Source organism: Lygodium microphyllum, chromosome 30, assembly GCF_053477565.2.
Source record: "Lygodium microphyllum isolate KBCC chromosome 30, Lygodium_microphyllum_v1.1.10, whole genome shotgun sequence".
Lineage (NCBI taxonomy): Eukaryota > Viridiplantae > Streptophyta > Polypodiopsida > Schizaeales > Lygodiaceae > Lygodium > Lygodium microphyllum.
This window is the reverse complement of record NC_141164.1, coordinates 92,582,105-92,726,283: the sequence shown is the minus strand read 5'-3', so window position 1 is coordinate 92,726,283 and position 144,179 is coordinate 92,582,105. Positions and strand designations below refer to the sequence as shown.

The window sequence follows — 144,179 nt, the reverse complement described above, 5'->3', positions numbered from 1 at the left end:
GGCTTGGTAGGATTTGGGTGGACTAGAATTGGGGCAGTGGTGGTAAAAGCAGTCTCCAAGGTCTGGAAGGCCATCTCAACTTCTAGGGTCCATGAGAACTTTGAGTTTCTTGTGAGTCTAGTGAGGGTGTGACTATCTTTGAGTAATCCTTGATAAATATCCTATAGAAGTTGGCAAAGCTAAGAAAACATTAGACATCACAGACACGTGGGTGTTTGCCAATCAAGAATAGTCTCATTCTTCTTGGGTTCCATGAAGATTCCTCTCTGGGAGACATTGTACCCTAAGAATTCCACTTCTATTTGATGGAAAAAACACTTCTCAAGTTTTGCATATAGTCCTTTTTCTGTGAGCTTTCCAAAACTAATTTTACATGGTTCTTATGCTCCTTTTGATCTTTCAAGAATATCAACATATCATTCAAGTATATAACTACAAAATCATCTAGATGCTCTTAGAAGATATCATTCATCGTATGTTGAAATACTGTAGCAACATTGGTGAGACTAAATGGCATAACAACATACTCGAAGTGACCATACCATGTGTGGAAGGCTGTCTTCCATTCATCCCCTTCTCTGATCCGTACAATATTGTAAGCTCCTCATAGATCAATCTTTTTGAAGATATTGGCTTTTCAAAGGCATTCCAAGAGCTCTAGTATCAATAGAAAAGGGTATTGATTCTTGACTGTTATTTTGTTGAGTCCTTGATAATCCACACACATTTGAAGTGACCCCTATTTCTTCTTCACGAATAGAATTGGGGCTCCAATTGGGGCTAAGTTCTCATCAATGTTCTTGCATGGTTTAGCTAGTTCATCAGGGGATAGCCTATAGATGGGTCTGAAATGTGGTTGAGCCCCCTCATGGATTTCTATAACACAATCATATGGTCTGTGGTGCTCGGGCAATAGATCTACTTTCTTTTTTTCAAATACATCTTGGAATTCTTAATACTGGCTTAGTAGCTTGACTAACTCATCCTACTAGATTCTTAAGCCTGTATATGATATATCATGTAGGTTGGTTCTTGTCCTATTGTGTGCATAAAGACTTTGGCTCCTAGATATATCGACTTTCCTTGATTTTCACGATGTGTAATCTTTTGCTTAACCCAATAAATTTTTGGATTGTGTTTCTTTAGCCAAGGCATCCCAAGAATGATTGGATTTGTGGGACTGGATATGGCATTAAAGCCTACACAAGATTTGTGATCGTTAAGAGTCACCATGAGTGGTTGGGTTTCCTTTTGGTAATATCTCTAGATGCTAGAGGTCTTTCATTCACAACTTTGACTAGTGTAGGATTGTTCTTTTGGAGTACTAAAACCTAGTATCTATAAAAGTCATCATCAATGAAACATGCGAAGGCCCTAGAGTTGACCAAGGGTTTGAGGGAAAGGGTCTTTCTCAACAAGATCATCTGGACTGTGACAAGGAAAGTTTCCATGGGTGTGGCTGCAATCAAGAGACCCTTTCTTATATCAAGGTCTGGTTGTATGGTCTTATTCATAACTGGACATCTTCATTTTCCTACTCAAGTGGTTATTGCAACAACCCTTATTAGGAAAATTTAGGGCGATATGTCTAGGGTTTCTACAATATAGGCATAGATGATTATCTCTTTTATCTTTGCTTTTCTTGTGGGGTCAAGGGCTGGAATTTGGTATTATCTATTTGCATCAATTTAGACTTGGTTTCTTCTCTGATTGGGGCTGGGTTCCATTAGAGAGGCCTTAATTCTTCTCGCTTTTCTTGCTTCCTCTCGAGCAATCTACTATCATACTAGATGGGTTGCATGATATAATCATTGAGTATTTTTGCCTCAAGCAAAGTGAGCATCAGGTCCTTGATGACATCTCGAAGACCCCATCTAAATTGGCTAATAAAATACTCCTCATGCCAGGTGAGGTCACATATTAATTGCCTAAATTCAAGCGTATATGCAAAGGTAGGACGGTTACCCTGTTTAATTTATACTACTTGACCAATGTTTGCATCTCCAAATGTGGAAGTGAGCTCACAAAGAAATGTCTCATAGTTATGAAGTATTGGCATATTCTTTTCCAAGATTCGGACGAAGCTTGACTGCAAAGCCAAGTCCCAATGAATCCCACCTTGGAAGTGCCATCTAGATACCTATCTGGTTGTATGCAGATAATGAGCTTTAGTTGTTGCAAGAATCCCCTGAACTTCAAACGATCACCATTGAACTTATTTGGTATGTTGATCTTGGGTTCTCTTTTTGGGGGTTGATAAAAGTGAGAAATCATCTAATCACTTCCTCTCTTGTTCTACAAGTCTCCAATCTAGTCTTGCATCTCTTGAAGTGCAAGGACTAAATGCATAGGGTGTCCTATTTGAAGTTGCGTTTGTCATTCATTCAAGTCTTGAATTTGTTGTTGGAGGTTTTGAAGGGAGGCCAAGATTCTTTCAAGGGTTGCCTCCATGGTGCTCAGTTGTAATGGACCGCCACTGCCATAATAACATTGCCCCCTCCTTTCAATCCCATCATCGTCGCCATCATTTCCCCCCCCCCCTCCATTTATTTACTAAATAAAAACAAATATTTTTTACTAACTTTTCTTCCCCTGTCACCATCGTCAGTGGGTGGCGGGAGGGGGAGTTAAACTACAATATGAAGGGGGGAGTAGATCTGAGGTTGACGAGGCAGGAGGCCATATTGATGATAACGGAAGGGAGGGGACAAACTCGTAAATAACAAAGGTGAGAGTAGAGATGACTGGCATTCGACGGGGGTAGAGGAGGAGATCACAATAAGTGATGTGGTAGCAGAGGAGGCCAACGATCACCAGACGATGTTAACAAGAACCCCCCCCCCCCATCTTTACCCACCTCACCCTTATAAAACCCCCCTCCCTGAGAGGCAAACAATTTTCCTCTCTTCCTTTCCTCCCTACCTATTACCCTTCTTCCCTTGTAAATCTCCCCCTTCCCTACCACGAGTATGTTGCTCTTCCCCTTCCCATGTTGCCATCTTGTGAGAAAGAGAAAAGAGGGAGAGGTAGTGAAGGAGAGTAAGAGAGAGAGAGGGAGAGAGTAAGGGAGAGAGGGAGAAGAGGCTCAAGAACAAAACCCTTCCTTGGACAAAGGCTCGAGTACCGTCTTTCCCCCATCGCCAGCCTCGTAACCTCTCCATCGATTGCCTCAAATTGACAAGGAGACCACGAAAGGCAAGACAAGGCATAGGTAACTCTGACACCAAGGAGTCTTTCGAAGGAAGTGAAGGCCGCCTCCAACTCCACAATGGCCCTTAAGCGTAAGCTCTCCCAGGAGACTGCAAAAGTCGCGACTACGGAGGAAGGGTCAGGAAAAGACACCACTATCAACACAAATGGTTTATCAAGCGGAAATGCTAACTCAACTCTCCAAAATGAGGTACTACTACCATGTTAGAAACTTGAAATCGAATATTTAAGCATAGGCATTATTAGAAATAAAGTCATGCCTCGCATCGGGTAGTTTGCATATTTTGAAAGGTAGTCGAAAAGGGGTTTAATAATCATGGGATGTCGAAAATAGATTGAGTATCTAAGGGTATAGCAAAAACAAGTCAAGAAATAAGATCTAAATTCCGCAGATGCATCATAAATTGTCGGGGTACATAAATATTCCATCTAGGTCAATTGTACTCCATAGACTATCATAGAGAATTAACTTCCATTTTCAAACTCGGGATACCCTAAGCGACAAACCCCGAAACATTCCATGGGAGTGCCAGCCGACGATGCTTATATTTGTTTCTCAAATGGACCGCTAAAGCGTGCTCAGGTAGCCGAAGACGGGCACGTTACAATTGGTATCAGAGCGAACCAATGAATAGAACAATCCAGATAGGATTAAACCAAGGAGAGTGAAGCAATGTTTTCACTAGGAAATAATTCTTTTCTTTTATCTTTTCACTCGCTTATGGACTGTTGCCGCTTCCAAACTTACGAGGCATGGAGCAGGTTCCTCGTATTTTACATCATGTTCAAGATGGCTATGAACTCTTCAAGTTATTGCTGACGACCCGACATGATGAGGATCCTGGATCGACTTTACAACCCTTCACCATTGTATGTGGAAAGGCATTGGACTTGTAGCACAGGATATTGCTATATAGATGCCAACTGACTCCCCTATCTTCAAAACAACCTGAAGAGGCTAAAATGGTTGGAGGACTTGAAGGTCATCAAGTTATTTATCTTCCATGAGGCTCGTGTAAATTCAATCCTACACATCGAATCTCGACAAGTAGAACAGAATCACTATATCTATGATGAGGTGGTCAAAGTCTTGCCAGCTAACAGAATTAAAGTAATGGGGCAAAACGAACGTCATGGCTATCAAAAACAGGGACTTCCCGAACTTCCCATGACTTATCGCTTCCTAAGAATCCATTCTCACAATCCATATTACTATCCTGTCCCTGTAGCTGAATCCAATAGGGAATTATTAACTTGGCGATGATGTATCTATTGGAAAAAATCATCCCAACCAATGTGTATGTATTCCCGAATAATTGTACACGAGGCTTATGCTTCTTTATGGATAAATAAGAATTTTATGTTCATTTGAAATTGTTGTATAGTATCAATGAAAAATAGTTTTGCACATTGATTAAGAATGTGTAGAGAAGTATAAATGTCATCTTAACACGAAGGTTTTAATGCAAAACCAGATACAACCCCAAGCGCAGAACCAGAGTCTTGTATCCATGCTAAGCCTAGCAGAGGCACAAGAGAAGAAGTTTCTCCTCAAATAGATTAAACCACTAGAATTTGATAGAAAGGGGAAGACAGTTGAAGCTGATGCCAAAGTATGGATTGAATCCATGGAAGATTACTTCAATGCAACAGGAACAACACCTATGAACCAGGCCATGATTGCCAAGCTCAAACTTATCGAAGAAGCTAGGCTCTAGTGGAAGCAATGATGTAAGGACCAAGTAGTCTTCGAAAGCACAATAAATTGGGACAAGCTAAAGGAAGCCGTCTCCGAAAGCACAATAAATTGGGACAAGCTAAAAAGGAAGCCGTGCAGGGAAGATGCATGCCACCTACATACAAAACTCAGAAGATGAATGAGTTCTTCAAATTGAAACAATTGGGCCTGTCATTGGAGGTGTACTACTTGAAATTTGTCTCCTTGCTGAAATACACTCCAACCATGAGCATTCCCCAACAAGTTTTAAAGTTCTATGATGGGTGAATCCACCATTGAACACTCGATTGGAATCAATGCATCCTTCAGATTTGCAAGAGGCATTGATAAGAGTGGGACCTATTGCCCAAGAAGTCCAACCAAAGCCCAGGAATAATAGGCCATGGTCTTACAAGGACCAGAATCCAGAAATGTTGAAAGCTCAATTCAAGAGGACTCAAGGACAAAGTCAAGACCAACGGAAGAAGCCAAGGGCAAATGCAATCAGTGGCTTTTTCCCCACTCAAAGAAGCGATCAAAGCATGCAATGTTTCCACTGTAATGAACATGGACACTTCAAAAGGGAATGCCCCAAAGGTAGCGGAGAGCGTCGCCAAGGAAGATTCAGTGGCCAAGCCAGAGCTACCCGTGGCCGCGGTCGTGCAGCAATGGGAAGGGCAAGAACTTCCAATATCTCCACCAAGGGAATCAACGAAGAAGAAGACCCATCCATGGAAGCTGAGATTGAGAGGGCATCCGTTCATGCCGCTCTCCACAAAAAGGGGCCAAACCACTAGTTTTCAGTCATCTAAACACCATCAAATTACCAAGGTAAGAAATTCAAAACCTTGATTGACTGTGGCAGCACTCATTCCTTCATTTCACCAGCTTCTGCAAGAAGCTTAGGAATAGCCACTGTAGTTGCACCTACCCTGCTTGTTGAACTAGCAAATGGGTGAGAAATCACTTGCACTAGACAAACTACTAAGGTGGAAATCCTACTCGGAAACGACCCCACATATGTTAAATTTAGGGTAATGAGTCTAGGAGTCCATGAGTGCCTACTCGGAATGGATTGGCTAATCCCCAACGATGCTCACATTCATTGTAGAAAAGGACAAGTCTCCTTTCGCAATCCTAAAGGTGGACATGTGACAACAACACAGGGAGAATCAAGTAAACCAAAGATCCAGCTAGCTAAGGCAACATGAATAGTTCAGGGGATAAGGAAAGGATTACCCATCTACCTGATCAAGCTAAACAAACCAGAACAGGTAAAGGACACCAATGAAGAACCATCTTGGCTAAAAGAGTATGTGGATGTGTTTCCAGAAGAATTGACTGAACTACCACCACTAAGGGAAGTGGATCATGAAATTAAGCTAATACCAATAGCTGCACCAGTTGCAAAAAGGCCCTACAAGATGTCCATTCCTGAAGCTATTGAATTAAAGGAACAACTCAAACAGCTATTGGACCAAGGGTACATACGGCCCAGCAGTTCTCCTTGGGGAGCTCCAGTCCTATTCCAAAAGAAGAAGGATGGTACACTTCGCCTTTGCATCAATTATAGAGGCCTGAACCAAGTAACCATCAAAAATAAATATCCTATCCCAAAGATAGACGAGTTACTTGATCGATTTTTGCAGGGAGCAAAAATCTTCTCCAAGATCGATTTAAGGCCAGGGTACTACCAGATCCACGTCAAAGAAGAAGATATTCCTAAGATGGCATTCAACACAAGATATGGTCATTTTGAATCTTTTGGGTTGACTAATGCCCCTGCCACCTTTAACAGGCTAATGCAGGATATTTTTAGACCATATCTTGATGATTTTGTGCTTGTCTTCTTTGATGATACCTTGGTTTATTCCAAGGAAGAGGGGGACCACGAATCCCAAGTTCGCATTGTCCTTGAAACCATGAGAACCCATAAGCTTTATGCTAAGAAGAAAAAGTGTGCCTTTCTCAAGAGGCAGATTGAATACCTTGGATTTATTGTGTCAAATGAGGGAATCTATGTAGATCCTACAAAGGTCAAGGATGTCTAAGAGTGGCCTCCACCAACTACTATTAAAGAAGTGCGTAGCTTTCTTAGATTAACAGGTTGGTACAGGATCTTCATTAAGGACTATGCCTTAATTGCAGCTCCCCTTACAAATTTGCTAAAGAAGCAGATTGCCATAGCATGGACGCCCATTGAACAATCAAGTTTTGATCAACTCAAGCATAGCTTAGTGATAGTGTAGATTCTAAAGCTCCCTGACTTGAGCAAGGAATTTGAAGTTGTCATGGATGCCAACTCACTTGCACTAGGCTGTGTACTAATGCAAGGAGGTCACCCTATAGCATATTCTTCGAGGAAGCTAAAAACCCATGAAAGGAATTATGCTACCCATGACCTGGAGCTATTAGCAGTTATTCATGCTCTCAAGCTTTGGCGACACTATTTTCTTAGCAACAAGTTCTCTTTGGTCACAGACCATAAGAGCCTTAAATGGATATTCACCCAAACTGACCTCAATATGAGGCAACGATGTTGGATTGAAGTTCTGCAGGAATATGATTTTGAGATCAGATATCGACCTGGCAAGGAGAATGTAGTTGCTAATGCCTTAAGTCGCAAAGCGTTCCTCAACTCTCTTATTATGGAGGAACCCTCGATGGCAGAATCATTGGCAACTATGGTATCAATGCCTAGCAACCCTATCCTTGAACTAGCAAAGGAGAAAGCTAGCCATAACCCAGAATGTCTAAAGATGGTGAAGGAGATCTTGGGGAAGGACCAAAACCCCAAACTTAAGGCCAAATATCAAGAATTTTTTGTCAATGAGGGACTTATCTACTTTAGGACAAGATTATGCATACCCTCAAACAAAAAACTCAAACAGAGAACACTTTGGGAAGCACATGATTCCCCCTTTTTAGGCCATCTCGGATATATTAAGACCCTTAACACGGTCACGAAGAGCTACCATTGGGAAAGGCTTAAGGGAGATGTGCTCAAATATGTCACGGAATGTTTGTCTTGTCAACGCATTAAAGCATAGCATGTCAAGATGCCTGGGAAGTTGCAACCTCTTAACATTCCCTAGATGAAGTGGGAATTTATCAGCATGGACTTTGTAGTTGGATTACCTTTAGTCCAAGGAGGATACAACTCAATTGTGGTTATAGTAGACATGCTCATTAAGGTTGCACACCTCATGCTAGTCAAGACAAACCATAAAGCTTCAGACATTGCTAGGTTATTCATCAAGGAAATATTCAGACTCCATGGATTACCTAGAAGGATCGTTAGTGACCGTGATTCCCTCTTTATATCTCACTTTTGGAGAGGGATATTCGAGGCTATTGGGACCCAACTCTATTTCAATATAGCCTATCACCCTCAAACTGATGGCCAAACACAGAGGGTCACCCAAGTCATTGAAGATATCCTTAGGGCATATTGCTGTCGCGAACCCAAGAAATGGATCCAATATCTACCATTGGTAGAGTTTGCCTATAATGCTTTTTACCAACAAAGCATTCAAATGACACCTTTTCAAGCATTGTATGGGCACGATTTCCATACTCCATTGAACTTTTCAGATCCTACCTTGAGGGTAGAAGCTTCCAAAAAAATGCTTGAGGAGATGGAGGAGCAGGTCAAGGCCATTAGACAAGACATCAGAGCTGCCAAGGATAAGCAGAAAGCCTATGCAGATCTAAATAGACAGGAGCGACTCTTCAAAGAAGGTGATATGGTATTTATTTAGGTACGCCCCAAAAGAGCTCCTTATCACTGGGAGAATTTGAGAAACTGTGTCCAAGGTATTGCGAACCCTCTAGGATCCTCAAGCGTCTAGGGCCCAATGCCTACAAACTCCAACTCCCTGAGAACATAAAGGTTCACAATGTATTCCATGTTAGCCTACTAAAGAAATATGTATCCAATCCTAGCCATGTACTCAATGATCAACAAGTTATAATGCCAAGCCAAGGAGTCCTTGAGCTCTGGCCAGATAGAATCCTAGACACTCAGGAAAAGAAATTGAGGAGTAGAACCCTCAAAGAGTACCTCATCCAATGGAAGGATTATCTATAAGAAGATGCCACATGGATTGATGAGAGTACTCTCAAACAACAATACCCCCAATTCCTTTCGAGATGAGGACATCTCGATTCCTTAAGGGGGGAAGGATGTAACGGACCGCTGCCGCCATAATGACATTGCCCCCCCTTTTGATCCCACTGTCGTCGCCGTCATTTTTCTCCCCCATTTATTTACTAAATAAAAACGAATATTTTTTACTGACTTTTCTCCCCCCTATCACCGCCGTTAGTGGGTGGCGGGAGGGGGAGTTAAACTACAAGATGAAGGGCGGAGTCAATCTAAGGTTGATGAGGCAAGAATCCGTATTGATGATAATGGAAGGGAGGGGACGAACTCAGAAATAACGAAGGTGAGAGTAGAGATGACTGGCATTTGACGGGGGTAGAGGAGGAGATCACAATAAGTGATGTAGCAGAGGAGGCCGACAATCACCACACAGGACGATGTTAAAAAGAACCCGCCCATCTTTACCCACCTCACCCTTATAAAACCCCCCTCCCTGAGAGGGCGGACAATTTTCCTCTCTTCCTTTCCTCCCTACCTATTACCCTTCTTCCCTTGTAAATCTCCCCCTTCCCTACCACGGATACGCTGCTCTTCCCCTTCCCTTGCTACCATCTTGTGAGAAAGAGAAAAGAGGGAGAGGTAGTGAAGGAGAGTAAGAGAGAGAGAGGGAGAGAGTAAGGGAGAGAGGGAGAAGAGACTCAAGAACAAAACCCTTCCTTGGGCAAAGGCTCGAGTACCATCTTTTCCCCATCGCAAGCCTCGTTACCTCTCCATCAATTGCCTCAAATTGTCAAGGAGACCACGAAAGGCAAGACAAGGTGTAGGTAACTCTGGCACCGAGGAGTCCTTCAAAGGAAGTGAAGGCCACCTCCAACTCCACAATGGCCCCAAAGCATAAGATCTCCCATGAGACTGGAAAAGCCGCGACTACAGAGGAAGGGTCGAAAAAAGATGCCACTATCAACACGAACGGTTTATCAAGTGAAAATGCTAACTCGACTCTCCAAAACTAGGTACTGCTACCACGTTAGAAAGTTGAAATCGAATATTTAAGCATAGGCATTATTAGAAATAAAGTCATGTCTCGCATCGGGTAGTTTGCATATTTTGAAAGGTAGCCAAAAAGGGGTTTAATAATCATGGGATGTCAAAAATAGATTGAGTATCTACGGGTATAGCAAAAACAAGTCAAGAAACAAGATCTAACTTCCGCAGATGCATCATACATTGTCGGGGTACATAAATATTCCGTCTAGGTCAATTGTACTCCATAGACCATCGTCGAGAATTAACTTGCATTTTCAATGGATGCATGTACACTCAAATTTGAGTAATTAAGTCATGCCTTTTGAGTTGCATAAATGTACTGGAAGGGATTTCTATGAATAGGGACCTTGCATCGCATTGACAACTTAGGGGAGACTTGTATTGGGACTTGCATGGCATCATGAATAGCTTCAATTGCACCACATAATGGGGTATGCATCTAAAAAGGTAGAATAGGATGCGCACGTGAATTGTTGAGCTTGTTTGAAAGGAATAGTTTGGTAAATAAGGTCCTAGCCGATAAGCAAAGCCAAGGTTTAGCTTGACCCACCTAGGACCTTAGTTGCAAAATAAATCAGCTTGTCCTTACGACCATATTTTGACTTGAAGTCAACACGCTCATTGGTTTCTAGCCCAATAGCCAACTGCGATGAGCCCAAAACACACTTAGGTATATCATTTCCAGAATATGAAACATCTCAAAACTAACATAAGGAAGCTCGGATGTAGTACCCACAAGGAGAATGACTACTCACCAAGCTACATTCAATGCTCGTAGCTATCTCTGAATGGTAAGTAGACTTGGTTTACGTTGTCTTGCAAAAAGAATAAATATAAGTATTCATTATCTTGAAGATGAGGAGACCTAGGGTGAGCCTAGAACCTAATAGAGTTCTAAGATAGGAAAAGATGATTACCAATTGACCCAACAAAACCCTAGACCAGGATCTTAAGATAGGGGGATCAAAGGATAGTAACCCAGGGAAGCCATCATTTAAAACTATAGTGAAATTGCTCTACCCTAATACATAGTAGTGAGGTCGAGCAGAGGGTATTCCCCATCCCCTAAAAAATAATGAAAAATAACGCCAAGGCAAGAATGATCAAGAACGGCAACGTTAGGGTCAAAGATGAGGACTTCACCTTAGCGGATGTCTTGAGAGCACTCACCTTCATTGTTTGTTTGTGCTCATAAATCTAGGTTCAATGTCTGTGAAAGGAATGAATGACCCAAGCTCACAACGGGAAATTGAATAATGAATCAGGTTGAATTCAAGGAGGGCGGGCCAAGCTACCCCCAATTAGCCACCAACCCTAGCCAAGGGGGTTCCAAATAACAGTGATGGAAACGTGGACCGAACCTGCCACGAGAGGTCTCTCCGTAGGTTAGTTTGAATGTAAAAGGACTCTTGGATGCCAGGGGGGGCTCTAGCTGTAAATTCCCTACCTCTGAATCCTACTCAAACAATCTACATGACTCAGGACAGAATCTCGAGGCCCTATTACTAGTGCAAGGGCAGATACTAGGAGGAAATAAGACGCATCCTCACGAATTGCGGAATCCGTCCCTTTTGGACAAGACTTGTATTTCAGCTAAGATGATAATATAAAGTTTACTTCCAAAGAACTTGTCTGAACTATTTTTTGTGTCAGTGCCATAAGTTACACAAACGAACCCTGTTTCTCAAAAGGCTTAATTAAGGAAGCTGTTTTTAAATGTCCCACATAAATGTGATAAGACCTAATTAGGTAACTAAAGAATGCCCATTGAGGGAAGTGGGTGGGCGAAACCCCTGATCGGTCCGTCCTATGGAAGGGTGGTCCCAAAGAGCTGGGAAGCTTCTCACAAGGTTCTATAGACAAACCACCTTTAAGTAATATTAGATTAGAACCTGATTCATGCTGTTCTAGGGGACCGGAATGGAACTATGCCTTATGGGCAAAGAGGTTGAGCAGTGCATCCCTCTCGTTTCCCATTCTCTTTGAACCAAGTGTGGTATGGATCTGCTTCGTCTTGGGTATCCCTACGTAAAGTAGGATGTCTAGGACCCGATGCTAGAATGCAGTCAGGAGACCTTAACCCCTAGGAACCCAGATTTCAGGTCGATCCTAATGGGTTGCCGTGAATGTTCCGTTGCGAGGTGGACTCGAGAGACCCTAAGCGACAAACCCCGGAACATTCCATGGGACTGTTGGCCAACAATGCTTATATTCGTTTCTTGACAGACCGCTAAAGCATGCTTAGGTAGCCGAAGACGGGCACATTACATCAATAGGCCTAGAAAGTAGTCTTGCCTAACTGTTATGGGAGCACTAGACACTGTGCTCAAGAGACTAGAATAAATGTAAGACTTGTTACATGAATTTTGATTATGAGATAAAATCCCAAGTAGGGGCATGAGGTACAATGATAACTCAAGAAGATACAGAAAATCCCACAACTTGGGACTGTAGGTATAGACAACAAGACTCAATAGGATATGAAAGGTCCCTCAACCTAGGACCATAGGTATAGACAATAGGACTCAATAGGATATGAAGGATCCCACAACTCGGGACCGTAGGTATGGATACAACATATCAGAATTACAATATCTCCCTCAATGGGAATGAACAAGATACAAGACAGTATTAGACAAGATCTCGTACTACAAGATTACAAGGTGACAAGACAACAAGAGTATAATGGAAGACAAGACAAGACTAGATATCTTGATCTCTAGACAAGAAGTAGAACTAGAACTCGAAGTTACTTACTTGGAGGTCTCAACTCCTTAAGCTCCCAATACTGGCATTGGAAAGATTGAGAAGCTCTATGGTGAGCCCCTCCTTTTATAGGTGTTAGAGGGTGGTTAAAGATCTTCTATAATACTTCATGATGATATCATCAATGATGCAGGTGATGATATGGCATATTTCCTAAAAGATTTTGTGATGACATCATCAATAATGCAGGCGATGATATGGCATATCTTCTAGAAGGTTCTATGATAACATGGCAAGGGTGCATCCACATGGTTGGCTCAAGGATGTCCTTTGAAGGGTGCATTCGCATGGGGTGTGGATTCATATGGCATGAGCAAGAATTAGTCCGTACACTTGATCATGGCATGTCCACGACAATTGCTGCAAATAGCCATTAGTTTCTACATAACATCAACTACATTAATAACACTGGTAATAGTCACACCATCAATCATAGAATGCATAGAAATAAATGGAACATTAACCCCATCAGCATCCACATGCTCATCAATAAATTGATCATTAGCATGAAGTGAGAAACATCGTAATGCTTATCTTCCAACATATGCATACTCCATAGCCAAATCTTCTCAATTTTTTACTTCTTTTTAGAATGCATCTGACCTTCGACTTTAGGTATGTCCACATTGCCTTATCCCTTTTGACAAATTCAGAAGCAACTTGTTTAGCATAGTTCTCCTCATAGCCAACCTGCACCAAATCCCTATAAATAGCTTGTTTGTCCTTATCACCATCAAATAGAATAGTTGCATCATCAACATGCCGAGTCTACTCACTGCCACAAACTTTTAACATTTGTATGAACTACATCATTTGGCAAACCATTTGGATTCAATTCCAGCAAGTATTTTTGGAGTCAATTCTAGATATATAGTCCTGGCATGCTCATACAAGGCAATAAGAAAACATCCCATCCTGGACTTATGAAACGCCTTCTTTGACTTAGAAACCTTGATTTCAACCTAGCCCAATTCGACATCCCAACATGTTCAACATAGTAGATAATCACATGTGTCTTCCATGCAATATTATCAATCTTAATAAACACCATAAATTGCTCCATGAACCAATGAAATTGCAATTTGCAAACTGAAACAAGCCTTTTCATCACATGCACATTCCTCAGACCTATGGGCTCACCAAAAGCATGATTCATCTCCTCTTCAGAACATCGCCACAATGTTGGATTGAGATTTAATGGGAGAGCAAAGACATGACTAACCACTTCAATAGTCAATTCCATTCTCCCTACAATTCAACCATTTGTTTGTCATAATATGTCCAATGCCAGTGATGCATGAATATTTGAAGACCATCTATCCCATGGCAATTGATAAGCATAAGCAGATAGCGTAATTTTTTCCAACCACATTTGGTGTACATCCTCATAGACATAAAGAAAAAGGATAGAATTGATAATTGGAGTACCCACAATACTCAAACTAGTGAGAATAGTAGCAGGCTTAAAAGTTACCTCCTCCTCTCTGGTCTACCCAAGCGTGTCTGATATCATCACCATTTTTAACATCATCATCCTCGTCAACATCCACCCGAGCATGTTTGGATAGCAACAATTTGCATGTTGATGACTAGTGAGTGTGTGTCATGATGACTATAGTAGGTCAATCCTAGAGTGGAGATGGTGAGAAAGAAAAACGACCAATTTTAGGTTCCATTTTAATGGATAAGTCCAAGTCTAGCTTAAGTTTTTCCCATTTTATGCCAAATGTCAAGTCATGCTCATGAGTGTGTGACTCTTCACATAAATAATTTTCCTTAACCGACTGCTCTTTCCAAGTGTATAATCAGGTAGAACCAACCCTTTGCCTAAAATCATTCGTTGTAGGTTTTAATATATTGCCTTTTAGATCCTTCAACAAAAATGTACTTTGTCCAAGGTCCTTCCAAATGATAAATGGTCCAGTATACTGAAGTTTCAATTTGCCTAGAAATTTCTAAGTCTTGAATTGTAGAGACCACAATCCAATCCCCCTCTTCAAAAATAGTCCTTTTGATGTGTCTATTCACCTATCCTTGTCTCCTTAGCTGTGTAATTCCTGATACGTAGGCAACTAACACCTTGTCCTCCTCTAACTTCAAGAGATGTTCCATCCTATGCTGCACACTAACCTTTTAGGATCCAAGCTTGTGTTCTATAGCAATTCTCAAGCTTGGAACTGAAAACTCCATAAGCACCACAGCCTCTAATCCATATACTAACCTAAAAGGTGTAGGTTTTGTTGTAACCTTGTATGTAGACTTGAAAGCCCATAAAGCAGAATCCAACTTTGTATCCCAATCCTTCCTATTATCCTCAACTACTTTCTTCAAAATACAGAGCAAAATCTTGTTGGAACTCTTTGCCTACCCATTAGCCTACGGATGATAGGGAGTGGACTTTTTATGTTATATCATGTGTCTAGCTATCAATTCATGGATGACTTGATTCAAAAAATTCTTACCCCTATCATTGACCAACTCTATAGTGCATTTGAGCCTAGTCATAATGTTAGAATATAAAAACTTGGCCACACTGGCTACTTTATTGTCTTTTAGGGCCTAAGCCTCCACCAACTTTATGTAGTAGTCAAAGTAGAGATCAAAATATATTGATTACCTATCCTCTTTGCATCCATCTTACTAAGTCCAATAAAATCAATTCGCCATTCTAAAATGGCTCAAGCGATAGTATAGGATGATCGCACATCCTATCTCTGTCAAGAGCCCTAACCCTTCTTCAAACATTGTAGGCACTCTTTAGCATATTGATGGGCATCCCTCAAGATAGCGGGCCACCACAAACTAGCATACAAAATTTTCATGCTTGTAATCTCCCCAAAAAAATGACCACCTTATAGTCCAACATGGGCTTCATGAAGAACTACTAGTTGCTCATATTCAAGCACACACCTTCTCAATACAATATCAACTCATGTCCTATATAAGGTATTCATAATAACCTAAAATGATCTCCTCTTCAATGCTAACTTCCTTCTTTGTGAGATGTGTTGGCATGACTCCTTCTTACAAGAAATGTAATAGCTGGTCATAATATGAATATGGATCTACAACTTGAACTTTAAAAAGGCTAGCATCAAATAGTTGATTAGGAACTCTTGGTTCTACATCATCATTCTCCAATTGGCTAAGATAATCAGCCACTACATGTTCTTTCCCTAGAGTGTGAATGACCTTGAAGTCAAACTCTTGTAACAGTAACATCCATCTAGCCAATTTGCCCATTTAGCTGAGGTTTATTGATCAAGAATAAGAGTGCCTATGGTCCACATGAAAAATCGCTTCATTACCTAGCAAGTAATGCATAGATTTTTGCACAGAATAAACCATTCCAAGTGCTTCTCTCTCTATGATTAAATAGTTCTTTTTAGTAGCACTTAATCCTCTACTTGCATAATATATCGATCTAAACCATCTAGGTACCTTATCTTACATAAGCACTGCTCCCACAACAAGATCAAAGGCATCCATAAGTACATGGAAAGGTAGGTCCCATACACAAGGTTGTAATATTGGAGCCACCACTAGCATTTTCTCGAGGATGCTAAAAGCTTTTTCCCGATCTTCCCTCTAGATATATTACATGCTCTTCTTGGTTAAAGTGGTATGGGGAAAACAAATATGTGACAAGTACCTTAAGTACCTACTAGGCCATGTGTGCTTCAGAGTACTATCCTCTTTGCTGCAAAAACAGACTTGAAAGGATTTAGGGACATTCCAAATCTCATGTATCTTTCAATACATAACCTGAGATGCTTCAAGTGCTCCCTCCTGCTACCAAAGACACATAAATAATAAATAAATAACCCAACAAAGGTTGTTAGATATGGCACAAAATTCTTGTGGGTAGATCCTTGAAACTCAAGAGGTCCATTTTTCAATCCAAACTTCATCATGGTACTGATATAAGCTCCCCACTCTACAATGAAGGTAGTCTTATCCATATCTTCTAAATGCATACTAATTTGATTGTAGCCTAAAAATCCATCCAGAAAACTATACATTTCATGTCTTGCTACATCATCAAGCAAAGAATCAGTAAAGGGTATTGGCAAGGATCACTAATGGTAGATACATTCAATTTCTTGTAATCCATAAACACCCTAATCATCTAGGTACCACCACAATGGGAGATAGCCATGTCACTTCATTAACATGCTTGATAAAGCTGACCCTCGACAACTTGTCAATTTCTTCCTTCATCTACTTAGCATAATTTGAATCCATCCTATAACTCTTTTGAATAATTGGCTTAGCATCCTTCTTTAGGTTGATCCTATGCTATCACACTATTGGATCCCCTGTGCTAGCATCCTTCTTCACGTTGATCCTATGCTAGCACACTATTGGATCAAACCCCTTCATATCTCTGTAATCCTAGGCAAAGATGTCATGAAACTCTTGGCATAATTTTATAAGATCCTTCTTGAAAGTCTCCTCAACATAGGTGCTCATTTTGATGGGTTACTCTCTCCTTCCTCATTCAAGTTGACCTCATATACTTCATCCTCTACCACTCTTGCAGATCTTCTCATAGTGTGCTCATACCTCTACTCAGCTTCAATAATGGCTTTATATCCTTCCTCTTCTAGCACATCAAAGCTATCCATACCCTAAGATTCCTTAGTTTGCTAATTTTCAAATTCCTCTTTCAATCCAAGTTGACTAGTTCTTGAGTCCTGAATCACTTTATACCCCTCATTCCTTGACCTCTCCTGAAATTCAAACTGCTCCTAATCTTCAGGAAGGATACTTGAATGCTATCTTGACTTGTCTTGGTCTATAGGTTGAATACTTTGCTATTGTAGAACTACATTTCCATCACTTGTGGGATAATCCCAATACTATTGAACAATACTATCAACACCTATCTCAAACACTAGAACCACAAAAGGATTTGCTTGCAAGAATAGTTCCTCCTCCTCATCTTCCACTTCATCTACAAGGTTGATAGTTTGAGGTACCAGAGGTCTAGAAGTACTCTTCAAGTTTACCTTATCGAGTGTTGGTAATCTTATCTCCTTGAGTCCTCTGGGGATACATACATAATCATTCCCCTAGTTGTACCTTAATTTGGCCAATTTAAACCATGGCTTGCCTAAGAGCATGCTATATGACTCTTCGATTTCTGACATCCTTAGTACAACAAAACTTAGCCTAAACTTCAAGCTAGCAACTTTTATTTGTTTATTCTTAAGGATACATAATGGTTGTAACCTCCTCCGATCTGCCATCCTAACTTGAAATGGGGTAGGTATAGCAATTCCTCTTGCTTGCTTGCTAAATATGACTATTCAAAAAGTATGTTGACTCCTAAGCCTCCATCCAATAAGACATCATCATGCTTCTTTCCTGCATACTCAACTTGAATAGTGGGAACATGATAATCCATTGCTTCCTTTTGGGCTATGGTACTAGCTATAACTGGAAGGCAAGTAGGTTTGAAACTTGATTAGCAAGAATAAGATAAAGCCAAGAAAAAGACAACAAAGCAAGTTAGGAAGCTACAAAAAGTGGTAGAAAAACCAATATTTGAGGAGTTTGAGGGCCAACGTACCTTGAATCGTGATTAGGAGGATCAACATCCTAAAGATAGGACATCAAGAAAGTTTCAAGAAGGAGGGATTTATTTCAGGCTCTGGCAAGGTGCTCTTTGCACTTGACCTTGGAGCAGATCTTGGACTTGATACTAGGGTTCAATGAAAAGTTACACCTAAAGATTTGACAAAAGCAACAAGAAGTTCTTGAAGTCAAATCATTTCAGAATCATGCAATTCTTGAGGTAGTAACTTCAAGTCAATCTAATATTGTAATGCAATTAGAACAATCACATTGAGCATGCATACTTATAGCATTCAAGTTACCTAACACCTTCTCAACCTTGCCTTGAACTTTCTCTTAATGAGCTTTCCCATAACTAGCATCTACACCTTCAAGAAGTTGCCTTTTCTCATCTTGGTTAGGTAGCTCTATGAGGACTACTACAACTAGGGCAAGTGGATGTTGTCAATGAGATGATCTTGCACATCTTCCATCATTATGGGCCCTTGCTATTGGCATTTCTCTCCCAGTCCTATGCCTTGCCCATAGTTCATAGTTTGGCCCTACAAAGTATCCTTGACCTCTACAATAATGGCATGCTCTCATTTGAGGAGTTTCCTATTATGTTTGGAAATTTCCCCATGACTATCTTGTCAGCATTCTTTTAGGTCCTCTGAAGGGCCTCAGAGGCATTGTGTAAGTTAGTAAATAACCTGATTGACCGCAGCTAACTGCATAGCTCTTGGCCTAGACTACATAAATGGCATCTATTGTACCATCCTTACATTGCTACACAGCTCTTGGTCTAGACTACATAAATGGCATCTGTTGTACCATCCTCACATTGGGATTGTACTAAGAAGTTATGGTTTCATGGCCATTTCTTTGGCATATTTGATAGTATCTTTCCTTCCTCTTAGTTTTAGAAATACCTAAGTCTTTTAGCTTTTGTTTAATCTTCTTATCTAGTTTACTTTCATGACTTTTTCTTAGTTTTATCCTTTGCCTTCTTCTTCTTGCTCTTTGTTGAACCTAATCTTTTCTTTTTCTTCTTGTGCTTCTTCTTGATAGACTCTTCATCACTTGAGTCATTAAAGTCATCTTCTGATTTTGAATTTAACTCACTATCCTCACTATCACTTTCTAATCATGAATCTGAATTGGAATTGGAATCCAAATCTGAGGAATCATCATCCTTATGAGTCTTTGATGAGGAGATACCCAGTCTCCTCTCCACCCTCATAGCAGCTCTTATCATGGTATCTAACGTATCATTCTGACCAAGCTTCACATTGGCTATTGGGTTCCTAATTTGATCCTCAAACCCTTAATAAAATAAATAATTGCATCTCTACTAATGGTGCATCTACAACATCTAGCCTATTAAGTAGATTCTTAAACTTCTAAGCATAATCTTCAACCAACATATTCTTCTACTTGATCTTCTTAATCTTTCTCAAGATGTCTCCAGGAGTTTTATCCTTCATGAACCTACCTAAGAATGCAATCCTTAACGCATCATATGTTTTAAATATAGCCATGCCATAATTGCTAAACAAATCCATGGCTCTCCCCTGCAAGGTGGCTGCAAACTAGTACTTCTTAACTTGATCTCCATATATTTGGTTGAATCCACTTGATGTCCATCTTGTCTCGAACTGAGCCACATGACAATCAAGATCTTCCTTTTTTCCCCTAAAATTTTAGAAACTCTCGCCTTCAAGTTGACAAGTTGATTTTGATTAATTGTACTTTGCTTTTGAGACTTCCTCAATGGTGGTAAGGGGATTAAACTTCAAAGACTTCCTTGATTGAAGTCTTGTAGTCTGCAACAACATTGTCCTCCTAAGCACTATATATTGCAATCGCTCATATGCTTATTTAGGAGGAGTATCTTGATCTTTAGGTGACAATATTGATTCATCATCATCTAACACACTTGGTAGGCTTGAAGGAGTTGGAGGGGTTAGAGAAGACTTTGTAAAGATAGCAAGGGAATGGTATACTATTGTGGTACCTGTAGAGGTATCCACATCCTGATAGTCCTATCTATCATTTGTGAACTATTCTTCATCCAATCTACCTAGTCCTCTTACTCTTTCTCTATTATTTAGCAATGCACCCTACTACTATTTTCTTGCCCCCTGTTATTCTTAGGATCTGCTCTTGGTTAAAATAGGATTTGACAAATATGGATAAATTTTTGACATACATGTTGCCCATAAAAGGCACCTGGCACATCTTCAAAGTCATTAGCATCTTGCACTCCTCCAGCCTAAACTTGTAGTAATTGCTTCCATGCCTAATGCCTAAATCATGAGAGATATGCCCATGAAACTAGCAAGATCGCCAAAGTGTTATGGCCTCTCCAAACTACAATAGAAACACATGAAACACCAATCTATCTGAAATATCTCTATTGCTACAACAACTTCTTGAATCAATTTATAGCCATATTAAACATTTAATATTCATGATCAAGGTGTAGATATAAAATACATATTATAATCATCCAAAAAACACCACTCTCCTAAAAAATATCAATAAAATTACTATAATCACAACCATTCTCGAATGAATAACTTGACACAAACAACATTAGTTTTCAAGAGACAAAGACATATTGATAGAATCGTAAGCAACCATATCTAAGCATTGTCTTGAAGGTCTTCTCATTTCCATGACCAACAGATTTGAAAAGATACAACTAATAATCCCCAGGGACATGTGCCATCCTTTTAGGTGAAATCATATGACATCCAAGGTCACTTTACATATGCTAATTCTATGTGCATGCATGCATACAAGTACTAAGGTAGAAAAGTACTAAGTGGATGATGCAATTCAAGCCCTAACAGGATGGGAGAAGGAACCATAATAAGAAGATGAATAAAGTAACTACTTGGAACTACTTGACAAAGGATTATTTTATCATGTTTGAGTGTTGTGATATAATCCTCTCTCTCAATAAAATAATAAACTAAAACTTCTCAATCCCTTATTCTCTCCCTCTTAATAGAAAAGAAGAAGAGAAGAAGAATGGTTGCAAGAGTGGCTTCTATTAACCCTCAAAACCCTCAAACGAACAAGGTGGAAAAGCCAAAAAATCTAAAGTAGGAGACAAGGCCAAGACAAAAGTGAAACAGAAGATGAAGGCACGCCAAGAAGAATTTGGAAACATAAGAAGTGTAGAAAAGTCCTAAATCGAGGAGAAAGGTGCATGAGAAAAAGCTCAAGTCAATACTTTTGTAAAAAAGGCATAGGGCACACCATCATTTATTTTAAGAGTATCGGGCTCTCACCCGTGCAATTTGTAAAGGTAGATGGGTAGTAGGAAGGAAGCTAGGAAGATAGAAGGACAATGGGGAAAAGGGCCCAGGCCACGGCCGACCATGTAAAAAAGGGGATAAGGGGATGACCACCCAAAAGGGATTTAGGGTTTTGTATATAAAGTTGAAAAGTGAATTAGAAGCTCATTCTTGTGTGTGGCCAAAAGTGGCTCTCCTCTTCTTCTTCTTCTTCTTCTTCTTGCTTGCTTGAGCTTGTGCTTGAGAGAGGGAGTGTGAGAGTGTGAGGGAGTGAGCGTGTGAGGATGAGGAACCGAGGAGGAGAAGCTCTCCATCTTCTCCTCTCTTCTTCTCTTCTCTTCTCTTCTCTCATCTTGCTCGTGGAAATGGAGCTTGAGGATAGAGCTTGCTTGAAGCTTGTACTTGGATCGTGGAGCTACCAGAGTGCTCGTTAGAGGAGGTAACTCAATCGGGCATGGAGGTAAGCTCACTACACCCATAGATATGGATGGCACATCGGCTATGTGAGAGGTAGTCATTAGTGCTCAGCTTGGAACGCTTGAAGCAATAAGCGGTTTGTGGGTCTCAACTTTAGGCTTGAACTAGCTACTATCATGGATTGTTGCTCATCTATGTGAGAATGAATGATAACAAGATTTTTTTGCCACTATTTTCTTTCGTGTTGATTTATGTCTGAGCTTAGCTTCTTGGCTCTTAGGTTTGAAAGTAGTCTTTGTTAAGGTCATGCTCTGTGTAGAGGGAGTGGGTTTACATGGTCTAGGTAACCAAATCTATCAATTTCTACCATAGTAACCTTGAATGCACAACAAGGCTTCAAGAAATTGTCACAGTATCAAGTTGACTCTCTATTTATACCTACGATTGAAGATTTTGGCATCTTGGGATATTTGTTGCTTTTTTTCATAGGCTTGGGGACTGTCATATCCTGTGGGAGCTTTCGCTCAACCGCCAAGACCCACGGACCGCTTATTGTTTCAAGCGTTCCAAGCGAGCTCTAATGGCTACCTCTCACATAGCCGACATGCCCTCGATCCTACGAGTGTAGTGAGCTTACCTTGATGCCGATATGAGTTGCCTCCTCTCTTTCGCACTCTGGTAGCTCCACGATCCTAGATGCTAGCTCAAGCATGCTCAAGCCTCCTCCATCTCCAAGCTCCAACCGCCATAGCCGAGTACGCAAGAGAAGGAAAGAGAAGAGGAGAGAAGAGAAAATGGTGAAGAGATTCACCCCCTTGATCCCTCACTCCCACTCACTCACTCCCTCACACTCACAATCACTCCCTCTCTCAAGAGCACACACAAGCAAGGAGAGGAGAAGAAGAGAAGAAGAGAAGAGCTCTTGTTGGGCACACACCAAAGAATGAGCTTCCATTCACTTTTTGAACTTTATATATACAAACCCTAAAACCCCATGGGCACCCATCCTTTTTTACATGACCGGCCATTGTAGCAAGGTCCCTTTTTCTAATTCCCTCTTTTTGCTTCATGCCCTAGGTCTATATTCAACTATTCTTTTACAAGTGGCACAAGAGGGAGCCTGGCGCTCTTTTACAAGAGTTTTTGGAGTTTTTGAGGCGCCTTTTATTTAAAGCTATGCTTTTGGCCCCGGCTTAGCTTTGGAGATCGCCTGCGTGTCCTTGCTTCTTTTCCATCTTCTTTCTGCTTTTTCATTCGTCCTTCCGCCTTCTCGGCTTGGGGTTAACATATCATTGTTGGTGAATTTAGGCACGCTTAGTGCTCATTTGTGCCTTGCCATGGAGAAGTTGGCAAATTTATTTCTTCTTCTCTCTCTAGGTTGTGAGTAGTTCCTTGACAACTTTCTTACTTCCTAGCTAGAGGTTGTGTTTGACCCTAATGCAATCTACTTGTCTTTCATTTGGAAATAAGCAAGGTATTATTTATTGAAAGTTGTTATGATCTTAGCATTGGGAAGGCTATGTGTTGTGTTTCAAAGTTGATATTTACATCTAGCAGCCTACTTGCAAGTCCTTTCAAGCAAAATTTATTCCCCAATCTCGTCATGGTAGAACATGAGAGAAATGACTTTAAGTCTCTATTGACATTAGGATCTTACACTTTCCTAAAGAGAATATGAAGCTCCCGCTTATGGGCTAATTGTTGCAATCGTAGGCACAATTTGAAGCTTTTTAATTTTAGCTTATGCATCACAAGTTGGAGCATTAAAATTGGAGCCTTCATTAATTGAGAGCATCCATGTCATGCTCTCTCTTTACAATCACCTCGAATCTAAGATACACAGATGTTACTAGCTCTTCATCCTCAACCTCAAGAGTTCTCACTACTCTAATAGTACTGTTAGGCAAAAATATTGGTGGATCGTGCTTTGGGATGTTTATATAGGTAATATTTCTCTGTATAGCTTCCACAAAAGTATTCAAACCATGCACCTTTTAGGATCCATGTAATAGGGAGAACAATACATCCATGCCTCTATCTCACTGTCAAAACGTGCATACACATTAATGCACCTCTATGCATTACCTTTAAAAATAGTAATCCGGGCATAAAAAATATTTTGCATAAACCACCTAGGACGATCCAACTCATACATTAGCACACCATACATAGCACATGGCACTTGTACCCATGCATCTAATGCACCATAGATTCAACACTCATGCATAGCCTAGGGCACACATACACATGCACTGGTGTACCTTTCTAGTATACCCACCAACCGTATGATCCACAACACTAGGGTATCTAAGGTGGCACATCATCACACAACACGTGCATATGCACACCCCATATACACAACCAATGAACATGAACCAAAGACATAAAAACCATTTGAGACTCCACCAATCTAATCATTTAAAATAAAACATAAAACAACATTAACTTGTGGGCTAATTGTCTAAAAGATGTTACTTATTATGTTGTGAACACACACATAGGTTGGAAAAGGAGAAAGCTTGTTTTTACACAGTGCACTTGAACAAACTTGAACATAACCTAAAATTAATAACATGGAACCATTACTTGCAAAAGACAACTAGTAGTTGTTGGCCAAAACCTTATAAAATAGAATAGTGTGACAAACAACAAAGTAAAAAAAACAATAGACTCAAAAAATCTAATACCTAGACCACTTAAGAGGAGTCACATGCAAAGATGTGCCAGAATTGGGTCATCAAGCTTGGTGAACCAAGTTCGCTCCTTTTCTCCTAAGTACAATCTGATCACTTATGCTTGCTTAGAGTCACCCATAAGGTTGTTTGATTTGTAGACTTGCTCGAGTTGCTGAACAAAGCTATAAGGGTCATCCTTGGTCCAATATTTATGCAACTGCTTAGCCACTAGCATGATTTTCTCTTGATCCTTATTTCCTAATGTGCTTTCCATTCTCCTTAAGAGAGCAATGTTAGTTCCTACTTGCAACATGTCCATGTGATCAAATAGGCATTGCTACAGAATATTTGATAATGAATATTGTGAGGATCGTGCAACTCTACTATTCAACAAAATCTTTGAATGTTATCCATTTCTGCTTGTATGGTTGCAAGCTATAATATTGTCTCATTGTTGATGTCCAATAATCGGTTAAGAGCATGTATCCCTTGACCCTACAACTCTATGAGTTTCTGCTCCATGGCCTTAAGGGCCATGCTCGAGACATCAAAGTTAGAGCATGTTAGAAAGTGTCAATGGTGGCCTAGAAGTCATCCAAGGCTCCTTCCAAATTTTTGATTATTTCTATCATGCTAGGTATGAAACTTGTGGTCTCTAGATTGACTAGTTGAATAACCTAACTTGTATAGGGGTTTTCTTGATATCGATTGGCCTATTAGGACTAGAGACTCTACTTTTTGTGGGAATCTAGAGCTCACATCCACTTCAAAAGTATATGCACTAAGTTGTGATTTTGAGTCTTAGGAGTGGTTTTGTTCATATGATAGCAACATGTGTAGATCAACCCAACTTGGTAATGATCACATATGTGATATAGTTGGCATAGTTGATGTGTAGTTTGCTTTTCAAAATGGATATACCTTTATTCTTTGGAACGTACACCATGTGCCCAAGCTTACTAAGACTCAAGAGCTTAATATCTACTAGTCATTTAGATGACTTGGGATACTCTACTGGCTTCACGAGTTACTCATGGAAAGTTTACAAGGGATATTTTGTTGTTGCTAAATGAGACAAATGTGGCACTTTGTATCCCCTTTATCATCTACAAAAAATCATGTAATTACAAGCAACCAAATGTATCTTTATGGCATTGCTAATTGGTACATATGTCCAAGAAAGGAATGGAAATGCTATCTTATTTGGGTTACATACCTTCTCTTGACTTTTTGGATATTTCGATTTGTGAGCATTGTATATGTAGAAAGCATGCACATTCGTCCCATGAGAGAAAAACACAAAAAGGACCAGTTCACTTAACTTAGTGTATAACAATTTATGTGGGCTTATGCCTATAAAGTCTAAGGGAGGATTATCATGTTCATTGATGATGCAACTAGGGAAGTGTGGGCTTTCACTATTTTGGGTTGAAAAGATGAGGCTTTGTCTTGTTTTCAAAAAATATTGGCACTCATTGTAGAAAATCTGTCTGGAAACAAACTTAAGTGCCTCAAAACTAATAATGGTCGAGAACATGTCTCTTATGAATTTAGGAATTTTTGTTAAGCAAGTGGGATATAAAGAAAACAAGTTCTCTCTTTTTAGATACTTGGTGCACTCCAATAAATCTCTTATAATGGTGGGATATTGGCACTTGTTGTAGAAAAGCAGTCCGATAACAAACTTAAGTGTCTCAAAATTAATAATGGTGGAGAATATGTCTCTTATGAATTTAGGAATTTTTGTAAACCATGTGGGATATAAAGGAAACCAGTGCTCTCTTTTTAGATACTTGGTGCACCCCAATAAATCTCTCACTCCAATTTATTGAGCAATATATTGAGAGCCCTATGATACCTTAGGAAGAAAGAGTGGAGCTAAAATTCCCACTCCAAGGTAGCATGTTGTGATATGCAAATCTACTTAATATCTATTGTTTCCGTGAGAGATTTTAGCCTAAGGTTGAATATGTGATGTTGATAGATTATGGGGAGCCATCTTATTATAAAGAGGCCATGAATCATGATGATAAGCATAAGTGGGAGCTAGCTATGCATTCGAAAATAGATTTCATTATGAAGAATCAAACTTGGAGTTGGTTTCTTTCCAAAGGGAAAAAATGCTTTACCATCCAAGTGGATCTATAAATTTATGGTTAAAGGTAATGCTAAACCAAAGTACAAGGCAAGGTTAATGCCAAAGGTTTTAAATTTAAAAAAGGGTGTGGAGTTTGATGAGATCTTTCACCTATATGGTAAAATCAACTACTTTTCACACTTATGCTTGCCTTGGTGGCTAAGGATGACATGGATCATGTATAATTGGATGTCATGGTGATCTTAATGATGAGATCTAAATGCAACAACCATAGGGATTTGTGGAACATAGAAAAAAAATGATTTGTTTGCAAGCTAAAAAAGTCTTTATGGATTAAATCAAACCCCATGGGAATGGTACAATAAGTTTAATGCCTTTATGCAATCTTATGGCTTCAAAAGAAGTGAGATAGACCACTACTTATACATTAGAAAGGCTAAAGATGGCAACTTGATATTGTTGATCCTTTACGTGGATGATACATTGATAGAGTTGGGGAAAACGAGTATGAGATTGATGAATTGAAGAAAAGGTTAATGGAAACCTTTGAAATGAAGGATTTGGGGCATGCAAACAACATTCTTGGCATGCACATAGTTAGGAATAGAACAAAGAGATTGCTCTATCTATCTCAAAAGGATTTTGTTAGTAAGATGTTGCAACATTTCAATATGGAGAGAAGAAGGAAATTAGTACTCCATTACCTCCATATGTGAAACTTGGTGCTAATTATTGTCCAAAATCTAATGAGGAGAGGGTTGAAATGGCCAAGGTTTCATATTCATCATGTGTGGAAAGTCTCATGTATGCTATGGTCACCACTCGCTTGGACATTGCTTTTGCAATGGGAGTAGTAAGTAGCTATATGTCAAATCCTAGCAAGAAGCATTGGGAAGTAGTTAAATGTATCTTGAGGTACTTGAGTGATACCATAGATATGTGCATATGCTTTGGGAGGAGTGGTAGTGGTGTAATTGGGTACATAGATATAGATTATGCAAGGAATATTGGCCATAAAAAGTTAACCACATGATATGTTATTACCTTGCATGGTGATGCAATCTCATGGATGCCTCATTTGCAAAAATACATTGCATTATCTACCACTAAAGCTTAGTATATTATAGACACAAAGGCATGCAAATAAGCCATATAATTTACTCATCTAGTGGAAGGCTTGGGCCTTGGTGAAGACATACCATTGTTCTATAGTGATAATCAGAGTGCCATCATGTTGGCAAAGAATCCTATGTTTCATGCAAAAAACAAGTACATAGAAGTGATTTATCATTTCATTCGTCAAGTGCCTGAGACACAAGCAAGTTGGGTTTGGTAGAAGCCTAATGCTACTATAAGATGCTATGTACTTTCAAATGTAGTGCAAATTCTAAATTGTTTAGGACATATATTATCAATATGAACTTGGTCTACTACTAAAAGCCTATGAACCTTAGTGAAAAAGATACTTTGTATTTTTCCTTCAATACAAAGAATAAAAGAAAAAGGCTTAAAAAGTCATGTGAGGGAGGTAGTACAAGGTGGTTGCAATTGGACACCTACAACTATTCTTCCTTGCATGATTTCAAACGTAGTGCAAATTCTAAATTGCTTAGGACATGTATTATCAATATGAACTTGGTCTACCACTAAAAGGCTATGAACCTTAACTAAAAAGAGACATTGTATTTTTCCTTCAATATGAAGAAAAAGAAAAAGGCTTGAAAAGTCATGTGAGGGAGGTAGTTGCAAAGCAATTGCAATTGGATACCTATAACTATTCTTCCTTGCATGATTCTTTCTCTCTCTCACTTCTACACAACTTTTTCTCTCTTCTCCTATGCTTGAAGATTGATCTTACGAGAGAGAGAGAGAGACACACACACAGAGAGAGAGAGAGAGAGAGAGAGAGAGAGAGAGAGAGAGAGAGAGAGGATGGAATGCATGCTTAAATCTTATGTGTGTAGTTGGTTCAAAGGCAAGGTTTTGTGTGTAAGAGGAGGGTTTAAGGGTGCTTCTTTATTAGTTTTCTTGATTAGCAAGAGTACTTGCAGCCTCCCTTACCTAAGTTTTTGTGGTGCTTGGAAGGCTCTTTCAAGTTAGTTTGAGTGTATGTAGATGGGACACATGGTGATGCATGTAACAAAACCCCATGTAAATTGTTTCACACATAAATAAGGAGAAGAATGAGTCATTTGCATTAGACAAAATTCATGAATATCAATGGGTAAAGCATTGTAAAGCATACCTTGGACTATCTCTTGGATTGACCCACAAAAGCTTTGATTTTATTTATGCTACGACATGAATTCTCCTTCTTAGAATTGCTTTGTTGAGAAATACAATTACCATGCAGCACTATATGCAATCTACAATGCATAAACATGTATGGATGGAAGCTAGTCACCTCTAAAGCTTAGTCAAAGTTGCAAGAATCGACACTAGCTTTGTCATGCCTTTTTAATATAGAAATGTTTTGATATTTTGTCCTCACTCTCATCCCGTTTTGTAGAATGATGGTGCATGGTTATCCTTACGCTAGTTACACACCATGTGAATACCCTTGCTCACCCTCAAAACATTCCGTGATTTTGTTTACATACAGAACATGGTTAGAGTCTTCAAAAGAGTGAGCTTGGCCCAGTGGTTAGAGCTTGTGACTCTCATGTAGATTGGTTGGTAGTTCAAACCTTATTAGGGGCATTCCACTTTTATTATTGAAGGTGATTGTATTTTTCCCACTTGGGCATGGCTTCTTCCCTTGGGTGAGGGACTCCCCCATCCATATGTGTCCACCACATGCATTTTGCAGATCTAACAAAATGTTGACACATCAAATCAATGCTTCTGCATTTTGTATTCTCATTTGGTTGTCCAAGCCTATGTGTAACCAACCTTATGATGACCTCTCCATAGTCAAATTTTGAATTGTATCTCTCTCCTTCTCTTTAATTGTAGTTACATGGTTTCAATTTCTTGTCTACATTAGCAACAATGACCCAACATTTTTGAGTATAGTGGTAATTTCTATTGTTACTAATCAAAATTTTTGAATTTGACCAAGAATGGCTAGTTTTTGAGTAGTATCCATTTTGTATGTTTGTATACTTACATACTTTTTTATAAGATTTGATTTTCCATTATGTGGTTTGAAATGCACCTAGGAATGCTCTCCTGCTTTAGAGCCTAAATTTGACAGTTCTGTGCAAACTCTACTAAAATAGATATAGATCATGGAATAAGCTAAGCTATTCCAAGGAAATATAAAGCAACAAAAAAAAACTTTCCAATTTAAATAGTGAAAAAGTTCAAAAGCTTGGATTTCTAAGATGCCACCTAATATCAAAATTGCTAAGTTTCATAAAAAAGACTAAAGCTTCAATGGAGACATGAGATTTTGAATATGAGTATATTTCTAGAATACATGCACAAATATATAAGTGCAAGTAGATGTGAAACAAGCTTAGCCCCTTAAATAGGAACTAGCGTTTCATACGCACTTCTCAACTTCGCTTAATAATCCATTTCTCCTCTTTCTCCCTCCTATTTTCCCTCTCCATTTCCAAGATATTTAATCTCTCTCTCTCTCTCTCTCTCTCTCTCTCTCTCTCTCTCTCTCTCTCTCTCTCTCTCTCTCTCTCTCTCCCCAATTCTCTCTAAGCACACACACACACACACTCTCTCTCTCTCTCTCTCTCTCTCTCTCTCTCTCTCTCTCTCTCTCTCTCTCCAAACTTAAAACTAAAAGTAGTTTATAAAATTTGTAACACAGAATGGCAAACATAGAAACAATCCCTTCCATGCACCATACTTACAAACTTTCCTTACGTTATACTAAAACGGGTTATGATTGAGACAGAGACCAAGCACCACCAAAAGAATTTCTGTAACAGACCTAATCAAAATGAAGCCACGAAGACCAAGTATAAGAGACCTTCCATTAGCATGCCACGAAGGCTAAGTATAAGGCACCTGAGTATTTCCAAGCACCACAGGCAAATGGCCGATGCCAACAAAAAAAGACAATGTCTCCAAGATGCCTAATAGAAAGAAAGCTTCCTCTTCTTTGAGGAATCATTAACAAAATCTTCCTCCTTGAGCACAACATGCGAAGATGAAGCAGGGAATGATCCCACAGTTTCCATTGGTAATCGCATGGGCGATATAATAGTCCTACCTCTTTCTTTACCACATGCATTGGAACAAAAATCATAATATAAGTATGTGGAACAACCAACAAAGACCATTTCATCCCAACAATAATAATACTTGGTCGAACATTTGTGAACCATTCAGTAGGTACTAACAAATGTTGATGCAGGGTCACAAAACAACCCAAATCCTTGAACCCATACTTAAACCAATGCCTTGGCATCTTATGAGTATGAGAGGGTTGAAATCTCTTCTTATGGTCAACCTCGTACATATGCACTCGAAAACATTGTGTGTTGTTATATATATATATATATATCTCTTACCAAACTTAAAACTAAAAGTCATTTATAAAATTTGTAACACAAAATGCCAAACACAAAAACAATCTCTTCCATGCACCATACTTACAAACTTTCCTCTGGACATTAATGTAAGGGATCACATGCTTGCTTTGCGGATACTTAGAAACAACAACGTTATACTAAAACCGGTCATAATCGAAACAAAGACCAAGCACCACAAAAAGAATTTCTTTAAGAGACCTAGTCAAAATGAAGCCACGAATGCCAAGTATAAGAGACCTTCCATTAGCAAGCCACGAAGGACAAGTATAAGGCATGCGAGTGTTTTCAAGCACCACAGACAAATGGCTAATGCCAACAAAAAAAGACAATGTCTCCAAGATGCCTAATAGAAAGAAAGCTTCCTCTTCTTTGAGGATTCATTAACAAAATCTTCCTCCTTGAGCAAAACATGCAAAGGTGAAGCAGGGAATGATCCCACAGTTTCCATTGGTAATCGCATGGATGATACAATAGTCCTAGCTCTCTCTTTACCACCTACATTGGAACAAAAATCATAATATAAATACGTGGAACAACTAACAAAAACCATTTCATCCCAATAATAATAATATCTTGTCAAACATTTGTGAATCTGGTGCGCAGATCGGATGTTGTACGTTCGCGTAGTGAATGCCAGAAGGTCCCCAAGAACAATAGAACTCTACTTTTTGCACAAATTTCAATGTAAAAAGCATGAACGACATGAACAAGAGACCAATTGGGTGCAATCTCCCCCCATGCCTTGTGTGAGCGCTCCACAAAGCATGTATTTTATGTATTATTCATCTTCAAGCTCAAATAATAGCCCAAATTACAAAATAGCAAGCTTTTAGCTTTTGAGTTTGCTTTAACACAAAATAGGAATAAAGCTAGTGGGCGGTGCCCAAAGAGTCTGGCATGCCCAATACAATGTCCAAGTAGAAATAACATAATCGTGCGTCCATGTGCATACAAAATAATAATAAATATCCAACGCCTCAATAAATAGGCGCGACAAAATATAGGCGTCATGCCTAAGGTATGCGCCCATCAAAATATAAATGATAAATCGAATACTCGCTATCCTCCAATGCTTTCCTCCGCCCACTACTGCTATCTCTACACATCAACTGAAGCATTCACAATCATTAGTAAAATAATACAATTAAACCGACAAAAGTGAATACCTAGCAGTCTTCAGCTACATAAATAAATCAACTGGTTAGAAATCAATCCTAACCTTAATTTATTACGAGTGCGCACTCTAAACTCATAAACGTTTATTAATTTAATATGCATTTTTTGAAATCACCCGCTATGGAATCACCCATGTACACACTAAATTAATGAAACGCCTGAAAAGGACAGGCGTCCCCATCAACTTCTCGCATAAAGAATCCACTTTGTGTATGAGCCCCGGTCATCAAAGTTTACGAAATCCACTGTAAAACCTCACGGAATCCACCGTGAAATATGCCTCCTGGCATCAGAACCATTCAGTAGGTATTGACAAACGTTGATGCAGTGTCACAAAACAACCCAAATCCTTGAACCCATACTTAAACCAATGCCTCGACATCTTATTAGTATGAGAGCGTTGGAATCTCTTCTTATGGTCAACCTCGTACATATGCACCCGAAAACATTGTGTGTATCCACAATGTACCCCTTCAATAAAAACTGGGAGCTTAATGTCAATATTAACATCATCATATAAACGCTTGATGACCCTTGAAAGTGTCCTTCTTATGATATCATCATCACTCGTTACTGCGCGCAACGTGCACTGTAGCTCCTTTTGATAGTCAGAAGATGGGTAATAATGCCACTCTAGGGTAGGCATCTACAAAAGTTAAATAAATAGTGAAATATGAAAAACTGTTTACTTTCAAGAGAGTATATGCCAACCAAACAGGGCACAAAGGGCAATTCACATATATGCAAAACCAGTGTCCCTACATGGTCATCAATAACTACATCTCCGCAAAGAAAGAAATGCACACTACTGCACCTTTTGAAGAATATCCTTGTATACAAAGTTCGTGGTCATATCCCCATCATTTTCACCCAACAGGACTTTCATACCATGCGAAGATTTTGCCCTTGAAAATGCAACATACAACTGACCATGTGTAAATACTAGTGCCTTTAGATAAAGCCCAACAATGGACTAGAGTCTGTCCGTGTGACTTGTTGATTGTCATAGCGAATGCCAACCAGATGGAAAACTACCTCCATTTCATAGTAAATGGCAATTGTGCAGCATTGGAAATAAAAGTAATACGGGGAATAAAAACTCGTTCGCCCACATTTTCCCCTGTTATTATCTTAGCATCTATTACTTTCCTATTGAAAGCTTACATATCAACCCGTACCATTACACATACCCCTTCTTGGGTTTAGGTTTCTAAGAAGAATGACAGGTGCATTTATCTTCAGCAACAATAAATGAGGAGGAAATCCACCTCTCCAAGGTCCAATGTATTTAAATACTCAACAGAGTACAAAAATGAGTCGTCAGTCTATGTAATCAAATCTGCACTATAATACTGCCTGGCCTCCCCTGGCATCAGTTGCAATGCATGATCATTCAAAGTAGCCACCTCTGTATTCTGCGAGGCAAGTATAGCTCGCTCACTAAAATATAATGTGTAGTCACCCACATTGGACACATCACTGTAGACACTACCAATCAAGGTTTTGATAGACTGCCCTTTCAACACCATGCTAGGTGGAACACACAACTTTTGATAATACCCACTCCATCCCCTATTCCTTGAATCCAACAGATGAACCCATTGTCCACTACACTACTAGTTGTTGACACTCGCATATTCCCAAATAGCCTTAGCACCCTTATGTAATGCCACAGATCAAAGTAACACAATGCAGCATTAACAATATCCTCACGTGTTCCCTTTTCCACAACCGGCAAGACCTGCCTAAAATCCCCTCCAAACAAAATAAATTTTCCATCAAATGGCTTATCACAACTCATAACATCTCTTAAAGTTCTATCAACCGCTTCAAAGGCATATCAATGGGTCATAGGAGCCTCATCCCACAAAATAAGGCTCAAATGTCTCAATAACTAAGCAAGGTCGCTTTGAATAGGAATGTTGCAAGTGGATCGATTATTTGATTCTATTGGGATTATAAATTGTGAGTGAATTGTACGACCACCTGGTAAAAGCAAGGCAGCAATGCCACATGATGCTATTGCCAGTGCTATATGGCCACCACTGCGCACCTTTACACGCAAACATTTATACAGGAAAGTCTTCCCAGACCCACCAGGACCATCCAAAAAGAATATATCCCCAGTATCTATGTCAATAGCATCCATAATTGCACAAAAGGCAATTATTTGTCCCTCATTCAACATTCCCTCCATGGATTCAGAAACCCTACTTTGTTCCGATGTGTTGTATGCATATTCATCTTGCAAAAGAGGGTTAGCATGTAGTTATGAGTTTGGTTGATGAGGTTTAGGCAACCCATCAAAATCAGAGAGTCTCCACCCTACATGGTGCAAAAGGTCTTGCAAATGTAACAAAGCCATGTTAGATGTCTCATGCTATAGAACACTAAGAGAGGCATACACATGTTGTAGTTGCAATCTATACGTGATATCCTCTACCATTGGCACCAAAAATCTTTCCCAAAGATGGCCAAGCCGACCTGGCTCACAAAAGACCAAAATTACAACAAACAAAGTATGGAGTTGAGCACCAGTTTGCACAAAGGCAGCTTCTTCTAAGCACACAACATATTCATCATCACTCTCCAACATGCCCCTTGCAATGCAAGCATCCCTAAAAGTATCATAGATCACATTATCAATAGTACGTAGATCTTCAAAAGAAGTACATCCTTGACACTCTGTTAAAAGCATATGCAAATATTAGAGCTCACCACAGGTAGGCGCCACAAAATACATCTAACCACATGTATTCCAATGCTTCCTCCTAGTCCACATCTTATGTCGTGCATTCCACACCCAATACACTGGAAAGTCCTGATAGCGAATAGTCCTAGCCTCTGGATGAACGCGGTTACACACAAACCATTCAGTAAGAGTAGTTTTTTGAAGGTCTTCATTTTGCATAACATCTAGTATACTATCTATATCTCGAAACACCACATAGTTCTCACCAGGTAGGTGAACTTCCAAACATTGTATATCAGGCTTTTCATCATGTAATGCATAATCATAGATCCGCCAATATGCCTCAGAGGTAGAAACATATCGTGCATCCAAATAACTTTGAATCTCATCCACCTCGTGAACATCACTAGCATTTTGTGTTGAATCAACCCCAATAGAAAATTTGATGGTTGCACGGTCTTGCCCCTTGTACACATACTTATACAAATACTTAACAGCTTCAACTGTCGAGCACACCTCCACATTTATGTGTGCATTGTATTTCTTCTCAAGAAAGGATTATATGGAATAATCCATTGATTGTCAATAATATTACCATTCATGATCACAGAGTTTCCATAATCTCGTCTTCGATAAATGGGATAGTCAGAACTATCAACCGTTGTCATGTCCACTAATTTTCGCGGGTAGTCCTTAGTACATGTATCCTTATCCATACAGGGACTCTTGGGGTTCAATCCTCCACAAGGGCCATGAATGTTGCACTTTGAAATTGTCTCAAATAAGGTTGGAAACTTAACTCTATCTGGCAATTTAGCACAAACCATTCTATCGTAGTGACATGCTTCAGAAGGTTTGAAAGACGGCTCTAAAATTAGCAAAGTATGAGAATGTGGTAGCCCCCTCTTTTGGAATTCAATCACAGTAACATAGCCTGCAACCTTTCCAAAGAGATCCTTTTGCAACAACATGTACATTCAATCACAGTAACATAGCCTACAACCTTTCCAAAGAGATCCTTCTGCAACAACATGTACATTCAATCACAGTAACATAGCCTGCAACCTTTCTAGAGAGATCCTTCTACAACAACATGTACATTCAATCAGCATGTTTTTTATGAAATACGCGAGCAGTCAAATCTGGACGATCATAAGCACTTTGCCCAAGCAACAAAGCATTAGTTATCTCCAACCACTTTGGATTGCATGTCATTGTTATAAAAAGGTCAGGTTTTCCCATGCATCGCACTATAGCCATGGCATCCTGATATAATTGATACATGTGCCTTGGCCCACCTGTGAATGACAATGGAAAAACTATCTTCTTGCCAATAGAGGCACCAACAACTTGCATTGGCCCATTATCGTTTGCCCCCACCATGTTTGCCAGGCCTTTGTAGACCTCTGATCGCAACACTGATTGATTTTGACGACACCAAGTTAACCTACACTGCTCTATACTACAATAAGCATCAACAATAAATTGTTGCAATAGCCTACCACCGCATAATATGCACACCTCAGTATCTTCGCGCACCTGAAGACAGAATGCATAAAAGTGCATTTGGGTAACACAATTTTTATTGGACAATTCATATATGTTAATAGGAACACAGACATTACCATAGGGAACCTTTACATGCCAACCATCATCTCCCATAGGAAAAAGGAGGAGGACATATAGCATTGGCATATATGCTCTATGCAAGTTTGAAATAACAACACATGGACCACCCCGAGTGAAAACATGAATATCTCAACGATCAAGAGTATCCTCGTCACCCTGCCTCGGCATTATAGCTGCAACCTCAGTTGTTGTAGGAGTAGAGTATTGTTTACTGGTTCTCTGAACACCAAAAATACTCATTCTTAGTTCTTGCATGGGATTATTTTGCAGTTGCAAACCCACAAACCTAAAAGCATGTGCATATACATTGTGTTGATGCATCATACATTTAAGCTCCCCTAGCAAATTTGGTAATAAATCATGCATAACCCCCAGCCTATTAAGCAACTCATGCTCGGTATCATAAACATAGAGTTGTGCAAATCTTGGCCTTTCTTGACGTTGCACATTAGGAAGCAAAGTACCTATACAGTGATAAACAGAGCCATGCACTCTAAATGTGTAACCATTCCCGATAACAGATAGCTCGTCAACATTAGCTCCAAGTGATACAAATGCAAGAGCACTGTTATATGCTCGTATGCTATTTTTAAATATCCTACTCTGAGGGTGCATACCATGCAACAAATCATGCAATGATTGTGGTGGACGTTGCAATGGTGGCAACATTACTTTTCCATTTCGACAGCAATGCCTTCCAAACAAAATTGACCCTTGCATCCAAGTCTCGCATCTCCACAACTTAGTTAAACACCTCTCGCAGATTTCAGAAAGACTTCCCATGGGATGCACATCTGGCTCTTGAAATAGCAGTACCGTTGTTGCCGGGTGAACATCCGTTGTAGGCAAAGCATGTAAAATGGAGCACAATCCACCATTTTTTGGGACAAAAAACAACAATATTATGAACACATGACTCATTAACCACAGAATTTTCCACATGCTCTTCAACTGGATCATTATCCCCATTTACAATTTCAACATGGCGAGACACACTCTCACAAACCACTCCATTATGATTTTTCCCATTCTGTTATTACCATTGTTTTTATATCAATGTGATCATAATGATATTGAACTACCCATTTCATGGCAATATTTAAACTCCATATGATTTGTTATTTGGATCCAATCCCTGGATGGTTCTATCCGTTGATGGCAAAACATTAGCCAAGTCTATACTAAACTGTGGTTGGCCTAGTTCATGATGACCACTTAGAATCTCTTGATGAAGAGGCAGGTTTTCAATATCCCTATGAATGGGTCTATCATGATCTAAAATCCCTTTTTGAGCCCTGAGCCTAGCAACTTGTCATCGCTCATACCTTGTGGATGTAAGCACATCCCTACGAACACGCAACACATAGTCTCTGCCAGTTGCTCGATGCAAACACCCCATATTGATTAGACGGCCACGAAATTTGTTATCAACTAATTCTATCAAAGGCATGGCTCATCATATATGTACAAACACATTTAAAATTTAAAATTTAAAGATTAAATATCAAGACACACAATACCAGGTCAATGTATTTGAGTTAATGCTTGCAGCCATGCCAATGTATTTGCCTACAAAGACGTTGGGCCTGCCCATATGAGAGAGAGAGAGAGAGAGAGAGAGAGAGAGAGAGAGAGAGAGAGAGAGAGAGAGAGAGAGAGAGAGAAAGAGAGCCTTTTTGCTGAGATATTAACTAAACTAACCAACCTACTAACTAACTAACCAACTAAGAAAGAGAAATGTAACAACAAACCAACCAACCAACCCACATACCAAACCAATAAAAACAACTAATAAACCAACTGCAAATAAAATTAAACAAAAATTAAAACAACAAAAAAACTTACTACTCTAATAAAAAAATTAGATTAGTTAACTAACTAACTAAATTAAACTAATCTAACTATATATACATTGAAGCAACATATTTTATAATTGGCGAGGTTAGATGAGGAAAGACGATTACCTTTATAGAGCTTAACGAGAGGGCGATTCGTAGAGTAGGCAACTCTTGCTCAATTGGAAAAATAGCATTAGTTCAATAAACTAAATTGAAGGCTGTATTTTGCACTTTCACCTTATAAGTGGTTCTATAGGCCCATAATGCCTCATATAAACGTTCATCCCAATCTCATCGATGAGAAGCAACTGTTTTAGTTAAAATCTCACAAATAATGTGATTGGTTACTTCAACTTGACTGCTAGCTCTGGGATAATAAGGCATTGATTTACGATGATATATATATATATATATATATATATATATATATATATATATATATATAGCAGTTAGTTAATATATAGTAGTTAATATCCTAACTAACTAACTAACTTAGTTATATAGCTAGTTAGTTAGGGCGGCAGAGGTTTGTCATGGGTGGTGTGGGGCGGCAAAGGCTCCCCATGGCTCAACACTGAGCAGCTTTAACACCGGTCATCCCCGACACTGGGTAGCTTCGACACTGGTGGCCATCTCCGACACTGGGCAGCTCCGTCACCGATACGCTGTTGTCCCCCCCCCCCCCCCCGCCCCCCGCCCCCCCCCCCCCCCCCCCCCCGAGTCGCCCCATCCTCCTCGCTATCTCCGGCCACTGGTTGTCACCCCCCTGTGATGCACCTGCACTCATTATGCACTCAACACGACACAGAAAGGTAACACGATATGTAAGCTCAAGGTATACTCTTGTATTATTCAATCCAAAAAGCGGGACAACATAGACACATCCCAGGACTACACCCTCATGATGCCGCACATAAGAGGGTTCACTACTAGGTATATGGAATCACACGTAGTGTGGAAAACAAGGCAGGGCTTTGAGTCACTACTACTCCCTATATAGGTGCATTCGGCGATAACTGCATGGTATAGCTACAAAGCCCTTACACTCACCCCCACTTACTGGATTGTTGTCCTCAGCAATCTAAGGGTAGCGCTTTTTATTTGACTCATCTGAGGTCTTAACATAGCTTTTCCTATCAAGCTGGTCAGTGTCTGCCAGTCTATATGACTGCGGGGTCTTAACACAGTCTCTTTTATCAAACTGGCTAGTGTCTGCCGCACTAGGACTTGGGGGTCTTAACATAGCCTTTTCCTAGCAAGCTGGTCAGTGTCTACCCATCTAGACTAGATTTTGGGGCTTTGTTGGATTTATTGATGTTGGAATCACCATGCGGGTCCACCCTCGACTCAATTACATTTGAGGAGTGGAGGCATATTGGGGTGTATGATCGAGAGCTACCTTGTTGGGTGTGGAGAGGCTCAAGGGTCGTTTGAAGGAGCAGGGGGTTCTCCTCGAGCCAAAGGGCAAAGGCGTCTTTGTCGCGTTCACAAGCCTCTGCTTTCTGAGATCCAAGTGGCCTCCTTGAGTGGACGCCCACGCCACTTGGTGAGGTATTCGGGGAATCCTCTTTGTTCCCGCCGTCGGAGGAATGCTTCTACTTCGAAGGGACCATTGGAATGGAGCATTGGTACGCGTTGTCCCCATTAGTTGTCGGGATAGAACCTGCGCAGAAGACGAGCATGAAAAGCATTATGAACACACACACTGTCTGGCAGGTCAAGTTTGTAGGTGACTTCGTTCAACACTTGAGTGATTCGGTAGGATCCATAGTAGCGGTGATTGAACTTGGGAGTCATATTCTTGGGAAGTGACATATTCTTAGAGCTGACTAGGACCATGTCTCCTTTAGTGAATAGTATGGCCTTCCTCTTTTGTTGGCTTGCTCAGTCATAGTGATTTTACTTTGTTCTAGACTTTGCTTAGCCGCTGCATTTCGATCTCTCCATTTCTTTAGGAACTCCTATGCATCTTGATCTTCAGCTTTGGCCGCTCTGGATGCTAAGGCCAGTGGTATAATGACTTCTTTGCCTGTGGCCAATTCAAAGGGGGTGTACCTCGTTGCTAAGTGGATGGAGATGTTGTAGTGGAATTCCAAGACATCAAGATACAAGGCCCAGTCTTTTTGGTCCACTCGGGCATAGCTTTGGAGATAGTCTTCAATGCCTTGGTTGATTCGTTCTGTCTGTCCATCTGTCTCCGGGTGGAAGGATGAGGAGAATCTCAATTGTGTTTCCAGGGTCTTGAAGAGTTCCTTCCACATATTGCTCATGAATCTTCCATCTCTATTTGATACTATTGCTAGTGGTAAACCATGGAGTTTGAATACATGTGTGAAGAAAAAACGTGCGACCTCCTTGGCATTTAGTGGTGGCTTGGCCGAGATGAAATGGGACTGTTTGGAGAAATAGTCCACCACTACAAAGATGATTGTGTACCCATGGGACTCGGATAGTTCCACAATGAAATCCATGTTGATGACATCCCATGGGTGGTTGGGTATGGGTAATGGCTGTAGTAATCCTGCTGGTTTGGAACGGGGTGCTTTGACCGCTTGGCAAGTGGGGCAGGTTTTGATGTAGTCGATGACTTCGTCCTTCATATTGGGCCAAAAGAACTGCTTCCTAAGGGCCTCCAAGGTTTTGGTTTGCCCTTTGTGTCCTCCAAGTTTGCCATCATGTATCTCATGCTGGATGAGTTTCTTCAACTCCAAATTGTTGGGGATATACAATCTCTTGCCTAAAAAGAGGATACCCTCCTCCAAGGTGTACATTCCATGTGGGGTCTTCTCTGCTTCCACATCTCGGATTATTTTGTGCATCTATTGATCTTGCTCTAAGGCCTCTTTGACTAATTCTATGAAGTTGCTGTTGACCACACTGACAGCTTTCAGGTCAGCTTTCCGACTCAAGGCATCTGCTATTTTGTTAGTGGAGACGGGCTTGTGTTTAATCTCTAGGTTGAATTCTGCTAGGAAGTCTAGCCATCGAGCTTGCTTTGCCGATAACTTGGGTTGTGATTGGAAGTATTTGAGGGAGATATTGTCGGTGAAGACTATTGTGTGCTTGTCTTGAACATAGTGCTTCCATTTTCTGAGGCAGTGGATGACTGCCAACATTTCTTTCTCATGTGTACTCCACCTTATTTCAGCATCGGTAAATTTCTTCGACTCATGAGCTATGGGGTGACCTTCTTGCACCAGTACACCTCCTATGCCATAATCGGATGCATCTGTAGATATTTCAAAGGGCTTGGTGAAATTCGGCACCTTTAAGACGAGGGTTTGACTCATGCATTTCTTCATCTGCTCAAAAGCTTCCTGTTGCGCAATCCCCCATGTAAAAGAGTGATCTTCTTTGGTGAGGTGGGAGAGGGGGGCTGTGATGAGGCTGTAATCTTTGATGAACCTTCGGCAAAATACTATGAAGCCAAGGAACTTTCGCACTTCTCTTACAGTTTTCAATATAGGCCATCTTTGGACAGCTTCCACTTTCTCAAGATCCACTTTGATTCCAGCTGCTCCTACAATAAAGCCTAAGAACTCCAACTCCTTCACTGCAAGTTCACATTTTTCAGGCTTTGCATATAATTGATGCTGCCACAGTTTCTCAAAAACTTGGCGTAAATGTTGCTTGTGCTCCTCTAAAGTTTTGCTATAGACTAGGAGGTCATCGATGTAGATAATGACAAAGACATCTATCTCAGGCCTGAAGACTCCATCCATGAGGCCACAAAATGTGCCTGGCCCATTGCTTAGGCCAAATCCTAACACTAACCACTCAAAACTACCATACCGGGTGTGAAAGGCTGTTTAGGGATATCCTCCTCTGCTATGCGGATCTGATGGTACCCTGATCTAAGGTCTATGTGGCTAAAGTACTTGGCCTCGAGCAATTTATCTAAGAGGTCTTCCACTAGGGGCATTGGGTATTTGTTCTTAATGGTGATTTTGTTGAGGGCCCTATAATCTACACAAAGCTTAAGTCCCCCATCCTTCTTCTTGACACATAACATTGGGGTGCCAAAGGGGGATTTACTAGGGCGGATGAATCCTTGTTCTTCTAGTTCATGTAGCTGCTTCTTCAATTCCATGAGTTCGGTGTGGTTCATGCGGTAGGGAGCTCGGGCCGGTGGGGTGGACCCTGGCATCAATTCAATCTTATGATCCACATCCCATCTAGGTGGTAGACCCTTGGGTAGCTCTGCTGGCATTACATCTTTGAATTCTTCAAGTATTTCTGTCACTTCTGTGCTATTGCTTCGGTGTTTGGGCTTTTTGCCATCTTCTTCTTCAATTGGTCGGATCATGCATAAGTAGACCATATCTCCTTGTTTGACTGATTTTTCTACCTGCTTGGTACTATACGTCATGATGCATGGCCTGATAATGGTCCCTTGGATCGGTGCTATCTGGGTTTGGCCTCTTGGTTGGGTGGCCTTTGGTTTCATTGTTTGAAAAGATACTCCTGGCTTATTCTCCTTCATTTGTACTTTGATTGGGGTCCAGCCAGGCAACTGCATTCTTTCACAGGGTACCCTGACGCCTTCTCCTTGCATGTCTAGCATCATTTCATTCACACCCTTCCCGAACATTGCAATGACATACTTGTCATACAATTCCAAGCCTAGGATCACTTCAAAATCATCCATGGGGATTACTAAGAAGTTGAGTTTTTCTTTTCACTTTCCAGCTTCCACTTGGACTGCAAAGACTTGTTTCACTTCCTTGGCTTCTCCTTGTGCAAATGTTACTGTTAATCCTTCTGGGGCCTTAGATAGTTTCAATCCATGTTTAGCTGTGCACTTTGGGGTAATGAAGTTGTGCGTGGCCCTTGTGTCCACCATGATGGGTTGGTTTTCTTCACTCACTTTGCCTTTGATGTATAGGTGGTGGACTGCTGCTACTCTGGCCACCATGCATTGGGGTCTGGCAGCACTGACTATCCCTACCCTTGGGTGGTCCATACTTTCATCACTTCTGCTTGGGATTTCTTGGATAAGCGGGGGTTGCGGTTCTTCTCCTCCATATGCGCTAGTCGCATTCACCCTTGACCCGCTTGATGAGGTTGTATCTTCTACAGGGCATCTGTTTTGGTAGTGTGGGCCCTCACATCTGAAGCATCTGATCCCGGAAGGGCCTGGGGGTCTCCACCATGATGTATTTGATCTTGTGGGTCCGTATGATGTACTAGGGTTTGGTCTGTAATGGTTGTTTCCCCATCTTCCTGCTCCTCCTCTTGGTACCAATGTGGTTTGCGACACGGCCGTTGTAGTGGTGGGTTTTTGGCTCCTTGCATATGTGAATGACCCTCTAGGGGCACTGGGCCTTTGGTTCCATGAGTTGTTGTTGTTGTAGTTGGTGTTGAACTTGCTTTGATTCCCCTGGGCCGTTCTTTTGCCTTCTAGGTCCACTAATCTTTCAGCCATTCTTATGGCTTTTGCTAAGCTTGTTGGCTCCTGCCTCTCCACATCTCTTCTCGCCCATTCTTGCATCCCAAACAAAAATCCATGTAGTTTGGTGTCGGTATCCATGTTTGGTAGTTGCAGCATAATCTACCTATATTTGCTGACATATTCTTTCATCTTCCCTTGTGTTTGTTTGAGGTTTCTCCATTCGTCTCTCACTTTGAAATTCTCCATCTTTGGAATGAAGTAGTCATTCAGTTCTTCTTGGATTTCTTTCCACAAAAAGATGGTGTGGCCCTGTTCTTGCTCCAACAGGTACCAACTAGCAGCGTCTTCCTCCCAGTAAATGGTTGCCACTTTCGCCTTCCTGTCTTCGATTATTCGGGAGTACTTCAAGTACATGTCCACCTCTGCGATCCATTTCTTCAGGACCAGCCCATCTCTCTCTCCTTTGTACTTGGCTGGTTGGGGCATCTTGAATTTTCCATAGTCATCTTTTGAACTGTCACTATCTTCCTCTTGTCTTCGATTGTGCTTTTTCTCCTTCTTCTTGTCTTTCTTCTTGCTTCCTATTTCTACTACCTTCTCCTTTTCTTTCCTTGTATCTTGTGCCTTCCTAGACATCTCCTCTCTACCCATCCTATCCATCTCCTCTTGCATCTTGTGTCTTTTATCCTCTTCTTGTTGTTGTAATGCCCATTCTCTATAGCCCTGCTCCACTTCTAGTTTTCTCTTCCTTTCCTCTTCCTCTTCCTTCATAGATGCATGTTCCTCCATATTGACTCCAACATGCCTGACATGCCCTCCAACTGCCTTTCTAGTCCGACTACCTTCTCTTCTTGGGCTACTCTCCATTCTTTCCCTCTACTCTTCTTCCTCTCCTCCATTGTTGGGAGGTTGGCAATCTCCCTTTCGTCCTCCATGTGGTTGGTGGTGTTGTCGGTGCGGGGAAGCCGTGATGTGGTCGGCGCGGGGAAGCCGTGTCTCGCATGTGGTGGAAGTGGTCGTGCCGCGGGGGAGCCACGTCACGTCTTTAGACGGTGGGTAGTATCGGGGTCAGGACGTCACGCTAGGGGCCGATGCGATGGGGGTCGACGTGACATGGGTCGTTACGACTTCGTTCTCCTCAAGGCACCGGATCTTCTCTCCTGCTTCCGTGAGCACTCCTTCACTCCGAGCAAGAGTTGCTCTGATACAAAGCGTTATGCACCTGCACTTGTTACGCACCCAACACGGCACAGAAAGGTAACACGATATGTGAGCTCAAGGTATACTCTTGTATTATTCAATCCAAAAAGTGGGACAACATAGACACATCCCAGGACTACACCCTCGTGACACCGCACATAAGAGGGTTCACTACTAGGTATAGGGAATCACACATAGTGTAGAAACAAGGGAGGGCTTTGAGTCACTACTACTCCCTATATAGATGCATTCGGTGATAACTGTATGGTATAGCTACAAAGCCCTTACATCCCCTCCGCCCCCCAATTCTTCTGGCCCAGTCCAATGATGGAGAGAGAGAGAGAGAGAGAGAGAGAGAGAGAGAGAGAGAGAGAGAGAGAGAGAGAGAGAGAGAGAGAGAGAGAGAGAGAGAGAGAGAGAGAGAGAGAGTCGTTGTGTATTGCCCCCCACAGACTGAGATTGCCGACTGTTGAGAGAGAGAGAGAGAGACTGCGTGGTTGCCGGACTGGACTACGTGCTAGACTGGAGATTGTGGGAGTCGGATTACTGGATTGGAGGGAGTCATGTGAGAGAGAGAGAGAGAGAGAGAGAGAGAGAGAGAGAGAGAGAGAGAGAGAGAGAGAGAGAGAGGACTGACCTGCTTGCTCGTGCCTGCTGCCTGCACGCTGCTGATGTCTTGCTCCTATGTGCTGCCCGTGAGAGTGCGAGTGAGAATGAGAGTGAGAGGAGGTGGTGGTGGAAAGACACCGTGTTTCTCTCTGCCCCCAATCATGAGCAATTAATGACCACTTACGTTTCTCTCTCCCCCCAATCATGAGCAATTAATGGCACATGTAAACTTTGGTTTGGTTTGGGAGTTAGGTTCGAGAGCTCCCTAGTGCTTCGACACCTCCCGAACTTGTAGCTCAAATAATAATGTATTATAGACATAGATGAAATGAAGAGTTGTTTTTATGCATAAAAAATTCTACATTATTTTAAAAAGAAAAATACAATGCTATCATGACAAGTTATTAGATACCTTCACAAGACCCTATATAAGTAGAGCTTGAACTCTACCAATCCATCCCTAGCAATTGATTGAACCTGGCTTCTTATGCTACGCCCACCGCTCAAGCATTGCTGGATATCTTCCATCTTGTTGGAACGTAAACCCCATTATATTGTATGAGCTCTTGAACTCTACCAATCCATCCCTAGCAATTGATTGAACCTGGCTTCTTATGCTACGCCCACCGCTGTAAGCATTGCTGGATATCTTCCATCTTGTTGGAACGTAAACCCCATTATATTGTATGAGCTCTTGTTTTGCTTTGGTTTAACGGGTTGGTTGACATGATTGTCTTCGACACGCTGAAGAATTGGAATGGTTGTGTCATGCCAGTTCTTTGGCTCTCGATTAAGGTGGTGGTTTGGCTCTCGATTAAGGTGGTGGTTGATCTGCATTCTTGCCGGGATTGACTCTCTGAGGAACAACATTGATTCACGCATTGCATCTTCGTGACTTCGGTTTTGATTGATTTTGAGAGAGAGAGAGAGAGAGAGAGAGAGAGAGAGAGAGAGAGAGAGAGAGAATATGACAACGCAGACGCTTTGGTTCCCAGCAAGCAGCAGAGGAGTGCCTCGGCCCCCTGCAACGCCATCGCGTGCCTTTGCGCAATACCAAGGCGGCCTGTCGTTCACTGTCTTCAGCGCCCAGGTACTACTACTAGTCATACCCCCCACCACCGTGGGCACCCCTTCATTTGCACCATTATCGGGCATGGCGTCATTGTGTACAGACATCATTCCCTGCGTTCTCATTGGGCATCTCCATCAATCTCATTCCTGTGGCTAAATGTTGCAGGCATAATCCCATGCGTTTCTATTGACATCTTCACCATTACAAACTCACTCTTTTTCCCCCTTTCTTCGTGGGGTTTGGGCCAAAATTTATGGGTCTGAATATATCAGACATTGATCTACATGGCTCAGCTGCATCAATGAAGCAGAAAGTGGCTAGAGGATACATGCATACAGCATGCAAAAGAGCAGAAAGTGGCTCGAGGATACATGCATACATGCATCGCATGCTGCTACATACACAAGAAGTTTTATTTACAAATTCCCACATTGTGAATTACATCATCATCATTAGCTTCTGTGAGGGAGGGACCACATACCTAGCGAGGTGGGGTTGGGAGTGGGGGGGCTGCCATCCCGGGGCTGGGACTGGCAACCTCCCACCCGCCACCACATCTAGCAATGCGGTGCCTCCTATTCAGAAGCTGACGATGTTGAAGACTATCGGAAAAACAAGGGAAAAGAGCCCCTTCTCCCACATGGGAAAATGCCGAAAACTTCTTGTGATAGTCTCCATAAGCCCAATGTATTTACACAAACATGTTTGGCATGTGCATTAAAGCCCACTTTATGTGGTGCCAATGTATTCTGTACAGGGAAATTGCTAACATTCTAGGTTAGGTGATTCATCGCATCATTATGCATATCTTTGGCTTGTTTAGGTGGTTTTAGCTGTCATAGAATTCATATACAGAGACATTGGCAGCCACCCTATTTCAAAAAATTTTGCCTCCAAAGCATACTTGGAAACACATTCCACCAGCCATTTGACTATTTCACTTGATGGTTGAGTAAGAGGATACAGGCTAGCCCACTTGACATGACATATAGGGGAGCAGGGAGTGGTTGCCTGAGATGCACCACATACACTTTTTTCCAAGAGAAAATTTGTTCTAATACTTAATAATCACAATTGTTAGGCCTCATGCTCACAATTGTCATGCAGGGCAGCAATCCTGTAGTCAACTGTAAAATCTCAGGCAAATACATTCAGAAGGTAAAGTCCGAACTTGTTTATTGTTGTATATTTCTGGCCTTCACCTGATCAATAAAGTTACCACCTCGCTTTATTTAAGAAAAGTCTTTTGCTATTAACAGATTTATGACAAATCTGTGAAAGGTTACGTGTATACTTGTTCTGGTGGAATGTCTTCAAAAATACAGTTTCCTAAAGATGAAAAATTAGGTGCAACACTTGTTATTTAATTTTTCAAAATGTAACTTTGCTACTAATTGTTGAGTTGTGCATTGTTTTTTGAGTTGAAAAAACTTAATGATCACATGGAATTCATCCTGTACATTGGTCAATGGTGAAAGCTTACTGACGGGTTGACAGGCCCACAGGACTTCAGTTGGTACAACCTTACTTAGTGCTGCAGATTTTTGTACCAAAGGGACAGCATTTCTCACTGGAGCTCAGGTATGTGTTCAAAGTTGACAATCACGTATTTCTAAGGAAGAAGACTTATATCCCCTACTAAAACTTGATGGTGGAAATTGTGTAGGGCTACTGACACACAAAATACGCGACGGAAAATGTATTTCTCTACTTCATTCAGTGAAATAAAAGCCACTCCACTTCATTGTCAGATTCCATTGTCAATGGTTGGTTATTGCTTCAGTTCTGTGCAACTGTTTTCGGGTTTATGTGGTAAATGTTGATATTCTGTTTGTCAATGAGAAATCTTTTCTGAATGCTCCTTTTCTTGGCTTGACACAATTGTTGTGAGATAACCATGTAGCTGTAGTTGTCTCCTTTTTGGTCATGAATAGATTAGTCTATGATGAGAGTACACCTACATGGGCTGCATATAAGCAGCCTATTTATGTCTGCACATACATCCTTCTTTAGGCGATTCCATTTTCTAGTATTGTCAGAGTAATAACCTCTCAATATGAGAGTACACTTACAAAGCAGTGATACTTCACCTGTGCCAACGTTTTTAGATCTAATCATTAACGTTGCACATTAATAAGTTTCAGTCAATTGAACTATGTTCATACATCTGGCATGTGGCAGTTATTTCATTTGTGAGGAACCAGAAAATCTTGGAAACAATGAGAATAGCCATCATGCTTTTGCCATATCATGGTGCGGTTTTGGACGGAAGTTACAATGGATAACACTGAATTTCTATATGCTTAAGCTGAAGGCCATCATACATATTAATCACTGCCTCAAGGAAACCTGCAAATGATAAACCAAACTAATTGTTTGACAATAGGAGATTGTTTTTGTTCCAAGTGTTTTTCAAGACCCCAAATGTAGGATGTTCACATGTTAGGTGAAGGAATTATGCATCTACCAAGGACCATAATACATGATGTGAGGTTTTGTCCTTAAGGCCTGACTAGACTAAGGGTGGGATGATGCCACATGGATATGTTATGGCAAGCAATGAAAGGAATGGTTTAGTGCCTTTTGGCAGGACAAATTGGTGGCGGGGTTTCTTGTGCTTTGGTAGGAGAGTTCTAGGGTTTTCTCCCATGACACAGCAAGGTTTTTCGCCTCTTTGACCATCTTAGTGGTGAAGAAGGACTGCTGTGTTGGCCTGTGGGCCTGTGGGGGCTGCATGGGTGTCTGTCTTGCTACATCATGCAATTGTCTCCCATAATGGAGCAAGTATCAAGTGATGCAATCTATATGGGGGGTTGTCTCTCATAAAATATTCTCCCTGCTCTTTTGCTATCCTGTCCTAGAAATAGCTGGTATGTACCTATTTCAATTTTTGCCAAGTAGTCTTGCTTCTTCTACGCAAGGTGTCTTAAGAGGTCCTTGTTTGGCAATGTGTTTGTGTGCCCAAAGCGATCTCTCTCTTTAGGCACGTACATGTATCCCTGCACTCATCATCATGCCAGCCATGTTGGGAAGCCGTAGAGTGTGGGGGTTTGCATGGGAGCAAGGTGAGTGGGAATGCATACATAGTTGAAGTGTGTAAGGCCTCAGCCAAATCTCTCGTGCATTATTCTAGGGATTTGCTCAAATCTAGCATCTGTAATAGGTCATGCACAGAACGACTATATATGCGAAGTCTCCTTTGCAAAGTGATATTTGAGGTGCTTGGGGGGATATAGTATTATGTCACTCATGTGTCTACAAGAGACAGTAAAGGTCAAGATGGCATGATCTAGTGCTGCCCCAATCAGTCTTCTCAAGATCTCAAATTCTTGATGTTTGGTATTATCGATGGTTACTCTATTAGATAGTCCATTGTACTTACTGTTAGAATATAGGCATGGGAATTCACCCTAAGCAAGGGTCTATGAGGGCAGATGGATGCGAATGACCTTAAGGGGCAGGGGAAACCCTAACCCTAGCTTGGCATAGGCTATATAAACAGCCTATGGGTCACTATCAAGTGTGAGAGAGTGTACCCAAGTTGTACTCTAAGCAACTTAGTAAGCAAGATTTTGTTCTTGTACTTTGAGCTCTCATCTCCCTCTTGTGCACATTTTTCTTGCTGCAAACTCTGATTTTTCACATGGTATTAGAGCCTCCTCTGATCCTTTCAGCTTCCTCTATCCTCAGCTTCACAAAGTGCATATGATTTTCCATCATCTTCATCTTTTCCTTCTTACTTCCATAGCCAAACCTTGACCCCTTGACCTTGGAGGACCTAGGGAAGCCAAAGGAGAGCATTTCAGCTCCTGACTTCTACTGAAGTCTTCTTTACCAACACAAGGCGACCTAGCGTGGCACATCAGAGGCCAACATTGGGCGTCATGGAAGGCGGCATTGTGAAAAACGCAGAGACAGGTGCAGATCTGGTTCAACATCAGTGTGTACTGTTGTGCGCACTGTAGAAGGCGCAATCATGACGGGCTTCTTGGGGCAATGATAGCTCCTCAAGTGGGCTTCCTAACCCTAAAAGGGTTTGACAAAATTCCATCTCTGTTGGCCACATAGAGGCAAACCCTAATTGCTTGTCTTCTGGCAGCCATAGCCAGAAAGCTTCAAGCTTTTCCATTCTTTAAATTTTTCAATTTCTAAGCACTAACAGTGATTCTAATCACTGATTGATTTTCTCCAAAGTTGGTTGAAGATTTGAAAGCTCTATTTCAAAGTCTCTTACCCTCGGTGGACCTCCTTAGTTCATTAAACAATCCACATTTCACATCTCAAGTGGCATAAAACTTTAAGATGAGTGCTTGTAAGCACTAATGTGGCATTTTACAATCATGTTGCTAGCTGGATATCGACTCAATTTGGTGTTTTTATGAGAAAATTAAATCCATCAAGTGCTTTATGTCATTAACCTCTTTTTACTTGGTTGTAAGACTATGTGTACAACTATAAACACATAGACCATATCCTAATATCAGTTTGCTGCTGGTACATCAGAGATATGAGTATTATTGTACTCTCCTCTGATTCATCCCAGAGCATAGAGTTGATTGATAAGCCGTGCTCCACCAAGAACTCCTCTAATAGGCCACATTATGAGGAAGAGCTTAAAGTCCAGTCAAAGCTCACCTTGTTGAAACCTAGGAAAACAATAAAGCTTAAATCAAGAGTTGTTTGCAGGACATGACCTCCTAAATCCTATCTTGAGATATTGCATATGTATGATTTCCAACCGTTTTCAACTCTACAACTTTAAAAGTTGGCTATCAGTTCTGCTATTCGGTTGTACTTGGCCACCTGTAAAGGACTAGACACTGCCATTGCTTAAAGCAATAGGTAAGACCTTCCTATAATGGCCATGGCCTATGCAGATGTAAGGCCTCAAATTTGCAAGTTCAATGGAAAAAATTTCCATCCTTGGCAAGTCCTGGTAAAATACAAAATGATGGAAAGAGGCTACTGGCCCTTCATAAAAGGGACCAAAGTTATTGACCCATCCAATCTCCTTGATGTAGAAGATGATGAAAGGGCTCAGGCCATTATCATGGTTCATTTAGATGAATTTTTAATTCATCATATTGAGCAACTCTTCACTGCCAAGGAGAAGTGAGATCAGCTTGAAAGGCTCTATGGTGCTACAGGAAAGAACTCTAAGATGTTTCTCAAGATTGAGTTTTTGGAGCCTGGAGTACAAACATGGAGAAGATCTAAGAAAGTTTATTTCACATATGAAGGGGCTTATGGCACAGCTTGCCTCCATTTAAGCACCCATTCATGATGAAGATGCCATTGCCATCCTTTTGAAGTCTGTGAAGAAGGTTTTTCCAACCCTTGTAACTACCCTAACTAATATCTCGAACCCAACCTTGGCAAGTACCATCCAGTCCTGCCTGGATGAAGAGAAGAGAAACCGTATTGAAGGGACTTTAGCATTTACTTCCCCTGAGCAAGTGTTAGTCCATACTGCTTCTACTAAGTGCTCCTTCTGTCACAAAAAAGGGCATATTGTAAGCAATTGCTGGAAGAAATATCCTGACAAAATGAAGTGCAATAAATGCAAAAAGACCAGGCATATCACCAGTAAGTGTCCCAGTGTTCCACAAGTACCTAAGGAGTTGAAGGCCAACTTTGCCTCTCAATCCACAGATGCCCGACTCTTTTGAGTCTTGTAACATCCTCTACCTATGAATATCCTTGTAGCCTGATTTATAAAGGCATCCCATTTGATTGAGGGGGGGAACTTTAACATGTCTTGTGATGCAATGCCACCCTGGCATTGAGGGGGGGTGTTAGAATATAGGTATGGGAATTTTTCCTAAGCAAGGGTCTATGAGGGCAGATGGATGTGAATGACCTTAAGGGGCAAGGGAAACCCTAGCCCTAGCTTGGCATAGGCTATATAAATAGCCTATTGGTCACTATCAAGTGTGAGAGAGTGTATCCAAGTTGTACTCTAAGCAACTTAGCAAGCAAGATTTTGTTCTTGTACTTTGAGCTCTCATCTCCCTCTTGTGTTGCTGCAAACTCTGATTTCTCACACTTGCTCCTCGCTTGTGGTTCCAACATGTTAGGACATCTGATCCTAGCCAGCATGAGAGACCATTGAAAATGGCCAACCTATGTGCAGCTCCTAGAGCTATCTTGGACCATGTAGACCCACCTCATTTGTATTGATTCCTTTGAATATGGCGTCTTTTTATATATAAAAGTCATTGTGTCAGTCTGGGCATTAAAATCCCCTACCAAAAGTACATGTTCCAAGTTGGCATATCTCATGATATTCTCAGAAAATCCCCTACCAAAAGTGCATATTCCAAGCCGGCATAACTCACTATATCCTCATATAATGCATCAAATGGTGACCCATCTCGTGAAGCATAGCTTAAGTTTGGAGGTGGAAAGTAGCATATGGCAATGAAGATATCACATGGTCTCCCTGTGTGTATTATGACTCACATGTATTGTGCATCTTTATCTTTGTGTGTCACTTGCATAACATCTTTGAGATCCTCTCGGAAAAGTTTGGGCTCCACCTCCAAATCATCTAGTGCCACCAAACTTTCTAGCTCGTGGACAAAATGCACTTTTCCATCTGTATTCCCAAACATTTGGCAGTTGGCTCCCTTTGCATCTGTGTGTGTCTATGTATGTGGCTATGTCTATATTTCAAAACCTATCCTCAAAATATCTAGCATCAAACATAGTGCTCCATTACAATTTCAATCTAGCATCCTTAGTGTCTCATGGGCCGTGCATTGTCATTGTGAAGCATCCTTAGTGTCTCATGGGCCGTGCATTGTCATTGTGATTTACGTTCTGCAGTAATCACTCTACCATCAATGCTTTGTTAGAGTATACTCAATGCTAGTTGATAGATTTAGGGGCTTCCTTTCATGTGATCCCTTATAGAGAGTGGTTCCACTCCTATCGTAGTTTGATTGGATCTGTCCGTTTGGATAATGATCTAGCACTAGAGATAGTTGGTTTTGCAGTTTGGTTCAAGTTGCATATTTACTCTTCATGATGTACGTCATGTTTCAACTCTCACGAAGAGTCTTATCTCTGCTGGCACTTTCGATGATGCAAGTTATGTAGTTTCGTTTGGTGATTCCTCATGGAAGATTACCTGTGGGAATCTTGTCATTGCATGTGGTGCTAAGTCCAATACTCTCTACCTCTTGTTTGTATCTCGGTTAGCTAACCTTGTTTTGGTAGTGGATGCAATTCCACATGTATCTCTTTGGCAATATCACCTTGGGCATATGTCCTTAAAAGGAATGAAAATGCTTACCCATTTGCAATACATTGCATGCTTTCCTCCTTACATGCCTCCAATGTCTTGGGTATGTTGGCTTTTCTATGTTCTACCTAAGCAGGTATTGAATCCTCATCAAGTTATATTTTTTCTCCTTCAACTTTCAAGGGTTCCTCATTTGTGAGAAAGGCTTTTTTCTTGTCTATGTTTTGAAAATTTGGCATGAGGCTGTTGAGCTAAAAATCATTACATGTTGATTAGCTCTTTAAAACAACCTCAAGATAGTAAATTACCAAAAGTTTCATTAAATGTGGAGCGGTTCTAGAGAGTTTTTGTGTCCCACATGCAAAATCCAAATGTGGGAGGACCCTTTCACGTCTATAAATAGATAGGCTGTAATATATTAAATATATAATTTTTTTTAAAAAAACGCCTTCGTGGCGGCGCATCGTGTTGGAGCATCGAGGGCGGGTAGAGGGGGCCAGCAAGCTCCTCGCTGGAGCTTGCTCAGGCCCCTCGCCATGCAAGCGGACAACTCAAGGGGGGGAGCATTCCCTCCCCTCCCCTATAAAAGCAGGGTGGGCGGCTGAGATATGGAGGCCGGGAGGGAGTTGAAGCAAGCTCTGGCGCTGCTGGTGCTGCCACAAAGGGAGGACGAAGATAAGGAGAGCCGCCTGATGCCGCCAAGCTGCCGCCGCTGCCGCCTATCACCTCCAGCTTCTCTCCCCACAGCGCCATCGTCGGCCACCGTCAGAATTCTCATCCCCCGCCAGATTGTTCCCCCCCCCCCCGCCACGTGGGATAAAGGAAACTTCCTTGTGAAGCTTCCTAAGGGGGGGCTAATCAAGCCCCCATTCACCCCCTCATATCCCTTCCACTCCATAAATTCTTCCCCCCCTCCCCCGGGTTTTTAAAACCCTCAAGTTCCCCTTCCTATACCCTTCCTTACCCTTTCATTCCCTCCCGGTTCTAACCTTTAGAAACCCTTTTCACCCCGCAACGGTCTTAAAGGCCTTAAACCTTTCCCGAGGGCCGTTAAACCCCCACAACCCTTGGCCTCATAAACCCTTTTCCCTTTCCCATGCCTAAATCCATAAGTCCCATCTTGTGTTTGAAACCCCGTGTTTTAACCCTCATATTTCTTTTTTTATACACCCCTAAGCCTTTCTAAAACCCGTGTTCCCTTTTACTTACACGCCTTTTCCCCCATACTATAAACCCTTGTGTTATCTTTCAAAATTTCCCCCTAGGTTTGAAAAACCCCTAAGTCCTTTCACTCCAGTGTCCAAAAGATCTCCCAAGGGCTTTCATAGATGTTTGTAAAGCCACACTCACACATAACCTTTTTCACCGTGATTATATCCTATAGACCCTTTTTCTCTTAAGCTTATAAACCTTTCCCTCTCCGAAGAAGCTAGGATTTTAGAGGTCTTATTATCCCTTCTTGTGGTCAACTTTTTGAACGACTTCTTGCCTCGAAAGAGAGACGGTGGAAATCCGGAAGAAAGAGTAAAAGCTGTCTTCACGTTCGAACTGCGATGCCGCCTAAGAAAGTCCAAGGAGTAGCTGCGGGAGGGTCATCTCCCGGTATCCATGTGGATATCTCACCCCAAAACCAGGTTTTTCCTTCTTGGTTTTATATCGGTTTTAAGTCAATCATGCAAAGATGAATTGTTAGGGATAGGATATAATTTTCCGAGTTATTTACAATGAAGGAGTTTAGTTTAATCGAACAAATGATAATGTATAGAACATAGTTTCCTTCAAATAGCATCATGCATTATAACGAATTACGAACAAGATTATCTACTTACTATAGTAGTATATTTCAGTTAAATCCTGAAGGTATAAAAACTGCATCTTGCACCATTAACCCTATTTTTTTTTGTAACGAATCATCATGAAATTCATGAAAGGTTTTTTTTTTACGTTGCTCGAATTACTAGGAAGTTATCATTGCTAATTGCATATCTTAGCAAGGAAAAGATTGTTATTTGGCATGAGTTTCGTTTGCAAGGAAAAATGAAGATTAAATTGAATTTACCTATCTCAAAGCAATAAAGTTTAGGACTGAAAAATCAATTATCACAAGGATAACAAATCGTGCCGAGGTGATCTCAATATTACCTTTCAAAAGATAACCAAATCAATCTAAACTTAGAAATACCATGTTGCAAAATATGCCTTGGGAATGATTTAAAGACCAAAGAAATGTTTATACCTTAAGCACTTGACTACCTTCCCTGATTGTAGGGTCAATAAATTCGTAAAGGTAAAAAAACTAGGGTTGTCCCTGAGGTTCTTAAAAAGAGACCCTAGGTCCGACATACGTCAGCTTAAAGAAACTAAAACGGATTATTTCATCGCAGGACTTGCGCAGCAAGTACGAAGTCATATAGTCTTGTGATTGATGCACAAGAAGAAAGGGTAAAAACCCTCAACAAGGATGGCAGATCCTTACGCAAGTTATCTTGCAAAAGAATGTATTCTTGGATATCCTTCTAAATAAGGAAAGTTATAAACCGGAAACTAAAGTATCCAATGAACTTTAGGGTTGACCAAGTTGGGTTAATAAGGTACGCCCTAACCTAGAATATAAAGGATCTTGCCAAGTTGCAAGACACCTTGGAACGAGTGCTGATACATTCGAAAGGAAAGAATAATTCCTTAGCAGTTGCCAAACAACAAGGTCGATTAATGGAAATGTTTGTGCTTGCTAGAGATTCTAGAGCACTGTTTGATTTATGAATTACAAATTAAATGAATACCTATACCTCAGGTTGAAGGCCTGAAGGGAGAGGCAGTTTCAGTTACCCCTGACTGCCTGCCTGACCCTAACCAAGGGGGTTGTTGACCGCGCCGGGAACGTGGACCGAGCCGCGAGAGGTCTCTTCGTTGAGCTCTACTTGGAGCAGGAGGACGCTTGGGTGCCAGGGGGGGCTCTGGCCGTAAATCCCTCGCCTTCCGGGTCCTGCACAAGAGGCTAACATGACTCGGGATTGGATCTCGAGGCCCGTATACTAGTCTACGGGCAGAAGCTTGGAATAGTGATTCCTGTGGATTACTGGATAGCCTTCGGGTGGATTATGGACAAGCCTACGGGCGGAACTCCTTATATTTCAAAGATAAATATGATGACATGTTAATAAAGAACTTGTTTGATATTGTTTTTCTATGTCACGTGATAAGATTACGTGAAGGAACCAGTGCGTAAAGGTTTAATTAAGGAAGCTGATTGTTACCTGTCAAATTAATGTGTTAGATAATTACATAATTAAAATAAACCGAGGAAAGTGCGGAGGATGGGCCATGGGTCCGTCCTACGGTTGGGTGGTCCTGGTGAGCCGGGAACTTTTCTCAGAATCTCGAAGAACAGCGGGATGATCGTCAAAGAAAACGAATAACGAAGGCGATGACCTAGAGTTATGTCTTAACCGATTTACGCTGTTTTAGGGGAACGGAATGGGACTATGCCTTATGGCAGAGAGGTTGAGCAGGGTTGAGATGAACTCATATGTATATGAGGAAGTAACCCGTGTAATCCCCGCCGACAGGATTAAAGTGTTGGGCCGCCATGAGAAGTATGGATTCCAACAGAAAGGATATCCTGAACTTCCAATGACTTATCGATTCCTGAAGATCCATGACCCAAAACCCTACTATTACTCAGTTCCTGTAGATAAATGCAATACAACGTTGTTCTTCCCAAACTAAATGTAACAATTGACTTATCATCACAGGGAACGTTGTATTCGAAAGGGCTATGCCCATGTAAATACAAATAAAGACTTCTTTTTATCAAAGTCTGGCTGTGTATAAGAGTTGATAAAAAGTTAAGTAGCTACATTGTTTATGAGATAGCTAAGCTAACGTCGATTATCGTATAATAACGTTAAGAAAACCTTTATTCAGACACAACCCCAGGTACAGGTTCCAAACTCGCCTCCTACATCAAGTACTGCTGTGATCCAGGAGAAGAAGTTCCTCCTCAAGCAAATTAAGCCCCCCGAGTTTGACGAGAGAGGCAGATTCGTCCAGGCTGATGCTGAAATTTGGATTGAATCCATGGAGGATTACTTCGAAGCAGCCGGTACTGCACCCACCAATCAGGCTATGCTCGCCAAGTTAAAGCTCACCGGCGAAGCCAGACTTTGGTGGAAGCAATGGTGCAGGGATCAAGGGATTGCAGAGGGATCCGTTACCTGGGAGAAGCTGAAGAAAGCCGTGCAGGGTAGATACTTACCACCTGCATATCGCACGCAGAAAATGAACGAGTTCTACGAGCTAAAACAGCTAGGACTCACTCTTGACGCATACTACTCTAAATTCGTCTCACTTTTAAAGTATGCGCCACAGATGGATATGACACAGCAGGTGTCCAAATTTTGTGCGGGCTTAAATCCACCAGTAAATAACCATCTCGAATCTATGCGTCCATCAGATCTTCAAGATGCACTCATTCGAGCGGTGCCTATAATTCAGGAGGTGCAAGCTAGACCAAGGAATAACAAAACTTGGTCTTATAGTGACCCGAACAGAGGAGCATTCAGATCCCAAATGAAGAGAGTTCAAGGTCATAATCAGGGACAAAGAAAGAAAGCAAGGACAAATAACGTCAATAACTTTGTTCCTACTCAAAGTAATGGCCGAAACCTCCGTTGTTTCCACTGCAACGAACCCGGTCACTTCAAGAGGCAATGCCCCAAGCTCAGCGGAGGACATCGCCAAACGCGTTTCCAAGGAGCAGGCCGTAGTCAAGGAGCCGCTACTTGTGGAAGAGGAAGAACCGCCTGCATTGCCAATAGGCAAAGATGCGAAGAAGAAGAAGAGGAAGATCCGACCATGGAAGCAGAATTCGAAAGAGCGACAGTCCATGCCGCTTTACACAAGAAAGGGCCGAATCGCCAGTTCTCGGTGATTCAGACACTGTCGGACTATCAAGGTAAAGGTTTCAAAACCTTGATTGATTGTGGCAGTACACATTCCTTTATCTCACCAGCATGTGCAAAAAGATTAGGAATAGCCACAGTAGAAGCACCTACCCTGCTTGTGGAGTTGGCAAATGGTCGTGAGGTAACTTGTACCAGGCAAACTGCTAAGGTGGAATTCTTTCTGGGAGGAAAGAAGACTTCAGTCAAATTCAGAGTCATGAATTTAGGTATCCATGAGTGTCTACTCGGGATGGATTGGCTTAAGCCCTGGCTTAAGCCCAACGATGCCCACATTCACTGTGGAAAGGGTCAAGTTTCCTTTCGAAACTCTGAAAGGGAATTTGTCACAACTCAAGGTGAGACAGGAGTGCCAAGAATCCAATTGGCCAAAATATCTCGAATCATAAAAGGAGTCAGAAAAGGATTACCCGTTTACTTGATCAAACTCAACAAGTTAGATCAAAAGCAAGAGTCTCATAAAGGGCCTTCTTGGCTAAAGGAATACGTTGACGTATTCCCTGAAGAATTGATCGAACTTCCGCCTCAAAGAGAAGTAGATCATGAGATTAGGTTAGTACCTGGAGCTGCGCCAATTGCAAAGAGACCTTATAGAATGTCCATACTAGAAGCAATTGAGTTGAAGGAACAACTCAAGCAACTGTTAGATCAGGGCTACATCCGGCCTAGCAATTCACCGTGGGGAGCTCCAGTACTATTTCAGAAAAAGAAAGATGGGACACGTCGACTATGTATTGATTACCGAGGGTTGAACCAATCAACAGTCAAGAACAAGTATCCCATTCCTAGAATAAATGAGCTTCTTGATCGTCTTCAGGGTGCAAAGATCTTTTCCAAGATTGATCTCAGGTCAGGTTACTATCAGATAAGGATCAAGGAAGAAGATATCCCAAAGACGGCCTTCAATACAAGATATGGGCACTTTGAGTTCCTGGTTATGTCATTCGGGCTTACGAATGCACCTGCCACCTTCAATAGATTAATGCAGGATATCTTTAGACCATATCTTGATGATTTCGTGCTTGTCTTCTTCGATAACACTTTAGTCTATTCTAAACAAGAAGAAGATCATGAACCTCAACTTCGGATTGTCCTTGAGACAATGAGGTCACATAAGTTGTATGCAAAAATGAAGAAGTGTACATTCTTTAAGCGTCAGATTGAATATCTGGGATTCATAGTATCATCAGAAGGAATATCAGTAGACCCAGCCAAGGTCAGAGATGTTCTTGAATGGCCAATACCAGTATCCGTCAAAGAGATACGTAGCTTTCTTGGATTGACAGGATGGTATAGGGTCTTCATAAAAAACTATTCTTTGATTGTAGCACCTCTTACAGACTTACTAAAGAAGCAGACTTCCATTACATGGTCAACTTCCGAACAAAATAGCTTCGATAGATTGAAGCAAAGTTTGGTATCAGCACCTATTCTAAAACTTCCAGACCTCAATAAAGAGTTCGAGGTAGTAACTGATGCTAGCATTCTTGCCTTGGGGTGTGCACTTATGCAGGAAGGTCATCCAGTAGCATACTCTTCAAGGAAATTGAAGAGCCATGAAAAGAATTATGCTACGCATGATCTGGAATTACTAGCTGTCATCCATGCTCTAAAACTTTGGAGACACTACTTGTTGGGTAACAAGTTTACTTTAGTAACCGATCATAAGAGTCTCAAATGGATCTTTACCCAGAACGAGCTCAATATGAGGCAACGTCGGTGGATTGAAGTGTTGGAGGAATATGACTTTGAAATCAAGTACCGACCAGGGAAAGAGAATGTAGTTGCCGATGCACTTAGTCGCAAGGCATTCCTAAATTTCCTAATCTTGCAGAACCCATCAACGGCCAGATCTCTGGCTACAAAAGTATCTATGCCAAACAACCCTATACTTGAATTAGCTAGAGAGGGAGCATGCCATGATTTGGCCTACCAAACAATGCTAAAGGAAATATCTACCAAGGAGCAGAATCAAAAGTTGCAAGCTAAGTATCAGGAATTTTCCATTGATAATGGACTTGTCTACTACAGAACAAGGCTGTGTATACCAGCAAGCCAGTCACTTAAGCAGAAGATAATGTGGGAAGCTCATGATTCCCTTTTCGCAGGACATCCTGGCTATGCTAAGACTCTTAATGCAGTTAGGAAGAGCTACCATTGGGAGAGGCTTAAAGGTGACGTTCTCAAATATGTCACTGAGTGTTTGTCTTGCCAATGTATCAAAGCCGAACATGTCATGATGCCAGGGAAACTGCAACCGCTTGACATTCCCCAAATGAAATGGGAATTCATCAGTATGGATTTTGTTGTAGGCTTACCCCAAGTCCAAGGAGGATACAATTCCATCATGGTTGTGGTTGACATGCTTACCAAGGTTGCACACCTGATTCCAGTAAAGACAAACTATAAAGCCTCCGACATTGCAAGGTTGTTTATCAAGGAAATATTCAAGCTACATGGTTTACCCAGAAGAATCATTAGTGATTGAGATTCTCTCTTCACATCACACTTCTGGAGAGCTATCTTTGAAGCTATTGGGACTCAACTCTGTTTTAGCACTGCTTACCATCCCCAAACGGATGGCCAAACAGAGCGAGTAAATCAAGTCATCGAGGATACGCTTAGGGCATACTGCTCTCGAGAACCCAAGAAGTGGATTCAATACTTGCCTTTGGTAGAATTTGCCTACAATGCTTCTTACCAACAAAGCATTCAGATGACCCCTTTCCAAGCATTGTATGGTCATGATTGTAGAAGTTCCCTAAATTTTCTGATCCAACCCTAAGGGTTAAAGCGTCAAGACAGATGTTGGAAGACATGGATGATCAAATAAAGTCAATAAGACAAGACATACAAGCGGCCAAGGATAGACAAAAGGCATACGCAGATTTGAAACGTCAAGAAAGAGTTTTCGAAGAAGGAGACATGGTCTTCATTCGTGTACGCCCTAAAAAGAGTTCTCTATCCCTAGGAGATTGCAAGAAGCTAAGTCCAAGGTATTGTGGGCCGTACAAAATCCTCAAATGCCTAGGACCCAATGCTTATAGATTGCAACTCCCTGAGAGCCTAAAGGTTCACAATGTATTCCATATCAGCCTATTGAAAAAATATGTACCCAACCCTAACCATGTACTTGATGACCAACAAATTGTAATGCCTAGTTAAGGAGTCCTTGAACTAAGGCCGGATAGGATCTTAGATGTTAGGGAGAGACAGTTAAGATCCAGAACCTTGAGAGAATTCCTCGTCCAGTGGAAAGATTATCCCGAAGAGGATGCCACCTGGGTAGATGAAGGCACTCTTAACCATCAATATCCCCAGTTTATCTCGAGATGAGGACATCTCGATTCTTCTAAGGGGGAGAGAATGTAATATATTAAATATATAATTTTTTTTTAACGCCTTCGTGGCGGCGCATCGTGTTGGAGCATCGAGGGGGGATAGAGGGGGCGAGCAAGCTCCTCGCTGGAGCTTGCTCAAGCCCCTCGCCATGCAAGCGAACAACTCAAGGGGGGGAGGATTCCCTCCCCTCCCCTATAAAAGCAGGGTGGGCGGCTGAGATATGGAGGCTGGGAGGGAGTTGAAGCAAGCTCTGGCGCTGCTGGTGCTGCCACAAAGGGAGGACGAAGATAAGGAGAGCCGCCTGATGCTGCCAAGCTGCCGCCGCTGCCGCCTATCACCTCCAGCTTCTCTCCCCACAGCGCCATCGTCGGCCAACGTCAGAATTCTCATCCCCCGCCAGATTGTCCCCCCCCCCTCCCCCCTCCTGCCACGTGGGATAAAGGAAGCTTCCTTGTGAAGCTTCCTAAGGGGGGGCTAATCAAGCCCCCATTCACCCCCTCATATCCCTTCCACTCCATAAATTCTTCCCCCCCTCCCCCGGGTTTTTAAAACCCTCAAGTTCCCCTTCCTATACCCTTCCTTACCCTTTCATTCCCTCCCGGTTCTAACCTTTAGAAACCCTTTTCACCCCGCAACGGTCTTAAAGGCCTTAAACCTTTCCCGAGGGCCGTTAAACCCCCACAACCCTTGGTCTCATAAACCCTTTTCCCTTTCCCGTGCCTAAATCCATAAGTTCCATCTTGTGTTTGAAACCCCGTGTTTTAACCCTCATATTTCTTTTTTTATACACCCCTAAGCCTTTCTAAACCCCGTGTTCCCTTTTACTTACACGCCTTTTTCCCCATACTATAAACCCTTGTGTTATCTTTCAAAATTTCCCCCTAGGTTTGAAAAACCCTTAAGTCCTTTCACTCCAGTGTCCAAAAGATCTCTCAAGGGCTTTCATAGATGTTTGTAAAGCCACACTCACACATAACCTTTTTCACCGTGATTATATCCTATAGACCCTTTTTCTCTTAAGCTTAAAAACCTTTCCCTCTCCGAAGAAGCTAGGATTTTAGAGGTCTTATTATCCCTTCTTGTGGTCAACTTTTTGAACGACTTCTTGCCTCGAAAGAGAGACGGTGGAAATCCGGAAGAAAGAGTAAAAGCTGTCTTCACGTTCGAACTGCGATGCCGCCTAAGAAAGTCCAAGGAGTAGCTGCGGGAGGGTCATCTCCCGGTATCCATGTGGATATCTCACCCCAAAACCAGGTTTTTCCTTCTTGGTTTTATATCGGTTTTAAGTCAATCATGCAAAGATGAATTGTTAGGGATAGGATATAATTTTCCGCGTTATTTACAATGAAGGAGTTTAGTTTAATTGAACAAATGATAATGTATAGAACATAGTTTCCTTCGAATAGCATCATGCATTATAACGAATTACGAATAAGATTATCTACTTACTATAGTAGTATATTTCAGTTAAATCCTGAAGGTATAAAAACTGCATCTTGCACCATTAACCCTATTCTTTTTTGCAACGAATCATCATGAAATTCATGAAAGGTTTTTTTTTTTACGTTGCTCGAATTACTAGGAAGTTATCATTGCTAATTGCATATCTTAGCAAGGAAAAGATTGTTATTTGGCATGAGTTTCGTTTGCAAGGAAAAATGAAGATTAAATTGAATTTACCTACCTCAAAGCAATAAAGTTTAGGACTGAAAAATCAATTGTCACAAGGATAACAAATCGTGCCGAGGTGATCTCAATATTACCTTCCAAAAGATAACCAAATCAATCTAAACTTAGAAATACCATGCTGCAAAATATGCCTTGGGAATGATTTAAAGACCAAAGAAACGTTTATACCTTAAGCACTTGACTACCTTCCCTGATTGTAGGGTCAATAAATTCGTAAAGATAAAAGAACTAGGGTTGTCCCTGAGGTTCTTAAAAAGAGACCCTAGGTCCGACATACGTCAGCTTAAAGAAACTAAAACGGATTATTTCATCACAGGACTTGCGCAGCAAGTACGAAGTCATATAGTCTTGTGATTGATGCACAAAAAGAAAGGGTAAAAACCCTCAACAAGGATGGCAGATCCTTACGCAAGTTATCTTGCAAAAGAATGTATTCTTGGATATCCTTCTAAATAAGAAAAGTTATAAACCGGAAACTAAAGTATCCAATGAACTTTAGGGTTGACCAAGTTGGGTTAATAAGGTACGCCCTAACCCGGAATATAAAGGATCTTGCCAAGTTGCAAGACACCTTGGAACGAGTGCTGATACATTCGAAAGGAAAGAATTATTCCTTAGCAGTTTCCAAACAACAAGGTCGATTAATGGAAATGTTTGTGCTTGCTAGAGATTTTAGAGCACTGTTTGATTTATGAATTATCTTGCAAAAGAATGTATTCTTGGATATCCTTCTAAATAAGGAAAGTTATAAACCGGAAACTAAAGTATCCAATGAACTTTAGGGTTGACCAAGTTGGGTTAATAAGGCAGATCCTTACGCAAGTTATCTTGCAAAAGAATGTATTCTTGGATATCCTACTAAATAAGGAAAGTTATACACCGGAAACTAAAGCATCCAATGAACTTTAGGGTTGACCAAGTTGGGTTAATAAGGTACGCCCTAACCCGGAATATAAAGGATCTTGCCAAGTTGCAAGACACCTTGGAACGAGTGCTGATACATTCGAAAGGAAAGAATAATTCCTTAGCAGTTGCCAAACAACAAGGTCGATTAATGGAAATGTTTGTGCTTGCTAGAGATTTTAGAGCACTGTTTGATTTATGAATTACAAATTAAATGAATACCTATACTTCAGGTTGAAGGCCTGAAGGGAGAGGCAGTTTCAGTTACCCCCGACTGCCTGCCTGACCCTAACCAAGGGGGTTGTTGACTGCGCCGGGAACGTGGACCGAACCCGCCGTGAGAGGTCTCTTCGCTGAGCTCTACTTGGAGCAGGAGGACGCTTGGGTGCCAGGGGGGGCTCTGGCCGTAAATCCCTCGCCTTCCGGGTCCTGCACAAGAGGCTAACGTGACTCGGGATTGGATCTCGAGGCCCGTATACTAGTCTACGGGCGGAAGCTTGGAATAGTGATCCCTGTGGATTACTGGATAGCCTTCGGGTGGATTATGGACAAGCCTACGGGCGGAACTCCTTATATTTCAAAGATAAATATGATGACATGTTAATAAAGAACTTGTTTGATATTGTTTTTCTATGTCATGTGATAAGATTACGTGAAGGAACCAGTGCGTAAAGGTTTAATTAAGGAAGTTGATTGTTACTTGTCAAATTAATGTGTTAGATAATTACATGATTAAAACAAACCGAGGAAAGTGCGGAGGATGGGCCATGGGTCCGTCCTACGGTTGGGTGGTCCCGGTTAGCCGGGAACTTTTCTCAGAATCTCGAAGAACAGCGGGATGATCGTCAAAGAAAACGAATAACGAAGGCGATGACCTAGAGTTATGTCTTAACCGATTTACGCTGTTTTAGGGGAACGGAATGGGACTATGCCTTATGGCAGAGAGGTTGAGCTTTGCATCCCTCTCGTTTCCCATTCTCCTTGAACCAAGTGCAGTGTGAATCCGCTTCGGACTTGGCGTTCTATGCGTAATGTAATTCGCTTGGGTTCGACGCTAGTTGCTGTTAGGTAATGACCAATCAAGAAAACCCTAATTCCGGTCGATCCTAAGTGGGAGCGGCCAGGTTACTTCCGCTACGTAGCAGACGCGGAAAGACCTAGATCGCAAATCCCGTAACATTCCATGGGAGTGCCGGGCGGAGCTTTCTAGACATTCTTTCCGATGGACTGCTAAGACGTGTCTTGGATGATACTAGTGGACACGTTACATAGGTTTCCCACCATTCAGACTTATCCTTGTCTTACAGGTTTCAGCCATTAGTCCTCTTCCACTAACTATCTAGCTCCCAGTGACTATTGCTATGTGGTCTACAACTATTGCCCAACCTCCTACTATTACTGGTGATCAGCTTTCATAATCTACATTAGGTCGTTTTTGAGTTTTTAGCACTTTTCTTCATTAATCTCTATTCTCATTGGTTGTTGTTGCACTCGGGATCCGTCTTTGGTGGACAATACACATTGATACCTCCCTCAGCCCGCTCCCATGAGACCCACTGGTTGTTGGATAGCTCTTCCCTTGAGCATTCTATACACTCTCATTTATTTACAGCATTGATTTATTTACTTCAAAGCTCTCTTTCTTCTTTGTTTGTGTTTGTGTTTTGAGTTTTGTGTTCAGGGTTTGAGTTTTGCACGTCACTGTTTGAGTCTTTGTGTTTTAGTTGTGGTTGTACTTTTTGTGCGTCCTCAGTGCAAATCCTAGTGTATCTTCACATGGCGTTAGAGCCGGTGCTCTTGTAAAGAGTATCTTGTAGATATTGTGGAGGCTTGGTTTTGTGCGAGATACATGAACGACACACATCTGATTCACAATGGCTCAAACGACTCCATCTTTGGATCCTCTAATGCTTTCTCTAGCTACTCCTTTAATGGAGGCCCTAAGGAGGCAATATAATCTTGATTTGGAGGACAAACCTCCTACTAACCTTTCTTGTAGGTATCACTAATCGAGGCCCATCGTCTCATACTCCTTCATAAGATGCATATCAGTTGGAGCATTTTGCTAACGAGATTGATCACCTCTTAGTTGAGGAAGGACTATCCATTTAAAATAATCGAAAGTTCAAACTCTTCACAGTTAAGCCTAGTGGCAGTTTTGTACAATCCATTTTTTTGGAAGTCTGATTTGTCTATACTATTCATTCTGTTATGTAGCAACCAACTGTAAGTCACTATGGAGGCCTAGATTGGTACCGGTATGGTTTAAAGAAAACTCTATGTCCAAAGGTGTTCCACAATGTAATCCTTCATCCTCTGTTTCAGTTGTGTATGAGTTTGGTGCTTTCCATTTACCTTTACATTTCTCGCCCTTGCATCCCACATTCTCTTCACATTTAGATTCCTCTTTTTTCAATCTAGATCCTTAGTTGGACCTACAATAGGTTATTTAGTCTTAGTGCACATTGTCTTTAATGCACATTAAGGTTTCAAGCCACCATCACTAGACACTTAGAAGTATTCCACTTTGCACTATGGTACATCGTTAGCGGGAATGCTACCTCTTAACATTGTGCCTTCCACACATCCACAAATGCGTTGCGCTCTATCCTTTGGTCTTGTTGTGTGGGGGATCCCCTTCTTGCACATTGTACCACCCTCCTCGGTTGCTCAAATGCATGAATCCGCATCTTGTGTTGATGAGTCACCTCCTTCTTAGCCTTCTTTGAAGGAAACAAGGAGTGGAAAGGAATCACCTCCACATTTAGACCCAATTCCGCTTTTTCCAATTGACCTTAAACATGGACACGTTCTGATACTAATGGTCAATCTCCTTCCTTGAAAGTCTTTGAAGGAAAAGGGCGGTACACTCACACCCTCACAAAGACTCTCGACACTTCTTCCATAAAAGGAATAGGTTTTACACATTTTGCCAGAAACTGGGCCATGTAGATGAAAATTGTTGCTCAAGGCCAAGAGTCTTAGGTCCACACTCAAAATCACCTCATCCTCAGCTAAGGGTCTTCTACAAACTCTCAAGCTGAATCCAATCCCTAGTCCTAAACCAACCTTAGCCCCTTCTAACAGTGTTAGTGCCACTCCAAGGAGGTTGAGGGGATCTTCCCTAGAAAGGTAGTGTAGTTTCTCTATCCCCTGGTATCCATGTTCATTAGTGGCTGGCTACTAGTGCGGTGGATCTTGGATCTCCCCCTTAGTTACTGCCTTGTAGCATTTCTGAGCGGTTTGGTCATTACCTTCCCCTAGGCGAGTCTCTTAGGACTCCTAGGTCATCCTTAGGAATCTTAGGCTAGTTTCCTTTAGGCTTAGCGATATTTTTTCAGTCTTTTGCTGCATTCACTTATGCATACATGCTCATTGCATTGTTTTTTCATTTAGTTTTCATTTTCTATTTTGTTTTGCTTTGGAACATCTTAATATTGACCTTTGTTTTGCAGATTTTGATCCCTTTTGTAGGGTTTTGTATTTCAGTGTAGGGCTAACATGTAGGTTTGCACCGGTCCTTCCTAAGTTGGAGACATAGGATGCACACTATTTCTTTAATAGTTTCATCTTTCCAAGAGATTTGCTCTTTCACTAGCATGGAGACTTTCTGTCCCAAGGTGGATCATGCAACATCTCCCTTGATGTTATCATGGCGGTGACTTATACCTTGCTCTTCTAGTTGGGTTGCTTAATCCTCATCTTTATCTATCATTATGGTTCTCGTCACCACCACATGAAGACCGATATCAAGCTCCTCTTCCTCCTTCGGTATTGACATCTAGGGTTAAGAGAGGGTTCCTACCGTTTCACGGTATTCTACAAGTTTCGGTACTTGTCTTCGAGATCGACCTTTCCTCCCCCTATTATACCTTCTCCTTTGCATTGCATGATTTCATAATCTTTGTAAAGGGCGCTTCGGCAAGTAAACAATTTTCCCAAGAGGGACACTGCCCAAGTGACATTTGCTACCTGCACATTCTCATCATGTAGTACACTACTCTCATGCATCTCATTGTGCGGAGCACACCTTGGCGGATCTTGAGCTGTCTCCATTGGTGGTTCTCACATTACCACCTCACCATTTGTATTTCATCACCCTTTCCCTCATCATTGATACCCTGGAGTGGTTGGGTTAGCTTGTTTGTTTTGTGATGTGTTGGATCTAACCATCCCTTTTCATTCTCCCCATAGGGCACAGTTACTTGAAAGGCTGCAAACCATATCTATTCTCAAAAAAAAAAAGGGAAGTTCAATGTGATCCCATCTACCTTTGTAGGACTTGGTAGGCCACTGGGCAGTTGATGAACACCTTTTGTCTGATGCCTTCTTCTCTCTAGGGCAAATGCTTGGACTCCCTTGGTAAGATAACCATCATCTTTGTAGTCTTGGTAGGCCCCTGGGCAGCCAACATGCACCCATTCTCTGATGCCTTGGTTGCTTTGGGGTCGGGCACCTTGGGGTAAAACTGGGCTTGAGCTTTTCTTCCAGTCCCTTTTTGGTTTCACTTTTGGGCCAAGGGGGTATTGGGCTAAAAATTCATTACATGTCGATCAGCTCTTTAAAACAGCCCCAAAATAGTAAATTACCAAAAGTTTCATTATATGTGGAGTAGTTCTAGAGAGTATTTGTGTCCTGCATGCAAAACCCTAATTTGGGAGGATCCTTCCACGTCTATAAATAGACAAGTTGCCCACCATTCAGCCTTATCCTTGTCTTGCAGGTTTCAGCCATCAGCCCTCTTCCACTAGCTGTCTAGCCCCTAGTGACTGTTGTTACGTGGTCTACAGCTATTGCCTAGCCTCCCTCTAATGCTGATGGTCAGCTTTCATAATCTACATTAGGTCATTTTTGTTCAGCACTTTTCTTCATTAGCCTCTACTCTGATTGGTGCTTGCTGCTCTCGTGATCCATGTTTGGTGGATGATACACATCGACACCTCCCTCAGCCCGCTTCCACGAGAGCCACTGGCTGTTGGACAGCTCTTCCCTTGAGCATTATATACTTTCTCTCGTTCATTTATATCATTAATTCATTTACTATAGAGTTCTCTTTCTTCTTTGTTTGTGTTTGTGTTTTCGTGTTTTGAGTTTTGCGTTTAGGGTTTGAGTTTTGTACATCATTGTCTAAGTCTTTGTGTTTTAGTCGTGGTCATACTTTCTATTCCTCAGTGCAAACCCTAGCATATCTTCACAGAGGATACATCCTCTCTTATCCGTTGGGTCTTCCACTCTCCATGTGTCTAGAATGGATACCTCTTTTTGCCCCATTTTCTCATTCAGGGCTGTCACATCTTCTTGTGGAGTGCCTTTTTCAGCCCATCTTACTACACGAGTTTGAAGTGCTCGAATTTTCTGACTTATGTCTTCTTCTATGGTGGCATTTATCACTTCCACTTTGCTCACGTGCCCTCCATTGTTCTTTTTTGCAACCTCAGTCCATTGAGCATTTTCTTTAGTGACATTTTCCATTGTTTCCATCTTCTTTCTTGCCCCTTCAACTACATTGGCCCATATATTCATGTCCCTCTTAAGGCATGCCATCTCTTTCTTCAATTCAGGTGCCACTTGTCATGGCTTTTGCATATCAAGTTTTTCCTTATATGCTGCAGTGTCTTTCTTGCAAGCATCTAACTGAGCTTTTAGCTCAGCAATTTCCTTGTATTTAGCTGTTATGTATCATGTATGTATTAGTGTGTTTTCTGGACATATCCATTTCATTCTTCCAAGCTGTGTCCAAATTCACCATGTTATCTGCCATTTCCGCCTGTAATTCTACTTTTATTTCACTATATTTCCCATTTTCTGATTCAGTAATGTTTGCTTTTATCTCCTGCAATACCTTATCATGGATTGATGGAGGTATTTCTTTGATCTTATGGAAGACCTTGTGTCATCCATACCCTCCCTATGCATTGCCTTCAGTATTTCACGATCTTAAAGCTTTATTTGATGCTTATTGGTGTGAGTGCATCAGGACAACGTCTCCAATAGAGCTTTGTTGGGCTTTGAAAGATCGTTCTTCCACCGGGGTGTCACCTTGTTTTCCTGGTGATACTGGTTTACCCATATTTTTAAATGTATGTTCTCCCTACTATGAATGCATTCACAAGTATTGGTCACCAATATTGCTATGTGCAATGCTTGATGCTGTGCTTCAATAATCCAATTTACTGCAAGCTGAAACTGCAGTAATTGTTGCACTATTGCAGAGTATTACACAGCATGTGATCTCCCTATTGCATATGGTCACTATTGCATCAGACCAGCAGGTCACCACAGCCCAAAAGACAGTTAGCAGTTGCTGTCACCATCACAACAAACATTGTCACTTTTCAAGACAGTCAATCACTGTTCCAGTGCCAGCATCACATCATGGAGAGAACGCCCCATCACTATCACCGAATCAGGTCAGTCATCACATCCCAATCACTGCATTACTGTTACTCACTGTGTCACTGTCACTCTGTGGGGAGACTGCAGACAACCATGCCTGACCACCATCCTACATCATGCCAGTCGTAGGGTACGACAGGGCACCATCTATTCTCAGTCCTACTTACCAGTCTCAGCCTGCAGATCTGTGATTCAGTCCTGCACCACACTAGTGACAGGGTCCAACAGGCAGTATGACTCAGTCCTGCAGACACACGACTCAGTCCTCCACCCCCTCTCAAGATACATGTGACTCAATCCCACAGACATGTCAGCCCTGCATTCACAGACATGGCAGTCATGTATTCTCAGTCCTGTCCACATCCTGCGTTCTCAGTCCTGCCCATGTTTTTTTGTACTCAGTGTCAGAACTACAGGACTGTCACATCAGAGCTGCCAGCATCAGAAAGAGGACCATCTTGTCAGAGCAGCCAGAGAGAGAGAGATTCTGAGGCCCTTGATTTGGGTGATTCTCCACCTTGCTTGTATTCTTAGGTGGCTTCTACTTCACAGGATTTGCAAGAACCGAATTGGGAATATTTGCTTGAGTTTGCAAATTCACTCTTGGAGGAATATGTCGAGCATAACCATCGAGCTATTCCTGCTTGTGTTGAGGAGGAGATTTTGGATAGAAGAGTGCATACTCAGGAGATTCTTCACTCCGTTTCTACTTTTCACGAGCGAGGCGTTATTCTCTTCTTTACCGGTCGTATTTCCATGCTTGTCAAGATTCGTTAGTGGCTGACATCTACCCTTTAGACTGATTGTGTGGAGGAGATCTTCGCTGGTCCGCGTGGATTCTATGAGGTTGTGCTTCTTTCTACCTCACAAGATCTCCTCCTCAATAAGGAGCTCCTTTTCTTTGATAAACGGTTGGTGCATATTGTCTAATGGCGTCCAATGATAGTATTCCAATGTTTACTTAAGAAGGCATGCCCAGTATGGGTGGATGTGGAGAGTTGCTCGTCTGTTTACTGGGCCCTTCTTAAGGATGCAATGGCTGCCTAGACCATCTTCTCCCAAGCTCCAATAGATTATTCAGCCCACTCAGCCTAAAGGCAAGTAGCCAGCTTTTTCTTCAGACTTGGAAACCCAGGGATGGACGGAAGCCTGACACAATAAGGGAAGAAACTTCTGTGTCCATAGCACCTATTGAGTCTTCTTCTTCATAGGACCCTCTCCACACTTATTCATGTTGTTGGGATAAATCTTTTGACACGCCTACTTCTCGAGGCCAGTCATCATCGTGCAACTGTGGCCCTCCATCTCAGCTAGCCTTTGATGTTGCCGAGAGAGTCATCACTCCATGGGATCACAAATATCCATGTTCTACCTCCCACCTTGCAGACATGCCTTTGGGTTGAACATCAGAGACCCAATCCCTTTGCAGTATTGGGTGGCTTCTTTGATGATGGTGTATTGAAAACATCAATAGTAGCCAAGCCCGAGGCCCATGCAACAAAATCTCGTCAAAACTCTTGATCGTTTGTCAAGTGACCTGTTTGGCTTTGGCATGGCTCTTGTACTATTGTCCCTTTTTTAGACGCCTTAGAGAGGGCTAGAGGACAACAAGCTGCCCTTGCTGTTGCCCATGTACCTCCTGCAGAAGAATAGAAGAAATGGGATTGTAAGGATGCACATGCTTTATCTTTGATTGCTCTTTCACTGAGGAGGGGAATTATAGTTCATATCCGGTCATGCGAGACCTTAAAGGTAGCTTGGGGTATCCGGAAATAGATGTTTGCAGCAAACAATGAGGCTAGAATCTCTTACTTGAGAAGAGAATTGACTAATGCACATATAGATGAGGGTGATGCTATGATAGATCACCTCACTTACATTCGAGATTTGAGAGAGCAGCTATTGAATATGGATGAGGTACTGATTGATGATGAGATGATAAACATCACCTTGAACCATAGATGATTTTAGACTTTCGAAAGTGCGGTGATTCGTTCTCTAAACCAAAGATATCTTATAATCGGTTGGCGATTTTGCTTCTATCTTATCTTCTATCTTGCTCATTTTCAAAAACCCCCATGATTTGTGGCTAAACACACTATCCCCGATAGTGTGGGAGCCAAAGTCTATGAAGAGGAGCTTGATGTCCATGTTACAACTAGCTAGGCGACATCTCCAAGTGCGAAAGACCTTGTGTTTACTGTTCTACAGTGTAAGGTAACCTATTTCTACCACCTTCCCTGCTACATTTTGAGCTAGACCGCAATACACACCTACGTTTGATCCAATGGACCCTTCATACTCATTGGACGGTGCCTACGCTATCAAAGGGATTTATGTCTATGGTATGAAAGCGTACTGGCCGTTGTGTTTTGAGTATGTCAGTGGTTTGCATATGGGATTGTGAAAGACAAGTTCTAGAAGGCACCGTAGTAGATTGCCTGTACTAGAACTGACAAATGTTGATCATGCTATATTGGGGAAGGACTCAAGTAAGTCAAGAAGTGGAGTTTTCATGCATGAGACTGGAATTAGGTGGACAAGGGAGACTTAACTAAGTCTCAATAGCCTAACTTTAGAGAAAAAACAAGGAGTTTTATCTGAACCGTAGTAGTGTATTCAAAAGGAAAAAAAAAACAGGACAGTGCCATTGTGGGAGGAGCATGCAGTCCTAGATATCTTGGGGAGAACCCTTTTGCGAATTGAACCTGCTATGATCAATCTCCTACGTTTCTATCATCTCATGCGCATGCTGAAGACATGTTTTGCTCACCCATATGCTGAATATACGTATATACTTTGTGATTAAGCAAATAAAACAAAAAGAAAGCTAGAAGCTTTGAGCTGGGATAGCTCATCTTTCATGCAAAGGGCAGACATAGACATTACCTACAGATCACAGATACTCCTAGAGATTGCATAGAGGCTTCAAAGTGAGAGCTTGTGATAGTTTACTATTGTCTAAACTGGGTGTATAGCAGAGTATATCTACTGTCCATAGGGTTTTCTAGATTGATTTATGGTATTCAAAGACTTGTTGAATGGTACTAATGCTCTATGGTTGATAGATGATTGCTAGAACCAAAGTACATGCTTTGGAGTGATTTTTGGGCAGAATATGTATGTTTTAATGCTGCTGTAATGAATCTGTCTAAAAAGGATGAAATGGATTTTGAAGGCTCATAATGGTTGACAGAGATATTGATGTTTTTAAATGGATGATAGCACTTTCGGGTAATGATACCCATCATTTACTATAGGGATTTTGTTATATGCATGGTAGTACTCCCGGAGATTTCACAGAGGCTTCAAAGTGAGAGATTATGAAAGTTTATTGCTGTCTAAACTGTGTATACAGTGGGGTATCCATTGTCCACAGGGTTTTCTTGATTGATTTATGGTGTTCAAAGACTCCTGTTGGATGCTATTGATGCTCTATTGTTGATAGATGATTGCCAGAAGCAAAGTACATGCTTTGGAGTGATTTTTGGATAGCATATGTATGTTTTAATGCTGCTGTAATAAATCTGTTTGAAAGGGCTGAAATGGATTTTGAAGGCCCATAATGGGTCAACAGAGGTATTGATGCTTTCTCATGGATGATAGCACTTCCGAGTGATGATACCCAACATTTACTACAAGGATTTTGTTATATGCATGGATATATGAGGCATATGCCATTGATTTTGGAGTAGAGATATTGATGTATGTCAGAGTATATCTGAGACATAGTCTCAGAGTGTATTATGGGCTAGCATCCTAAGTGTCTTCATGCCTAGGATGTGGGCATATTATATGGATGTACTGAGATTGCTTTGCTGAGCTACATGTGATACAAGATCTTTGGATTGCACCTTGATTATTGTCTTTGGATTCATCTGATATTTATATTCTCTTTCTTTCATCTTGTTCTAGGACTCAAAATCTCTATACCCTCTAGATTTTAGCCTTGCAATAGACCTTTAACCTTACACACTCCGACAACGCTATCCAAAGCGACCTCAAATGAAGCTGGACACTTGTGTTTATGCAAGATAGCCATCTTCTTATGCCATGTTTTCAGACCAAGGGTCTCCTTTTGCAGCCTAGCAATACAACAACCTTCTAGGCAACAGGTTCAGCACTCCAGCCAATACGTTTTGTGTTGTGTTTTTGCACTTGGCTAGTAGGCTTCTCATTGGGCGGCACCTTATCAGTTTGGGCAGCACACTTTGTGGGCGGCTTGTTTTTTTAGGTAGACTGATTATCTTTATTTCTGCATTTCACATTGGGATGGTCTTTCCAAACCTGGGCAACACCTCAATAGTTTGGGTGGCCTCTCTATCATGCTAGCAATAGGACAAATCTGCATTATTTGCAGGGACTCCATTTCCAAGCACTCCTAGTTCTTGACCAACCCTTGGATTGGCTACATTTATAGGTTAAAGACCTGTTTCCCTCTGCATTTACTGCTCCATCTCTCTGCTCAGCATTGCGTGTTTCTTTTGGCATGGGATACTCCCCATCTACCTTGCCTAAGTCGGTCTTCTTTTGTGTCATGGCCCGAAGGACTTAGATTACTTCGAGGATGCCTCTTATTGGTTGCTTTCACTCCAGTGGTAGCATCTTCTTTGCTTTCTTGCAAGTACTTAATTAAAGGACATCAATGGCCGATGTGTATGCTTTGGGGGATTGTGTGGTCGAGATGATTTAGACTGACTACCATCCTATCACTTTTTCCCGCCATATTCTTCAAGGGCTTTCAATCCCCGATTGGCATTGATGGCATCCTTGAGCAAGTACCAATCCTACCCTCTCTACCCGCATCCGACAAGCTGGATGGTATGAACTTGTGAGAGTGCGCAACACAAAAAGGAAAGTAATCATGGAGAGGAGGAGACAAAGAGAGAATGCAAAAGAGAGAAGGAACAATGTAACTACAATGGCTGAAGGTACAAGGCTACAACGATCAGCCCCAACATGCAACAATGGGACGAGCTTCTCTCAAATGAGAGTCTTCAAGCTACGAGAAGTGAGAAGACTCGTGTAGAACACATCATATGTCGATGATGGAAGATATGAGAGAAGTGTCACAGCTAGGTCCTTCGAAGAAATATCCGTACTAAGGGATGCAAGCTCATCCCAAATCTTCTCCATCTTGTGGATGTGATCCCGCATCGTAGGGGAATTTGCGATAGAAAGTTGTTGTAGCTTCAAATCGAGAGATAATTGATGCCCAAATGTCTAGACCCAAAAGAGAGATGCCAATATCTTCCAAACCTCTGTGGCGGTGGGGATACATCTAACATGCATGAGCACAAAACCTGCATAACCCAAAAAGAGAAAAGAGCAAGCTTTGGCATTCAATCGATCCCATACAGCTGCTGAATCTGCGGCCACACCATCATGGGGATTTATAGTAGGTTGGGATACTGAGAAAGACAATGTGGATAATGTCAAGGGTAAATAGATCGTAGAAGATACAAGAGAGACATTGATTCAGGTTACATAGGATATCGCCATTCGGGATGCAAAGAAATACGGCCTAAGCAAATTAAGTGGATTAATGACTTGGATCTTTGATATTGACATATTCCATGTGATATAGAAGTTCTTTAAAGTCAAAGGGGATGTCTTGCATGTATGTATACCTTATTGGTCGACTATCCATTGGATGTTTAATCCAGGAGGGCGATATCGCTATAGGAGATTGCAATGGACAGGCAGGGCTGAACTAAAGATGTTTAAAACTGTTTTAATTGGGAGAGGATTATTGGTAACCGATGCATCCACAATGGCCTTTTATACCTTGAGAAGGGTCCTACAAAGTTTGGTTGACATCTGAGTACATATGTAGGAGATACAGAGTCGGAAAGGTTGATGTCTGGCTGGGACTGCATGCTGTAATGAACAGTTGCACGTTGCACATAAAATTTTAGGGGCTGAAATCTTTAAAATTTGGTCCACGTGTCTTCAGAAAAGTTGTAGATTGCGAGTGGGGCTACATTTTTTCTTTTAAAAGCTTGGTAATTTGAGTTATGGTTCAAGAGATACAAGCAATTTTCGGCAGGGTGGTCCTATAGGACCAGTTTTCTGGACAGGATAAGATTGAATCTGATGGATGTAAAGTATTGCATGTGACATATGCTTTGACAGAGATGTTTGAGACAGAGATGAGGGTGCCAAGGATAGGAAAGAGGATCAGGATATGCAGGCATATAACCGATCCCATACAGTTGTTGAATCTGCAGCCACACCATCATGGGGATTTACAGTAGGTTGGGATACGGAGAAAGAAAATGAGGATAATGTCAAGGGTAAATAGATCATAGAAGATACAAGAGAGACATTGATACAGGTTATAGAGGATATCGCCATTCGAGATGCAAAGAAATACGGCCTAAGCAAATTAAGTGGATTAATGATGTGGATCTTTGATATTGACATATTCCATGTGATATACAAGTTATTTAAAGTCAAAGGGGATGGCTTGCATGTATGTATACCTTATTGGTGGACTATCCAGTGGATGTTTAATCTAGGAGGGCGATATTGCTATAGGAGACTGCAATGGACAAGGAGGGCTGAACTGAAGATGTTTAAAACTGTTTTAATTGGGAGAGGATTATTGGTGACCAATGCATCCAGAATGGCCTTTTGTACCTTGGGAAGGGTCCTACAAAGTTTGGTTGACATCTGAGTTCATATGTAGGAGATACAGAGTCAGGAAGGTCGATGTCTGGCTGGGCTTGCATGCTGTAATGAACAGTTTCAGGTTGCGCAGAAAATTTTAGGGGCTGAAATCTTTACAATTTGGTCCAGGTGTCTTCAGAAAATTGTAGATTGCCAGTGGGGCTACATTTTTTCTTTTTAAATCTTGGTAATTGTGGGAGCTTTACTCAACCGCCAAGACCCACGGATCGCTTATTGTTTCAAGCATTCCAAGCCGAGCACTAATGGCTACCTCTCACATAACCGACGCGCCATCCATATCTACGGGTGTAGTGAGCTTACCTCCGTGCCGTTCGAGTTACCTCCTCTCCCGCGCACTCCGGTAGCGTCATCGTTTCCATTTGTATAGTCAAAATCTACATAAACATTCTCTTGCCTATCATCATTTCCATTTGTATAATCAAAATCTATATAAACATTACTCTTTGGAAAATAAGGTGCAATGTTGCTTTGGAATAATTACATAACATTTCAAATGCCATTTTTGCTATTGTTGTCATTCCTTATATCCAACAAGAGGCACTTGAGAGAGTACACCACGTTTCAAGATGATCAGCAAATGGCATCAACATGATAATTTCTTTTGCCATGTATAAGTATTACTCACTTGGAATGAGCTCCTACACTCCAAGGCCAATAGGAAGCTTATGTAGAAGATATTTCTGTCTTTGATCACAAAGAAGCTATGGAGTTACTATCATTAGGAGAACATTATGGGTTCACACACCTATGAATCAATAGTCATGCAAGGTTTTTTCACATAAAGATTAGACTTGTAAATGCTTTTACTCGGCTCTATGCACCCAGGTCAGTGCTTCGCACCTAAAGTATAACTTCTAGTCCTCGGTCCGCATTGCTAGCTCTAAAAGTCTTCAACATTTCTTGCTAGACTTATCACCTACAAGCCTTTTTCTTTTGTGTCAAATTTCTCCTTCCCTCATCCACAAGTGACTTATAATCAAAAAGTAATACCACCACGTATACAAATGTCATTGAAAAAGGTAATACCGGAGTACGTCTATCTTCTTGAGCTACTTGGAAAACTAGCTACATCTATTTTGGTCCCTAGACCATGTAGTGACTCGTGAGTTTTACTTGCACCATGTACTACAAATGCTTGTGTTCACACAACTATCACCCTAGCATAGAGCATGAATCTTGATCCTACTAAGGTGTTACTCAACTTAGCTTGAAATATGTGCAAAAGAAGGCTGTTTCCTAGTACTCCACAAAAGTTTGTCTTAATCCAAATGGCCAATGTGGAAAAAATGATGGATATCCTTCCTAAAAATCAAGTCCTCATGCGCTTGCTTGTGAACCACATGCCTATACATATTGAAGGATGCCCCATGCAACTGCTAGTCATGACAAGTCGTACTAAAGATGTTGCCCAAGAAGAATGCTAGAGCACTTAGGCTTATCCCTAGTTGTGCACGTGCAATAGAAATTTAGGATCAATCCCAAGTCAACGAAATCAAATAAAAATGCAACTCTCAATGCCTGTTTTAGAAGAAATCGTATATGCATCGAGTTGATAGTGCTTGTAGGGATTGTCAAATCACGAGCAATGTAGAGTAGCAATGTACCACCAAAACAATTCAATCGAATCCAACTCATTGCAACAACATCTCTATTCTCTCCATCATTCTCTAATGTAACTTGGTCTACATCCAAAATTAGAGCATCACCTCCTCTTGTATAAAACCCTACTCGAGAAGGAGTTTCACATAGCTAACCACTTGAAGGTCCCAACCTCTTGATTGACATTGTTACTTATCATTGTGTGTTAGTAGCTCAAACATTCGATTTGAATTTTGGATCCTCTTGTTAAGTTAGGTGGGACCTCCTGAGAGATGCTCCATATCAATTTTACTTCAACTATCTCAAATCTAAGCATCAAAGAGAGACTATCACATTTATTTAGGACAAAAATAGATGCATCTTTATTGATGACTACTGACTAGGATATGCTACTGTTTTCCACAAGAATCTCTTAGTGCTAGCCAAAGTTGAGCCAGCCCAAGAGTGTTGTTGATTGGTCCTAGTGTGTTGCTGAAATCTTGGATGTGGAAATGGAGAGAGTCCTTGGCACCTTGCTGAAATTAGCTTGCTCTTGGATAAACCATTCATTGAAGGGGAGGCATTATTTTTGCTCAAGTCTATGAAGAGGGGAAGTCCCTTAGCATTTATGGGTTTTAGGTAGAGCTCTCTCTTGCTTTGCAACTTTCAAGATGCATGCTTCAAAGATCTGACTAGCTCAAGTTATTGAACCATGAGTATCTCAAACCTTTTGGTTCTAAGAATTGTGTATATGTATGTATGAATACAAGAGTAGATGTAATGCTGAGTAATGTATGTGTGTGGAGTTTGGAGGGGTGTGTGTGAGTCATGTGTATAAGTATGTAAAGGAGGAGCAAGGATAAGTAGTATGTAACATGTGTCTATGTATGTACTATGTGTATGAGTATATATGTACATGTGGCGAATGTTTCTATATATATGCTATAACTTATAAATACTGTGGCGAATTTAATATATTTCTTTTAATATTTGTTTCACATGAATGGCAAAAGAGCCTTCAAAATCTCAATATACCTTAGAAATGTTGGCGAATAAAATTTTTTGGAGTTATAACTCAACCTACTCGAGTTTCGAAAAAAAAATCCGAAAAAATAAAAGTATAGCTATTTTGTGACATATAGCCACTAAAATCATCTATGCCTTGAACTCTCTTTTAGAGTCTTACCTTACTAGGAAGAATGTTATGCGTTTAGGTGATGTAGCTATGCTCTCCAAATGCAATGGCAAAGGCAAAGCAAAGCAACCTGTGAAAAATCAGCCAAGGGCTGATGTGGGACAGCCATATGGCAAGGCTGCCCATGATACTGATAAAGGCATGAAAAAAGGAAAATTCCACTACTGTAAAAGGCCAGGCCATGAGATTGAAGAATGTAGAAAGAGATTGGCCAAGGAGAAGAAGAAAGACTTTGGTTTGGCTGTCTAGGAGACATCTACCACTTGGTCTTCGGATGAGGATGCTATAGCCAATTTTGTTGAGGAAGATTGTGCATTTTGACACGCAGTTATGACACCTCCATGGCTGATTCTGCATTTAGTGCTGTTGAAATGCATCATACATGGTACTTTGACAATGGAGCATCCAAGTACATCACATCATGGAAGTGTTTGTTTACATCCATGTATTCAGCCCCTGTGGAACAGAGAGTTACATGTGCGATTAACTCTAGCTATGATGTTTTTGGCATTGGTTTAGTGCTGATTATTGCTATAGAATAGATAGATGGATCAAACTTTATGCTTGTGGATGTATTGTTTGTGCCTGGGATTACAAAAAATCTCTTATCGATTTCAGCATTCAATAAGCAAGGATTTTAGGTCATCCTTGTCAGGGGCTTTGTATAAGGGCCTTTTCTTGTTGGATACATATGAGAGGAGATCTTAGATTCTCATGATACTTCGGTAGTTAGCACATTCATGCCCGCTATGTAGAATGCAGAGCTATAGCATGCCCATTATGGTTACATGAGTTTTGGCAGTTTGATGACACTTCAGTGCTGTCAAATGGTGGATGCCTTGCCTCTTGTTGAGACCCCACCTCCCCATGAATGTGAGAGATACATTTTGAGAAAGATGCATCGTTTTGCCTTCAAAAAGGATGGTGCAGTGCTCACTGTTCATAAATTGCCTCTTATAGACTTTGATGTATGTGGTCCTCTGTGGACACAAGCTCTTGGGGGTCATCTATATTTTGTCACCTTCATAGATGACTACTTTTGATATACATGGGTCTATGGTCTTAAGGCAAAATCTGATGTAGTTATGCACTTTAAACACTTGGTTACAAAATTAGAGGCTGAAACAGGTTTAAAAGTGCAAACACTTTGCATGGATAGAGGGGGGGAATATATGTCTTGTGCATTTGAGATATTCTTGCTTGAGAATGGTATCATACATTAGGCCATTGTGAGGATGACACCTCAATAGAATGGTGTGGTTGAAAGAAAGAATCGGATCCCCATGGAGATGACTAGATGTATGCTGATATCTAAGCGGTTGTCACATAAATTTTGGCTTGAGGGCCTTCAATGTGCTAATCATGTGCTGAATCGTGCTCCTACAAAGGCACTTAAAACTAATACTCCTTTTGAGGCTTGGCATGAGAGGTTAAAATGTATCTTTGTTGGCTATAGTTTGGAAAGCAAAGGTTATCAGTTATATAATCCGTGCACTCGTAAAGTTTTTATTAGTAGTAGGGATGCTATCTTTGCTGAAAATGCACCCGTTTTGTACAAGAAATTTGATATGATAGCCACATATGATTCGGGTGATGTTTTTAAAGGTCTTCTACCACTTGCTTTGGGATTTGAGCCTGCTGTAAATGTCCAAACGGATGTATTACAGTAAGCTTCTGCTGCTCCACATGCCCCTGAAAAGGCATTAATTGATCATGGCTTCCATCCCGAAGTGGAACAAGTAGTTGAGCAAGAATGGGCTGTTGTTAATGCAGCAAAAATGGTCCCTAGATGGTTGTTATAGATTCTCAAGGAGAGTAAAATTGATGCTCCCTTATCTCAAGGCACTAAGAGGGCTGCCAGACAGGTAGTACATGATGCTAGAGGGGGCACATTTGGTTGACAGTATGTTAGTAGAGGCTCCTTTCGATGAGTATGTGTTTATGAGCTCATTGTTGGATGATGATGAGCCTACTAGCACTGAGTGACACTAGGGTTAGGGTTTATTTTAGGGTTTCTTATGACGGTTAAGCCGTTAGGGTTTCATATTTTATTATTTAAAGACTTCGTGTCTCATTTTGCACGAGTGTAACATTATTCAATGTGAACTCCTAGAGTGTTGTACTCTCTCTCATTAATTAATTACTTCTCATTTGCGATTGAGTATTGTTGTGCATTGATTACTTCTTTCATTCTCATTTATTTTCCGTTAAATTAATCGCACAATCACTCCACGCCTGGGCCAATAGTGGTATCAAGGCGAAGTTCCTTCATTGCGCTCGCCATCACTTGCGATCATTCGCCACAAGCCATTGCCATTGAGTTTCTCCCGCTCGGCCGGCTATCCCTCAAGCCATGGGCCTTTTCATTGGCTCAAGTTTAATTGGCAATTGCATTCCCTGCCACCATCTTTGTGCGACACTGCCTTGCTGGTCGCCCACCAACAGATTGTAGTGTGGACTTGCCTATCAGCCCTGTGACTGGCCACTTATCAGTCCCATAACTTGCTGCATATCCGCATGCCACCTTTCCCTTGCACATCTAGTCGTTGCCTTCAATTGGGCGACAAGCTCAGGTGCCTACCTTGTCGCCTTGGTCCTCGGTACACGGAACAATCGCCAAAAACGTCATTTGCCCGTCGTGCCTTTTTCACATGTTAACCTACCGCATGGGGTGCTGGTTGCGCCGATTGTCCATCTCGTTTGGAGCAGCCCACTTGAATCGCCACGTCACTAACACTTTTTGCTGCATGCCTTCTGTCAGCTTGAAGACGGCGTCTTGCCTTGTCCCCGATTGATTGACAAGTTTTTTATTATAAGAAAGGCATTATCTTATTCATTCTTTTATCTCAAAAAGACCTCTGGCCCACCAACAGATTGTAGTGTGGACTTGCCTATCAGCCCTGTGACTGGCCACTTATCAGTCCCATAACTTGCTGCATATCCGCATGCCACCTTTCCCTTGCACATCTAGTCGTTGCCTTCAATTGGGCGACAAGCTCAGGTGCCTACCTTGTCGCCTTGGTCCTCGGTACACGGAACAATCGCCAAAAACGTCGTTTGCCCGTCGTGCCTTTTTCACATGTTAACCTACCGCATGGGGTGCTGGTTGCGCCGATTGTCCATCTCGTTTGGAGCAGCCCACTTGAATCGCCACGTCACTAACACTTTTGCTGCATGCCTTCTGTCAGCTTGAAGACGGCGTCTTGCCTTGTCCCCGATTGATTGACAAGTTTTTTATTATAAGAAAGGCATTATCTTATTCATTCTTTTATCTCAAAAAGACCTCTGGCCCCTCTTAAGCACAATTAGGGCCAAATTTGGGGGCTTTTACAAACTCACCCAAGCCCCAACTTTCAACAAAATTAAGGCATTCTCCAACAATTTCATCAGATTCTTTATCAAATTGAAAGAAATTTGGCATCAATCATCATCGAATTTGGGGCTTTTCAACAAAGTGACTGAATTTCACTTCAGTTTGTTGCCAAAATTTGGGTCTTTTCAAGAATTTAACATTCTTTATTGACATTGAGGTAGAATTCATTACTGGGCGTGACATTCGACATCTTTCGACATGAAAAACATCAAGAGAAATTATTATTCTTTATATTATTTGACTTCATTAAGGTGGGCAATATATCTTCTATTGCTGATTTATTATTGTTTGGGCATCTATTTTCTCTCTTCACTTGGAAAATATTATTTTATTGCTGATCATCACTCATGGCCATCAATATGATTTGTTGGGCATGCTTGGTGCCAATGACAAGCTCCACGGCACCAATTACCCAATCTAGGCTTACATGATGCGACATGTTCTTGTCGCAAAGAATCTATGGCATATTGCTAATGGCATCAAAGGCTGGTCTCTTCAACACCGGCACCACCTCCTGCTTCCACAACGCGAGGTGGCTCTCATGATGTTGAATCATCTTCTTCCTCGACAATGCCTCCTACTCAAGATCAGATTTGATGGGATGGTTGTGATGCCCAAGTGCATGTCCTAATTGCCTTATCTGTGAAGAGAGCCATTATTCCACTCATCCGATCATGCAAGGCATCCAAGGAAGCATGGGAAAAGCTTGTATCATTACATCAAGTGCGCAATGAAGTGCGCATTGCTTACCTACATAAGCAATTGGAAGATGTTCACATGGAAGAAGGAGTTAATATGGATGCTCGCCTCATCGGCATCAAAGATCTTATTGAGCAATTATTAAATATTGATAAAGAAGTTCCTAATAACAAGCTTGTTTCCATCACTCTTAATGGTCTATCGAAGTCGTATCAAGGTTTTGCTACCACCTTGCGGTTGGTAACTATGGGCAACCAAGTTACCTACAGTTTACGACCAGCTTGTGTCTCTTTTGTTACAAGAGGAGCAAAGCCATCTCAACCACAATGCTACCATGGCAACTGAAAAGGCTTTTTCCACCCATCATCGTGGAAAAAGCAAACCAAGCTAAAAAAAAAAAGCTTGCTGGTAAAAAAACAACAAACTTTTCTTCTTCCTCCACCCCTTCTACATTGAAGACACCTTTCCATGCTGGTCCATCCTCTTCCAATCCCTTTGAGGGTCTAGACAACAAAGCTAAGAGGTGTAATTATTGCCGGAAGTCAGGGCATGACATCATTGAATGTCATAAGTGCATTGCATTAGAGAAGAAGAAGGAGTACGGTCTTGCTCTTATACATGAGACCACGAACTATTTGCAATTTATGGATTATACTTTTTTCATTTAATGTCAGTATAATCCTTCTATTCATGATGCTTGTTTTTCTATTATTGATGCAACTTCTACTTGGTATTTTGATAGTGGTGCATCTAAGTACATTTACCTCTATTGAACATTATTTTCATCCCCCTTTGATGTACCTAAGGGGGGTATAGTTATGTGTGCTAACAATGCCTCTTATGCAGCTAAAGGCATTGGACATGTGCAGGTTGTCTCCATCTTGGGCACTCCTTTGACATTGCATGATGTTCTTCATGTGCCCAACATCAAGAATCTTATCTCCATTTTAGCCATTGCTATTTCCGGGTTTCGTGTCATTCTTGATGGCCTTCGACGTGCGGTATATGATGATTAGATTTCTTCTTTCATTGTCTTGACAGGCACCTTCGATAAAGGTCTCTATCGTCTTAATACTTATGATCAAAAACTTGTTGAAATTCCTATCGACAATGGATTGTTAACAAAGGAATCTTTTCATGATACACATTTATGGCATTAGAGGCTTGGTCACATAAACTATCGAGCATTGATGAAGCTCTAATTAGAGGATATGGTCAAAGATCTTTCAAAAATTCACTTGCCATCAAACCACATTTGTGAAGGTTGTTTACTTGGTAAGATGCATCGATTCTCCTTTCTTAAGGATTCTCATGCACATTTACCATCTATTTTGCATCTCCTTCACAGTGATGGTTGTGGTCCTATGCAGACGAAATCCATTGGTGGATTTTATATTTTGTCACCTTCATAGATGACAAATCCCAATTTACTTGGGTATATTGGCTGAAATCTAAGTTTGAAGTCTTCTCTTGCTTCAAGACTTTTATGCTATGGTGGAAAACCAAAGCGGCTTTCACATTCGGACCCTTTGCACCGATAGGGGGGGTGAATATCTTTCCAAACAGTTTTCAGAGTATCTTTTATCTGGAGGAATTCATTATCAATGCACCATTCCTTACTCCCCACAACAAAATGGAGTAGCGGAGTTGAAGAATAGGTCACTCATGGAGATGGCAAGATGCATGCTGAAGAATAAGAATTTACATAATTCCTTTTGGTTCGATGCATTTCTATGTGCCGCTTATGTTTTGAATAGGTGTCTCACAAGAGCTTTATGCACCATCACTCCTTATGAGGCACGGACTAGCTCCAAGCGTTCTCTCTCTCCGAAAATGTGCCTTCTGAGAAACAGCATAAGTTGGATGGTAAGGCTGTTCGCTGCATATTTATTGGATATAGTCTTGAAAGTAAAGGTTGCCATCTTTATAAACCCTCTACAAGCGAGGTTATTGTCAACATAGATGTTATCTTTGCTGAAAATGCTTCTCACCCCTTGTTGGATTGTGCTTCAGACATCTTTGACAGCTTACTACCCCTTTTTCATAATGGTTCCATGGCTGATCCTTCTTCTCAGCCTTCATTTCCACCATCTATAGATACATTACAGCAGTCTAGTCATCCTGATTTACAGCCACAACAGCATCATGACACCTTGTTTGAAGAGCAGCCCCCTATTCTAGATCAATTGGAGCATACAAGGGCTGAAATTCAGCAGCCTAAAAGAGTCCCTTGCTGGCTGTTAGACGTTTTCTGGGACAGCAAGCATGCCATTGGTACCAAATGGGTTTACAAAATTAAAAGAAAGTCGGATGGTTCTATTAATAGGTACAAAACCCACCTTGTTGCCAAGGGCTATGCCCAACAACAAGGAATCGACTTTGAGGAGACTTTCACTCGTACCTTTCGCATTACTACCATTAGGAGTATTATTGCCCTTGTTGCCCACTTTCATTGGAAGGTGCATTAGCTGGACATAAAGATGGCATTTCTCTATGGATATCCCAATGAAGAGGTATATGTTTTTTAGCCTCTAGGATTGGCACTTAAAGGCTTTGAGCACAAAGTTTGTTGTCTCAAGAAGGCTTTGTATGGTTTAAAGCAAGCTCCACGGGTTTGGTACGTCTGCATACATTCTCATCTACTGCATCTTGGATTTCAGAATAGCCCTATTGAGGCTACTCTTTACATTCGACATCAAGGATATGATTTTATTATTCTTGCGCTTTATGTTGATGACATGCTTGTCATTGGGACCAATGCTGGTCAAATTGCAGCATTTAAGGCTGATTTACAGTAAACATTTGCCATGATAGATCTTGGTCTACTTCACTATTATTTGGGTATCCAATTTACCACCATTGAGGGGGGCATCATTATGGCTCAATCCAAGTATATTGGACAGCTTCTTAAGCGTTTTCAGTTCGAGGATTGTAAGCCCATGTCTACTCCCTTGGAGCCTACTTTTAGATTCACTTCTGATGATGGTAGTGGATCCTTTGATACTACTTTATATCAGCAGGTTGTTGGATGCTTGATTTATCTATGCCACACGAGACCCAATCTTCAGTTTGCTGTCTCCCAGTTGAGTAGATATATGGACAACCCTTCAGTACTTCATTGACAGGCTGTGAAGCGCGTCTTTTGATATTTTACAGGCACTCAGGATCTTGACCTTTTCTACAAGGTTGACTCTTCACTCTCTTTGCATGGATATTTTGATAGTGATTGGGCTCGACATTCAAATTCTCATGTCTCTCATAGTAGCAACTGCTACTTCTTGGGTATATCTCTTGTTTCTTGGTTAAACTACAGTTGCTTCTTCCAGTTGAAGCTGAGTACAGAGCAACATTCACAGCCACTGTGGAGTGTGTTTGGCTCCGCAAGTTATTTGTAGATCTTCATGTGCACCAGACGGCTCCGACACATATCTACATTGACAACCAGAGTGCTTTGGCCATTGCACAGAACCTAGTGTTTCACGCCCGCACAAAGCATATAGAAGTTTATTATCATTATGTTTGTGAGCATATATCAATTGGAGAAATAGAGTTGTCTTATATACCGACTGTAGACAACTTGGCAGATCTTTTCATGAAGGCTCTTCCTTGACCAAAGTTCCAGGCTTTTTGATAAGCCTTGAACTTGATTTCATTTGTTCCATGATTTGTCATACTCTGTATTGTCATAGGTTGCTATATCCACTCGGATGAACTTGTGCAACCATGACCTTATATTTTCCTTAATTTTCGAGGATTTTACTATTTTTTTCCTAGACCAGTCTGCCCATTTCATGGAGGGAAGTTTGTAAGCCATCTCGTGGGCTATGCATTGATGCCCTTTGATCCATGATTCGGGCTATCTAGGCATTTAAACTGTCATTAAATATAGTTGTTGCCCCTAGTGTCCCAGCATTGAGTGACACTAGGGTTAGGGTTTATTTTAGGGTTTCCTATGACGGTTAAGCCGTTAGGGTTTCATATTTTATTATTTAAAGACACTTCGTACCTCATTTTGCATGAGTGTGGGATTATTCAATGTGATCGCCTAGAGCGTTGTATTCTCTCTCACTCCTTAATTAATTACTTTTCATTTGTGATTGAGTATTGTTGTGTATCAATTAATTTTTTCATTCTCATTCATTAAATTAATTGCACAATCACTCCATGCCTAGGCCAATAGCTATTAAGGAAATCTTTTTCTATTTGCAACGTACTCAAACATACGTAATATTTTTTGCCTAGGGGGGAGAGAAAAGACTTGTGGTAGACTTACAACGATTCAAACTGGGGGGTGGCTTAGACACTCAGTAGTCTACTAGTGGACAATTTCTTTTTGGGCTGGCTGTTCATGCATTTCATGGCTTAGCAAGAAACAACCTACAGCGACTACCTCATCTCGTGAGGCCGAGTACAAGGCAACTTTCACAGCAACAGTTGAATGCGTATGGTTGTGCAGATTGTTGGCTGATCTATAGATTTCATTGGAGGGTCCTACATCCATTTTTTCTGATAGTTAGAGTGCTATTGCAATAGCACAAATCCTGTGTTTCATGCTCGCATGAAACACATTGAGGTTTACTAGCATTATACCAGAGAAATATGTTATGTAGGAGAGATTAACTTGGTGTATGTTCTTACACAAGAGAATGTTGTAGATATTTTCACCAAAGGGTTATTACACAAGAAGTTTGAGGCCTTTTGAAAGTCCTTAAACTTACTATCCTTTGGTGATTGATCTTCCTTTTACTTCATCACATTGACAGTGCAAGGGGATATTAGAATTTTCCAATTTGGGCAAGTGCCTAATGTAATGTGTGTGGTGTGGACACTTATTTAAGTGTCAATGTAGGGTGTGTACACCTAGTATCTAGTTAGTCGGCGGAAGTGTGGTTAGGTCAATCTTAGATCTAAACGTTAGTTGTACTTTCATCTAGCTTTTAGTTCAGCAAGTAAGTACACTCTCGTTTCGCTCTCACATTGTATACTTTCTACTCTTCACTCTCTTGTTTCTCTCTTCTCTATAGGTGGTCCTATTTTCTACAAGTGTCAGGTAGTCTCTTCAGTGACCCTACCTAACTTCTTTGTGCATTTTTAGTTGTGACTTTTGTACACTTTTAGTCATTTGATATAATACAATCATTCATTATGAGAAAAAAGAGAGGGCCATCTACTTCGGTGCCTTTGCCCTTCGACTTCATTTCATCCTTCATCCCCATGGTTGGATTGGGCTTTGTGCACCTAGATGATTTCTTAAAGCAATCAACCAAGTAGGTTTATTATAAGATGGTTGAGAATAAGAGATAGGTGATTGAGAAAGCAAATAAAGTTTGGTTTACTCGAGATAGCAAAGCTAAGTGGCATGATTAGTTGCTTTAGTTGTGGAGGTCTAAGCTTCCTCACTACGGGAAGGTTCTTATATGGAGGCTTCTTATTGGGGGTCTCCCCACAGAGGATATGCTACATGATCGCAAGGTCTATAGTGGTAGATGTGTTTTCTGTACATGTGGTGAGACTCATGTTCATCTTTTTGTTTATTGCCCACTTACTAGACAAGTTTGGGTTTTCATTTGTGGAGTATGGACTTTGATGAGTCGTCAAGGTACAATAATTAGTTCTTGGGTTTTGGGCAAGATGTCGTCCATGGACACTTTATAGTTGGAGCATCCTTGTCTTTTTCATTTTCAAGGTTGGGCTAGTCTTTGGCATATTTGGTGGACATGTAATAATGCACATATTTTTAATTTGGCCTTAGGTATCCAAATTCCATGATCATGTGGGCCATGTTTGAGGATTGTTATTATGGCAAATTAGTTCCATGGTTTTAGTGGTGTGATCATTAGTAGAGAGGTGGCTGCTCCATTGATGGATATCATCCACACCACCTCGATTGTGCCTGCTTTGTGGTCCTCTTCTTCTATTCTTGTAGTCTTTTGGCTCCATGTGATGTTCTGTTAGTAGTCATTGTGTCTTATTTGGTCATTTCTTGCCTATGAGCTTCAGTTTGAGTTAGATGCGGACATTTTGAGCTCTAATATAGTGTTTGTTTGTCCTTTTATGTATCATAAGCACTTTGGATGGAGGTGACACCAATGCATTTCGTTTCTAGCACGATGATCATTTTGGTCATTTGGGCGGGCTGAGTTAGATGCCCACATTTTGGGTGTGGCTGGTTTGTATAGCAATTGTAGCCACAGTTTGCCGATTTATAGGGAGCTTGCCCCCTCACTCCATTCATCCCCTTACCTCCTAGCGCGACAATGACGTTCGGAGTTGCGTGTTGGGGTTGATTGTTGTAGCTTTGTATCATTTAGTCTTTTGTTAGTTTGGTCCTTCTCTCTCCTTGTTTCTTTCAATCTCCTCCTCTATTTGCTCTGTGTTCGCTTTCCTTTCTGTTGTGCACTTTCATAGTTTTATATCTGTCTTTGACTCTGCTTGGCGAGCCAAAAGGCCCTTTGTAAATATTTCAATTCATCAATTCAAACTTATTCACGAAAGAAAAGAGCCATCTTTGTAGCTCCTTGGTTCTTGTAGATCGTTTTGGTCCCTTGATCACGTCTTACCTTAGTAACCATGGTTGCTACACAATAGATTTTGTTGTTTGTCAGCAAGTATCAACCGGTCCAACACAAAGTAAAAACCATATGCACTAGCTTGGACGTGCCTTCCGTGTCCACTGCATTCCTCTCATTAGTAGCATCCTATATCATCCTCCTTTAGAGGGAAGTGGATATGTTAGGCATAAACCATCACAACTCGTGAGCTTCTTGTCAATGTTTTGCACAATGGAGGGCCTAGATCCAACTTGTCCACATGACGTAACACAAGCCATGCTCATGCAGATAGGAAACATAGATAGATGGAAATAAGATCTCTTGGACTCTAGGTTTGTAAGTCGTCTTATTTGCACATTGGGATGGTGTGACTGGTGGTATATGCTAGCCCATGTGATAGGATTATGCATATTATATTGCTAGTCCTAGGCTAAGGGGAGGGTCTGTTCGACTCTATGGATGAGTGGGCATTTGCATATGCCACTTCTATTGAGCATTGGTCTTCTCTCATTCACTCTTTGGGGTGTTGGGAGTAGAATCTAGATTCATGGAGACTTTTGGCATAGTTAGGAGTTGCAACTATGTTTCTTCACACATGGGATTTATCATAGGTTGTTTTTCATGTTATGGAATGGTAACCTTCCAATGTGTTGGGGTTAAAAGGTTTCTTGTGCTTAGCCACCTACATTTACTTGTAATTACCACTCACATACTTGTACATTACAAGTGGCAGTTGCTTGTTGTTGTTACTTTATTCTTTATTCTTACTATGAAGGGAAGGCAAGACACACATTGTGAATGGTGGAGTTCCCGCACACTGTTCTCTCTCTTCTTTGCTTGAATCTCCATGTTGTTGCTTTTGCTTGTGCTTCCACTTTCACTCCACCTTCAATTGGTATCAGAGCGGACATTCAAGGAGATTCATTGGTATTTGCTTCAGCCCGTGAAGAAGATTCATTCCTTGTTTTCATAGCAGCTATTGACTCATCCCTTCGAGGTATGCATCAGCTCTATTGACCTTTCCACTTGCTCCATGCTTACTTCCACTTGTTTGAGAGCTCCCTCAGGATCCATTGAGAATCACATCGGACACCATTGTAATGAATAACAGATCTAGCCCCTCTAGGATAGTCCATGTCAATTGCACTTGTTTGGACAGCCCATGCATTTGAACTGCAGCTCATCTCTAATCATTGTTTGAGCTCCTTTGGTACTTGGCTATCACTTAGCATTGCTCTCGAGGTCTTTATCTCGCATTTGGGCACACTTTTGGAGAGTATATCTTCAGCGATTCCTTCAAATTTGGAGCAAACATGTTGGTTATTGAGTAGGACAGCTTGTATTGGGTTACATATTACTTCTCTGGTGCCTTGGGCATGGTCCTAATGTACCCGGATGCTATGTGGATTCTTTGAGCTATATTGAGCTCGAATAGCTCAACTATTACAGGATTCTTTGCTATATATACTGTGAACAACAAGCTTACATGTTACAGAGCTTTATATATTACATGCCTACATGCTATTTGGGTCTTCCATATGCTTGTATTGATGCTTGGTGTTGATGTTTATGTTGGATATGCTTATGGTGACCTTTTAAGCTTGGATTTGATCCCATTGGATGTATTTCGGTATTATCCATTTGCTCAAGTGATTCTTCACTGGCGGGTTGAAGGCTATTGTCACTTTATGCTCTTGGATGTATTGATTCATGTATCTGGGCACCGGGATACTATGTACTTGATGTATTGAGCTTTGTTGTGCTCTTGGGTATTCCGTAGTCGCTTCTAGTGGGAGCCATGTGTACTTACGTTGCAGCGCTTGATTCTTTGAGTTAGTGGGACACTCTTTATATGCTCTTGGTTTAGACATACACATTTCATTGTAGAGCTTCATGACGGTGGATTGATTTGGGTTTGAGCTTGGATACCTTCTTGTACCTATCATTGTCATATGGATACATGCTTGATATGCATTATTGTATGTATCCATGTATTTGACACCCTGTATGTTTTGAAAATTCTTGGTACTTGGTTGTTACATTGCTAGTTGCATTTTATATATCCCGGTTGTTACTCAGATATTTCTAGCAATGGGAGCTTACTCTTTTGGTCATTTTTCTACAAATGTATAGTCATTTACTGTAGTTTTGTGGATGATCATGTTGACAACTGTTTATGAGCAGTTTCGTTGAGAGAAGATGCCTTGTTTGTGTACTCTCGTGTCTACTATTTGTGGACAGCTATATACTCTTTAGTTTTTCACTTCTTGCCCTTACTTTTGGCTAGTTTAGATATGTGATTGTTATGACAAGCAAAGTCTTGCATTTCAATTGTATTGGTTAAAGAAGCTTGTGGATCTTTGCATGAAGGAGGACATCCCTATGTCTACTCATTTGAATGAGATTCACTCTATTTCCAGCTAACTTACCTCTCAATGCATCCAATTTAAAGATAACGTTAAGTCTTTGTTCTTGCTTGTTACACTACTAGAGTCATGGGATACATTTCTTACTATTGAGTGCTAATCCTCTTGAATATGGTTTTAAATATAGTGATATAGAGAGTGGTTTACGTACCGAAGAAGTTAATAGAAAGGATATTGATGTAACCTACATTTCTCATGCACTTACAGTGAGAGGCAAAAATGGTGAAATGGGAATAATAATTGTGGTAGAGACTCACATGTGAAGAAATACCCTAATGCAGAAATATAATTGAAAGCACATGACAAAGCATAAACTCAAAAGAACACAGTTAGGATTAGGGTAACTCAGAGAAAATTAACATGGAATCGTAATGAATGATTGAATATTGAATATACAATGCTCATACAACAAACAAACCGTGTAGGAATGAAAACTGTACCCCAAACTCTCGTGCCTTAAGGACCTAGGTAGAGGTTTGGCCTTAATTTCTGCTATGGTAGCTTAATCTGAGCTAGTGATAAGTAAATCATCCAGATACATTCGGATATAGCTCTAAAGTAGTACAGACATATAAGCTTAGGTCATAAGGAGTGCAATGGTATTTGTGAGTTCTAAGGAACTCATTTATCCTCTAGAACAAAGACCGCGGTGCTTGCTTCAGCCCATAAAGAGCTTTTCGCAAAGTGAAAGACCTTATCTTTGCGATCAGTAGAAAAAAACCAGGGAGGTTGCTCCACATAGACTTCCCCCTTGAGATAATTGTTCAGAAAGGCACTTTTGATGTCCACATAATAGAGTGGCCAACCATAGTGAGTAGCATGTGTAACCAATAGATGAAATGATGTTAACTGTGTAGTAGGAGCAAAGGTTTCTTCATAGTCAATACCTTGCTTTTGTCAAAATCCTTGCACCATAAGGTGCCATTAGCCTTTAGCTTAGTTTTAAACTTGTCTAAAGTGCCATTAGCCTTTAGCTTAGTTTTAAAAATCCATGTTGTCCAGATGAATTTCTTGTGGCTCAGACAACCAATGTCCAAGTCTCATTTCGGTTAATACTCTCTAGCTTCTTTTGCATGGCATCTCGCCATTGGGGGTGTTGAAGAGCCTTGTGCTAACTATTCGGCTCACAATGTGCTATATAATTAGTTGTAAACAACAATGCAAATGAGGCCTAAGATGCAAGCTAGCCAGATCTTTTAGGACCGTGTGGAGTGGAATTTGGTGGAAGGATCCCCGAATCCTGCATGGTCTACTAGTACCGGCGAGGCAATAGATCTCACGAAGGGAGCTTGGGAGTTGAAGAATCTACGAGTGGATTAGGAGCGGGTAGTGGATCTAGCTCAGAAGACACTATCTCTGAAGGAATATTGGAAGGAGTGGGCATAGAATCTGGTATAGAAGATTGCACAATGTCCCTTTCATCAAGCACATCTCTCCTAATAGTCACCTTGTTTATCAAAGGATAGAACAAATGATAGGCTTTCGCTTTCGAGGAGTATCCTAAAATCAAGAGATCAGCTCGGGTAGTGAGCTTGCCTATCTTATCATCAAGGGTGTGTGTGTAAGCATGACTCCCAAAGACTCTAAAGTGGGAAGCTATAGGCCAAGAGCCAAAGAATGTCTCATATGAAGTCCTTTAAGGGATATATGCAGTTGGGCATTGGTTGAGGATATACACAAAGTGTTAACAGTCTCGACCCAAAGGCGCTCAAGGAGCTTTATTGCGAACAACATAAAGCGTGCCATGTTTATGATGGTTTGGTTCCTACACTCTATGACTCCATTATTTGAAGGAGAGTTGGTAGAGGTAAGTTGGTGTGAAATACCGTGCTCCTGTAGAAACTGGGAAAACTTGTGGGAGGTGAATTCACGTCCACTGTCACTCCTCATGCATTTTACACGACGACCAGTTTGGTTATGCACCGGCAACACCCAAGTAGAAAAATATATGGAGGTATTGGACTTATGCTTGAGAAAGTACACCCACATGTAACAAGAATGATCATCCACAATAAAAAAGAAGTATAATGCATCGTTCAAGGCGGCAGTGGATGTTGGCCCACAAAGATAAACATAAACCAATCTAAGCGGCGTCTTAGCTCTATGTGTAGACTGTTGAGGGAATGGGATACAGTGATGTTTTTCGAGTTGACAAGCTTTATAGACATCCCGTGATAGCTTTAGGTGGGAAAGGCTATCAACCATTTGTCAATGTGACAACTCATAAAGAGAGTCGTATTTGAGATGTCCTAAGTGAAAATGCCAAAGACGCTTAGTGCTCATAGGCTCTTGTGTAGTGGTTAAAGCTTGGAAGTGGTGGAACTTAAGAGTTCTTGCTTGTTGGCTTGGAAAGAAACCGTGTCATGTTGTACAGGCCGCTAGGTTGTGCCTCATTGTGAGCAATCACTAAACCAATCTAAGAGTCAAGGACCTTGATTGTGGTTGTTGTGAAGAAGATTGCTTGATCCAACCGACAGAGTTGCTGAATGGATAATATGTTTATTCCTAGTTGGGGGACATAGTATACATCATCTAGTGTAGCATGATCCGAGCCTTGGTTAGTGGCAAAATTGACGCGACCATAAGCCCGAGGAGTTGTTTCCAATGTGGTTGTGCTTGGTTGCAAGGATTCAAGAAATGAAAATGTCCGCAATGGGGGTCATATGATGGGTAGCTTCATTGTCCATAATCCAAGGAGTAATTGAAGTACTCGACCATGATGAATGGGCCTTTGTAGTCACCTTGTTAGGGGGCAACTCGCAGATTTGGATGAAACTTGCATTCTTAAATATCTCTATCGAGATGATGCGGGCCTTTGTGGACTAGTCAGACAAGCCCTTTGGTGTTGAGAACGTTGTTGACTATGATGGCTAAATGGTGGTAGCGTGGGTCTGGTCTCACCATTTCCTTTGGTGAGGGTTGCCACTGCCTTACCTCCCCTACTATTGGGGGTTGCTTGACTAAGTGGTAGGGGTTTGATCCTTAGCTTTTGGTATTGTACCTCTTGCCTTTGATCGACACTCATCGTCAAAGTGGCTAGCCTTCTGACAATGTTGATAATATCAATTTCTCTTTGGTACATTTTGCCACTCGGGTTTTAAAGATGATTGAGAGGTTCCTTGGGTCTCACTAGTCGAATTTTGATTTTGAGTTTATTTTTGGTTTGATTGGTATTTTGATTTTGTTTACCCTTCCCTTGCTGCCCTTTTTGAGAAGAAGCAACAAGAGCCCCCTTTGTAGAGGTCAAACTATGAAAGTGATCGAACAATCGAGTTAATGCTGTAGCTGACACTTAAATCATAAAAAGTGGGCATAGTATAGCGGATTGTGAGATCACTTGTTGCACAAAATGAAAGTATTTTCTCTGTAGCTTGTTGAGAAACAATAGGACTTGATCATTCAAGGGCTTAGGAGCCTCTGTGGTTGAGAACTCGGCAAGAAGACATTGACACTTTGCCAACTTGACTTTTTAGTTGTCTCGCTCAATAATTTTAAAGTTTTGGAGCTCATGATTCAAATTGATACGATGGGTCCTATCCCAAGCAGCATAGTGGTTAGTTAAGTGTGCTTAATGCTCCGATACTAAGTCAAAATGTTGAAGCTATGAATGAAATTCAGGCAATGGACCTTATATCAGCTTGACAATGGCAGAGGCATTTCTAGCTTTTCATGAACAGACAACCTCGTATGGAATAAGTACAGGATCAGGTTGGGGTTCCAACCCCTACACAAGATCCCATAGGTTCTGTGAGTCAAGGACATGTCTCATTAGGTTTGACTAAGTTGTGAAGTTTGACCTGTCAAAACGAGTCTTATTATTAAAGGCATGTTTGGCTGATAAGGAGGAAGAACCATGAGGTGTCAGATAAGTGGAATGAGGAGGTGATAGAAGGGGATAAGTAGAAGGGGGAGGTGGTTAGACAGAAATAGGTTGATAATGTCCAATGGGTGTCGATTGATGTGTAGGCACGAGAACATGAATGTTTCCATAAAGTGCCGTTGGAGGTGGAGACATTGGGATACATAAGCCTTGTCCAATGATTTGGTTGGGGCATAACAAAATGACTAGAAGGCCCACTAGGTAATGCCATGGAGGCAAACTGTGTTACCAATTGATCCATACTTGGTGAAGGTTGGGTGGTATTTTCAGGCTGTGAAAAAGCCGAAAGTGTGGAGATGGAAGGATGAATCTCTATCATGGAGACACCACCCGACCGAGGAAAAGACGAGGTTCTAAAAGGTGTACCTAAAGGTGAAGGATCCCCCGGTGTGATGTGTGAAGATATGTGAGGTGCGCTTAATGGAGGCTGAAAGGACAATGTAGTAGAACTATTAGGTGGGATGGGTGGGAGATTAAATGGATTTGTTATGTGTATAGATGTGGAAAATGTGACAGCTTCCTTTTGTCAATTAAATGCAAATGATGAAAAAGATGAATCACCAAAATCAAATTGACCATGAGATATAAAAGCTGAAGGAGTACTCATCGTAGGTTCTTGCAATTTTTGCTCACCTTTCTTGAGTTCAAAAAGAAAAATCTGTCCTCTTCAAGGCTTATGAACCAATACTTGGTATGAAGGGTTTCTTTATCTTGAGCATCACTAATATCTTGTAGAAAAGAGGAAGTAAACTCAAAAGATTGAGTAGAAGCTTGTGTACCTGACATAGGCGTGAATGAAGGGGGAGAAGTGTGTGTAAAGATGAAAGAGGTAAAAATGGAGATGATGGTGGTAGAGAGGAAAATGCTTTGAACTCCATGCTAGTTTCCACGTCAAGATGGCGAGTCCGATGTGGAACTTCTGTCCATCCTGCAAAATCATTAGACCATTGCACCAAATCTAAAGGGGAAAACTTAAATTTATCTTTAATTTGTTGTTGAGCTTGATACATGAGGATGAGATCGTATTTGGCTCTTGAGATCTCGTATGGTCTGTGGACTCCATGGTAGGTCAAAGACTCTTTGGCCATGTTGTATGGAGGAGCAAGCTGCGAAGCTTGTTGAGCTAAAACATGCTTTTTAGCTGATTAGCATTCTTAAACAGCCCCAAAACACACTTAATTAATGAAAAAACCTAAAAAGACGAGGGGTTGTTTCAGTGGTCCCCCAAAAATCCTTATTCTTTGGAGCACCCTTTGACATCTATAAATAAATAGGCTGCCCCCATTCAGCTTAACCCCATCTGTGTAGGTTTCTCACCCTTGGGTGCAGATTTCAGCCATCAGTCCACACATGTGGCTGTCCTGTCCCAGCGGCTGCTAGCACACCTTCGCTCTTTTGCGTTTGTACCTCCAATGTGTAGGCGACAACTGGCAACCCATCTCCCTCATTAGGTGACCTCCTGCTGCTGTGTTTGGACCTCTTCATCTGCGGCAGTTGGCGACTGCATCTACAGCTTGTGTTTGGTGTTTTCTCTCCAGGCGATAGCCCTCCATCAAGTGAGAACTCCTCATCTGGCAATAGCTGCCAGCCCTCTTCCACACTTATCCATTGGTGCTCTGGGTCCTTAACACCTGCGTTTGCTGCATCCTCTCCATTCTACATTCCGATTGGTGGTCACAAACTTGGGATCTGTCTTCGGTGGATGTCACTCTTCGACACTTTGGTCTACCCTTGAGTATCTGTACACTCTTACATTCATTTATAATATTCATTCAGTTTAGAGTTGTGTTCTTCTCCCCCTTCTTTTGTTTGTGTTTGAGTTTGTGAGCTTGAGTTTTTCTTTCTATGTTTGTGTTTGTGTCTTTGTGTTTTTGTCCTGGTTGTACACTGTGTTTCCTTGGTACAAACCCTAGGAGCTTTCTTCACAAAGCCCACTCTGTCGCGTGTCTCAATGTTCTAGGCTTAGGAGCATCATGATGATGTGGTGAAGATGTGCTCGAAGTCATCTTGCCCTTCTGTTGTTCTTGCTTCTTGTGAAGGGCTTTCAAATCAAAGGCCAAGGTTTCGTGGAAGAGAACTTTGCTTTGATACCATGTGAAGAAATATCCTAACAGAGAAACATAAATGAAAGTGTACGACAAAGCATAAACTCAAAAGAACACAATTAGGGTTAGGGTAACTCAGAGATAATGAACACAGTGGAATTTGAACAAATGACTAAATACTGAATATATAATGCTCATGCAGCAAATGAACTGTGTAGGAATGAAAACTGTATCCCGAACTCTCGTGTCTTGAGGATTGAGACAAAGGTGTTGAGCGGTAGTGTATCCATTCTTGATGGATTCCGAAATGTAGCAAGACAGCCTCTAGATGTCGGACAACAGAAAATGCAACAATATGTGGTGCTAGATCAATGTTGCAAAGGAGAGAGAAAATTGCAAACACAGCAAGCTGATGATGATGTGCATGTTGACGGCAGCAAAAACGTAGGTATCATGATGTGACAGGCTGTCGGTAGTAAAAACGCAGGTATGATGACGTGATAGTCCATACAGCAGTTGTAGATCATAAACGCAGCAGTTCAGCAGGTCGCTAGTTGTAGACCACGTATTTGATCAGCAAACGTAGTAGAAATCGACGTACTCTGTGTGATGGAGATTGGAAGTAGATGCTTGATGGATGTAGACAGCAATTGTAGCTTTGGTTGAGATACCCTCTGTGAATGAGGTGTGGACAGTGAAGCTAGAGGGCATGAAACTTGCAAAAATGAGATTGGGCTGAATGGAGGGCAGCATGTCTATTTATAGAAAGTTTTGGGACCTTGTATTGTGCATTGTTTAAAAACTCTCTCGAAGTGTGCAATATTTTAGGGTTTTGATTAATTAAGCATTTTTGTGGCTATTTAAGAGGCTAATTCAGCATGTAATGTTTATTTTAGCTCAACATCACAGCTTGACAGGGGCAAGTCTCAGTCTTGTGGGCAATTACGTAATAAGTCCCGTGGTCGTAAGTCCTCTTTGACATGTCATTATTGTGGGCAATAGGGTCACATTAGGCTATAGTGCCATAAAATGCACAATGAAAAAGACAATGGGAAAGTGCATGATTATGCCAAATCTTTTAATGATCGTGTATTGTTTTCAAGTCCAATGTGAAGATAGAGGAGATGAATGTCTTGGAGTATAGTACCGATGATTATATCCTTGCTGCTTCATCACTTGATTCCTCTTTGGTAGGTGCACCCTTCGACTTTGTCATCTTTCTCCGTCTTTGGTGTTGCCGTTATCATTAGTCTGATCCAGTGCCCTCACTTACGTTGTGGGCTACGTGCAAGGACCGATCAGTTCTTTTGTAGTATTCAACATTTGTTCCTTGTTCAGTGCAGGTTTCTTTTCCTATTCTCTTGCAGATTGTCTCTCTCTCTCTATCTATGTTCGAGGTTCTTCTTTCGTTGCACACTCTCGCATGAAATGCCTACATTTTGACAATGGGGGTGAATATGTCCGTAAGGCTTTTGAGTAGCATTGTGATGAGAGGGATATTAAGCATTAGTTCACCACCCCATACACCCCATTCCAAAATGGGTTGTAGAGTGTATGAATAGGACTATTCAGGAAAGAGTGCATAGTATGCTTAGTCAGGCAGACTTACCATAGTACTTTTAGGCTGGGGCAGTTACTATTGTTGTGCATCTCATTAATAGATCCCCATACATTTCTCTTGGTAGTAGAGTTGTAGAGAAGGTATGATTGGGTAAACCTCCCTTGTATGCACACCTGTGAGTCTTTTGATGCGAGGCTTTTTGTATTTCCAAAGACAAGCGCAATTAGTTGGATCTGAAGTCTGTTAAATGTATTTTTATTGGATATGGTGATGCAGGTGAGATGGGCTATCGCCTTTGGGGTTCGTAGGATTAGAGGGTTATCTATAGCCATGATGTTATATTCTATGAGAAAAAGATGCATATGAGACTAGAGCAAGTGATTGAGAAATGCATGGTGATCTTCCAGGAGAAACCTTCTATTACAGTATAGCCAGCTCCAATTAGACAAGTTATCGCAATTGATGATGTAGCAGCCCAGGATTTGCCTATTGTGTAGGATTATGATGTTGGATAGAGAGTACATGCCGTATAGGTTCCATAGCTAGTCTTGAGATGCTCCACTAGAGCCTCATGTCCTCCTTATTGTTTTGATTCCTCTACGCATAGTATCATGGTAACAGATGCTGGTCAGTCTCTCACTTATGGCAAGACTATGCATAGAGGTGATAGTCACTCTTAGGAGAGGGCTACATAGTCTGAGTATGATTCACTGCAAAATAATCGGATATGAGATTTGGTTTCTTTGCCCAATGGAAAACATGCATGGCCATGCAAGTGGATGTAGAAGTTGAAGAGTATTCCTAGTTGTCCCAAGCTACCATATAAGGTCAGATTGGTTGTTAAGGATTTTAAGTAAGAAAAGAGAGTTGATTTTGATTAGATATTCTCTCCTGTGGTCAAGATGACCACTACACGTGTGGTATTGGCCTTGGTTGTGCAGATGGATCTAGACTTGTACTAGATGGATGTGAAAACATCTTTTTTTAATGGGGACTTACATGAGGACATTTATATGTAGTAGCCTATGGTTTTTGAGGAAAAGGGCAGGGAACACTTAGTGTGCAAATTGAGGAAGAGTCTTTATGGACGTAAGTAGATACTTAGGGAATGGTATCATAAGTTTGATGTCTTTACGCATTCATAGGGTTACTCCTGTAGTGATATGGATTTGTCTTTGCATGAAGAAGGCCGTGAAGGTAGCCTTATCATTTTAGTGCTATATGTTGATGATATGCTGATTGCTGGGAGTGCTCATGATGAGCTAGACTCTTTGAAGACTCAGCTCAAGAAGAGCTTTGAGATGGAGAATATGGGATATGCCTCTCATATACTTGGTATGCTCATTACCCGCAATCGCTCTAAGGGACTCCTCTGCTTGTCACAAAAGAGTGCATTCGTAAAGTTCTTGAGCGGTTCGATATGTAGGGCGGTAAACTTATTGTCTGTCCATTACCTTCTCATATGAAGGTTAGTTAGGCAGATTATCCTAGTGAGATGATAAGGGTAAGATGGTCAAGATCCCATACGCATCCGCAATGGGCAACTTGATATATGCCATGATAGCCACCAGACCTGACATAGCATTTGCAGTGGGAGCTGTGGCTTATTATATGGCGACACCTGGCAGACAACGTTGGGACGCTGTGAAGGGTATTATGAGATACCTTAAGGGCATTGTAGATATATGCATTTGTTATGGTGGCCAAGGTGTTGGAGTCATGGGCTACACGGACTCATGATTATGTAGGACATGAAGATACTAGGAGGTTTACCTTTGGCTATGTCTTCACCTTTATTGGAGATGCTGTTTCTTGGATATCGAAAGTGCAAAAATGCATGGCCTTGTCTACTGTCTGTAGTGAATGGGAGCACGAAGATCGAGACAGTCAGTGGGGCTGTTAGCACGGAGAGAGACAGAGAGTAGAGAGTGAGCATGTTTTGTGCGGATACAATGACGAGTGTACTACTTTAGGTTTTTTAGATAGATATATATATATATGTAAGTACAAGTGCTAAGGGTGTGTTCACACCTGAGCATATTAAAAGGCACGAGGGCTTTTATTCCCAACAACCTCCCACCTAAAGGCAATGTGCCTTAAGAGGAGAAAAGAATCAGCTAAGTCTAGGTATGTACAAAGCTGAAATACATATATCTATTCAACTCCCATCATTTGTTGGCAATGAGCAAACCGCTCCGCTGGAAGATCCTTCGTGAGAAGGTCTACAGGATTATCATCTGTATGCATATTGACAAGGTCAATGCTCTTGTTGTCAAGTACATCTCTAATGAAGTGGTACTTCACCTGTATGTGCTTCGTCTTCGCATGAAAGACGTGATTTCGTGCTAGCATGATAGCACTTTGACTGTCACAATGGAGAACAGGTAACTCTGTAATGCCAAGCTCTCCCACCAGACGTGAAAGCCATAAAGCCTCCTTGCATGCCTTAGTGGGGGCAACCACATACTCTGCCTCTGTAGTAGATAATGCAACACACTTTTGTAGCCTGGAGATCCAAGAGACTGCTCCTCCTGTGAAGGTAAACACATACCTAGAAGTGGACTTTCTGCAATCCGCATGACCAGCATAGTCTGTATCCGTAAAGCCAACAACAGATGCCTTGTGCTTTCCAAAGCAGATGCACAACTCCTTTGTGCCTTTGAGGTATCTCATAATACATTTCATTGCTTCCCAATGCTTTTTACCAGGATTTGCCATGTATCTACTAACCACTCCCACTGCAAAGGCAATGTCAGGACGTGTAGCAACCATAGCATACATCAAACTGCCAATAGCTAAAGCATATGGTATCTTGGCCATTTCAGCCGTCTCATCATCAGATATAGGACTGTCATCTGCACTGAGTTTCACATATGGAGGCAATGGAACCCCAATTGTTTTCCTCCCCTCCATATTGAAACGCTGCAAAACCTTGGAGATATACTCTTGTTGAGATAGATAGAGTAATCCTTTTGACCTATCTCTGAGTATTCTCATCCCAAGAATGTGATTTGCATCACCAAGATCCTTTATGTCAAGGTTGCCACGAAGGCTTTGCTTCAGTGAGTCCAAGGCATGAGTGTCCTTGCTAGCAATTAGCATGTCATCAACATAAAGAACCAAGATAATCAGGCTGCCATCTGCTGCCTTCTTGGTGTACAAGCAGTGATCCACTTGACTTCTATGGAAACCTTGAGACTGCATGAATGTATCAAACTTATGATACCATTCTCTTGGTGCTTATACAAACTCCTTTTGAGTTTACATACCATCTTCTCTTTCCCTTTTTCAACAAACTCTTCAGGTTGCTGCGTATATATGTCTTTATGCAGATCACCATGTAAGAATATAGTCTTTACATCCATCTGTACGAGCTCCATATCTTCAGCTGCAACCAAGCCCAAAATGGTTCTCAAGGTAGTCATCTTGACTATAGGAGAGAAGATCTCATCAAAGTCAATTCCATGTTCCTGCTTGTACCCCTTTGCAACCAATCTTGCTTTGTACTTCAGTGAGGAACCAGAAGTGACCTTCATCTTATAAACTCATTTGCACGGAAGTGTTTTCTGCCCTTTAGGCAACTGCACCAAGTCCCAAGTGCCCTTTTTCTCAAGAGATTCCATTTCTGACAACATGGCTTTATACCATTTCTTGCTGTCCTGTCTGTCCATTGCTTCTTTGAAGCAAGACGGTTCACCACAGTCTGTCAGCATGACATAATCAGCCACATTGTTTGCACCAGGAATAAATCTATCAGGTTGTCTAGTAGCCCTAGATGATCTCCTCACCCAATGATCATTGTTTGCTGGTTGTTGAGCATTTTCAACTTGTTCTCTTGGCATTTCAGCTTGCAAATCAGCATTAACAGCTTGTTGTCCTGGCTGTTCTTGCACATGTAATGGCTCATTATTATGGGCAATAGCTGGCTGATCATTTCCAGCATTATTTTCTGCATTTACAGGTTCATTTACAACAGGTATTTGCTGCTGTACAACAGGCATATTTTGCTTCTCAAAAGGTATTTCTTCCCGGAATACAACCCTACGGACCTCCTCAGTCTTTTCAGGCTATTTATATAAGCATGCGATCTTCCCGGAAGATAACATCATTGCTGCATACTACTTTCCTTTTCTCGGGATCCCATAATCTATACCCCATTTCACCCTCATCACCATATCCTAGGAAATGCATTTATAGGACTTTGGCTCAAGTTTGCTGCGTTTTTCTTTATGAATGTGCACAAAAGCCTCGCAGCCAAACACTTTCAGGTGAGCATATGAAGGTGGCTTGCCCGAACACGCTTCTTGGGGAATTCCTCTTCCTAGAGACTTGTTTGGTGACCGATTAATCAAGTGTACGGTTGACATAACAGCCTTTGTCCAAAAACCATGGGGTAATGCAACATGAGATAACATGGTACGGACCTTATCATGTATAGTCTGATTCATTCACTCTGCAACGCCATTTTGGGGTGGATTATGAAAGGCAGTGAGCTCTCTCTTTATCCCTTTGCTATCACAAAATGCCTAAAAGGCCTTGGACACATATTCCCTACCATTGTCACGCATCATCAACAAAGGTGATAAAATATTTCTTTCCCTCTAAAGATAATCCTGGCATCTGACATACATCTGAATGTACTAACTCTAGAGGAGAAGATTTCAGCGAAAGAGACTTTTTATGAGATGTGTGTGCATGTTTACCATAAACACAATGATCACAATGCTTAAAATCAGCATAACGAAGACAAGGCAAGTAACCCAAATGAGAGAGCACTTTCATTCCAGTTTGACTCATGTGTCCCAACCGGCCATGCCACAAAGAATCACTTGGTTGCTCGGTCACGGCAACAACATGATCACTCACACTAGATACATGGAGAGGATACAAGGTATCACTTTTACAACCTTTGGCAATCACTCTAGATCCCTTACAGATCTTCCATTTCCCGTCACCAAAGGTGGTATGAAATCCATCATCATCTAGTTGCCCTGTGCTAATCAAGCTCTTCTTGAGCTGAGGTACATGGTGAATTGTGAAGACAGAGACATGCTGAAACTGCAACTGCACACTGCCAATACCTGCAATGTCACATGCATAGTTGTCCCCAAGATGGACAACACCATGTCAACCCCCTGTATAGGTAGAGAACCACTCATGATGAGGGGTGACATGAAAGGAAGCACTTGAATTGAGAATCCAGGTATGCATGTCATCATCTGTATCTGCAAGTAAAGCATGTGCACCAAAGTGTGAAGAGACAAAGAGTATGTCGTTTCCACTGTCACTATCATGAGTGACTACATTCACCTCTTCAATTTTAACACTGCTGTTCTTAGGTTGACCCTCTTTCTTCTCTTCCTTGCTATCATCTGTCTTCTTGCCTTTTCCTTTCTCTTTCTTCCATTTGTAGCAGTCAAGTTTAAAGTGACCCTTCCTGCCACAATGATGTCATTCAACATTTGCCATGTGATTTACTGCGTCCCTTGCTATCAAATTTGACTTTTTACTGTGATCTGCCCCTAGTATGCAAAGCACTAGAAGACTTATTGGATGCATTGTTTTGCCGATTCATTTCTTCCATGAGTAGCACTCTCTACATCAGCATACAAAAGAATTGCATTAGAATTGCTCATAGCATTCCTGAATGTATCCCAACTCTCTGGAAGAGTGCAAAGCAAGAACGTAGCTTTAAATTCTTCATCAATCAAGAACTTCAAGGTAGCCAACTGGCTGAAAATGGAGTTAAACTCACTCAAGTGAGTAGACATTGTTGTACCCTCTTTCATACGCAAATCCATAAGCTTTTTCAGCCAATACACTTTGCTTGCGGCACTCTTCTGTGCATACAGTTCTTCTAGTTGAGTCCAAATAGCATATGCAGAATCCAAACCTTCAATGTTAAACATCAAGGCATCAGAAATCGATAGCTCGATGGTTGAGCGTGCAAGCTCATTTAACTCATCCCAATTGTCCTGTTCCATATCTGCGGATTTTGCCCCTTTTGTCTTAATCGGCTTTGCCTGCTTCTTTTGCAATAGGATATTGTAGCACTATTTTTGCTAAACTGCAAAGTTATGCGCTTCTTCAAGCTTCTTTATGTGCATGAGATTACTGCTGTCATTGTTGCCAGCTATGATTTTCAGCCCAAATGTGACGAAAAATTCAGCAAATGCAGGCCCAAACTGTTACACAAGTGACCAAGGTACAAACAAGTACCAACCAGCAATAAATGACCATGTAGAAGCAGAAATTTCAGATCTGTAAGTAAATTTTGAGAAGCATCAAACCATGTGCTACAACATTCCACAACTGATTACAGCTGTTCCAAGGGCAAATGCATCACATTACATGAGAAGTCCCAAATGTTAGCTGCAATTTCTATTGTACATGTACCCACGGGCATAAAATTTGACATGCGCGGTCAAAAGCCCCAAAAATTTTTTGTGCTCAAAGCATTAACCATACATCTAAACTATCTTTGACATGCATAGAATAGGCCAATTTTGCCAAAATAGAGCAATTTCAGCAAAACCCCCAAATTTTATTGACCAATCTGTCCCAATTGCATTAATACATGTTCCTGAAAGCATGAAACGGGCAAAATTAGCAAAATTTCACAAAATTTTGCAAAAGCCCCAAATTTCTCGGGTCCAAATGTGCACCAATGTCAGCCAATCTGACTCAGTTGAATAGAATTTCACCAATTTAGTAAAAGCCCCAAATTTTATGGGTCCAATGTTGAGAAATTTCACTCAGATGAGCAAAATTTCAATAATTTTGGCACGTTTTGTGTGGGTACAATGACGAGTGTATCACTTAAGGTTTTTTAGATAGATATATATATATGTAAGTACAAGTGCTAAGGGTGTGTTCACACCCGAGCACATTAAAAAGCACGAGGGCCTTTATTCCCGACACTATCGAGGCTGAGTATATTGCAGCCACTGAGGCTTGCAAGGAGGACCCTATGGTTAGGCCATTTGGTGGTAGACCTTGGTATGACTATGACTCCCATCTTGCATTCGGACTCTGTGAGTGCTATTCAATTGGCATGTAATCCAGCCTTTTATGTAAAAACCAAGCACATTGAGGTTCATTATCACTTCATTAGAGGAGTGATTGAGGATAAGCAGGTAGAGCTTGCCAAGATCTCGACTAACAAGAATCTTACAGATCTACTCACCAAAAGTCTTCTAGTGGAGTGTTATACTTTCCTTGGAAAGATGATAGGCGTAGGATAAGATGACGTTTGTTTCTCATCCAGTTGTACTTCTATGTACACTTTGTTACTTTTTTCTTATTTTCTCCACACTTGGGCACATTCACCTTTAAGCGGGAGGTTGTTGGGGGTTAAAAGCCACCCTCTGCCTAGCTGTCTACATTTAGTTGTACTTACCGCTTGCACACCTATACATTGTAGGTGGTAGTCGCTCGTCACTATCATTTTATTCTTTATTCTTACTATGACAATAGAATAAAGGAAGGTAGGACACACGTTGTGATTGCTAGAGTTCTCACACACCAACCTCTCTCTTCTTTGCTTGAATCTCCATAGCTCTTGCTTCCCTCTTACTTCTGCTCGTGCTTCCACTCCCACTCTACCTTTCACAGTGATGTTATTACCCCCTACCTTGGCTTCTTGCCCTATTCCACCTAGACTGCCTTGAGCAGCCTTGTATATATGTGATCTAATTATATTACTTAGAGTTAAGCGTAATAATACATGTCCTCATCAGCATGGCTGGAGCAAAAAAGTGGCTAGATCACACTTATTTTTGAAAAGTGGATAAGATTTTGGATATGCAGTAGCACGTTAGACCCTAAGGTCTTATTTGTCACTTGTGAAAGCACATTATATGAAAGCTTGTTGTCAGCTGATGTCAGCTGTTGCATCCATGTGATTGTACTTGGGTATGGAAGATGACAACAAAATTCGTGGTTTTGGCGACGGAAGTCTCGTCAACTAATTATCAGCTGTGTTGTTTGCAGATAATGCGGAACACATGGCTTACTTTAGCCTTACACGTTCCCGATTTATTTCACAGCTGTTTCCGGGTAATGAGTTTTCGGTGGGTAAACAGGTTTTCACAGGTCTAATGTTTTTTGTTGTATGCTGCACACAGGGTGGTTTTTGATATAATGGGCTTACATGTTATGCTTGTGGCCAGATCAACTGATGTGATCCTTCTGGGTCCAGTATGCAAGCTGAGAAAGATATTTACAATGCGTAATCGACTGGCTCAATCATTCACTGAGGTCAAACCTAATGAAGAATGGCTTCCTGCTGAGCACATGTTTGCAGTTGGTGTGGAAGCTTCCATTCAAGTGATTGACACAGAAAAGTTGCAAAACATCATGGGAACGACTTTAAATGTGGAAGGCAATTGATATGCTTTGAAGTAGTCTTTCAGCATTCATCTTAATTAGGAGCATACTAAAGTATAAAACAACTCATAATGCAATCAGTAATGTTATCACAACTTCTAAAAACCAAAGCTATGAACAATGACTGTAAATGTAAAATAAAATACTGAAGTGGATGTCATCGTATGGTTCTATAGGTAAACAAGATGCTGCACCTGCTCTTCTTAGTGCAAGGAAGCTGTGTTCAAATAGGGCAGACCGACATGTTCATGTTGCTTTTGGTTCACGAATGCCTTTGCCATTATCAACAGTTCAAATTAACACTAACCTTCCTCATGATGTGAAACTTGCTTCAACAAATGAACACACACAAAGCTTGCCAACCTCAACTTTGAGTGAGACTCATCCTAAGATTGGCCATTTTAAGGGTGTGGAGCCTCTTCATTGTCCAACTAAAACAAGTGTAACTGCTGCGGAAAGACAAGTGGAAGTCAAGAAATCAACTGTAAAAGCAGTTTCTCCTTTAGCACGTACGTGGGATGTGCTAAATTTTCCTGTCCAAGAAGAACCACAAGTAGAAAACCTTGAAACTCGAACACCTCTAGTGGAAAAGTGTACAACTGCTGTTGCCGATATGAGTCTAGTGGATAGGTGCCCGGATCTTATCAGTAAGCAGGGACAGAAACTGCTGAAGCTGCACAGGAGAAAAGAGGAAAAGCATTACAAACGTAATCGTCAGTCAGCAAGGAACTCCCAAAAAGAAAACCCTTTCCTTAACAAATGTAGAGAGACCAAGGATTTTGAACTAAATGATTCTCCACCTGAAAGCCCTCCTTCTGGATGGGGAAACAACTCACAAGTGGGTTCTGACAGCTTCCCTTTTGACCGACATCTTGATGAGGGTTTGCCATTCTTAGACACGACTAGCTCTTCTCCAGATTGCAGTGAAAGTATCCAAAAACTCTCTGGAGTATCTTTCACTCACACAGATATCATTCATGAAGACTTTCAGAATGAGCATGCTTTGAGCACTGAGGACCCGTTTCTTAAAACTGTCGAATCTCCCCTGGACAAACAGAGAGCTGCAACACCAACATTTAGGGAAGAACCCGATAATTGGGTAGATGGCAAAGTACTTGAAAATTTGAGTTTGCAGGAAAGTAAAGTTATGAAAAATACGAAGATCCATGACAGATTTGATCAGGAACTTAACAATGCAAAACAATGCTCTTCTAGCAGCTTGTACAAAGGCAGTGCTGAGATGCCTGTTGAGAAGGGCCTTGAAAATGCACCGATTGTTTCATTTTTTGAGAAGTTGACAGATCAAACAATGCAAGGCATGGCCATATTCTTTAAAACTCTTTCACATTTTATTTGAGGTTAACTTACCTCCTTGGGGGGAGGGGAGGAGGGATTCAAGTGCTTTGCTCTGAACTTAACTATGCCTGAGTTTGTCTGTAACGCTTGTTTGCACTGTGAGATGAGTTTTGTATTGGAAAATTGGAATTGAAAACTGTGTATCTAATTGACATTGCCAGAACGTTTCTTACTGCTTTATGCTTCAAGCTAACCGTTCAAACCTCCTCTCTAAAAGAAAAAGAGAGAAAAATCCACGAGCATGGTTACAGTGTGACGAGTGACCTGACTAATATTGAAGTTTCAAACAGGAAGCAGAATTGGTACTAGTGGGCCTTCCAGCAGTACAGAAGAACTCTGGGTTGTGCACGAAGAGGCAAGTTTACAGTAAAGTTATTTTAGTAGTCATACAGTCATCAAGTTACCCCTATGCTTGGTCTTGCTTTATGCATCTGAATGGGCCCACCCTTCTGTTCTGATTGCAGGAAGATGTCAATGATTCTGTTCCTGGTGTGCCTAAAGGGCATGGAGGATTTCAGAAATCAGGAACTCTTTTGAGTGCTCCAGCAAATTCCGTGTCTAATGCCCATGCTGCGACAACACAGAGTTCTAAATTATCTCCTGTATACAGGTATATTGTGAAACAGACTGTGAAATGATTTCTGTTTATGACTAAACTTATTCCAAAAGCCTAAATCCTCTCTTAGACATTTTACTCTTTATGCTTGTACGTATCTCCATAAATTGTACATGTTTGCAATTTTGGGCATTGGTTCCATGTGTATGCAACTACGCATTAGGTGAGAATTGGACACAAGAAGTAACAACAACCATGCCTATACCCACTGCTAATTTGCCCCCAATCACTCTACCATGCCTCTTAGTTTGATCTATTGCCTGTGGGAAAACTGTGTGTGCAGCTTGGCAATTGATGTTCATGGGTGCAGAGCTGCAACCTTGTCAAGATTATTGACACACTTTGATAAAGAGAGTAAAATAGTTGTGGAATGTGCAAGATCTGTGCTGAATGACACAAGCTTACCAAATTCATGAGCTGGAGCAGTATATACTTGAGTGTCTCATGAATATAAGTTGTTCAAAAGCCCTCATGGAGCTTACTCTAGAAGAGGCATATAACATCCAAGAGAGCAAGCGTGTCTCATCTTCAAGTGTTTGGATGCGTTGCATACATGCGAGAAACAAGCTTGATCTAGTTTCAAGACGCATAGTCATTGGTTACCCAACTCAAACCAAAGGTTGCAAGTTGCAAAATGTAGGCTTTAACTTCCTAGACTTTGGGCTAGGAAGTCAAAGTTGACATTTTGACTTCCCAGCTTGATTGTGGTCACACCCACCTCTTATCCTAGGCACCATGCATTTTACGCACTATTGTGCACATTTAACACACCTTGAGTATCGTTCTATCTTCTTGGCCTGCCCTATGCCATAGTGAGCAGTTTGGGTGTCATTTTTTCTTGGTGCAGAACTTAGAAAAAAGAACATAAAATATATAAGATCATCTATGTAATGATTAAATGTTCTCTCTTTCTCTCGAGCTATGTCTCAATCTTGTCTTGCCTTCTATAGGCATCACTTATTAGTGCATAGTTCCTTTCTCCCCATGGCTGTCATGTCCGATGGTGTTCAATTAGTACCATCTGATACTAGTCTAGTACTAATTGGACTAATAAACCTTGAACATACGTTTGATACTACATTTGATGCAAAAAAAATTATACATATAATTTTAAGGCTCATACTTAATGTTTGGACTTGAAATAAGACACTTACATATGGAGAGCTTGAGGATAGAGGATGGAGACCTTGAGAGCTAAATAACATCTACAACAACTGTATAACTTACCCTAAATGGTCACAAACAGGCACTTTAAAACAGTTGGACAGTTTGGATTGGATGCTATTGCATGTTATTGGATGTGTCGTACTGGATAGGATGGATCAGACTCGTCCATCCTTTTGTCAGATGTGGACAACTATGTTCCTTCTATTGGGAATAAAGGCCTCGTGCCTTTAAATGTGAATGCACCCTTAGCACTTGTACTTACACATATATATCTATCTAAAAACCAAAACGTACACACTCGTCATTTGTACCTAAAAACGTGCTCACTCACTACTCTACTCTCTCGCACTCTCTCTGTCTCTCATTGCGCGTAACGACTATTTGCCTCGATCTCTGTGCCTAAATCGGGCCCGACAACCGGTATCAGAGCGTAAGCGTGGGCGACAAGACTGATGGGGGCGTGTAGTAGTGATGGACGGCTGGACGGCGTGCGACAGGTTGTGGATATGTGATAGTTGCTCGAGGCGACAGTTCCAGTGTGCATCCAAGTTGCAGTGCAGAAGCGTGACGGACATCAGCATTCAACTGGTGCATAAAGTCAGCGGGATTGGTCGCGGTGGGCAGTAGTCGGTGTGGTGTTGACTAGCGGGTGCTGACGATGCCCATTGGCAGGCGCGTGATGGACGGAATGGCGTGGTGTTGACCAGCGGGTGCTGATGACGCCTGTTGGCAAGCGCGCGACGGACAGAACCGTCAGCGGGGGCCGGGGCTCACAGCGAAGCCTAGCGGGTCAACGGATCCGTCATAATCTCTAACAAAATCAAAATTTTTAATTTGAGATTCCTTGTGCCCATTGACGAGTGTTCATGCATGGAGGCACAACTTCTGAATTTCGTGCAACTGTGGCCTAGAAATTTGGGGCTTTTCCCGAATTTAAGGATCTTAACACAGATCTGGAGAATTTGACTCAGAAATTGCGAAGTCGGTGCACATTTGCCCTCTAATTTTTTGGGGCTTTTCACATTTTAGTGAAATTCTTTCAATTTCACTGAAATTAGTGCACGCAAGACTTGGAAAATTTGGGAATTTGTCCAGATTAGGTGCGAGTAAGATGCGATAGTGATATCCGTCTCAGAAATTGCAGGAATTTGTGACATTTTGTCCCCGACATTTGGGGTTTTTAATATACATGTGCAAATTGGGCTGAAATTTACCCAATTTCTCGACATTGATGCACATTGGACCCCGTGCAACTTGGGGCTTTTGCAGTTTGGGCAAAATTTGTGCAGCATTTGGTCATTTTATGTATATGCAGGTTGAATTCTGCGCAATTTGGACATCAACACTTGGTAAAATTTGGGGGTTTTGCTGAAATTGCTTTATTTTGGCAAAATCGGACTCTCCTATGCATGACAGAGGAAATGCAGATGTGTGTTTGATGCTTTGAGCACAAAATTTTGGGGCTTTTGACCGTTTGTGTCAAATTTTATGCCCGTGGATACATGTACAACAGAAATTGCAGCTGAAATTTTGGGATTTCTCATGTAATGTGATGCACATGCCCTTGGAACAACTGTAATCAGTTGGATAATGCTGTAGCACATGGTTCGATTCTTCTGAAAATTTAATTACAGATCTGAAATCTGTACTTCTGCGTGGTCATTTATTGCTGATTGGTACTTGTTTGTACCTTGGTCACTTGGGTGACAGTTTGGGCCTGCATTTGCTGGTTTTTTGGTCACATTTGGGCTGAAAATCATGGCTGGCAGCAATGACAGCAGTAATCTGATGCACATAAAGAAGCTTGAAGGCGCACACAATTTTGCAATTTGGCAAAATCAGTGCTACAATATCTTGTTACAAAAGAAGCAGGCAAAGCCGATCAAAACCAAAGGGGCAAAGCCCGCGGACATGGATCAGGATGATTGGGATGAGTTGAATGAGTTTGCATGCTCAACCATAGAGCTATTGATTTCTGATGCCTTGCTCTTCAAAATTGAAGGTTTGGATTCTGCATATGCTATATGGACTAGACTGGAAGAACTATATGCACAGAAGAGTGCTGCAAGCAAAGTGTATTGGCTGAAAAAGCTTATGGATTTGCATATGAAAGAGGGTACAGCAATGTCTACTCATTTGAGTGAGTTTAACTCCATTTTCAGCCAACTGGTTGCCTTGAAGTTCATGATTGATGAGGAATTTAAGGCTACTTTCTTGCTTTGCACTCTACCAGAGAGTTGGAATACATTCAGGACTGCTATGAGCAATTCTAATGTGATCCTTTTGTATGCTGATATAGAGAGTGCTCTACTTATGGAAGAGATGAATCGGCAGAATAATGCATCCAGTAAGTCTTCTAGTGCGTTGCATACTAGAGGTAGATCACAACAAAAGGGCAAATATGATGGCAAGGGGCGCAGTAAATCACGTGGCAAAGATGTTGAATGCCATCATTGTGGCAAGAAGGGCCACTTTAAATGTAACTTCTACAAATGGAAGAAAGAGAAAGGAAAAGGCAAGAAGACAGATGATAGCAAGGAAGAGAAGGACAGTTAGCCTAAGAAGAGCAGTGTAAAAATTGAAGAGGTGAATGTAGTCACTCATGACAGTGATAGTGGGAGTGATGTACTCTTTGTCTCTTCACACTTCGGTGCACATGCTTTACTTGCAGATACAGATGATGACATGCATACCTGGATTCTTGATTCAGGTGTTTCCTTTCATGTCACCCCTCATCGTGAGTGGTTTTCCACCTATACAGGGGGTCGACATGGTGTTGTCCATCTTGGGGACAACTATGCATGTGAGATTGCAGGTATTGGCAGTGTGCAGTTACAGTTTCAGTATGGCTCTGTCTTCACACTTCAGCATGTACGGCATGTACCTCAGCTCAAGAAGAGCTTGATTAGCACAGGGCAGCTAGATGATGATGGTTTTCACACCACCTTTGGTGATGGAAAATAGAAGATCTGTAAGGGATCTAGGGTTATTGCCAGAGGTTGCAAGAGTGATACTCTGTATCCACTTCATGTATCTAGTGTGCGTGACCATGTTGTTGTTGCCGTGATTGAGCAGCCAAGCGTTTCTTTGTGGCATGGCCGGTTGGGACACATGAGTCAAACATGAGTGAAAGTGCTTTCTCGTTTGGGTTACTTGCCTTGTCTTCATTATGCTGATTTTGAGCATTGTGATCATTGCATTTATGGCAAACATGCACAAACGTCACATAAAAAGTCACTTTCTTTGAAATCTTTTCCTCTAGAGTTAGTACATTCGGATGTATGTCAAAGGCTAGGATTATCTATAGGGGGAAAGAAATATTTTGTCACCTTTGTCGATGCTACATGGAAGGTATGGGTTTACCCCATTTGTAGCAAAGATGAAGTGCTTGATAAGTTTAAAAAATTCTTGGCATTGATTGAAAATTAGACAGATAAGACACTTAAGTGTCTTTGCTTTGACAATGCTGGGGAATATGTGTCCAAGGCCTTTTAGGCATTTTGTGATAGCAAAGGGATAAAGAGGGTGCTCGCTGCCCCTCATAATCTATCCCAAAATGGAGTTGCAGAGTGTATGAATCAGACCATACAGGATAAGGTCCGTACGATGCTGTCTCATGCTACATTACTCCATGGTTTTTTTGGCAGAGGCTGTTATGACAGCCGTTCACTTAATAAATCGGTCACCAAACAGGTCTTTGGGGGGGGAGTTACCCAAGAAGCGTGGTCGGGAAAGCCACCTTCATATGCTCATTTGAAAGTATTTGGTTGCGAGGCTTTTGTGCACATTCGTAAAGAAAAACACAGCAAACTTGAGTCAAAGTCATGTAAATGCATTTTTCTAGGATATGGTGACGAGGGTGAAATGGGGTATAGAGTGGGATCCCGAGAAAAGGAAAGTAGTACGCAACAATGACGTTATCTTCCGGGAAGATCGTATGTACAAACAGCCTGAAAAGATTGAGGAGGTTCGTAGGGTTGTATTCCGGGAAGAAATACCTTTTGGACAGCAAAATGTGCCCACTGTACAGCAGGTTATTGCTGCTGTAAATGAACCTGTAAATGCAGGAAATGATGCTGGAAATAATCAGTCAGCTATTGCCCATGAAAATGAGCCATTACATGTGCAGGAACAGCCACGACAGCAAGCTATTAATGCTGATTTGCATGCTGAAATGCCAGGACAGCATGCTGAAGATGGAAATTTGCAGGAACGACCAACAAACAATGACCATTGGGTTCAGAGATTGTCTAGGGCTACTAGACAACCTGACAGGTTTGTTCCTGGTGCAATTAATGTGGCTGATTATGTCATGTTGACAGATCGTGGTGAACGGTCTTGCTTCAAGGAAGCAATGGACAAACAGGACATCAAGAAATGGTATAAAGTCATGCTGTCAGAGATGGAATCTCTTGAAAAAAATGGCACTTGGGACTTGGTGCAGTTGCCTAAAGGGCAGAAAACCCTTCCATGCAAATGGGTTTACAAAATGAAGGTCACTTTTGGTTCCTCACCAAAGTTAAAAGTAAGATTGGTTGCAAAAGGGTATAAGCAAGAGCATGGAATTGACTTTGATGATATTTTCTCTCCTGTAGTCAAGATGACTACATTGAGAACCATTTTGGGCTTGGTTGTACAGATGGATGTAAAGACTGCATTTTTACATGGTGATCTGCATGAAGATACATTCATGTAGTCCCAAGGCTTTCGTAGAAGTCAAGTGGATCACTGCTTGTACACCAATAAGGCAGCAGATGGCAGCTTGATTATCTTGGTTTTGTATGTTGATGACATGTTGATTGCTGGCAGGGATACTCATGCCTTGGACTCACTGAAGCAAAGTCTTCATGGCAGCTTTAACATGAAGGATCTTGGTGATGCAAATCACATTCTTGGCATGTGAATACTCAGAGATAGATCGAAAGGCTTACTCTATTCATCTCAACAGAAGTATATCTCCAAAGTTTTGCAGCATTTCAATATGGAGGGAGGGAAAACAATTGGGGTTCCATTGCCTCCATATGTGAAACTTAGTGCAGAGGACAGTCCTACATCTGATGATGAGAAGGCTGAAACGGCCAAAATACCATATGCTTCAGCTGTGTTAGAGGCATAACCTTAGGGATTATTTCACTTTAGTTTGAGCCTTAGGGAGTAAGGGATATGTAGGGATGTTAGTTGTACCTTTTTGAATGGAAGAGTCATGAATCTTTTGGATGTAACTATTCGGGGAAGGAAGAGAGAAGGGGAATGCGCTGCTGTAGAAGACAGTTCTGTTTTGACAATGAAACGATGCAACCTGATTTTGCCTAAGTTGCCAATGGAAGGAGAAACAGAATGGAGCAAAGCATCAGATGAGCAGATGGTTGCTGAGTTTGGAGCTGCAGAAGGAAGCAGGAACTATTATGTAATCAAAAAGGTTAAGAGTATAAACAGAAGAATTCAGCTGACATGGTTCATGGAGAGGATCTTACTTCTGGTGAAATTCGACTACATGAGCAAAGATACATTTGGTTTACTGGTAGCTGCAGAATCAGGCATTATGTTCAATTGGGCACATATCATGTACAACAGATTAGTTATGGAAGTACATGGTACAGACAAAAGAAAGCAATCTGGTAATAGCAAAATTCCAGCCATTCTGGGAATGATTTTTGAGGGGGCCAAAGTGGATTCTTTTCAATTAGCATTGTCATGTTCTGGTTTGGGTAAAAACAGAAAGGCAGGGGGTAGTAGAAGAACTTTTATCTCTACTTCTGTGCCTGATGAGTCAGAACCACCAACCAAGAAGATAAAGACAGAGACAGCAGTTGAAAGTCAGAAGCATGATCAGAAAATAAAATCTGTGGATCAGGGGAAGTTCAGATTCAGACTGAAGAAACAGGTGAATGGGGGACAGATTTGAAAAGTCAGTTGCAGAAAAGACCTATTTGCAGGCAAGGCCAAGTACAGGGGATTCCTGTGAAGAAAATATCAATCAGATTGGGCAAAAAGCAGAAAGAGGAGCAAAATGTACAGCCTGAAACTGACTTAGTGAAGAAATCAGATGTTTTGATGGGGAAACAGAAAATTGAAGACTTGGATATTTCAGTAAATGTGGATAAGAAGGATCAGGAGAATTTGACAGCTTCATTGGCTGTTAAATCACTACAGGAACTTATTGTGTTCATTGAAAAACAGCAAGTTCATATTCATAACTTGAATCAGACTGTTCAGATGTTGAAGGATTCAAATACAGCATTGGTGTCTATGATGCAAGATGAAAGAGCCAAAACTGTGAACTTTGATGTGTTGTCACAAAAAGTTGAGGAATTAGGAGAGTTTTTCAGAAGTCAGATTATTGAAAAAGAAGAGACCATTGTAATGATGAACAGGAAGCTGTCAGAAGCAGAAATCAAAGCAAATACAGTGAGGGAATGGATAAAAGATCTGAAGTTAACCTTTGATAATGAGCTTACTGAATTGTCAAAAGAAAACACAAGGTTAATGGCAGAATGTGGTGTGCTGAAGGACAGACTAAAGATGTTGGAGGATGTGGAGAATCAATTAAAAGGTTCAGTTGATTCAGATGAAGTTGATGTAGATGCAGTATTCTTGACAGTAAATGATTTGAATCATCTGGTCAATGAAGTATTGGAAAATGGAGATATGGTTTGGAACTCTATACAGAAAAGGATGGAAGGGGTAATGCAGAAACCTTATAGCATGATTCAGATTAAGGATGAGTTAGAAACAGAAGCTAATCGGAATATGTTAAATAAGGAATTGTTGAGTACAGTGGAAATGCAAAAACATACCCTGACAATTCAAAAATTGGATTCAGAAATTTTGGAAGAACAGATTAAAGCTTTGAAAGTTCAGAGAGGAAAGGCAGATTTGTTTCAGAAGAAATCTGAAGAGGCAGAAAGTAGTCAATCTGACTATGAAGACAATTGAAAGCACTGATTCAGTTTGTTAGTAAACACAGAAGTGTTTTTAGAGGGAGAATTGATGTGTCAGAATCAGAGGAGTGGAAGAATATTCAGCAATGGTTATTGGATTTTTCTGATGAGAAGAATTTTTCAGACACTTTGGAGCCCGAGGAAGTGAAGAAAGACAGTGAGGAAGTAATTCAGGAAGAAAATCTGATTCAGGAAAGATCGGCAATTATTCCTGTTGGAGATGTCTACAATGTACCAATTCAACAGGAGGTGGTTTTTACAAATGTGCAGGATGCAAATGTGGATTTCTCCATAGAGGAAGCACAGATGATGGAAGATACACCAAAAGTAAACTAGTACTGAAAAGTGATCAGAATTTGAAGACAGCAAGATCAAGGGATTTTGTGGGTCCGGGTCAACTATTTTGGGAAAATAGTATCCACCGGGTGTGCCAGTGTTAGAGGCATAACCTTAGGGATTATTTATCACTTTAGTTTGAGCCTTAGGGAGTAAGGGATATGTAGGGGTGTTAGTTGTACCTTTTTGAATGGAAGAGTCATGAACCTTTTGGATGTAACTATTCAGGGAAGGAAGAGAGAAGGGGAATGCGCTGCTGTAGAAGACAGTTCTGTTTTGACAATGAAAGGATGTAACCTGATTTTGCCTGTGTATATTTGATTCTCTGTACTGTATTCCGAATTATCTGATTCCATTGATAAGGTTAATGGTGATGAATAGTGAATATTGAATAGCGTATCGTGATCAGAATGTGTATCTGAGAAGTTAGATTATCAACATTTAGAACCAGATTTTGATTATCTGTTATGGAGGTTTTGTATCTGTTTGGTATATTAAGGGTGGAAATTGGCCCTTAACAAGCTGTTGGCAGTTTGATGTATGCTATGGTTGCTATACGTCCTGACATTGCCTTTGCAATGGGAGTAGTTAGGAGATACATGACAACCCCTAGCAAGAAGCATTGGGATGCAGTGAAAGGTATTATGAGATACCTCAAAGGCACAAAGGAGTTGTGCATCTGCTTTGGAAAGCACAAGGCATCTGTTGTTGGCTTTACGGATGAAGACTATGTTGGTCATGCGGACTGCAAGAAGTCCACTTCTGGGTATGTGTTTACTTTCACAGGAGGAGTAGTCTCTTGGATCCCCAGGCTACAAAAGTGTGTTGCATTGTCTACTATAGAGGCAGAGTATGTGGTTGCCATTGAGGCATGCAAGGAGGCTCTATGGCTTTTACGTTTGGTGGGAGAGCTTGGTATCACAGAGTTACCTGTTCTCCATTGTGATAGTCAGAGTGCTATCATGCTAGCACGGAATCCTGTCTTTCATACAAAGACAAAGCACATACAGGTGAAGTACCACTTTATTAGAGATGTACTTGACAGCAAAAGCATTGAGCTTGTCAAAGTGCATACAGATGATAACCCTACAGACCTTCTCACGAAGGGTCTTCCAGCAGAGCGGTTTGCTCATTGCCGGCAGATGATGGGAGTTGGATAGATATATGTATTTAAGCTTTGTACATACCTAGACTTAGCTGATTCTTTTCTCCTCTTAAGGCACATTGCCTTTAGGTGGAAGGTTGTTGGGAATAAAGGCCTCGTGCCTTTAAATGTACTTGGTTGTGAACGCACCCATAGCACTTGTACTTACACATATATATCTATCTAAAAACCAAAGGTACACACTCGTCATTTGTACCTAAAAACGTGCTCACTCACTACTCTGCTCTCTCGTACTCTCTCTGTCTCTCATTGCGTGTAACGACTGTCTGCCTTGATCTCCGTGCCTAAATGGGTCCCGACACCTTCTTGCAACAAAATGGAGTAGGAGAACAAAAAATCACTCTCTTTAGAGATAGTTTGGTACATGCTCAAAAGTACGAGTTTGCCTAATAATTTTTGATTGGATGTAGTCATGTGTGCTACTTATATTTTGAACGAGTACCCTACAAGAGTCTTAAAGACTATTAATCCTCATGAGGTTTGGACATGTTCTAAGCCTTCTCTCATACAAGGACTTTTGAACCTTTGGCGTATGCATGTGTGCCTTTTCAAAAAAGAGGCATAATGTTGATGGCAAGGTTGTTTGATGCATCTTTATCATCCATAGTGCCTAAAGTAAAGGCTATCGTCTATTCCATCCTTCTATCGGCAAGGTTATTGTCAGTAGAGATGTTATTTTTGTTAAGCATTCCATTGTGCCTTTGCTAAATTGTGTATCTCTTGTATTTGATAGCCTTTTTTGTTAAAAAATGATTCTACTATTAATAAGCCTTCTAAGGCTCTAGCTCCATATGTAGCTCATTCTCAGTTACCCCCATGGTGCTAGAGGATGCATCTATTAAAATTCAGCTAGAGGTTGAAGAGCTAAATGAGATTTTAATACCCAAGTAGACCTTGGCACATAAGGAAAGAAAGGTAAGAGGTAAAGTTTCTAGAGGCTACTTGGTGAAGTTTTAGGATTATACACCAATGGATACAAAATGGATGGAAGAGGGTGAGTTGGCAAACCATTCTCAATTGTTGTACCTTTACCTTGATGCATTTCAGCTTGTGCCAACTTTAGATTAGGATTCTTTAGGCTTAGTAGAGGGAGAGGTCCAAAGTACTGCTTGATACTCAAGGGAGAGGTAGTACTTTCACCTCTTTAGTGTTGGACAACTCATGTATATATTGGATCTTGGATGTACTCAATTTGCATCCAAGGTATTACTTGTTAACATGTTTGCCATGAGGTCACTATTCGGTATACTAGTCACTATGGTTGATATGCAGATGGGTATAGTTTTTACCATGGCTGTCACGGGGACGTGAAATTTTGAGATGCTTTAATCTTGCTAGTAACATTTGATTAAGTTATTAATCAAATGTGCAAGGTTGTTTAGCAGATGTGATGCACATGGCAGTTATTTCATGGGAATGAGCCAAGGACCCCAAGGATGCAGTGGGTGTTAAAGGAAAAAGTTGTGTTAAGTTATGCCAATTGGGTTTTGGTGGTCAGTTGGTACCAGGTTGGACCCTAGGACAATTGTTTGGCCATTAAGTGTCAGTGGTGACACTAGGGACTAGCATTAATTAATTAATTAATGCTAGTCTAAGGGTCAATAGAGGTTGGGAACCACTCTAATTTGCAAATGGCCTAGCCAATTTCATTACAGATGGGCATGTTTAATTTTGGGCAGAGTCAAAAGGGCTGAAATTAATTTTCAGAATTAATTAATTGTGAAAAATTAATTTAATGGCTGAAAATGCATTAAGAAGGCTGCCACTTGGCAAAACTTTCCCATGCAACTAGGGAGAAGGCTGTTGGAGGGTGGTGGAAGTGGAATTGCAGCCGTTCGGAGCTTGGTAGAGAGAAGAGGAGGTGATCAGATTGGACTTTGAGAGGCGACGACGATTGATTGCGCGCCGCGACAAGACTGGGGGCAGCAGGATTTCTCTTCCGCCTCAAGAGAGGCGGCGGCAGAAGAGGAGGGCTCGCCAGCTGAGCTAGTGTTTTATCCCCCCTTTTGAAACTATTAGTGCCATCAGATTTGTCATCAGAGCTACGAATCAAAAGATACATTTCAGCTGATTTTCTCTCTCTCTACAGCATTCTCTCATCTCCTCCAGTCTATGCTCAAGCATTCTCAGTAATTTCAGCCATTGGTAGTAGAGTACTGCCAAATTTGGTGGACAGCAGAGAGTTTACTGCTGTAAACCCTAAATCACGGCAGTAATTAGGGTTTAGCAGCCACCTTGGGACCCATGCCATCAGTCAAAGGCATTGTCCGCTAAAATTAGCACCGGAAATTCGTGGAATTGTGAGGATTTCAGATGCCAGCCCATCTATTGTGAATTTGGGGCAGCATTTGACTAGTTGGGGTTCCATTAGAGCAAGTCCTGGGTGAAAATCAAGGGGCAATTTGCCCGAATGCTGTGCTGATTATTGGAACAGCAAGGGGCTTTTGAATCAGCCAAGGAGATCGTGAAATCTCGGCTTGTAATTTATCCATCAGCAATTGAAATTAAAGAAATACCGAAAGGGGCGCCAGTTTTGGGGCCAACAAGGTGTCCACTGTCCAAGTTTACGAAGATAAGTGAGCATTTCAGTTTATGTTCATTTGCTAATTATTGTAATTAAGTGCTTAATCAGGTTAAACTACCCTATCCAAGAAGGAAGGCTGGTTCCATGGTTCCATTGCCGGGATAATCACTTAATCTCTTTATTTGGTGAGCCTGAGGCACTTGATTGCAAGCCAAAGCTTTGTGCTAGTGCTGATTTTTGTGCTCAGCTGAGAAATTACAGCAACATGTCTTCATACAGTGAGATGGAATCAAGCAGTGATGATGCCTCTTGGTATGGACATTCTCATGGGAATGAAGGAAATGCAATGCCTAATCTTGGACAAGGCTCTCATGATGGACAACAAGCTGAAAATGTTACTATTGGGTAAGATGTAGGGCCTTCAAGTCGTCATGAGGTAGATGACCGGCAAAGTGAAGAGGAATTTGATGACCAGTTCAAGAATCGGATGAGGATAGCAGCAAATCTCTTTGCTGAATTGGCAAAGGATCCTCAGTTCACCTGATTTTTGAATGCTCCGAAGAAGACAGCAAGGGCAAGAAGAAGAAGTCAACTTCTACACCTTCGGGACAGCAAGGTGCATCGAAGGTAGTGCCAAATCCTTCACTTGAAGCTCCTAAAGAGGCCAATGAAGCTAAACAATTGGTATCTATGGGGCAAGGAATGCAAATGCAAGGCCATTATGGAAGTGCCAATCCAATGGATTTTGGACAGCCGGGCATAGATACTATGTTGGGGCAGCCAGGATACTTTGGTGGTAGTACGATTTTTCATGTAATGGTTGGCCAAGGGCCGCATACGGGAATGCATGGCACAAATCCCTATGGTATGTAGCAGCCAATTGTATTCGGGTATGGCTGGAAACCCTATGTATGGTAGCATTGGCTTGATGCCTGGGGCACAAAGTGGAATGTTTGGCAATGCATCTGCACCCCCGAATGCTTATGGGGCTCAAGGAATGACTGCTGGTCATCCAAATGCTTCACTTGGGCTTGGTCATGATGTAAATACAGCAAATGTACCCTTTTTGCAGCAGCCAGTGTATGACAACTTGACTCCCAAAGGGGAAGCAAAGGACTATGATGAGGTTGGAAAAGCAGTGAAGTTTGAGTCCTTTAGTGGTACACAAGATAGGCTGAAAGCTTTGACCTTCATTCAGCAGTTTGATGCAGCCTATTCAGGGGGAAACTTCACCGAATCCTCTAAGATTCGAAAGGCAACCACTTTCTTGAAGGGGAATGCATTGTAGTGGTGGTCCACGCTCTTGATGCAAGGTAGAGCACCGTCAACATGGGTACAATTCAAGCAAATGTTTGCATCGAATTGGTTGACTAGTACCTTTGAGGTGGACATCATGACAGCTTGGAACAAGTTTGATGCAAAGGAATGCAAGAATTTAGATCAATACAAAAAGAAGTTTTGGGATGCATTGTTGCCCGTCACTTCTTATCGTGCCGTTACCTTCATGAGCAAGTGGAAAAATATGTATGTGGACTGCCCAAAGGAATCAGGGATTTTTGCATAAAATCCACTGTGTCTAGCATGTCTTATCTCATAGAGACTGCTGCTATAGCCGATGCTTTGCTGCGTGGAAAGGATTCGGGCTTCCAAGAGAGCGGGGAGAAGCCGAATAAAAAGTTGTTTAAGGCAAAAAAAGGGGCATTTGAAAACCAACCTGAAAAGAGGCCAAAACAGCAAAGAAAGGGCTTGAAAACATTGGCACAACATAGGGAATTGATGGCTGCAAATAAATGCTTTATTTGTGAACAGGAGGGTCATATTGCAAAGAACTGTCCCAATAGGCAACAAGCTGCAAAATCAGAAAATCAGGGAGATCCTAAGGATAAAAGGCCCAAAACATCAGTGGGATTGGTGCGTGATGTTGTTAGTGATCAGCCCAATGATGATGCTACTGAGTTGTGTAGAGCATGGGGCAAAATTAGGGATTAGCATGCATTGATCTTCTTTGATAATGGTGTACGAGCCAACTTCATCTCTACTGACATGGTAGCCCGTCTAGGCATCAAAGAGGATGAGATGGGAGCCATGGGGGAAGTTGAAATGGCATGTAAGGGTCATGCAGAACCTGTCACACCACTCATTGGAAAGCTTCGGTTGCACATATAGGGATATGTGGACAACGAAGAGTTTTACATTGCTCCACTTGAGGGTTGTGATGTGTTGCTTGGTATGCCATGATGCCACCGTATGCATGCAGTGATTGATTCATATGCAAAAGGGATCACTATTCAACATAAGGGAAAGACACTCACACTTGATGTAAAGTTGAAAGGGGAATCTGTCCCTGTTGTATTTGCAGCTGCTATTTCTAAAGTAATGAAAAATCATCTTTCAGCGTATTTAGTTTTTGCTAAGGATAAGGATGATAGTGAGAATGTTGGGAATATGTCTAAATTAGAGAAGGATTGCATGTCATTTCTGAAAATGTATGCTGATTGCTTCTCTCAGTCACTTCCAGGGAAGCTACCACCTGAAAGACTCGAAGATCATGGCATAGACCTTATCCTTGGAAGTAGCCCTCCTAATAAACCACCCTATAGAGTCAGTGCAGCCCAACAGGAGGAGATTATGAGTCAGGTAAATAAGTTGTTAGAAAAAGGGCTAATTCAACCTAGCTCATCTCCTTTCTGTTCTCCAGTGCTTTTGGTGCAGAAAAAGGATGGTTCATGGCATATGTGCATTGACTATCGTGCTCTGAACAAGATCACGATAAAGAACCACTTTCCGATCCCTCGAATCGATGATGTTATGGATAGATTGCAGGGGGCAGCAATATTCAGCCGTATAGATTTGAAAAGCGGGTATCATCAGATACGCATTAGACCAGAGGATGTGCCTAAGACAGCTTTCAGAACATCTTTTGGGCTATATGAATTTCTTGTCATGCTGTTTGGACTTACGAATGCTCCTGTCACTTTTTATCGGATGATGGATTGCATCTTTTGGCCACATAGAGCATTTGTGGATACTTTCTTTGATGACATGATTGTCTATTCAAAGAATGAGACGGAGCATAGAAAGCACTTGGACATTGTTTTCAAGGAGCTACGTAAGTATAGGCTGGTTATCAATGACAAGAAGAGTGAAATCTTTTTGCATGAAATCCACTTCTTGGGACATATTGTATCAGCTGATGGTATTTATATGGACCTTGCTAAGGTTGAAGCAATACGTTCATGGCCAGCTTTGAAGAATGTTCATGAGATCCATAGCTTCTTGGGTTTATGTTCTTACTATAGGAAGTATGTACACGGGTTTGCTGAAATTGCATCTCCATTGCATGCTTTGCAAAAGAAAGATGTGCCATTTAGATGGACAGCAGCAAAAATTTCAGCATTTGAAAAGTTGAAGGAAAAGATGACTTCAGATCCTGTGCTTGTGTTGTCTGATCTAAGGAAGTCATTTGTGGTTCAGTGTGATGCATGTGGTAATAGCTGTTGGGTATCTCACACGCCTTACTTACGCCTACGCTCATATGGGAGTGTGCGGGTGATCACTAGGACACTGGGGCACTTTTTACTCTCGGTAGGAGAGGTTTTTTCCCCCAGATTATGTGTACTATTTTGTATGTGCTTGTGGTGCACACTTACGGGCACTTACTGTGTTCGGGTGTGAACAGCCCCTTATAACCCTAAGGTATAAGGGTTATCATTTGTACTTTCAGCTCACACTCTATTCAGTACTATTGCATTGGGTGTCGTGCTCAACTCTGTCTCTCACTCTCACACTGTCTACTGCACTTCAGCTGCACCTCGATCCTCTCCCATCTGACATTTGGTATCAGAGCTCAGCTCAGAGCAGTCTTCAGTCTGCAGTCTGCAGCCCCCGCCAGTTCTGCCCCAGCCGCCTGTTCCTGCCCAGTCCTGCCTGCGCCTGTCAGTCCGTCAGCGCGCAGCACCAGACGACTCCTCTGCCCAGCGTGCAGCTCCAACAATCAGCGCGCCACCTGTACCTGCGTGCTGCCACCTCTGCCCAGCGCGCCACCTGTACCTGCGTGCTGCCACCTCTGCCCAGCGAGTCCTCTGCCCTGTGTCTGCCCAGAGTGCCCCTTCACCTGTCAGTCTGCCTGCGCAGCCTCCCTGCGCTGAGCTAGCCTGTGCCGTCAGCTCCAGCTGCCAGCGCGCCACCTGTCTCCACCAGCCAGTCCTGGGTGCCGCCTCCTCTGCCCAGCGCGCGCCCAGTCCTGCCTGCGCGTGTCACTGGACCTGCACGCCTGTACCTGTGCGTCAGTCCGACTGTACCCAGCAGTCATTACCTCGGGAATCGTGCCCGTCGTCAACACGCAGAGGTAACATTCTGCACTTTTCTTTTACATAGGAGTTCGTGCAACAGGTTCAGGTTCAGCATTGGGAAACGTGCTGAACAGCAGGTTCAGTTTTCAGCATTGGGAAACGTGCTGTGTCTGTCTGTGACACATTGAATGCACATTTTGGGGCTTTTGTAACAGACATTTGTGACAGAAATTTTGGGCAGAAAATTTTGGGGCTTTTGATGTTTTAGTGCTGCTGAGCACTAATTGCACCTTGGGAAGCGTGCATCAGTGACAGTTTTTTTTGACAGAGTACCCTTTGCACATTAATTGCAGACTTGTGTTTGCTGCAATTTCTGGAAATTTGCAGATTTCCAGCCCGTACTGCATTGACATTGCTCTATTACCTTTTGGGAAATAATGGCAAATCAGGGAGGAGATGTATTCACCTATGTGTCCAAGGAAGACCGATTGGATGGGAACAATTATTCCCTTTGGTCTTTCATGATGAAGAATGTATTAGTGGCCAAAAATTTGTGGGATTATGTCAGTGGAGAGGAAGCACGACCGGGAGTTGTGGCTCCCGCTACTCCTCCTCCAGGAGGACGTGCAAGAGGGCAACCTCAGCCCCCTCCACCTCACCCCGCTCAGCCACTTCCCCCAAGAACTGCAGCTCAGAAAACTTGGGATACACGGGATGCACAGGCTATGTCGCTGATTGCATTGGCAGTTCAGCGTTCTATCATTCCTCATATTCGTTCAGCAGCTTCTTCACAAGAAGCTTGGTTGATATTGGAGCAGATGTTTGCAGGAAAGAATGAGACTCGCATCTCTTTCTTGAAGAAAGAGCTAGAGACTCTAAAGATGAATGAGGGTGATTCTATGCAGGATCATCTCAACAAAATTCAGGACTTGCGGGAGCAACTCATGAATGTGGATGAGTACTACTCAGATGCGCAGCTGATTTCTACAACATTGAATTCACTGCCTCCCTCTTACTTGGCTTTTCATACTGCCTTGAACCTCACTATGAGGATTTCGAAAGAGCCCATCACTTTCATTCAGCTTGTCAGTTTGCTTCTAGAGGAGGAACAAACTAGACGGAACAGTGGTGTGGATGGTATAGCCTCTGAGCAGGCTTTTATGTCAAGGCAGAAGGGTAAAAACAGCCAAGGGAAAAATGCTTCGCAGAGTTCTGGTAGTAGTAACACTTCACAGACAAGTCAGAAACAGGGGGGCACGCAAGCCAAGAAAGGAAAATGCCATTACTGCAAGAAGCCTGGCCACTACATCACTGAGTGCAGGAAGCGCATCGCCAAAGAGAAGAAGAAGGAGTCAGGGATGTCTGTTTCTGCAGCTCCTTCCACTGCTAGTGAGTCCGCGTCCTTTGTTGCAGACAGGGACTATTGTTTTTACACTTGTAGTTATGATGTCTCTTGGGCTGATAGAGCATTTAGCTCTACAGAAGATGCTGACACTTGGTTCTTTGACAGTGGTGCTTCACGGCATATCACATCTCGTAGAGATTTGTTTGCTTCTCTTGGTGCACCTCCCGTTGGGAAGTCTGTTCAGTGTGCTAATAATGCATCATACCCTGTTCGTGGTATTGGGGAGATTCAGCTTACAGCCATTGATGGCTCTATTCTCCGCCTACAGGATGCTTTGTATGTGCCTGGCATTAAGAAGAATCTGCTTTCCATTTCTTCTATGGCACGTTGTGGTTTGCAGGTCACCTTTGATGATGACCGTTGCATGGTCCGTGACAAGGAACACATGACATTGGTCTTGACAGGTTCTCTGTGTCATGGGTTATATGAGTTGGATGCTCTTTCGGTAGATCAGTCTGCATATTTGACATCCACTCTTACTCCTGCTATGTTAGAGGCAGAGTTATGGCATGCTCGTTTGGGGCATGTAAACTATGGCAGCTTGATGCTATTACAGCGTACTCAGATGTTGGATGGATTACCTCTCTTGGAGAGACCTCCTGAGCATTTATGCGAGGGTTGCATTTTGGGGAAAATGCATCGTTTCTCTTTTCCCCGTGATGTTGCTTTTAGAGCAACAGCCAGATTGCAGCTTGTGCATTCGGATGTTTGTGGGCCCATGCAGACACAGTCATTGGGTGGTTGTTACTATTTTGTAACATTTATTGATGACTTTACACGTTTGTGCTGGGTCTACTGCTTGAAAAAGAAGTCAGAAGTGTATGATGCATTTTTGGCTTTCAGTGCACTTGTGGAAACTCAGTCTGGTTGCAAGATTAAGACTCTCCGTTCGGACCGAGGGGGGGAATACATGTCCTCTATGCTGAATTCTTATTTGCAGCAGAAGGGCATTATCCATCAGTACACTACTGCATATACTCCACAGCAGAATGGGGTAGCAGAGAGGAAAAATCGGTCACTCATGGAGATGGCCAGATGTATGCTGAAGGCAAAGAGTTTGCCTCATAGTTTTTGGATGGAAGCCGTCATGTGCGCTTGCCACATTTTGAACAGATGCCCTACCAAGGCCTTGAAAACCGTCACACCTTTTGAGGCTTGGCACAGCCGCAAACCTTCTGTTGGCCACTTCCGTACTTTTGGGTGTCTTGCATATGCCCATATTCCACAGGTACTTCGAAAGAAGTTGGACAACAAGGCTGTAAAATGCATCTTTATGGGATATAGCAGCGAAAGCAAAGGCTACAGACTCTATGATCCCGTGACCAAGAAGGTTTTTGTCAGCAGGGATGTTGTATTTGATGAAAAATCAGAATTATCCTTGGCTGGTTTTGATACATATCAGGCTGCCCGTGATGTCTTTGAAGGGCTGCTGCCCATCACATTTGGTGATTCAGCTGGTACTTCAGCAAATGAACCTAATGTTCAGCCAGCTGCTCCTATGGAACATGCAGTAAATCAGCACATTGCTGAAACTGAAATTCAGCAGGAACTTGTACACAGTCAGGAAGCAAGACAGGTGCCTAGATGGTACACGCAGACTATGAGAGATAGTCATTTGGAAACACCCTTGGCTGGTCGTACTCGAAGGCAAACTCGACTGCATGATTCAGCACATTCCATGGAGTTTGTTATGGCAGCATGTACTCATGATAATGAGGAGTCTGAATGCTTTGAGGATGCACGACATAGTGTGCATTGGATGGCAGCCATGCAAGCTGAATTGGATTCTATTCATAAGAATCATACTTGGGATTTGGTGTCTTTGCCAGTTGGCAAGCGTGCCATTGGTACGAAATGGGTCTACAAATTGAAAAGGAATGCAAATGGATCCATAGATAAGTACAAGGCACGGCTGGTAGCTAAAGGCTACGCACAGAAAAAGGGCATTGACTATGAGGAGACCTTTGCTCCTACCTCCCGTATGACGACCATTCGGTCTATGATTGCCTTGGCTGCACATTTTGGTTGGAAAGTGCATCAGCTGGATATAAAGACTGCATTCTTACATGGGGAACTTCAGGAAGAAGTGTATGTACAGCAGCCCATTGGTTTTGCAGTTGAAGGCTCAGAAAATTTAGTATGCAAGCTGAAAAAAGCTCTATATGGTTTGAAACAAGCTCCACGAGCTTGGTACGCAAAGATAGATGCTTTCTTGCTTAGTCAGGGGTTTGTAAACAGCCCATCTGAGTCTACCCTTTATGTACATAAAGAAGGGGGATCCATGCTGATTTTGTGTCTATATGTAGATGACCTTTTGCTCACTGGAACACATGCTGATCAGATTTCAGCATTCAAAAATAATTTACAGCAAACTTTTGACATGTCTGACTTGGGTATTTTGCATTATTACTTGGGCATCCAGTTTGTACATGATGCTAGAGGCATTGGATTATGTCAATCAAGGTACATTGGGCAACTTCTTGAGAAGTTTGGCTTACAGGATTGCAAGCCAGTTTGTACACCCATGGAACCTGGGCTCAAACTGTCATTACATGATGACAGTGATTTGTTTGATATCCATACTTATGCTCCAGCAGTGGGATGTCTCATCTATCTATGCCACACTCGGCCAGACATACAGTTTGCCGTTTCAGTTTTGAGCAGGTACATGCATCAGCCTCGTATGTCGCATTGGCAAGCTGTGAAGCGTGTGTTTCGTTACTTGCAGGGTACTAGAGCTCTTGGATTGCTTTATGCCAAGGGGAAACCACTGCAGTTACATGCTTACAGTGACTCTGATTGGGCTGGTGATTTTGATACTCGTCACTCCACTAGTGGCAATTGTTTCTTTCTTGGCTCGTCATGCATTTCTTGGCTTAGCAAGAAACAATCCACTGTTGCCACGTCGTCATGTGAAGCTGAGTACAAGGCAGCCTTCACTACTGCAGTTGAGTGCGTATGGCTTAGACGCTTACTTGCTGATTTGGATGTATCTGTTACGGAGCCTACTCCTTTATATACTGACAGTCAGAGTGCCATTGCAGTGGCACGGAACCCTGTGTTTCATGCTCGCACGAAACACATAGAGATTCACTACCACTTTGTCAGAGAGAGGCTACATGCAGGTGATATCAGCCTTGTCTAATGTCCTACCACCAGCAATGTGGCAGACATCTTCACCAAAGCTCTTCCACGAGACAAATTTGAAGCATTTCGCGATGCTTTGAATTTGACGCCCTTTGGTGGCGGATGATCCTTGTACACTTGATCACTCTTCACTCCAGGGGGGTTTGTTGGGTATCTCACACGCCTTACTTACGCCTACGCTCATATGGGAGTGTGCGGGTGATCACTAGGACACTGGGGCACTTTTTACTCTCGGTAGGAGAGGTTTTTTTCCCCAGATTATGTGTACTATTTTGTATGTGCTTGTGGTGCACACTTACGGGCACTTACTGTGTTCGGGTGTGAACAGCCCCTTATAACCCTAAGGTATAAGGGTTATCATTTGTACTTTCAGCTCACACTCTATTCAGTACTATTGCATTGGGTGTCGTGCTCAACTCTGTCTCTCACTCTCACACTGTCTACTGCACTTCAGCTGCACCTCGATCCTCTCCCATCTGACAATAGCATTGGGACTGTCCTTATGCAAGATGGCCGAGTTGTGGCTTATGAGAGCCGAATTCTCCACAATGCAGAGATGAATTTACAGGTTTATGAGAAAGAGCTCTTGGCTGTAATTCATGCACTGTCTACGTGGAAACATTATTTGTTGGGGGCTGATTTTACAGTGCAGACAGACCATTAGACTTTGAGATACTTTTTGACGCAAACAAAGTTGTCAGAGAAGCATATGAGATGGGCAAATTTTCTCTCTATGTTTCATTTTCAAATTGTACACATTGATGGTAAAAAGAATGTTCTGGTTGATGCACTGTCACGTAAGCCACAAATTTCAGCCGTCACTATGGTTTATCACACTGAGTTGGCTGCCATGAAAGAGAAATATGCTGCTGATTCGGACTTTGCTAATGTTTATGATCAGCTTTGCAACGGCCAAAGGCATGAGCATTTTATGCTAAGAGATAGATTTTTGTTGATGCATGGACGACTGTGTGTCACAAAGCAGTTGAGGCCAAGAGTGATCATTGGAAGTCATACTCCTCCGTATGCAGGACACTGAGGTATTGATGCCACAGTCAAGGCAGTGGAGCATTTCTTTTATTGGCCAGCTTTGAGGCATGATGTAGAGCAGTATGTTAGGGCATGCATCATATGTCAGAAGGTAAAGCATGATAGGCAAAAGATGCCGGGCTTGTTGCAACCCTTGCCTATTCCAGATAGGCCTTGGCAGAGCATTGCTATGGACTTTATCTTTGAGCTTCCTAGGATACTTATAGGGAATGATGGGATATGGACTATTATTTGCAGGTTTAGCAAACAAGCCCATTTCATTCCGGTGAGGAAGAAGATAAAGGCTGATCATATGGCACGATTATTTATGCAACACATTTTCAAGTATCATGGTATGCCTGAGTCAATCATCAGTGATCGAGACCCTCGGATGACCAGTCCATTCTGGAAGGGGTTGTTTGAGAATATGGATACCACGCTGAAATTCTCATCATCCTTCCATCTGCAAACAGATGGTCAGTCTGAGGAAGCAAATTCCACAGTGTTGGATCTTTTGAGGTGCTATGTTTCAGACCACAAGACATAGTGGGAGCAGTATTTGCCATTGGTTGAGTTTGCATACAATAATACGGTGCATAGCTCCACTGGCAAGGCTCCATTTGAGGTGGTTGAGGATGGCAAGAAGATTCCATCTATTTTGCACACTAAGGATAAGATCTTTGAGGTTGATCGCTTTGTGGAAAGCTTGGATGTAGCCTATGCAAAGATAAAGTATGCACTTTAAAGATCACAGGACAAGCAAAAGCGGACAACTGATCGCCATAGACGTGCTTTGCAGTTTGCAGAGGGCGATTATGTATTGCTGCGTTTTGAAAAGGCAAGGCTGAAAAAGATGAAGGAAAGAGAGAGGTTGTATCCGAAGTTAAGCATGAGATACTATGGGTCCTTTCAAGTGTTGGAAAAGATCAGCGATGTTGTATATCGGCTGAAATTACCTCCATATTGGCGGATACACAATGCCTTTCATGTCAGTTTGTTGAGACCTTTTCGTGGTGATGTGCCAGAAGATGTATCTGTTGAAATTCAGCCCGAGGTTGATGAACTAGATGAGATCTTGGTATCCGAGCGGATTTTGGCACATAAGGAAAGGAAGGTCAAAGGTAAAGTTTCCAAAAGATATTTGGTAAAGTTTCAAAACTATTCACCAATGGATGCAAAATGGATGGAAGAGGATGACTTGGTAGACCATCCTCAGTTGTTGCAACTTTATCTCGATGCCTTTCAGTTAGAGCCGACTTTGGATTGGGCTTACTCAGGTTCAGCAGAGCGGGGGTCTGGAGCATTGCCTGATGCTCAAGGGGGAGGTAGCACTTCCACTCCACCGGTTTTGGACAGCTCTCGTATGTAGTGGATCTCGGATGTATTCAGCATGCATCCAAGGTACTGTGCTGACAGTATGTCTGCTATGAGGTCACTACTCGGTGCACTAGTCACTGTGAGATACATGTATATGAGTATGGTTGTCACTGCGGCTCTGAGACTATACTTATGCATGAGTTTTTGGACGAGTTTGGCATGAGTTTTTGCCTCAATTTTGAGATCAATTTCTGATTAGTTTCACTTAGCTTTTGATAAGTTTGAGAACCGTTTATGATCACTTTGAGATCAGTTTTGCATCAATTTTTGCATCAGTTTCTGATCAGTTTTTTTTACCATCAGCTTGTGATCAGTTTCGAGTCACATTTGCAGCCATTTGTGATCAGTTCTCATATCAGTCCATGATCAGTTTATGATCAGGTCATGCTCAGTTTTTAATGGTTTACAGCTGATTCCATGGACAGCCGCATGTAAACGAATGTCATTGACAGTTTCAGCCATGGTTTATGCTGAGAATATGCTTTACTGTGGTTTTGAAGTTAGAACAATTGAGAAACATGAGTTACGGATGCATCCAATGGTTTCTAGCAACAGTTTTGGACTGTTTTTCAGTTTTCTATTATGTTTTACTGGCTGGAAATTTTTAGTAAGTTTTGCGCATATGCAACGGTTCGACAACAATGGCCAATGTTGTGATGACTGTCATACCAAATTGAAATTCTAGTGCAATATACTTTTCCTTTGGCCCAATGCAGTGCAATCGAGGATGATTGCAAGGTTTTCAAGGGGGAGGTCTGTTACGGGGACGTGAAATTTTGAGATGCTTTAATCTTGCTAGTAACATTTGATTAAGTTATTAATCAAATGTGCAAGGTTGTTTAGTACATGTGATGCACATGGCAGTTATTTCATGGGAATAGGCCAAGGACCCCGAGGATGCAGTGGGTGTTAAAGGCAAAAGTTGTGTTAAGTTATGCCAACTAGGTTTTAGTGGTCATTTGGTGCAAGGTTGGACCCTAGGACAATTGTTTGGCCATTAAGTGTTAGTGGTGACACTAGGGACTAGCATTAATTAATTAATTAATGCTAGTCTAAGGGTCAATAGAGGTTGGGAACCACTCCAAGTTGCAAATGGTCTAGCCAATTTCATTACAGATGGGCATGCTTAATTTTGGGCAGGGTCAAAAGGGCTGAAATTAATTTTCAGAATTAATTAATTATGCAAAATTAATTTAATGACTGAAAATGCATTAGGAAGGCTGCTACTTGGCAAAACTTTCCCATGCAACTAGGGAAAGGCTGTTGGAGGGTGGTGGAAGTGAAATTGCAGCCGTTTCGGAGCTTGGTAGAGAGAAGAGGAGGTGATCAGATTGGACTTTGAGAGGCGACGACGACTAATCACGCGCGCGACAGGACGGGGGGCAGCAGGATTTCTCTTCCGCCTCAAGAGAGGTGGCGGCAGAAGAGGAGGGCTCGCCAGCTGAGCTGAGCTGGTGTTTTTACCCCCCTTTTGAAGCTGTTGGTGCCATCAGATTTGTCATCAGAGCTACGAATCAAAATATACATTTCAGCTGATTTTCTCTCTCTACAACATTCCCTCATCTCCTCCAGTCTATGCTCAAGCATTCTAAGTAATTCTCAGCCATTGGTAGTAGAGTATAACCAAATTTGGTGGACAACAGAGAGTTTACTGCTGTAAACCCTAAATCACAGCAGTAATTAGGGTTTAGCAGTCACCTTGGGACCCATGCCATCAGTCAAAGGCATTGTACACAGAAATCAGCACTGGAAATTCGTGGAATTGTGAGGATTTCAGATGCCAGCCCATCTATTGTGAATTTGGGGCAGCATTTGACCAATCCGGGTTCCATTAGAGCAAGTCCTAGGTGAAAATCAAGGGGCAATTTGCCCGAATGCTTTGCTGATTATTGGAATAGGAAGGGGCTTTTGAATCAGCCAAGGAGATCGTGAAATCTCGGCTTGTAATTTATCCATCAGCAATTGAAATTAAAGAAATACCAAAAGGGGTGCCAGTTTTGGGGTCAGCAGGGTGTCCACCGTCCAAGTTTACGAAGGTAAGTGAGCATTTCAGTTTATGTTCATTTGCTAATTGCTGTAATTAAGTGCTTAATTAGGTTAAACCACCCTATCCGAGAAGGAAGGATGGTTCCAATGGCTATACATTTGCATTGGTTATCAGTGGTTTTCAACTGATGTATGTTGCACATGAATGTCATGTGATGCCATTGAATATATAAGCATGTGTTTATGCTCGATTTATGCTTTACTATACCACTGAACATACACGCATGGTTCATGCTTTACTACATCTCGATGATCACAATAGTATTTATGCATCCCATGTGGTTCTGGCAACAGTTTCTAGCTGGAAATTTTCAGCATATGTATTTGGTAGGGGCATGGTTAAGCAATAGTGGCTGATGTTGTTTCACTATGATGCCTTATGCTTTGTTGGTGGAGTACTTTTGCTTTCTCACATTGCAATGCAATTAGGGATGATTGCATGGATTTAAGGGGGATGTTTGTCATGGGGATGTGTATTTTTATAGCTTTGCTTTGGCATAATTAAATTGTGCACATGTGAAGTGTAAGTTAATTTGGGGATGGTGGTAGTCCAAAGCCCAAGTTGGGCAGTGGAGGGACATGGGCAAAAATTGTTACAAGTTATGTTGGACATGTACTAGTGGGTGCTTGGTAACAAGACATTGAATGGGCCCTCAGAAATGACTTGTGGTGTCATTTGGGCTAGGAAAAATTTAACCTTTAATGCCTAGACTAAGGTTAGTGAAAGTTAGAATGACTTTCAAGTACAAAGGGCTTAGCAAATTACATTTATGGGCAGTGGCTAGTTCATGGGCAAGGACAAGAGGATTTTTAATTTGAACAATTATTAATCTCTGGAATTTAAAGTCTAGTGGCCGAGTTCGCATTGGAATGTGTGCCACTTGGCAAGAGGAGAGAGAACTTGCCATGCAAGCTAGTGGAGAGCTGATTGGGCTTGGTTGAGGCTTGGAGAGAGGCCATTCCAACTAGGCAATTGCTGCTAAAAGAGCTTCTCGGCCATCAAGAAGAGGGAATAGTAGGCAACAGGACAAGGGCAGTAGGTTTTCTCCTTTGCCTCATAGATAGGTAGTGGTAGAAGAGGAGGGCTTGTTAGTTGCACCAACCTTCCTTTTTATTCAACACTAATTACTTTAGGCTAGATTACCTACAACAAATGGAGATGAGCTGACACCCGATTGGCCCCAAAATGTTGGCACCCCTTGAAGTATTTCTTTTCACATTAATTCCAAAACACTTGTTGTACAACATGAAATTGCTTAAACCAAATTTCCAACAACATTTGAAGTTAAGTCGTTCTTTGTAACCAGAAACCATCAAGTTCAATTTGCCCCTTGATCGGATGCACAATTAGGCCAAATTGCCTCAACAACACTTGCATTCGGGTCTCCAATGACCAGCCATATCAAGCCCCAAATTTCCCCTTGATTAAAAGCACATGTGGGCACGAATTGAGTCTTGAACACTTGTATGTAAGTCCCAAATGATCAACCACATCAAGCCCCAAATTGCCCCTTTTGTTGCTGCATTCAAATCAACCCATCTATAGATCTAGAATCTTATCTATTATGTTTGTCGACTAGCTGAATTTACATTAGCAACTCTTTTAAATCATAGAGGCACACATGCATGCATTCCAATGCTACTGTGCAAACCCTAATCCTTACTGGTTACATACAGAGATTAGCAAATCAGCAACCACAGCACAATTACGTTCACATCTGAGACTCAAATCTCCAATTTCCTTCACCAAATTACACATGCATCAAGTCTAGATGAGAGAGAAACAATGACCAGCATCAAAATTCCCAAAATTTCCCCTCTATTTGAAGCACATATGGGCACAAATTGGGCCTTTTACACTTGTATACAAGTCACCTTGGCTGTAGATGAGCAATTCGTATCAGATCTGTTGTAATTGCTTAGACTTTCAGCAAATCCCTTGTTGTATGGCTGAGATTTGAGACAGTTGAGAAACCCTATATTCAACAGAATTTTAGATCTGCAGTAGATCAGGGCTGAGAAAATTCAGATCTGCTTGGGAGAAGAGATGATCAGGAAATGTGAGAAAATTCTCTGACTTTCCTGTGAGAGAAATGCTTGCACAATAGTTGCTGTGCTATTCCAGTTCCAAAAATTGTTGTGGATCAAGTCTCATTGTTGTCCTTGATGGCTCAGCTGCTCTCTCTTAACCCACCATTCAATTCTCTATCCTCTAATCTGCCCAAAACAGCTCAGAATGGGGAAAAGAGCCCAACATGGAAGATACGCTTGCATATAGCCCAAAATTGACCCAAACTTGGGGTTTGGCAAATTTCCATTTTCACTGGGACCTCCATATGCAAATTTGACCTGAGCACTTTTGGCTTTGCCATTATTACAATAAGTTTAAAAGTTGCCCATCCTCTATTTTAAATTCCTAACCTCTTTGAACTTGAAAGTCTTAAAACTTTCCACAAACCTTAGTATAGGGCATTAAATTATTTGTATCTCTTAACCCCCATGACACCAAAAGTCGTTTTCAAGGGAAAATTCAATGTCCTTGACCAAGATTTGTCCTAAATACCCCATTGGCACTTGTCCACAACAAGTTTTGCCGATGTTCCCCATTGCCCAATCTAGGATTATTTGTAATTGTGACACACATTCAACTTAATCTCACATGTGTACGTCAAGATTTCACATCCTTGTGACACTTGCCGTGATTTACTCTAAAATCAAGCCACTAGAACATAGTAGATCATCATTGTACCCACATCTATGCTTTTGTGTTCAAAGAGCTTTGACACATCCTTAACTGAATCTATGTGAGAGTTGGATCTCCATGTCAACCATTGCCTTTGAACCAACAAAAAAACCCTAGATTACTTACATATACCTGTGGCTCAAGGTAAAACCCTAACATGAGATGAAACCATGGAATACTACCCTACTGAAAACACAAAGTCCTAGCTTGTAACCTCTTGCTGGATCCTCTGTAAGGCATAAAACCTGTCCTTTCCAACATTTCTATGGCTAGCACAATATCATTACATCCTCATTATCCCCCTTTCTGTTTCAGAAGTACACTCCAAAACATCCACATGTCAATCATTTATCACTCGTGTGCATTATACTACACATGCAACTTCTCTCTTAAAGAAATTTATCCTTGAACATAGTGAGAATGAGATAGTTTCAAGTAGGCTTATCACACCTCAAGTGATCGAAAATATGCTGATCTTTCATAGCACCCATCAAGCTCTACAACTTGATGCACCATCAAGACACTAAAGAAACTTGATCATGCATGTAATGTGCTGTAGTTAAGTGTCCCATTCCATTCAACTACTGTTCAGACTCATGATCACATTTTCTAGTTTTATTGTTTTATTCTGCTGGAAGTATGTCTCAAACAATAAATGGAATTAGTGGGGGTACCCTTTATTCCAAACCAATAATCAATGTTGAAAAGAGAATATCTTTACAGCATATCCCAATCTCAATCCTTCTTTGATTCATGCGATTAAGGTGGCACCAAAGCTACTAATAATTGGTTGCTACATTAGGTCTAGATAGTGTAGCCCATTTCTTTATGTCCCTCATCAAATCCATGATATGCTACTGGATCTGCACATCCTTCGAAAGCTTGACCCAATGAATTAAAAAATAAAAGGGGAAAAAAAAACTTTCTTAGAGTGCGACTAAAAGAAGTGATGCACGAGGAAATCAAAATAACGCAAGAGCCTTTTCCCTATCCTATTTCATGGGATCTAACATATGTGGCACTTCAAGTATTCAAAAAGCCTAAGCTGATCTCCCATGAGTGGTTGGCTTCTATCTTTTCTCTTCCCTTATGCATGCAACTAGGAAACACCACATCCCTAAGTTATAGCCTGTGATTATAGGATTGATTGCACCAGACATAAAGGATATTTTAATCAAGGCACCATTAAGAATACACAAAAATAATAGTAAGGAACTACAATGGAATAACAATTGGGATATAAAAATTGAATGAAATAGAGAAAAAAATGTATGCATTATCAATTGGCCAACTTAGACTTCTAGACTGAAATCTCTTCCAGGGACCCCATGAACCAAGCAGCACAGTCTACCGAGCTCTTGAAAGTGATTCTCATCTAAAGATTAATAAAGCTGGTCTTAGCAGTGGCATCATCAGTACAAGAGCTAATCTTATGAATTATATCATCATGACTGAAGGTATAGTAGGTTGCTTCCTCTAAGGTTGTAGGGGTATTGCTCTGAACTTCAAATTGATATTTATCAATTAGTCCTTGCACAAAACCTCTCACCTTTTAGAAGTTGCCAGTATTTTCAAGCCTTGAGACAATTTTTCTTTATGTGGCGAAACTTGTATCTTGCATCCATGCAAGGGTAAGTTTAGCCATCTTGCATCGATCCCAGCCAGCCCAAGCTCCCAAGCTCTCTCTTGGGCATTGATGGGAGAAAATTCTTTGGCAATTGCATGCTCAAATTCATCCTATGGATAAGGTAGAGACCTGAACCCTTTAAATTCATCCACTATGAGAGAGAGAGAGAGAGAGAGAGAGGTGTGATAGTTGTTTTTTCCTTGTTTGCAGCTCTTCTGTTCCAAAACTTGGCTTGTCAACACAGGAAACTAACTATGCTGCCTCAAGAGAGCAGATGAGGCCAGTCCTTTCTAATCTGCAATGCTCGTTACTACCTTCTAAGAGCCAGATATCAAACTTGAAAGGTGTGAGCACAATTCAATAAGTTAAGGCCTGATTGCAACAGATGGTTCATCATGGAAGGGGCAGGGGAGTCTAGCAGAGTATGGAAGCACACATGCATATACACTAATTGCATATACATGCACGCATGTGTACACATGCACGTATATGCGTGTGTGGCATACACATTTCATGTATTTGTAATGATTGCGTGTGCATGGGGGCATGAGCACCCTTGCCCTGTTAGAGTAATCCCCTAAATTCTGCATTCCACTGCTTGATATGTTAGTTGTTTAGACTTTACTTGAGAGTGAGTTCTATTGAAATTTTCCTGCAATGTGTTCTTAGAATGCCCAGCCAGCAGTTCGGCAACTGCTGATAAGGAACTTGAGTTGCTGTATGATCCTATACTGGACTGCTACTATGATCCCAAAACCAATCGGTACTATGAGCTGAAATAAGTGCGGATTCTTTAAAACATGTACTTGAGATCTGAAATTTTGAAACAGCCTATGCTAGAAGGTGTGTAGTATGAGCTGAAATGAGTGTGGATTGTGTGAAATATGTACTTGAGATCTGCAATCTTGAAACAGCCTATGCCAGCGGTGTACCAAGAGAATTCAGTTTTGTATGTTAATTTATCCACATCACTCTTTGCAGCAGGTCATTCATTACATTAACTTAAAAATAATTGTAAACTAAGCACTCTTTCTGATAAGTTGGCATTTTCATTACTATAGTCCTGCAGAGACATGCTTTTGTAATGGTGACAAACAGCTAAAGATTCATTTCAAAGTTACATTAAGTGAGCTAAATTTCTAGAAGCAAGACAAAATTCACGTGTACTAACTTTGAGTGATTTCTGTCATTGTCATCATCTCCTCCTTGCATCCATTACCTAATGCTAATTTCTGCCACTGACCTAAGCGAGGGATCAATGATATGTGTAATAATGGGGCACATGCTACTAGATGAGCAGCTTAACAGATTGCGGTAGCTTGTGGTTATGAACGTCACAATCTACCTTTCTTCCAACATAATTACGTTTTTGATTGATAGGACATGGGCAATTTATGCCCCTCAATGCTCACTAGCCGAAGTCATTAAGGCCAATGGAGGCGAGTCTCTTTAATTGCAAAACAGGTACATTTGTTCCGTCAAAGGCAACGCACCAGCAGCGTGTAGACCGACTGGTAAGAAGGGAGTGTGTTTGGGTTCGAGGACCGGGGACAGCTCAAGGCTGGCCAATAACCTTATGGAGAGCTGCATGGTACCATACTTGGCATCATAATTGTGAGACTGTGTGCTGTGGGTGGCATTACAACTATCTTCACACGGTTTGTTCATGTAAGGCTGGGCTCTTGCCCACTTGAATACTGGTTGGTCCCGCTAGGTAAGTCACTGAGGAGGGTCCTAATCTGGTCAAGCTCTGTTGATCATTTGGTTTGCGAGCTACCATCTATGTGCACATTTAGAAAAAAGCCAGTGTGGCTCTTGGGTGTTTGGGTCTATAATCCTCCTATGTTACCTAAATCTCAACATACTCTCACAGGTCTAGGAAAATTCTTCAATACATCACATCTATCATGATAATTGTGTTTCAAAAATATCAGATGCTAGAATGTCGATTTTTTAAGTAGTACTATATATGAAGTTAGATATAATAGGTTATGATGTATACATATAAATGCCACTAGTCTCTAGATCATCCAATAATAGGTCTTCGGTTAAAGTAATACCTTATATGAAGTTAGATATAATAGGTTATGATGTATACATATAAGTGCCACTAGTCTTTAGATAATCCAATAATAGGTCCTTTGGTGAAGAGGAGATACTACATATGAAGTTAGATATAATAGGTTATGATTCATAGAAATAAATGCCACTAGTCTTTAGATCATCCAATAATAGGTATTTGATTAAGAGGAGTAAAGATTCGAGAGATTTTAAAGCAGCTTGAGAAAACAAAGGAAGAAGGGTGTTCTTGATAATTTAACAGGTATTTTGGGATTTTTCAAAAACTGTGGGGGCATTCGGTAATTCTTCTTGGTAATATCATAATTATTGCACAGGTGTGTTATCGACGTGATGCTGACAGTGCTTGGCTTCGGGGCTTTTTCAACAATTTTTCTTTTTATTGGTGGTGGAT

The 144,179-nt window shown here is 41.5% G+C and overlaps 1 protein-coding gene across 11 annotated transcripts; it reads left to right on the top strand.

Annotated features, from left to right (window-relative positions):
- The first annotated feature begins 46,409 nt into the window (after positions 1 to 46,409).
- On the top strand, positions 46,410 to 142,799 carry LOC148010129 (uncharacterized). Of its 11 annotated transcripts, none has more exons than XM_087672485.1 (14): positions 46,410 to 46,565; positions 46,710 to 46,753; positions 46,930 to 47,024; positions 48,114 to 48,164; positions 48,266 to 48,353; positions 48,512 to 48,587; positions 48,673 to 48,772; positions 109,540 to 109,619; positions 109,719 to 109,930; positions 110,112 to 111,251; positions 111,582 to 111,646; positions 111,756 to 111,901; positions 141,917 to 142,050; positions 142,376 to 142,799. In XM_087672485.1, exons 5-14 carry the CDS (start codon positions 48,314 to 48,316, stop codon positions 142,486 to 142,488), a joined length of 2,106 nt encoding a protein of 701 aa, XP_087528611.1. In that variant the 5' UTR covers positions 46,410 to 46,565; positions 46,710 to 46,753; positions 46,930 to 47,024; positions 48,114 to 48,164; positions 48,266 to 48,313; the 3' UTR covers positions 142,489 to 142,799. The 11 variants fall into 11 exon arrangements, 10 of the variants coding, with proteins under 10 accessions (XP_087528611.1, XP_087528610.1, XP_087528609.1 ...); XM_087672484.1 differs by having other exon boundaries at positions 46,410 to 46,618; XM_087672483.1 differs by lacking the exon at positions 46,710 to 46,753.
- The last annotated feature ends 1,380 nt before the right edge of the window (positions 142,800 to 144,179 follow it).

Coding starts and splice junctions, on each gene's coding strand:
- LOC148010129 (XM_087672481.1), top strand. CDS start 46,902: ATGACAACGCAGACGCTTTGGTTCCCAGCAAGCAGCAGAGGAGTGCCT. Junction 109,620..109,718: donor TTCCGGGTAATGAGTTTTCG/GTGGGTAAACAG, acceptor GCTTGTGGCCAG/ATCAACTGATGTGATCCTTC. Junction 111,647..111,755: donor TCTGGGTTGTGCACGAAGAG/GCAAGTTTACAG, acceptor TTCTGATTGCAG/GAAGATGTCAATGATTCTGT.